The sequence below is a fragment of the Scyliorhinus canicula genome, chromosome 6 (assembly GCF_902713615.1).
Source record: "Scyliorhinus canicula chromosome 6, sScyCan1.1, whole genome shotgun sequence".
NCBI lineage: Eukaryota > Metazoa > Chordata > Chondrichthyes > Carcharhiniformes > Scyliorhinidae > Scyliorhinus > Scyliorhinus canicula.
In genome coordinates, this window is record NC_052151.1 from 206,322,167 (window position 1) to 206,466,345 (window position 144,179).

The 144,179-nt window shown below is 45.6% G+C and overlaps 1 protein-coding gene and 1 non-coding gene across 5 annotated transcripts; both read left to right on the plus strand.

Annotated features, from left to right (window-relative positions):
* The first annotated feature begins 5,441 nt into the window (after positions 1-5,441).
* On the plus strand, positions 5,442-5,515 carry trnat-cgu. Its single transcript has one exon. It is a non-coding gene; the product is annotated as a tRNA-Thr (tRNA).
* A 19,605-nt stretch (positions 5,516-25,120) lies between these two features.
* Positions 25,121-115,891, plus strand: LOC119967827 (NACHT, LRR and PYD domains-containing protein 3-like). 4 transcript variants are annotated; one of them, XM_038800852.1, is made up of 15 exons: positions 25,121-25,310; positions 43,407-43,489; positions 48,888-49,054; positions 53,733-53,904; positions 54,009-54,074; positions 55,759-57,496; positions 66,104-66,190; positions 72,106-72,276; positions 80,325-80,510; positions 83,913-84,083; positions 85,208-85,378; positions 96,602-96,772; positions 106,061-106,231; positions 111,480-111,647; positions 112,492-115,891. In XM_038800852.1, exons 2-15 carry the CDS (start codon positions 43,426-43,428, stop codon positions 112,604-112,606), a joined length of 3,618 nt encoding a protein of 1,205 aa, XP_038656780.1. In that variant the 5' UTR covers positions 25,121-25,310; positions 43,407-43,425; the 3' UTR covers positions 112,607-115,891. The 4 variants fall into 4 exon arrangements, with proteins under 4 accessions (XP_038656780.1, XP_038656781.1, XP_038656784.1 ...); XM_038800853.1 differs by having other exon boundaries at positions 25,121-25,300; XM_038800856.1 differs by lacking the exon at positions 83,913-84,083.
* The last annotated feature ends 28,288 nt before the right edge of the window (positions 115,892-144,179 follow it).

Below are 144,179 nucleotides of genomic sequence, written 5' to 3' on the forward strand. Positions count from 1 at the left end.
TATAGTGTCGGCATGGGGGGACCAGTAAAGTTTGTTGTTGATCTGAACACGTAAAAATTTGAAACTCTTGAACATTTCTCCTTCGTTCCCATTGATGTAGACAGGGGTATGTTCTCTACTCCGCTTCCTAAAGATGATAACAATCACCTTCATTTTCTTGACATTGAGGGAGAGAATATTGTCGTCGCCCCAATTCACCAGATGCTCTATCTCATTCCTGTACTCTGTCTCGTCATTGTTTGAGATCCGACCCACTACGGTGGTGTCATCATCAAATTTGAAAATCGATTTGGAGGGGAATTTTGCCACAGTAATAGGTGTATAAGGAGTATAGTAGTGGGCTGATTACACAGCCTTGTGGGCCACCGGTGTTGAGGATAATCGTGGAGGAGTTGTTATTGCCTATCATTACTGATTGTGGCCTGTGGGTTAGGAATTTCAGGATCCAGTCGCACAGGGAGGAGCCGAGGCCCAGTCCACGGAGTTGGAGATGTTTCGTAGGAATATTGGTGTTGAAGTCTGATCTGTAGTCAATCAATAGGAGTCTGACATAGGTGTATTTGTTATCTAGGTCCAGGGTTGAGTGCAAGGCCAGCAGTCGGTGAACTGTAGTGGATCAAAGCAATCCGGGAGGCTGTAGTTGATTCGATCCATGACTAACCTTTCAAAGCACTTCATAATGATGGATGTCAGAGCCACTGAGCGATAGTCATTAAGGCACGCTGCTTGGCTTCTCTTTTGTACAGGGATGATTGTCGTCTTTTTGAAGCAGATAGGGACCTCCGATTGTTGTAAGCGAGGTTGAATATGACTGCAAATACCCCGACCAGCTGATCTGCGCAAGTCCTGAGTGTTCGTCGGGGTACACAATCCGGGACAGTGGCTTTCCTTGGATGACCTTCGAGAAGGCTGCTCTGAGGGCAGCATGGTGGTGCAGTCGTGTAGCACTGCGGCCTCACGGAGCCGAGGTCCCAGGTTCGATCCCGACTCTCGGTCACTGTCCATGTGGAGTTTGCACATTCTCCCCATGTTTGCATGGGTTTCGCCGCCACAACCCAAAAACGTGCAAACTAGGTGGATTGGCCATGCTAAATTGCCCCTTAATTGGAAAAATGAATTGGGTATAAATTTAAAAAAAAGAGAAGGCTGCTCTGACATCTGCAATTGTCATCTCAGATACAAGTTCATCCGAGGCTTTTGGGGTGGAGGGCGTGCTCTTGCTGATCTCTTGCTCAAAGCGGTCATGGAATGCAATGAGCTCATCACGGAGTGGTGCGTTCGAGCCGGCGATGCCTTCATGACGTAGCCCATTATGTCTTGCAGACCTTGCCATAGTCGGCGGGGGTCCGTGTGGTTAGCCTGGGACTCAAGCATGGTCTGGTACTGTCTTTTGGCATCTTTGATGGATCTCCTTAGATTAAATCTGGCTTTCTTTTATAGGTCAGGGTCGCCTGACTTGAACGCCTCAGACCTAGACTTCAGCAAGCAGTGGATATGGCTGTTCATCCAGGGTTTCCAGTTGGCAAACAGGCAGATTTGCGTCTTTGGCACACAGTCTTCTGCAGTTACTAATCAAGTCAGTTACTGTAGTGGTCCCGTATGAGATCATCCGATTCTTCAGACCAACATTGCACGACTTTCTTTGACGGATTCTCCCGCTTCAGTTTTTGCTTATGAGCGGCGAGCAGGAGCATAGCCTTGTGGTCAGATTTGCGAAAGTGTGGGCGGGCGATAGAAAGGTAGGCATGTTCTTCAGAGAAAGGGGAAGAAAAGGAACGACATCTTCGCTGAATTGCCGCAGCCTCGAACATTTTCAATATTTTTTCTAGATTTCCAGCCGTTGTGAAAATTGTTTCCTTTCTTTGTCCTCGCCTCTGCTGCTGTGGATGAGCAGCGAAATTATATGAATGTTTAACCCCACTTACTCATTCATAACATTTTCTGTTTTGAAACTGACAATTGATTTTGACAGAATGAAAACCTCGATCAGATCACTCCTCATTCGTCTATACTGAAGAGAATAGAATAAGGAAGAGTGTCTCATCTGTGAAAAAAAATGAGCAGGGAGAAGAGGGAAGGGATGGCTTTACAGTTAATACATTTCTCCTTAAGAGCGCCATCACATACTGGACGGACCGAATGACCCCGTCTGTCCAATAAATAGGAAACCGAGAGTTAGAATATGAGTGGTGCGTCAGCCTATTTCTCCTCGAGACGGTTTCAAATTCCCGTTCCTATCCTATTCTCCTGTGTGTTTATATGTTCTCTTTATAAACTCGAAACATGATTCGAATGAATATTTCAGTCATGATAACAACTTCGTTAAATGTCGTAAAAGCAGGGACTGAGCTTTGGTTTAACGAGTGGAAGTGAGGAGACTTTCGAGACAGTCAAAGAGAGAAAGCGAGTTGCTGAAGGCAAAAAACTGAAATAATAGTAAGGAGAAAGAGCGAGGAACTGGAGTCGAGTGTTTCGCCTACCGAGTGTTTGTTCAAATTCATCAGAACGTCCCTGCTAAAATAAACCGCAATTTGAGCACAAGTCTCTCGGAGAAACACTTTGGAAGTCGTACTGGACATAACATACTTGCTTCAAGCCGGGTAAGTGCCGTGAGACAATGCAGGGATCGGAACGCTCCAGCTGCGTTATTAACATTACACTCCACCATCTGAGTGCACTGGCCGTAAACATTCGTGAATAGTGGGACAGACTCTCAGGGCTGAATCACCAACTCCTGTTCGCATCCTATACGTCCCTGATCCTTTATGTTCCTACGTTTCTCTTAAATGCTGCAAATCGGGGTCATAAGATCTTCAGTCATGAGGAAAGATTGATTTCAGTGAACTGTCGGTGACTTAAATGTGGGGACTGAGCTTTGGTTTAATAAGAGATATGAAGGCTAAAAAGGAGTTGCAGAGGGCAGGGCACTGAAATATCGGTGAGGAGAAAGCGAGGAACTGGATTCTGCCATTCTGCCAAACAACTGCTGATTGCAGCGTCATCCAGGAAATAGAAGTGAAAGACAAACATGTTGTTTACTTACTCTTTGTATTGGTGACGTTGCCAAATGGATACGGCCTCTGATTGTGACGTTAATTATCCTGCTACGATCGTGTTCCAGATATTCAGCTTAAACTGAATGACACCATTTTGTATTTCTGATTCATCCCAAATAGTTCACGGTTCTGAATTAGAATTCATTTTCAAATTATTTTCTGCGTTTGCTCGATTTTGACATTTTGGTCAGTTTTTAACAAATCAACATTATCGAATGGGAGGCCTTGGTTCAATTGTACAGAAGCTTGGCTAGACGGCACCCGGAGTATTGTGTGCGCTTTTGGTCCTCTTACCCCAGAAAGGATATTATTACCAGAGATAAAATGCAATGAAGGTTCACCAGACTTGTCCTGTGGATGGTCAGGCAGTCTTATGAAAAGATATTGGGAAATCCGCGCCTGTATTATCTAGATATTCGAAGAATGAAGGCTGATCCCATTGAAACCTATAGGATACTTAAAGGATCGAGGCAGGTAAGATGTTTCCCTTGGTTGGGAATCTAGAATCAGGGGCACGATTTCAGAATAACGGGGGTACCACTTAGGACCGAGATGAGGAGACATTTATTATCACAGAAGTATGCTAATCTTTGGAATGTTGTACTCCAGAGTAAATTTCTGATGGACAATAATGTAAAGAATTATGGAGATAGTGTGTGTAAAGGGCAGAAGTGTCCGATCAGGCATGGTAGAATGGATTGGTGGAGGAGGCTCGATGGGCTGAATGGAATTCTCCCGTTCCTGTGTTCCTCTAAAGTATTTGCATTTGTGCAATTGATTATATTTAGCATATTTCCAAGTTTGGGAGATGATGGCAGAATAAACATATTTCAGTCATGGTTTGGCTCACTGTGCTAAATCGCTGGCTTTTAAAGCAGGCCGAGCAGGCCAGCAGCACGGTTCGATTCCCGTACCAGCCTCCCCGGACAGGAGCCGGAATATGGTGACTAGGGGCTTTTCACAGTAACTTCATTGAAGCCTACTCGTGACAATAAGCGATTTTCATTTTCATTTTTTCGTTTCAAGAAGTGTCCGGGCTTTGGGAAAGAGCTGTTCCACAACCCCGCTTTCCCGATCACCCTGTGAATTAATTCACTTTCAGTGCACATTGAAACCGATTATAATACACCATCCTTTCAGAAAGAAATTTAAAATAGTCGGAATGTTGGAAATGTTCAGCACGTCAGGATGCATCTGTGGAGACAAACTGAGTGAACGGTTCAGGCGGGCGCTTTTTCCTGCATAGCAGCCGTCCCAATCTAATGTGAAGGAACAAAGAAAGAAAAGTCACAAAATCAAACCAGCAGAAAATATGGAGACAGATGTTGCGATTTTTAAATCAACCTGACAAGTCCGAATAAAGCATCTGGATTGACGTAGAAATTTAAAGAAGCCCAATTGGATTAATATTATATTTGGAGTTTAAAGCTTAAGGACGCTCTTTGATTTATTACCAGCGATAACAAAACGTAAATGAATGAATTGTCTGTTTACTGTTACTGCACATTATACAGGACAGAATGGGGAGCACAAAATGGTGGAGCAATTAAGTGATGACAGATCTAACTCCCAATACAGTTTGCGATTCATACAATTTTTACGTTGCTGCGAATTACTTTTCTTGCGTTTAACAGGATGCTATCATACTTTCCCACAACATAAACTATATCTGGATTCCTGTGAACAGTTCTGCTCCCCTTATTGAACGAAATAGTTTGTTTCATTGGAGGCGGATCAGAGGAGGTTCAATTGAATAATCCCGGTATGGAGGGGTTGCCTTATGAGCAAAGGTTAAACAGGTTAGGACTCTACTCATTGGAATCAAGAATGAAAGGTTATCTCATTAAAACATAGGATTCTCAAGGAGCATGACATTGTAAATGCTGAGATGATATTTCCCCTCATGAGAAACTCCAGGGCCAGGGTCCATAGTCTCAGAACAAACGGCTGCCAATTTAAGAGTGAGATGCGGAGGAATGAATCCTTTAAGAGGATTATGAGGCTTTGGGACTCCTTGCTGTGGGGGCAGAATCCGTGTGCTTATTTAAAGCTGCGATAGATAGATTTTTGATCGGTAAGAGAATTAAGGGTTGCAGGAAAGAACCAGTGCAGCGGAGGTGAGCAACAGCCACGATCCCTTCGAATGGCTTGAAGGGCCAATTTCCTTTGGTCCTTTGAGCAGAAATCAATCTCTGCTTATATATTTCCAGTTGAACTTTCTTTCAGAAACAAATACAATTTCTGAAGTTTTGAAAGCCGAGTGCGGATGAATGCTTTCATAATTCGCACTGTCAAACTCCCCATGACAAATAAACAAAACAAATATTGAATCACAATAATGGGAAACAATTCTACACTTTGAATTACAAGTTCTAGCTGCAAGTTGGCGCCGTGGCTTAGTTGGTTAAAGCGCCTGTCTCGTAAACAGGAGATCCTGAGTTCAAATCTCAGCGGTGCCTTTCCACGTTGAGTCAATGCATTGCTTTCGGTCCTAGCGACTTCGGGAAGTGCTTTGATTTTCGTGAGTAGAAGCAGAAAATGCTGGGAAAGTCTGTCGATCACTGCCAATAAACTTTGTCGTATGCTCCATGATATATTTGTCAAACCTTTCTGAACGTCTATTTTGCTCATCCATTCCATTTCCCCTTGTCAAACCTATCATAGCTCCCGTCTGAACGTCTATTATTCTCATCTGTTCCACTACCCATAAATCTGTTAAAAACCATCACTTTTGCTTTGAAGAGGAATCATACGAACTCTAAATGTCAACTCTGTTTCGCGTTCCACAGATATCCTCAGCCTTGCTGAGATTTCACCAACATTTTCAATGTTTGTTGTAGATAATCAGCATCCGCAGTATTTTGCTTTTATTGCATAATGGGATTTACCTCTGGAAATGCAGAAGGGGCATTTTGAATATTTGTCAGCAATAACTGTGAGCAGGAATTAAATGCTTGAATTATTTTCTCTGACGAACGGTCATCCAGACTCGAAGCGTTAATTCTGTTCTTTCTCCACAGAGGCTATCAAAACAGCTGAGATTTTCCAACATTTTCTCTTTTTGTTACAGATTACAGCATCGGCAGAAATGTTATTTTATGTTGAATGATTTATGTTACGGCGAATTATGGAGGTTTTTTGATGAAGCCGTTGGGCTGACAGATCGGTATACTCACTTACATTTTGTGATTCGCACAATGTAGAACTTAACCAAATGAGTTTTATTGGGTTCACACTCTTCCACAATATACACAGATGCAGCCCTTTACCTACTTGCCAAATCCATATCTGTCTCTTTGAAGCTCCCCCCAATAACTCATCAAATAAACGAAATCTTCAAACTTAGAAATTCCAGTTCAAATACGTGGTTAACAACAGTTGTCACATCATATGTCACTTGTAAGGGGCGAGTGGTATGTGCAAGTTAGAAGATTTGTGCAATGAAGCTAAAGGGAGGCTGCCGCTCTGTCTGTCAGAGAAATGCGCTGGAGAGGGGGAATTACCAAAGAAGGAAATTGAACATAAAAGAGGGGCCATACCTTTAGCCCCACGGTCGGCTATTGCAGAAAATACGGAGGCTGGGAATTGAGGGTGATTTAGAGATGTGGATCAGAAATTGGCTAGTTGAAAGAAGACAGAGTGGTGGTTGATGGGAAATGTTCAGAATGGAGTTCAGTTACGAGTGGTGTACCACAAGGATCTGTTCTGGGGCCGTTGCTGTTTGTCATTTTTATAAATGACCTAGAGGAGGGTGCAGAAGGATGGGTGAGTAAATTTGCAGACGACACTAAAGTCGGTGGAGTTGTAGACAGTGCGGAAGGATGTTGCAGGTTACAGAGGGACATAGATAAGCTGCAGAGCTGGGCTGAGAGGTGGCAAATGGAGTTTAATGTGGAGAAGTGTGAGGTGATTCACTTTGGAAAGAATAACAGGAATGCGGAATATTTCGCTAATGGTAAAATTCTTGGAAGTGTGGATGAGCAGAGGGATCTCGGTGTCCATGTACATAGATCCCTGAAAGGTGCCACCCAGGTTGATAGGGTTCTGAAGAAGGCCTATGGTGTGTTGGCCTTTATTGGTAGAGGGATTGAGTTCCGGAGCCATGAGGTCATGTTGCAGTTGTACAAAACTCTAGTACGGCCGCATTTGGGGTATTGCGTACAGTTCTGGTCGCCTCATTATAGGAAGGACGTGGAAGCTTTGGAGCGGGTGCAGAGGAGATTTACCAGGATGTTGCCTGGTATGGAGGGAAAATCTTATGAGCAAAGGCTGATGGACTTGAGGTTGTTTTCGTTAGAGAGAAGAAGGTTAAGAGGTGACTTAATAGAGGCATACAAAATGATCAGAGGGTTAGATAGGGTGGACAGTGAAAGCCTTCTCCCACGGATGGAGGTGGCTAGCACAAGGGGACATAGCCTTAAATTGAGGAGTAATAGATATAGGACAGAGGTCAGAGGTGGGTTTTTTACGCAAAGAGTGGTGAGGCCGTGGAATTCCCTACCTGCAACAGTAGTGAACTCGCCAACATTGTGGGCATTTAAAAGTTTATTGGATAAGCATATGGATGATAATGGCATAGTGTAGGTTAGATGGCCATTAGTTTTTGGACTTCCCATGTCGGTGCAACATCGAGGGCCGAAGGGCCTGTACTGCGCTGTATCGTTCTATGTTCTAGGTGAAGACAGCCATGGAGAATGTTGTCATGTGTCCCTGTAACACAGTTAGTAGAGCTTCGGAATTTTAATCTGAGGCCCTGGGTTCCAGTCCATCTGGGTGTTGTTTTAAATGGCGAATTCCAACTCACATGACACCAGAAAAAAGTAAATATAGCGTTTCTTAAATTTGCTAAAATTCCATCTTTTTTATATTTCATCCGCCAGGATCAGCTTTGCTATTTTTCCCTATATTCCCTGCTGACCTCAATGTGAAAAGTGCCAATGGAACATTTCTCTTGATTTGCAGAATTACTATCGCTTCTCCTTGTTTAAGCTAACAACACATTTGGACAAGATCGAAACTTGGATCAAATCACCCTTCTTTAGTCAAGAGAACACAAGGATCCACCGAAACGAAGAACGAAGGCTTAGGAAAGCCAGCAGAGAGACGACAGGATGCACGGCCTCCTCCAATGTTATCTATTATCTGATGACTACAGAATCTGTACTTCCAATGTTGGTGTTTATTGAGGAAGATCTGCAATATAAATGTTTTACTGCCCCTGCCCTACGCCTTCGTGTGTCCATATCTGGAACACTGTGTAGAGTTATGGACTCTGCCAGAGAAAATATATTAATTCATTAGAAGCAGTGCAGAGACAGTTAAATCGAGCCATTTCCCGGTTGAAGGGCTTATTTCAGGAAGAAAATTTGATTAATTTGGGCGTATGCCTACTGTAATTTAAAATAATGAGAGACGATCTTATTGAAACATACCAGGTGCTGGGTGGATTCGATAGTCCCGTTACTGGAAAGATATCTCCATGTGTGCGGGAGTCAAGAACTCAGCGACACCGTGTAAAAATAAAATATCTTCTTTCATAGATCAAGATTACGTTAGTTTTGTTTTGTCTCGCACAGAGTCTGTGGAATTCTCTCCCCTTATCCAAAAGCATTAGCGGCTCGGTCACTTAATTTATTCAAGGCTGACTGCTGTTTTCCAGAGAACAGAGTAATCGGTTTTGGAGGAGAGACAGGGTAGTGAAAACCACAATCATCTACCAGATGAGCGAAAACCTTTCCATGGCAGGGAAGACTCAACGAGCTGAAGGGTTTTGAAGAGGTAACCAGTACAGTGGACACGGGGGAGCCAGTCGACGTGGTATATTTGGACTTTAAGGTGTTTGACAAAATCCCGCATGAGAGATTATTGTGCAAAATTAAAGCGCATGGGGTTGGGGGAAATGTATTGAGGTGGATTGAAAACTGGTTGACAGAGAGGAAACAAAGAGTAGGGATTAATGGGTCCTTTTCAAATTGGCAATCAGTGGTGTACCACAGGGATTGGTGCTGGAGCCCCAGCTATTCACAATATATATTAATGATTTGGACGAGGGAACTAACTGTAACAATTCAAAGTTTGCAGATGATACCAAATTAGGTGGGAGCGTGAATTGTGACGAGGATGCAGGGATCCTACAACAAGGTTGGGAGAGCGGGCAAACCAATGGCAGATGCAGTATAATTTGGATAAGTGTAAGGTTATTCATTTTGGAAGCAATAACAGAAAGGCAGATTACTACCTGAATGGTTGTAAATTGGGAGAGGGGATTGTGCAGCGGGACCTGGGTTTCCTTGTGCACCATTTGCTGATGGTCAGCATGCAGCAGGCAGTGAAGAAGGCTAATGGCATTTTGGCTTTCATTGCGAGTGGTTTCGAGTATAGAAACAGGGATGTATTGCTGCAATTGTCCAGGGTCTTGGTGAGGCCACACTGAGAGTATTGTGTGCAGTTTTAGTCTCCTTCTCTGATAAAGGATGTTCTTGCTCTCGAGGAAGTGCAGTGAAGGCTGACCAGACTGTTCCAGGGATGGTGGGACTGTCGTATCAGGAGAGATTGACTAGGTTAGGATTGTTCTCGCTGGAGTTCAGAAGAATGAGGGGGGAACTCATAGAGACTAATAGAATTCTAACTCTATCTTACTCTTCTTTATAGCTTTTTTAGTAGCTTTCTGTTGCCCCCTAAAGATTTCCCAGTCCTCTAATCTCCCAGCAATCTTTGCCACTTTATATGCTTTTTCCTTCAATTTGATACTCTCCCTTAATTCCTTAGATATCCACGGTCGATTTTCCCTCTTTCTTCCGTCCTTCCTTTTTGTTGGTATAAACCTTTGCTGAGCACTGTGAAAAATCGCTTGGAAGGTTCTCCACTGTTCCTCAACTGTTCCACCATAAAGTCTTAGCTCCCAGTCTACCTTAGCTAGTTCTTCTCTCATCCCCTTGTAATCTCCTTTGTTTAAACACAAAACACTAGTATTTGATTTTACTTTCTCACCCTCCATCTGTATTTTAAATTCCACCATATTGTGATCGCTCCTTCCGAGAGGATCCCTAACTATGAGATCATGAATCAATCCTGTCTCATTACACAGGACAAGATCTAGGACCACTTGTTCCCTCGTAGGTTCCATTACATACTGTTCTAGGAAACTATCGCGGATACATTCTATAAACTCCTCCTCACGGTTGCCTTGACCGACCTGGTTAAGCCAATCGACATGTAGATTAAAATCCCCCATGATAACTGCTGTACCATTTCTACATGCATCAGTTATTTCTTTGTTTATTGCCTGCCCCACCATCTCGTTACTATTTGGTGGCCGATAGACTACTCCTATCAGTGACTTTTTCGCCTTACTATTCCTGATTTCCACCCAAATGGATTCAACCTTATCCTCCATAGCACCGATGTCATCCCTTACTATTGCCCGGATGTCATCCTTAAATAACAGAGCAACACCACCTCCCTTACCATCCACTCTGTCCTTCCGAATAGTTTGATACCCTCGGATATTTAACTCCCAGTCGTGACCATCCTTTAACCATGTTTCAGTAATGGCCACTAAATCATAGTCATTTACGATGATTTGTGCCACCAACTCATTTACTTTATTCCGAATACTACGAGCATTCAGGTAAAGTACACTTATGTTGGTTTTTTTACCTCTGTTTTGAATCTTAACATCTCCAGTTTTATTCCTTTTGTTATTACTGGGCCTATTCACTGTGCTCCCCTCAGTCACTGTACCTTGTACTGTCGCCCTTATGGATTTCTGACTATGTCTTCTCTGCCTTGCACTTTTCCCCTTACTTCCTTTTGTTTCTGTCCCTGTTTTACTACCTTCCAACATCCAGCATTGGTTCCCATCCCCCTGCCACATTAGGTTAAACCCTCCCCAACAGCTCTAGAAAACACCCCCCCTAGGACATCGGTTCCAGTCCGGCCCAAGTGCAGACCGTCCGGTTTGTACTGGTCCCACCTCCCCCAGAACCGGTCCCAATGCCCCAGGAATTTGAATCCCTCCCTCTTGCACCATCTCTCAAGCCACGCATTCATCCTATCTATCCTGAAATTCCTACTCTGACTAGCTCGTGGCACTGGTAGCAACCCTGAGATTACTACCTTTGAGGTCCTACTTTTTAGTTTAACTCCTAACTCCCTGAATTCCGCTTGTAGGACCTCATCCCGTTTTTTACCAATATTGTTGGTGCCTATGTGCACCACGACAGCTGGCTGTTCACCCCCCCCCCCCCCCAGAATGTCCTGCAGCCGCTCCCAGACATCCTTGACCCTTGCACCAGGGAGGCAACATACCATCCTGGAGTCTCGATTGCGTCCACAGAACCGCCTGTCTATTCCCCTTACGATCGAGTCCCCTATCACTATAGCCCTGCCATTTTTCTTCCTGCCCTGCTGTGCAGCAAAGCCAGCCACGGTGCCATGAACCTGGCTGCTGCTGCCTTCCCCTGGTGAGCCATCTTCCTCAACAGTATCCAAAGCGGTATATCTGTTTTGCAGGGAGATGACCGCAGGGGACACCTGCACTGCCTTCCTACTCATGCTCTTTGTTTTGGTCACCCATTTTCTATCTCCCTCAGTAACCTTCACCTGCGGTGTGACCAACTCGCTAAACGTGAGTATACACTCACGTTACTCCTCATAACCCGAAATTTAAACTTGGAACCTGAAATATTAACATTTAACACCAAAGTATTCCTCGCTAGTTAAAAAGTCCAATATTACATTTACTCATTAATTTCCAATTCCTCGGAACAAAGACTGCCCAGAAGAGAGAGAGAACTAGCGGTTCATTGATGTTTTACAATCTGAATAATTCACCTCGAATGCAAATTCTGCAATGTTTCAAATATTAATGGGTCTGACCAATTTACAATATCTTATAAAAGCAGGAATCTCGTTTTAAAATCTGAAAAGTTCAGTAAAAGGTAAAAAGCAGCAAATATAACAACCTGAAGTAAAAACAGAAATGTATGAACTCCCATTATCTCAGTATCTTCCTGTCATTGTCAGAGGCTGATGATCCACCCGATCCCGGGTGTAAAATGAGTAATGTGGTGTTTTATTTGTAAATACATATATGCTGGGTGTGTGGAATGAAGCAGCAAAGGAGGCAGTGGGACTGGATTGTTGCACAGCACTCGAGAAAATCATTTAAGTTCTTAACAGCAGCAATGGCTAATATTAAGCATTTGACGGCCTCTATGTTGTGAATTTTATATTTTTTATTTTTCATATTAACCAATATTTAGTGAGTTGGAGACCAACTTTTCTTTGTTTCTCTGCTCCCAGTTCTCTTGTTTCTCTCCGCTGAGAAAATCGTCCACTGGCTGAAATGCTTCACAGCTCCAGGGTCCCAGGTTCGATTCCCGGCTGGGTCACTGTCTGTGCGGAGTCTGCACGTCCTCCCCGTGTGTGCGTGGGTTTCCTCCGGGTGCTCCGGTTTCCTCCCACAGTCCAAAGATGTGCGGGTTAGGTGGATTGGCCAGGCTAAATTGCCCATAGTGTCCTAAAAAAATAAATAATAAGGTTAATGGGGGTTGTTGGGTTACTGGTGTAGGGTGGATACGTGGGCTTGAGTAGGGTGATCATTGCTCCGCACAACATCGAGGGCCGAAGGGCCTGTTCTGTGCTGTACTGTTCTAATTCTAATTCTAATAATATCTGTTCTTAGTGTAACTCCCACATTCTTACTGATGGGCTTTGCCTCTGCTGTTCACTGTCCTTCACTCTCGGCCTCAGGTGCGTTGCACACACACAGGTCCAGGAAGGAATTTATTTCCATCCATCCAACCGAATTGTGCAGCCTGTTTTCCTCGTAATCTCTCAAATCTAAATGTGAGAAAAAATACGATTAACTGTAGAAGAATATAATGTTGAATATAATTGTAGAAGAATATAAAGATTATCCATTCACCTGAGGAAGAAGCTGCGCTCCCAAAGCTAGTGATTCAAAACAAATCTGTTGGACTTTAACCTGGTGTTGTAAGACGCCTTAACGAAGAAAATACTGGCATTATACAGCACTTTTAAGGAAGCTGCTGTGGTGTCTCCGTATTTGGTTAAATCTGTTTTGAACTCGATATACACGGGAGCGTGCCAAATAGGAGTAGAAGTGGCCATTTGGCCCCTCGAGCCTGTCCCGCCATTCAATAAAGTCACGGCCCATGTGTTTCTGTTGAGTTGCACACACACGGGCTAAACCCGATATCCTATGATTCACTTGCCCAACAAGAATCTATCTACCTTCACCTTAAACATATTTTACCTCGCTTCCACCGCCTTCTGACGCAGAGAGTTGAGCAACCTCCTGAAAGAAAGACCATCCTAATCTCTGTCCTATAAGGACGATCTGTAATTTTAAAACAGTGCCCGCTAGTTCTGGGCATACTTTGCGCTGCTTATCCATATCCACATCCCGACCTCAATGCCATGCCCCGTCCATCCCCAACCGAGGCCCCCCTCGCCCCACTGCTAATACAGCTACCATTCCCATCTCAGCACCCACTCTCTCAGCTACTCGACCATACACTCATGCACTTTATCACTCAATTACTCGATCCCCTATTCGCCCATTTATCCACTCATGTCACTGAATGCTTTGAAACCTTAAAAACATACCTGCATATTTCCGCTGATGTCGTCAAAAGTAGGATTCATCCTCTGCGGTGCTCCTCTTTTTCAGGATGTAGAGATGCCGGCGTTGGACTGGGGTGAGCACAGTAAGAAGTCTTACAACACCAGGTTAAAGTCCAACAGGTTTGTTTCAAATACGAGCTTTCGGAGCACGGCTCCTTCTTCAGGTGAGGATGTGTATGCAACGCAATCCGATTATTTTTAACCTTTATTAAAACATTAACAAAATTCCAATCGCCTGTTCAATATTACGCACCATTGCTAATTAAAAAAAGAAACACCGCACATACTGAAAATGCGAAGTAAATTCAGAAAATACTGGAAATTGCAGCATTCGTCCATGTGAATCACGTCTTCTGTTTCGCTGTTCGCAGACGTTGTTATCGTTTATTTTCTCCAGCATTTTGGTTTTGAATTCACCTTCATTGTTCCTGGTATTGGAAAAACAGCTGAACGACAGAGGTCTGGATGACTCTTTGTCAAAATGAGCTCCGCTCTCTCTGCACAGATGCTGTCAGTCCTGCTGAACTTGTCCAGTATTTTCTGTTTTTGTTGTCGCTAATGTAAACATTGGCCTGGTAGAATCAGGGGCAGACGAAACGTTCAAGAGGACTATGGAAATGACAGAGCCGTTGAAAAAATATTTTGTGTCGGGAAATCAATCAATAACATAACTATCTGCAGCGAAAATGTATTTCAGAAACGTAAAGAGCTAACATCCCACAAATTATAGGCACCCTAATGACCTCAGCCCCTGGATTCAAAAATATATAACTGCAGAGATATTGGATGCACTAGGTCTAATTTTCGAAAATCCCTTAGATTCAGGAACGGCTCAATACCCCTACAACCATTTAGCCCCACATTCCTCGTTGGGAAACTGCTAGAGTCTTTTTAAAAATTCGTTTTTAGGGGACGTGGGTATCACTGGCTCCGCGAGCATTTGTTTCCCATTCTTAATTGCCTGTGAGGAGGTGTTGGTGAGCTTCTTTCTTGGCCGCTGCAGTCCATGTGGTGCAGGTGCCCTCGGAGTGTTGTTAGGAAGGGAATTCCACGATTATCACCTAGGGAAGATGAAGGAAAAACAGTATATTTCCAAGTACGTGAGTGATTTGTAAGGAAACTTCCAGGTGGTGAGAATGCCAGGTCCTTGCTCTCCTAGATGGTTGTGGTCGTGGGTTTGGAATCTGCTGACAAAGGAGCATCGGTGAGTTCCTGCAGTGTATCGTACAAATTGTAGATACTGCTGCGTTGGTAGTGGAGGCACGCTGGGAGGTACGGTAGCAGAATGGTAGCATTGTTGCCTCATAGCGCCAGGGACCCAGCTATGGGTGATTGTCTGTGTCGAATTCACACATTCCCGTTGTGTATTGCCTGGCTTTTGCCCTTGTGTTGCCTCCCACAGTCCAAAGATGTGCAGGTTAAATGGATTGGTTATGATAATTTGCCGCCAGTTTCTAAAGATGTGCAGGTGAGGTGAGTTTACGGGGATAGGGCAGTTGAATGAACCTGGTCGGGTATTGTTTTGGAGGGTCAGTGCAGATATGACGGACAGCTGCCACCATCTGCATTTGAAGGAGTATATGGAGTGACGTTTTTGCGCAAGTGGGTGCCCATCGAGTGGCTATTATGCACTGGAGTCAAGCGTTCATTCATGAAAGTGGGGAGAATGCTATTACAGTCATGACATGCGTCTTGTAGGTGGTGGACATGCTTTGGGAGTCAGGAGCTGGGATATTCACTTTATAATTCTGAGCCTCTGACTTGCTCTTGTACCCAAAGTATTTATATGGCGAGTCCAGTTCCGTTTATGGTCAACGGCAACCCCCAGGATGTTGATAGTGGGGGATTTAGTGATGGGACTGCCATGATTGTCATTGGGCATTGGTTTGATTCTCTGTTATTGGAGATGGTGATTGGCTGGCATTTGTATGACGTGGATTTTACTTGCGACTGCTCAACCCAAGTTCGGATAGTGCTCAGGTCTTGCAGCATTTTCACATGAACTGCTTCAATGTCTGTGGAGTCGTAAATAGTTCTGAATAGTGTGCAACCATCAATGAACATCCCTACATCAGACTTCCTGTTGGAAGGAATGTAGTTGATCACGAAGTTGAAGATTGTTAGACCTTGGACAATACCCTCAGGAAACCCTGCAGTTATGGCTTGGAATGTGAGATGACTGACTTCCAACAACCACAAGCATCTTCCCTTGTCCTTGATATGACTACAACCGGTGGTGAGTTTTCCACCTGATTCCCATTGGCTCCAGTTTATCGGGTTAATGCCACACTCGATCAAATTCTGCCTTGATGTCAAGGGCAGTCACTCATGCCTCACCTCTGCAGTTGAGCAGTGTTGTCCTTGTTTGAACCAACACCATAATGAGGTCAGGAGTCGAGTGACCTTGACTGAACCAAATATGTGCGTCAATGAGCAGGTTATTTCTATGCGAATGTGATTGTCGCTGACAAGGTTTTTATTCATTGCACATCCCTAAATACTCTGAGAAGAGGGCAGTGAGCTTCCTCTGGAATTGTTTTTCCTGTGTGGAAGTTCCACGCAGTGTGTTTTATGAAGTGTGCTGCAGAAACTAAACTCAATGGCGATGACACAACAGCCCCATATTTCTAAGTAAGCATGGTGTGTGCCTTGGAAGGGAACGTGCACGTGGATGCATTCACATCCATCTGCTGCCATAGACCTGGTCGATAGCCGAACTCCAGGTTTTGAAAGGTACTACTGAAGGAACCTCGAAGATTTCCTGTAGAGTGCCTTAAGATTGACATGCAAATTGAACATGGTCCAGAAATAAATACATAAGATATCGGAGGAATACATAGATTTATTTATCAAGATGAATGGAACATGGGGTTACATGTTAAGTGTACTAAAGGAATGACAATTGTTGATCACCTGCAGTGCATGAGGTATTAGAGGAATTGTGTTATCAATGTAGTTGAAATGTTAAATATTTCTGCTATGAGATTCCAGTGTTTCCATTCATGGTAAAAGTTTGCTTGAAACCTGTATGGTTCCATCCAATTCTTGGTCGGGATGGCCCCTGACGCACTGTGAAATGGTGGATGTGCAGCAGGCTAGGTACTAGTTCCTGCCTTACATATTGTGTTGACTGCTCCTCAGAAAAAGCCAGCACCTACCTGACAGACAGCGCACTGGAGGGACAACTCCTCAAAAACAGTTGTTTTTCGAAGCAACCCGGTGGGAGAGCATTCTTGCCACAGGCAGAGTGAAGAAGCATAATAACTGCAGAGCTGGCACTGTGGCACTGAGGGAGATCCTGCCCTTCCAGATCGGCCGCCATGGCTCTGCATGACACGAGAGAGGCTTACTTGGCGGCAGCTCATGTAGGTCACAGACATATATTCCAAATGTGGCCTAACTAAAGTTCTATACAACTGTAGCATGACTTGCCAAATTTTGTACTCAATGCCCCAGCCTGTGAAGACAAGCTTGCCGTATGGATCCTTGGTTACCTTCTCCACATGTTTGTTCTTTTCAGTGACCTGTGGACCTGTACACCAGATCCCTCTGCCTGTCACTAGCCTTAATGGTTGTGCCATTGACTGTATATTTCCCACCTGTATTAGATCTTCCAGAATGCATTGCCTCACATTTGTCCAGATTAAACTTCATTTGCCATTGCTCCTTCACGTCTACAACTAATGTGTAATCGGCTGTATCCTCTGACAGTCCTCATCGCCATCCACAATTCCACCAACCTTTCTGTTATCCACAAACGTACTAATCAGACCAGTTACATTTTACTCCAAATCATTTATATATACTAAAAACAACAAAGGTCCCACCACTGATCCCTGCAGAACACCACTAGTCACATCCCTCCATTCAGAAAAGCACCCTTCCAGTGCTACACTGTCGTCTATGACCGAGCCAATTCTGTATCCTTTGTCCCAGCTCACCTCTGATATGTGTGACTTCACCTTCTGTACGAGGATGCCATGAGGGACTTTGTCAAAGGAATCTTTAATAAATGGAGCTTGAGTATGATAAATGACCGTGACTTCATTAACAGCATCTCCGGACCATGCTCGGCCCCAGATCACATGTTTACTTAGATTAATATATAGCACCGCTGATTTATAAATAATTGTTACTTTCAACCTCAGTATTCAGATATGTGTGAAAAAAAGGTGCGTGGAAACAAATGTGAGTAAATGGAATTAAAGGGTTTGATTGCCTGAACTGATATTAGCTCAGTCCATCAATGGGTCTGAACATTCGCTCAGTCCATCAATGGGTCTGAACATTCTCTCAGCCCATCAATGGGTCTGAACGTTCACTTAGTCCATCAATGGGTCTGAACATTCGCTCAGTCCATCAATGGGTCTGAACATTCGCTCAGTCCATCAATGGGTCTGAACAAACAAAAGGGGAGATGTGGCCTCATCCGCTGAGTGTTTCCAGAATTTTCTGTCTATAATACTGGTTAATGTAGAGTAAGCAGTCTTACAACACCAGGTTAAAGTCCAACAGGTGTGTTTCAAACACGAGCATTCGGAGCACTGCTCCTTCCTCACCTGAGGAAGGAGCAGTGCTCCGAAAGCTCGTGTTTGAAACAAATCTGTTGCACTTTAACCTGGTGTTGTAGGACTTCTTACTGTGCTCACCCCAGTCCAACACCCGCATCTCCACATCACTGGTCAATGTGGCCACTTTCATCAAATTTCTCAGGAGAATTGAACAATATTTCAGGATTCATCAGGATCACATGGCGTCTTTCACTGATTGTGCTCCGATTTTACATTTCAGGGTTTTGTGTCACTTTAAGTAATTGAACGAAATACACAGCTGAATCTCACACATGGAACCAGATTAATCCCTCTGTTTGAATTCATAAAAAAAAATTCAAAGGATTAGAAATGGTTCTCATTTTCTATCCCAGAGGTTTAGAAATGCTTTATTACTGAATATATTTAAGAATGTGTTAGACAGATGTTTAGTTTCTGGGGAATTAGTTTGATGAGCTGCATTAGCTAAACATTGTCGTTGACAGAGAATATTGCCACACATTGGCATTCTGAAATCAGTTTGTGAATCGACACACCCCAGGAGGACTGAAACATCTCAAAACGTTGTCTGACGACCTTGATGGGGAAATTCTAAAATTTGACATTTAATTCCAGACTGCTCAAATTAAAAAGAAACAAAATAACATTTTAGAATGACTAAGGTGGACAATTAAACCTTTGTAATCTAATGTGATCATTTAATATGGCAGCCATGTTGGTGTTTATATTAGAAGAGCCCTACGAGAGATAATCTAACATTTGGAAATTAGTTGTCAAATAACTACAGCAGATTAAGCAGCAGAATCAACATGAAACCTAGACAGGAGCCTGATGGTGTTGAATGGAACATTTCCATTGTTGATAAATATAGCTTCCAATTCACATTAGTTCCTATTTTTGGCCAGAATTATCCAATATTTCTTGCTCTCCAATTGAATCTCAGAACTAGATAACAATTCAGCAATGAGAATTAACTGAACTTTGTTCAATCTCTTTGTTCAAAATGTAAAAATATCAAATCATATAACAAATTTTGCAAGAGTTCTCATGGAGAACCTTCACGATAAAAGTTAATGTTTCTTGGAAAAAAATAACTCCAGAGGTTATTCAAAGAGATTTTCTGTAGCACAAGGGATCAAATCATTTGCCAAAAAATGCATCTGGCAATTTAAAACATACTAAAAATATTCTATACCATTCTTGCAGTCATTTGTGTTGCTGGTAATTGATTGAAATGGGTGATGATGTGTAACCCGTGCCTGGACTGGAGTCTGATTTTACTCTGTGATGATTATCATGCAACTCGTGACATCAAAATATCCAGAAGAATTCTGTGTCTATTTAAATCGTTGTTACAAATAAAAACATTTCTTTGTAACTTGAATGATCTCCAATAAATCAATATTTTGCATTTTGAGGGATATCCTGTTCTGTTGAATAAGCGCCCATCACTGGGAATATCTTTGCTTGTATACTTCTCCTGCATGTGGGTCACTAACGGAAGTGGAATTCGTTGGTTTTACTTTCAGCCCATTGTTTCAGGTGTCAAATACCTCCTGTTCAAATTAGATGAGTTAAGATACAGCACTACTTTCATTGCATATGTAGGCATGAGATGATGCAAATCACTAATCTTCAGAGTAAATACAACATCAGATATATTCCAGTCTGCTGCGGTAGAAGTCCTCAAGTGCTGTAAATGGTATCAAGAATATATCAGATGATCTTATTGCCTCTGACAATACACAATCCAAACATAGAACATAGAACAGTACAGCACAGAACAGGCCCTTCGGCCCTCGATGTAGTGCCAAGCATTGTCCGAAACCAAGGTCAAGCTATCCCACTCCCTGTCATTCTGGTGTGCTCCAAGTGCCAATCCAATAACCGCTTGAAAGTTCCTAAAGTGTCCAACTCCACTATCACAGCAGGCAGTCCATTCCACACCCTAACCACTCTCTGAGTAAAGAACCTACCTCGGACATCCCTCCTATATCTCCCACACTGAATCTTATAGTTATGCCCCCTTGTAACAGCTATATCGACCCTAGGAAATAGTCTCTGAATGTCCACTCTATCTATCCCCCTCATCACCTTATAAACCTCTATTAAGTCGCCTCTCATTCTCCTCTGCTCCAAAGAGAAAAGCCCTAGCTCCCTCAACCTTTCCTCATAAGACCTATCCTGCTAACCAGGCAACATCCTGTTAAATCACCTTTGCACCCCTGGTAGTCTGTGTAGAGGTATTACGGTACCTCGTAATGCTGGAACACCATTGGTAGATAATGTATGCTTTCCATTGGTCGAGCCTGTTTGGTAGCTCCACCCTGCAAGGCGGGGTATAAGAGCCCTTGCCGCCCCAGCAGCTTCCTTTCTGTACCTGAGCTGCTGGGGGAAACATCTAGCCTATTAAAGCCTTGGACTACAACCTCACCTTAGTAGTCATTGATCGTGCATCACACCCTTTCCAATGCTTCTACATCCTTCCTATAATAAGGTGACATAACATATCAATAACATGATAGTCAATTGCAAACAGTACTCGACTGGTTCCCAGCACACAATTTACATCTAAATAAGGGCACGCACAATTCCTCATTCGCTGAAATCAGTTTCTATGATCCTAGCTTCAGCGAGACAGTTCTATCTTCTGATTCCAAGAAGGTAAGTGCAACCCTGAATGTTCAACCCATGAATGCCAAATAAGTGAAACTCTCCCAAAGTTTGACGTCTCACACCTCTTGATTCATACCAGAAAATGCATAATTTCTGCTCTGTTCTGACAACTTTGTCAGCAAGATGTCAGCAGGAGATTACATGGAACACAAACCTACGTGTTAGTAAGCTTTAGAAATCCCTAACCAATGCACAGATAATCTTATTTTGACCTGATAGTTTTCGCAGAAGTGAGAGTGAATGCCAGTCTGTTGATCTTTGTACCATGCTTTATCAAAACAACAAATTGTTAATGCAAACAGATAATTTTCAGACAGGGAAACAAGATACTCTCAAGCAGAATAAGAAATGCTTGTATAGTGGGAGAGTCAGATATTCCCATCACGATCTGTAGACTTCAAAGTTTTGCATAATCACAGACCACAAAACATTGTTTCAAATCTTCATGAGACAGAAATCAGGGGTGGCCAAAATTGAATGTTAGAGATTGAGGCTTACACCATGTATTTGCTAGCCAATATAAAAGCCTGCAAAGATGGGGAGAATGCCATTGATTTCTTAAGTAAAGACCAGTCAAAAGTGATTCAGCTCCACCTGGTAGAGATGCCAATTACAACTATAACTGAAATCAATGAGGAAACAGAAAAGATTAAACTTTGCAATTGCTCAAATAGGTTTTCAGACCCAAAAGTACAAAAATGGAAGACATCCAGCTCTAAAAACATACCAACCATGAAAGGATGAATTTGCAACTCATGACAGAGTGATAACTGAGACAAATAGCCATTTCCCTCCTGCATCACTGAAAAGCAAAGGCACTGAACTCACTTATGCTGTACACCAAAGCACTGTCAAGAGTTTGAGAGACAGTGTACTATAGTGCACTGAGTTGAGAGAGTCACCATGTCAAGGATCTGTCAGCAGCTCACTTACACTTCCTCAATTGTAGATCATCCATTCGTACACTTTACTTTATGTCAAACTGCACTACATTACCCACTCCTTTTTAAATGCAAATCCTCCCTTTTTAAATGCAAATCCGCAAAACATATGTTATTTCCCTATGTTAGTGCATCACACAAACATTGTCCCAGTCCAATCCACTTCAGAAAATGTGACTTCCAAAATTAAAAACACCAAACATTAATTCCAAATCTTAACCTTGAAGGGGGATGTTTTCAGCCCTTACTCTAACCAGTCTTTTCCACCTGGGTCCAAAATTTTGACTCTCACTGGTAAGTCCTCGCATGTTTAAACATTTCACCTGACCTCCTCAATAAGGAATGGTCTGGGTTTTCCCTATGTCTAAAAGTGATTGGTGCCTGATGTTGCTGACTGACTGTCTTACAACAGAGAATCGTAGAGTCCCTACAATGCAGAATCCCTACAGTGCAGGAGGCCATTTGACTCACTGAGTCTGCAACGATACTCAGAAAAAGCTCCCCACCTAGGCCGACTCCCTTGCCTCTCCCCATTACCTCACCTACACCTTTGGATACCAAGGGGCAATTTACCATGACGAATCCACCTAACCTGCACATCTTTGGACTGTGGGACAAATCCAGAGCACCAGGAAGAAACTTACACAGACATGAGGAGAAGGAGCAAACTCCACAAAGTTATCCATGGTTGGAATCAAATTTGGGCCCCTGGTGCTGGGAGGCAGCAGTGCTAACCACTGTACCACCCATATCACACTGTTCCAATGCGTGTTCACCTCAGTGATATCAGTTAGGATTGCCACCAGCTGCTGAGTATATCAACCTTTCAAAAGTGGAAGAAAAAAAATCAACGACAATAAATTCAAATAATCAGTAAATCGAAGAGATATAACCAAGTGGCCCAGTAATACAAATAACACAATTGAAAGGCACCTACACGATGAATAATGTATAATCAGCTCTGTTTATCACCGTAGTTCAGCATTAGCCGGGTCACTTAGTCTTCTGTCGTCCATTTTTAACTTCTAACAGCACCAAGAAGGGGGAAAATGATTTGGCTTCTAACTGCCTTCTTCACAGGTGCTTCAGTATACAAGTTGTCTTTCCAAAGGGTTTTCTGTCTGTAAGAAGTCATCAACCTCCACCAGAAACTCTGGAAATCCACTGGTTCTGGCACTGGCCAAGACTCATAACCCTGAGCATGAACACCCTTACCTGAGTCTGGGAAAAGAAATAGGGGCGACCAACCTCTGAAGTCACAAATTATCCCGCAAAATAGAGGCAAGTAAGAAAAAAAGAGTCAAACGTATCGGTGACAAACTGGCGTTAAATATGTGTAAGATCCTGTTTGGATCACAGGTTTCTTCATGCATCATTGGTGAACTTGTTTGTATATCAACACCAGGCAGATTAACAAAACTTATATGATTTTTTTTATCATTCAATTTCTAAAATTACCATCTGAACTCAAGTTCTCCTGTCTCTGGATTTCTAGTCCAGTAATAGAACAACTATCCTATCCTGATCCTACAAATAAATTACATTGAGATGGCGTTAACATTTAATGTAACGCCAAGTGTTGACAATGGTGTGAACACCGGAGTGGCGTACATCGGCGTCACTGGCCTTCTGGCCCAGTAATTCACTCCTGTTCAGGGGGCTAGCACGGTGCACTGCACCTCCGGCGCTGAAAGGCTGCCCTGCACGACTGGCACGGGTCCGTGCATGTGCGCGATGGCTCCTGCCGCGCTGACCCCCGTGCAACAGGGTGCAGCCCTACAAGGGCTTGGCACGAAGGAAGATAGGCCACACCCGCCCATCACCCCCCCCCCCCCCGGAATGAGTGTGCCCGCCGATCGGCAGCCCCCGATTGTGGGACTGGTCACCATGGAGGCCTAGGCCGGAGTTGGATCCCCCCCGGCCCCCCCGACCAGGATGGCCCCCACAGCCAGAATCGCGATGTCATGCCGGGTGTGATCACATGCGTCGACCGCACCCGCGCAACTGGCGGGTCCGTGGAGAATCGCTGAAGCGACTTGTCGCCGGATTTCCGGTGTGAACGGCTATCCTATCCACGCTGGGCGCATTTATGGCAAGGAGGATTGGAGAATCCCGTCCCAGTTTTCCTGCAGTAAATGAATCCACAAATCCAAAATATATGAAATGTCATTGAGGTAAAATTGTTTATTTCTCAAATTGCCAGTTGATTAAATTATATCTGTGATAATTATTGTCTGGTGTTTAATTTTGCATTATTGTTTTTAACATAAACAACAGAATATCATTCTTTTGACCCTGGGTGTGTCTCCTCTCATCTTTATCAGCCTCTTGACTTGCTTTAACACTCTTAGAAGTCTTACAACAGCAGGTTAAAGTCCAACAGCTTTGTTTCAAACACGAGCTTTCGGAGCACTGCTCCTTCATCAGGTGAAGGAGCAGTGCTCCGAAAGCTTGTGTTTGAAACAAACCTGTTGGACTTTAACTTGGTGTTGTAAGACTTCTTACTGTGCTCACCCCAGTCCAACGCCGGCATCGCCACATCATGTTTAACACTCTTGACATCTCTCACTTTCCCATTTCTTGTGTTCAATAAATTTAGAGTACCCACTTATTTATATATCTTTTTCCAATTAATGGTCAATTTTACCGGTGCCAATCCACCTAGCCTGCACATATTTGTGATGTGGGGGCCCACATGGGCAGCGACCCAGAGACGGGATTGAACCCAAGTCCCGGCGTCAGAGGCAGCAGCGCTAACCACTGCACCACGTTCCGTCCCACTTCTGATCACACAAATTGTGATCTCACTGCCTCCATCCTCTCCATTTCTGATCAAAGTTTCTATTTATGATTAAACCTCCCCTCCCTACTGGGTCGCGTGGGGTAATGCCTATTTAATTGTTATTCTATATTCTCTTTTTACACTATGTTAATATTCACTCTAGTTAGTTTTGTTATAATTGTTATTACTGTTCTTTTATGAAAAATTCTGCAACACCTGAATAAAAATACTTTAAAAAAAAAATTCCCCTCCTGGAATCGTTATCTCTGCACAGAAGCTGAGGGATCTGATCAACATTTAGTGCATTGAATCCCGTGGAAAAAATTCGAAAAGCAGTGGTTGCTGCAAAGAGTTGACTGACAGCAGATTCCACCATTCCGCAAGAAAAAGACAAGATCCCGCCCACTGACGTTGACCCCATCACGTGATCCGCCCACTGACGCAGACGCAGTAAGGCCGTTAAGTCAGTTGGACCGTTAAATCGATTTCGCTCGCGGCAGGGAAACGAACGCCGACCCAAAGTTCGTGCCCCCAATCTCAGCAAAGGGAGTGCAGCAACAGCAGCAGCGCGGATTCGCTCAATTCAACTCTGTGCAGGCGCAGTACTGTTACCGGTATTGCCTGGTGCCAGGGCTGAACTTGGTGAGCAACTGTAAGAAAAACAGATTTATCATTCAGCATTTAGAAAATATCGAGACTTTAAAACGTGGACATAGTGTTAATATGGAGTATTAGTAGTTGTACAGCTAATGGACGGGTGAGGGGGTAACACTTTGAAAACAAAATGGCGACTTTCGGCTTCACCCGTGAAAATGGGGAAATCAAATCCCAGGAGGATGGAGCCAGTCCGATCAGACAGTGTGTAACCCGAGGAGGACGGGGCTAGTGAGACAGACAGTGTGTAACTCGGGGAGGATGGAGCTAGTGAGATCAGACAGTGTAACTCGGGGAGGATGGAGCCAGTGAGATCAGACCGTGTGTAACCCGGGGAGGATGGAGCCAGTGAGATCAGACAGTGTGTAACCCGGGGAGGATGGAGCCAGTGAGATCAGACCGTGTGTAACCCGGGGAGGATGGAGCCAGTGAGATCAGACAGTGTGTAACCCGGGGAGGATGGAGCCAGTGAGATCAGACAGTGTGTAACCCGGGGAGGATGGAGTCAGTGAGATCAGACAGTGTGTAACCCGGGTTGGATGGACCCAGTGAGATCAGACTGTGTAACCCGGGGAGGACGGGGCTAGTGAGATCAGACAGTGTGTAACTCGGGGAGGATGGAGCCAGTGAGATCAGACAGTGTGTAACCCAGGGAGGATAGAGCCAGAGATCAGACAGTGTGTAACCCGGGGAGGATGGAGTCAGTGAGATCAGACAGTGTGTAACCCGGGATGGATGGACCCAGTGAGATCAGACAGTGTGTAACCCGGGAGGGTTAGAGCCAGTGAGATCCCACAGTCTGTAACCTGAGGAAATGAGTCTTAAGACACCAGGTTGTAGTCCAACAGGTTTGTTTTGAATCACTAGCTTTCAAAGCGCAGCTCCTTCAACGGGTGAATGGCCTGCGTTCCGAAAGCTAGTGATTCGAAACAATCCTGTTGGACCTTTTCCTGTTGTTGTAAGACTTTATACTGTGCCTACCCCAGTCCAATGCCGGCATCTCCACATCTGAACAATGAGCCAGAGATTCAGGCAGTGTAACCCTGGGAGGATGGAGCCAGTGAGATCAGACAGTGTGGATGGAGCCAGTGGGATTGGACAGTGTGTAACCCGGGAGGATGGAGCCAGTGAGATCAGACAGTGTGTAACCCGGAGAGGATGGAGTCAGTGAGATCAGACAGTGTGTAACCCGGGAAGGATGGAGCCAGTGAGATCAGGCAGTGTGTAACCTGAGGAAATGAGTCGTATGAGGTTGAAGTCCCAACAGCGATGTTTCGAATCACGAGCTTTTGGAGTGCAGCGCCTTCATTGGGTGAATGACTTGCGTTCCGAAAGCTAGTGATTCGAAACACACCTGTTGGACCCTTACCTGGTATTGTAAGACTTCTCACTGTGCCTACCCAAGTCCAACGCCGGCATCTCCACATCTGAACAATGAGCCAGAGAATCAGGCAGTGTGTAGCCCGGGGAGGATGGAGCCAGTGAGATCACAGCACGTGCCACCAATTTTCCTTTCCTCTTTCCTTTCAGCCTTATCATTTTTTACCTGTATCACAGTCCTATCCTGCATAGCTGCAAATATTTAAAATGCCACTCTTCAAATTCTTTATTTGTTCATTCCTTCCTCTATCCCTGTCTCTCTAACTTCCAGTCTTGCAGCATCCTGAAATGCCTGTGCTGTTATATCCAATTCTCCTTTGCATTATTTATTTCCCTCCATTTGCTGCATGGGCTCTGTTTTGGAGTTCACTTCCCAAGTCTTTCCAACTTCCCAGCTTGCTCTTGTTCGTCAACATATTTCTAAATGGTGGCACAGTGGTTAGCACTGCTGCGCCACAGCGCCAGGGCCTGGATTCAAATCTGGCCGATGTCATTGTCTGTGTGGAATTTGCACGTTCTCCCCATGCCTGCGTGGGTTTTGTTTGGGTGATCAGGTTTCCTCCCACAGTCCAAAGGTGTGCAGGTTTGGTGGATTGTCCATGCTAAAAACTTGCCCCTTAGTGTCCAAAGAGGTGCAGGTTATGTAGGGAGACGGGGATAAGGTGGGGAGTGGGCCGAGGTAGAGTGTTGTTTCAGAGGATTGGTGCACGCTCAGTGGCCTCAATAGCCTCCTGCACTGCAGGGATTCTATGGATTCAATCTCTTCAATCAAACTTTTGGCCTTGAGCCGTTGTAGTGTGTCTCAGTTTCAAGTGGCCGTTGCACCTTGGAATGTAATGCGATATTAAGAACAATGCATGATCTGAACAAGGTCAGTGGGACGGCGGGATCTGGATTGTAGAGCCTTGCTGCAAAGAACCGTGCTGCAAAGAAACGGTATATTTAGTGTTAATTTGGAGACACGTGGGAGAAATATATTGTGGTTTGGGATTTGTTTTAAATCGGAGACACTGGAAATACAAGTTGTATAATTATTTTAACAATGACCGTGACTGAGACAACAGATAATTGAATTTAACATTTTCTCAAACTTGGTTATCACTTTGACATTTCTACAGTGGCGATAGGAGAGTAGACGGGCTGAGTTTGATTAGGTGTACTGGTATGGGAACACACACACTGAGCCAGGCACATGTACATAGTGGAGAATATTCAACAACTGCATTTGTTTAGCACCTTTAATGTAGAAAAACAAAAACAAAATCAGTGGGAAAACAAACACACCAATACAACAGATGGAGTATATCACAAATCAGATGGTTAATCTTTTTAAGGAGAATCTAAGAGGAGGAGACAAAAATAAAGAGACTAATTCCAGAGCTCAGGACCTGAAGCCAATTGTGGCCAAATTATCCTCAAGATACACAATATGTAGGGCAGCACGGTGGCACAGTGGTAGCACTGCAGACTCACGGCGCCGAAGTCCTATCCTGGCTCTGGGTCACTGTCCATGTGGAATTTGTACATTCTCCTCGTGTTTGCGTGGGTTTCGCCTCCACAGCCCAAAGATGTGCAAGGCAGGTGGATTGAACACGCTAAATTGCCCCTTAATCGGAAAAAATGGATTGGGTACTCTATATTAAAAAAAGATGCGCAACATGTCAGATTTGGGACGGTGGAGGTCTGAAAAGGTGGAGGAAAGAGATGGTGTTGGCGTCCAGGGTTGCTGTGGGTTACGTGGTTATGAAGGGAGGAGCCATGAAGAGGTTTGAAAAGCTGGCTTGAGAATATTTTTAATTGAGCTGTTGTTAGACTGTGAGCCAGTGTTGGTCAGTGAACACAAGTGATGTGAAAAATAAACTTTGTGGTATTTGGGATACAGGAAGCAGAGTTTCAGAAGAGTGATGAGTTGGCACTGGGCATCATCAGCTGACATGTTGAACCTGATACCACATTGTCAGACAGCAGCATGTTGATGTGAAATAGAAAGGAGCCAACAATGAATCAGCAAAGCACTCCAGAGATAATGGTCTGGGAGTTGGAGGAGAAAGCATTCCAGAGATAATGGTCTGGGAGTTGGAGGAGAAAGCATTCCAGAGATAATGGTCTGGGAGTTGGAGGAGAAACCAATGTCGGAGAGTCTCTGGATGCAATTTAATAGATAGCAATTGAACTGGGAACCGTCAACACATTTTCAACCCAGCTGGATGACAGTAGAGAGGAGTAGGAGAAGGATAGACTATAAGACACAGGAGCAGAATTAGGCCACTTGGCCCATCGAGTCTGCTCCGCCATTCAATCATGGCTGATACTTTTCTCATCCCCATTCTCCTGCCTTTTCCCCATAACCTCTGATCCCCTTATTGATCAAGAGATAGATAGATAGATAGATAGAGAAATACAGCACAGAACAGGCCCTTCGGCCCACGATGTTGCGCCGAACTTTTGTCCTAGGTTAATCATAGAATTTTGGACAATTTTTCATGGCCAATCCACCCAACCTGCACATCTTTGGACTGTGGGAGGAAACCGGAGTACCCGGAGGAAACCCACGCAGTCACGGGGAGGATGTGCAGACTCCACACAGACAGTGACCCAAGTCGAAATCGAACTTGGGACCCTGGAGCTGTGAAGCAATTGTGCTTTCCACAATGCTACCGTGCTGCCCTTAAGAAGTTAACCTACACTCCATTATTCTACCCTAATCCAAGTACCTATCCAATAGCCGCTTGAAGGTCCCTAACTTTTCCGCCTCAACTACTACCACAGGCAGTGCATTCCATGCCCCCACTACTCTCTGGGTAAAGAACCTACCTCTGACATCCCCTCTATATCTTCCACCATTTATCTTAAATTTATGTCCCCTTGTAATGGTGTGTTCCACCCGGGGAAAAAGTCTCTGACTGTCTACTCTATCTATTCCCCTGATCATCTTATAAACCACTATCAAGTCGCCCCTCATCCTTCTCCGTTCTAATGAGAAAAGGCCTAGCACCCTCAACCTTTCCTCGTCTGACCTACTCTCCATTCCAGGCAACATCCTGGTAAATCTCCTTTGCACCTTTTCCAAAGCTTCCACATCCTTCCTAAAATGAGGTGACCAGAACTGCACACAGTACTCCAAATGTGGCCTGACCAAGGTTTTGTACAGCTGCATCATCACCTCACGGCTCTTAAATTCAATCCCTCTGCTAATGAACGCTAGCACACCATAGGCCTTCTTCACAGCTCTATCCACTTGAGTGGCAACTTTCAAAGAACTATGAACATAGACCCCAAGATCTCTCTGCTCCTCCACATTGCCAAAAACCCTACCATTAACCCTGTATTCCGCATTCAGATTTGTCCTTCCAAAATGGACAACCTCACACTTGTCAGGGTTAAACTCCATCTGCCACTTCTCAGCCCAGCTCTGCATTCTATCTATGTCTCTTTGAAGCCGACAACAGCCCTCCTCACTATCCACAACTCCACCAATCTTCGTATCATCTGCAAATTTACTGACCCACCCTTCAACTCCCTCATCCAAGTCGTTAATGAAAATCACAAACAGCAGAGGACCCAGAACTGATCCCTGCGGTACGCCACTGATAACTGGGCTCCAGGCTGAATATTTGCCATCCACCACCACTCTCTGTCTTCTATCGGTTAGCCAGTTTGTTATCCAACTGGCCAAATTTCCCACTATCCCATGCCTCCTTACTTTCTGCATAAGCCTACCATGGGGAACCTTATCAAATGCCTTACTAAAATCCATGTACACTACATCCACTGCTTTGCCTTCATCCACATGCTTGGTCACCTCCTCAAAGAATTCAATAAGACTTGTAAGGCAAGACCTACCCCTCACAAATCCGTGCTGACTATCCCTAATCAAGCAATGCCTTTCCAGATGCTCAGAAATCCTATCCCTCAGTACCCTTTCCATTACTTTGCCTACCACCGAAGTAAGACTAACTGGCCTGTAATTCCCAGGGTTATCCCTATTCCCTTTTTTGAACACGGGCACGACATTCGCCACTCTCCAATCCTCTGGTACAACCCCTGCTGACAGCGAGGACGAAAAGATCATTGCCAACGGCTCTGCAATTTCATTTCTTGCTTCCCATAGAATCCTTGGATATATCCCGTCAGGCCCGGGGGACTTGTCTATCCTCAAGTATTTCAAAACGCGCCACACATCTTTCTTCCTGACAAGTATCTCCTCAAGCTTATCAGTCTGCTTCACGCTGTCCTCTCCAACAATATGGCCCCTCTCGTTTGTAAATACTGAAGAAAAATACTTGTTCAAGACCTCTCCTATCTCTTCAGACTCAATACACAATCTCCCGCTACTGTCCTTAATTGGACCTACCCTTGCTCTAGTCATTCTCATATTTCTCACGTATGTGTAAAAGGCCTTGGGGTTTTCCTTGATCCTACCCGCCAAAGATTTTTCATGCCCTCTCTTAGCTCTCCTAATCCCTTTCTTCAGTTCCCTCCTGGCTAGCTTGTATCCCTCCAGCGCCCTGTCTGAACCTTGTTTCTTCAGCCTTACATAAGTCTCCTTCTTCCTCTTAACAAGACATTCAACCTCTCTTGTCAACCATGGTTCCCTCACTCGACCATCTCTTCCCTGCCTGACAGGGACATACATATCAAAGACACGCAGTACCTGTTCCTTGAACAAGTTCCACATTTCACTTGTGTCCTTCCCTGACAGCCTATGTTCCCAACTTCTGCACTTCAATTCTTGTCTGACAGCATTGTATTTACCCTTCCCCCAATTATAAACCTTGCCCTGTTGCTCGCACCTATCCCTCTCCATTACTAAAGTGAAAGTCACAGAATTGTGGTCACTACCTCCAAAATGCTCCCCCACTAACAAATCTATCACCTGCCCTGGTTCATTACCAAGTACTAAATCCAATATGGCCTCCCCTCTGGTCAGACAATCTACATACTGTGTTAGAAAAGCTTCCTGGACACACTGCACAAACACTACCCCATCCAAACTATTTGATCTAAAGAGTTTCCACTCAATGTTTGGGAAGTTGAAGTCGCCCATGACTACTACCCTGTGACTTCTGCACCTTTCCAAAATCTGTTTCCCAATCTGTTCCTCCACATCTCTGCTGCTATTGGGGGGCCTATAGAAAACTCCCAACAAGGTGACTGCTCCTTTCCTATTTCTAACTTCAACCCATATTACCTCAGTCGGCAGATCCCCCTCGAACTGCCTTTCTGCAGCTGTTATACTATCTCTAATTAACAATGCCACCCCCCCACCTCTTTTACCATCCTCCCTAATCTTGTTGAAACATCTATAACCAGGGACCTCCAACAACCATTTCTGCCCCTCTTCTATCCAAGTTTCCGTGATGGCCACCACATCGTAGTCCCAAGTACAGATCCATGCCTTAAGTTCACCCACCTTATTCCTGATGCTTCTTGCATTAAAGTATACACACTTCAACCCCTCTCCTTGCCTGCAAGTACTCTCCTTTGTCATTGTTACCTTCCCCACTGCATCACTACATGCTTTGGCGTTCTGACTATCGTCGACCTTAGTTGCTGGACTACAGATCCGGTTCCCATTCCCCTGCCAAATTAGTTTAAACCCTCCCGAAGAGTACTAGAAAACCTCCCCCCCAGGATATTGGTGCCCCTCTGGTTCAGATGCAACCCGTCCTGCTTGTACAGGTCCCACCTTCCCCAGAATGCGCTCCAATTATCCAAATACCTGAAGCCCTCCCTCCTACACCATTCTTGCAGCCACGTGTTCAACTGCAGTCTCTCCCTATTCCTAGCCTCGCTATCACGTGGCACCGGCAACAAACCAGAGATGACAACTCTGTCTGTCCTGGCCTTTAACTTCCAGCCTAACTCCCTAAACTTGTTTATTACCTCCACACCCTTTTTCCTACCTACATCGTTGGTACCAATGTGCACCACGACTTCTGGCTGCTCACCCTCCCCCTTCAGGATCCTGAAGACACGATCAGAGACATCCCTGGCCCTGGCACCCAGGAGGCAACATACCTTTCGGGAGTCTCGCTCGCGACCACAGAATCTCCTATCTATTCCCCTAACCATTGAATCTCCTATTACTATTGCTTTTCTATGCTCCCCCCTTTCCCTTCTGATCCCCAGAGCCAGACTCAGTGCCAGAGACCTGGCCGCTGGGGCCTTCCCCCGGTATGTCATCCCCCCCAACAGCATCCAAAACGGTATACTTGTTTTGAATGGGAACGGCCACGAGGGATCCCTGCACTGTCTGCCTGTTAGTTTTCTTTCCCCTGACTGTAACCCAGCTACTCTTGTCCAGTACCTTTGGTGTGGCTACCTCCCTGTAACTCTTCTCTATGACCCCCTCTGCCTCCCGGATGATCCGAAGTTCATCCAGCTCCAGCTCCAGTACCTTAACACGGTCTCTGAGGAGCTGGAGTTGGGTGCACTTCCCGCAGGTATAGTCAGCGGGGACACCAGTGGTATCCCTCACCACCCACATCCTACAGGAGGAGCATGCAACTGCCCTAGCCTCCATCCCCTCTTACTTTACAAAATTAGCTGCCCCGTGGACCAACTGGACCTCCGCCCTCCGACTCTGCTTCCAGTCAGCTGTACTCTAAACTCCTGGCTCCCTTCACGCTCTTTGATAAATATAGGAAATGAAATGTAAGGAGCACCTTACTCCCTCCTCACCTAACTCCCTCAGTCACCAAACTCTCACTGTAGCACTCAAATGCCACAAGCTCAGCACTCCCTCAGTCACCAAACTCTCACTGTAGCACTCAAATGCCACAAGCTCAGCACTCCCTCAGTCACCAAACTCTCACTGTAGCACTCAAATGCCACAAGCTCAGCACTCCCTCAGTCACCAAACTCTCACTGTAGCACTCAAATGCCACAAGCTCAGCACTCCCTCAGTCACCAAACTCTCACTGTAGCACTCAAATGCCACAAGCTCAGCACTCCCTCAGTCACCAAACTCTCACTGTAGCACTCAAATGCCACAAGCTCAGCACTCTCGTGCAAACAAAGTCTGCACTGTAACTAGCTCCTATTTATACTGTGACTCTAGCTTCTGAAAACTGGCCTAATGCAATTAACTAATTAACAAACTCCAGCTGCAAGTAAGTCCAAGTAGAACCTTGTTTAAAGCTGATTCAAAATTCACCTTCTTATAGGCCAAACAGCAACTTTTAAGTTAATTAACTAAATAAAAGAAATACTAGACTTTAAATAAAAAAGAACCCTCATACTCCCTCAGTCACCAAACTCTCACTGTAGCACTCAAATGCCACAAGCTCAGCACTCTAGTGTTGACGTGTTCAAACATGTAAAACATGTAAAAACCTGCAGACAGATCGAGAAGAAGAAAGATGCTTTATTTACTATTGTCAGAGTTGGAAGGATTTTTTTGTGCTTTCAACAGCAGTTTGATATTGTGGCTTGTGGAAACATGACTGGAGGGATTCAAGTATTGAGCTCCTTCAAAATGGACATGGATTTGGGAAGCAACGGCATGTTCAGTGGCTTTGGAGAGATTACAGATGGGGTGGAGATTTGCAAGGATAAAGGGGGGGGGGGGGGGGTCAAGGGTCCGATGGGGCAGTGATTTATGAGGATGAAGGGATCAATAGTGGGATTCTTCAAGGAAACTGATGTGGGTCGGCTCGTACATTGTGAAATAGCTGTCAACTCAACTAATAGTAATAATCTTTATTGTCACGAGTAGGCTGGCATTAACACTGCAATGAAGTTACTGTGAAAATCCCCTATTCGCCACACTCCGGTGCCAGTTTGGGTATGGTAATACAAAATTTTTGCAGTCCAGAGGTAATCAGCAGTCGAACACCAGATAACTTAAAAGAACCGTTTATTTACCGCGGGGCTGCAACACAGCTGTAACTCAGAGTTTCAGCAAGTGAAAAAGCAAACTTCTCTCAGTTACAGTTGACTATATATTCTTACAAAACCCATCAAGCTTTCAATCATTAGTGATACAATTAGCTCATTACGCCCCTCCATTAAGTAGTTATTTTCTTCCCATGATTAGTAATACAGTTAGTTTCATAGCATAGTAATTCTTTATCAAAAAGTCCTAAGGAGTGAATCTTCCCCCGGCTGGGTTTCGTTCCCACCACAGATTCTCACAGACAGTCAAGGTCGTGATAACGCCTTATCACAGGAACAATTCATTTAACAAGGCAAGTTCACACTGCTGTACAACTTGACATTCCATTTCCCATCAAGCTCTGATTTTTAACTTGACCAAACTCTCATTCCATTTCCCATCGTGCTCTGATTCTAATTTGAGCCAAATTCTCATTCCCCCCTTTTATGATTTCATGATAACTTCTAATCCATAGCCACTTGCCTCAGTCTTTCCCATTCTATCTGCACTTCTATCATTTTCCTTCATGTTGCTGTATTAACTGTTGTGGAATTACTGCTGCACTGACACTTTTACACAAGCATTTCATTAGGAAGCTAAATATGATTATTACAAGTATTGCAACTCCCAGGACCACTGATCCATGCACCAGATAAGACCCCCATGATCCGCCCAGATAGGTGTTTACATGTAATTCCCTTTTCTGCCTTTCATTTACGTTACATCTTGTCCTTTGAAGGGTTAATGTTTGATCCCTTTCACTTTCCTGCCTATAAGGGTTGTTCTTCACTAACACATCTCTCCCTTATACTTTTGTCCTGGCGGTACTATGCCTGTTTTTGCAACTATAGTCCCAACTACATCCAATCCGATGGCAGGGCAATCTTCCTTTAGTTCTTCCATCAAGGAGCAGGGTTTGGTGTGGTCGTCACACGTAGGCCGAACATCCGTCCACCGCAGTCATATTCCAGGATCCTCCTTCCTCAGGGTCGTTGTTGATGCAGCGTAAAGTGCCGTCCCGACACAGGTGATGGACTTGTTTTCCCCTGCCTCCACAGGTTCTTTGCTTGGCCTCCCCATTTGTCTTCAAGTGTCCCATCAGGATCATGGTGATAAGTCGGTACTTCATCCTACAGGTTGGGTGGAACTGTAACCTAGGGCTTAGAAACAAAAAGGTTACTTTTCATTTTACTTTAAGGCCTTACAATGATGGATGTGGGTTCAGGCATTTTTCCCCAGTCCTTTCCTAATCCAATTACGAATCAGGACATACTCTCCTGGATTAATAGTGACAGAAGGGAGGTATTTCCTCATAAGCGGCTCGCACCCATGAATGGAGGCCTTTCAACACCTTAGTTAAGGTTATCACATAGTTGGCCATTTCAGTACTCATTGTATTCTTAATCCCAGGGGGTGCGAAAGGGTCTGCCGTATAGAATTCCGTGTCTTTCCGGCCGGGGTTGCACGTATCTGGAAGAGGGCAATAGGAAATAATTTGAGCCAGTGGCTCCAGTCTCTAGTCTCTGCCTGCAGTTTTGCCAGTTTCGTTTTTTAATGTCTGATTAGCTCTTTCTACCATTCTCGCTGCCTGGGGTCGGTATGCACAATGTAATTGTTGTTTTATTCCCAGCTGAGTACAAAATTCCTTATTGATCTGTCCCACAAAATGAGGTCCATTATCAGAGCTTAATCGATGTGGAATCCCAAATCTAGGAACAATTTCTCGCATCAAAACTTTTACCACCGTGGAAGCTTTATCAACAGTGTGGTAAACTTCTATCCACTTACTAAATACATCAACAATACCAATGCATGTTTATAACATTGGCATCTTTCCAACTCAATGTAATCCCCCTGGAGTGTCTCAAAGGGACCTTCCGGTAACAGGGTTTTACCCATTTCACAGGGTATTGCTTTTCCAGGGTTATATTGCTGACATACCAGGTAACGACTGCTAATGTTTTGTGCTATTTCCTGCAGCTTGGATGCCACCAAGTCTTCAGCAATATATATCACCCGTAGCTCGTGCACCACAAGGAGTTGCAAAGTGAACACGTTCAGTGACCCAGGCTGCCAAGGCGTCGGTCAGACAAGTTTGTCCTGCCGGGGTGACCCACAATTTAGTTGCGTGATCATAATGACACCCCAATTCTTCCCACAACTCTTTCATACTTTGAGGAGCGTGCTGCAATTTAACGACGTCGGTAATAGTTGGCTTTGGCTTTTCCGAGGGAGACTGGCTTGGTGATGTTTTTAGTCTGACTCACCACCATCTCCTTCCATTGGGAAGCTTCTTTGGTTTGGTGGTCTGCTTGTCTATTTCCTATATCTGTTGGGGATTTTACCCGATGTATGGGCAGTGCATTTTATAACCGCCATTTGTTTGGAAAACATCAGGGCCTGTAGCAAGTGAGAAACTAATGCCTTGTGTGAAATTTGTTTGCCGGCAGATGTCAAAAATTCTCTATTTTTTTTCCTTATACTTGGCCAAAGTCATGCATGACTCCAAAGGCACATGTAGAGTCTATAAATAGACACCCTTAAATCCCTTCCGAGTACACAGGCGCGAATTAGGGCAAATAACTCGGCTTGTTGGGCTGAGAACGGGGTTTCAAAGGCTGCTGCCTCCAAGGTTTGCCCGTCCTGATTTACTATCGCATATCCTGATAACCACTCCCCCCTTTCACCGATGGAAGCACTTCCAATAGTGAACATGGTCAGGTCTGGGTCGTTAAGAGGGGCAGGTCCTCCCTGACAGGTGAATCTTCCTTTATAAGTGACATGCAATCGTGTCCAGAGTGTTCTTGCTCAAGGGGTGGATTGGTGAGAAAATGTGCAAGATTAATAGTGGTGCAATGGTGGAATTGTTCAAGAGATAAATCTCATACTTGTTCTGTTGAGCCATGGTGAGATGCTGAGTTTGGAGCTGGCCTAGTAATGCCGTGACTGAATGAGAGCCCAGGGTGGGAATAGCTTGTTGTTTTAGTGGATGCTGCCTGTACATACCCATACTTGGGTCTCATAAGACAGTTTACAGGGAATGTGGCTTGTTCAGTCATTTTGTGTCATTAATATCTAAGTTGTTCTACCATCGCATTCAACCTTTGCATGTCTAGCGAAATTACCATAGAAGTTTCTGTCTTAAATCAAGTCACTACATTATTGATTATACCTCTTCTAACCCTGTGTTGGTCGTCATGCCCTCAAAATCTAGTGGCACCCGTGTCATTGGCAGCCTGCTTCATAACAACCTTACGTAAAACACTGTACATATTTAATTCATATTATGAACAATACCGAAACGCGCGAGAAGCAGACAAAAGTTGTATACGCATCTGATGTCTTTCCCCGAATGTAGCTGTAGTCAAGCATTAAAATAAGCTATGTCCTTGGTCCAGTCCCTGACTGCTGGGATGCATATCTCATCAATAAAATTATCTAAAGCACCAGAGTTCATAGAGCAACATGTATCCTGTGTACGTGAAGTCAATAAGTCAATGATGTTCAAGCGCCTTGAAGTGCTTGTAGTGGTTCTGAGATCTCAAGAGTCATCACAAGTCTCCACAGGTGCTGCTGTCATGCCAGCCTTTCCAGAATGTTTAACCTAAAAATTGAAAGGAAAAGTGTCCTGGTCGTCACCAGGTGTTAAATGTTGTCCGTATGAAACTTTTCCTGTATGGGCCGAACACTTGTGTTATGCAGGGGTTAGTTGCAGGGGTTAGTTGTCCTTGTGTGTATATGTATATATATGCTCACAGGCAAACCCAGCATGGGAGTGTCAAGACATCTGGATTATACACAACAGCTTGTTGAAAGGGTTAATTTTCTTGCAGAGCCAAAAAGGGGCGTATAGTGGGTGGATAAATTGGAATGATGCCATTCGCATCTCTAAATGTTTTTTTTATATTTTTCACTCAAATGGACTGGGAGTAAAAGTTGGATTGCTGCCAAATTCCCGTTATCAAGTCTCAGAACGATATGTGCTCTCTATGGAGTTGCTTTAATCAGAGTTATTTTTCTGAAGTTTTAATTTCCAAGCTAATTTTGAAATATCAAACACAATATGTTATTGAATCTCTGACTGAACCAATTTTGCGCTGTATCGTGGTTCTTTCCCAGACGAACATGATCATGGACATATTTCATTTATCCATCTGTTCTTTATACTTAATTCTGCAATCTCATAATTAAAACATCTGCGTTGTGAAGACAGGTTAGTTTTACCCTACTGATGATTATTTGTGTCAGGGAAGTTTTAACCCTGAACTAATGAAACACCGGCTTGATCATATGTCATATGCATTGCAACTTGTCATATGTATTTCAATTATCCTAACTTCCACTGAACACCATAAAATTTATATTTTTTTATTCTTACATGCGTGATTTTGCACCCTGATTAAAATTCCTTGTGTATCAAAATTTCCCTGGAAATGCCAATGATAGCCGTTGGAAAAAAAAATAGTTAACTGTACTCAAACTATAATCTTTAAAGGCAATGCGTAGACAATTTGAAGCTTTCAAATAATCACAGCTTGAAACATAACTTTTAAAGTCAAAGTCTGAAAATGAAATATGAATTGTTTCCCTCCCTCTCTTGTCTATCTCTCTGACTCTGTACGTAACTCTGTCTGTCTTTGGAACTCTTGTCGCTTTTTCTCTTTATCTGCCTACCTCTCCGTCTCTGCCTCTCCCTGACTCGCTCTCTTTTGCTCTCTCAACTTTCGCTGTCTCTATTAGTCCCTCTCTCTGTCTCTGGCTCTCTCTCTCTCCTTCAGTCCCTTCCTCTGTCTCTGTTTCTCTCTCTTTCTCTAACTCTCTCTAAAATGGCGACGAAATCGTCAATGGTATGCTATCTCATATCTGTCCCAAGTGATCTGATCACATGCCAGCACAATCCCAACTGGCCTGGGCCAGACTCGAACACATGTTTGACTCGATGTCCATCCATCAAAAATAAGGTAATCATAGTCTAAAATGTTTCAGCTTGTATAATCATGGGATAAAATTCACTCTAATTTCAAATGGTGTTTTCTTTAATTTTAAAACTGGGAATTAATGTTTATGCTTAAACAGCTATTTTTTCCTATCTGAGGTGTCTTAGAAACACCTGGCTTCTACAGTTAAGTAAAAATCCTTCTGGAGCCTATTCTAAAATTCCAGATTATAAACCCAAGGTTACTTTCTCAGAAGATAAATCGTAGCAGAGAGACATTAACATTCACAGACCAAGCATACACATTCTCACAGGTCACGAATGTCAGAGTAACGAGACAGAATTTTCACAATAGCACAATTAAAATACTGAACAAAATTTTTCATTCTCCTTCGAAAACTTTTATCTGTGTTATTCCATTTAAGTCAATTTCCACTGATTAATTTTAGAGGCATTAGCTATTCTTAGAGACGTATATTTCTTTGTGCAGATGACCTGCTTGCTGAAATGGTAAAATTTTTGTACAGAATCGAAAGTGGTGGAGAACTTGGCATGATTCCATCTCCATCCGCTACGTGACCTCAAACATTATCCATCCTTTCTTTCAATTTTCAATGTTTGTTATTTATCCGGCTTTTGGAAAGAGACATTATTGGATGTTTATTTTTCTTTTATTTCAAATGAATTGAATTACTGCCGAATTTATCTGGACGGCTTGAAACGATCTGCAGTTATTCTCGACATGTAGCCATTGTTAAGTTTCTAACCGGGAGGGGGAATTAGTCATCCTCAGATATTCCTGAACAAAAACTAATTGAGTGTTTTAGCCCCTTTCTGATCTTTTGGACTTCACTTAATTTGATTTTTTTTTTCTTGAGACATTCCGGGACAGTCATTAGCCGTAATTGTTGGCAGTTTTGTGATGTCCTTGCCAGTTTGCACAATCTGTACTGCCGCTATCTTTTACCCGCTTTATTGCTATGCTTAAAGGAGTCAGAGCTCAATTGCTTTAAATTAGCCTGTCTTCCAAATGGTGTGAAGGTTTAAGTTATGTCATTTGTGCTCCTAACTTTATTTGTCTTATCTTTACTTCTGTGTATCTCACCATTTTTCTCTGTTCCACAGCAATCACACCCATCTTTGATCATTGTTTTTTTTTTACCAGAGTATTTTGCTCTCTTAAAAACCAAAAAAAAGAAATTTTAAACTGACTCTTTTACTCATTTGGCCTTGATACCAGATTTGTTGGATGTTACCTCACCGTCTGTCCACCTTGCCGAGTGACTCTAATTTTTGGCGGTCAAAGGTTTGACTACTCGCCTTGTCCACCGGCTCGAGCGGCGTCCAGCTCAGCAACATCCTTCCAGGCTTACACTAAATGTTACGGTTGAAAATATTCACACGAAGGCCTGAGTATCAGTAACAAAGCAGTTTATTATGTCAGAATTCTGGGAGATAAGATCTGGGAACTCCGCAGTCCCTGACAGCACCTTATCCCACTTAAGGTTAAACTCACAGGGATTAATATACAGATTGAAGGCAGATAGCCTAATGACTTGGTTCTTTTCCCATATGCGCATTCCTTTTTTTTTTAAGACCTTGGCTGTTTTAACTATTCCTTTCTCTGTCAATTTTATACCCAATTTTAATCCATTAGTTTTCCCCCAGTGGCCATTTTTCTTCTCCTAAGTTTTTATGCAATTCTCCTGACAATTGTCTCAGTTGCTTGGAATATTCCGGATATTGTTCACACAAGGTTTGAAGCGCGCTTCCACTATCAGAGGCTGTATCTAACGTATTACCCATCTCTAACACTATTGGCAGTTAATGATCCTTGACATTATCGTTCATTTGGCGAAATGGTCCTGGACCACTTATTCAATTATGAATTTAAACAGGGTTATCCTACCCTGTTGGCCGATTTAGGCAGGCTCATCCGTGCCTGCAAGCCTATCTAACCACAAGGTTATGACGTCCTTGTTATGTTGTTACCTTAGGGTTGATCGCGCACCCTTCTAAAGCCTCTTATCGCGGGGGTACTTTTAGACAAAGGCAAGGATCATGATGATGCCGAAGCCTCTTCTGTAGCTATAACTGTAGGGGCTACACACCCTCTCTTAATGCACTAGTCCCTGACTGTGCCTGTGGCTATAACTGTAGGGGCCACACTCCCTCCCTTAATGCACTAGTCCCTGACTGCCTGTGGCTATAACTGTAGGGGCCACACTCACTTATCTGATGCCAGATGGTCCTTCTGATTACAATTTTAATAGCGATCCTAGATCACTAATCCAATTTTGAATTTATTACACTGGTTATCCTGCCCTGTTTTCCAATTGGTTAAGGAAATTACGTGTGTGGTGTTTTATGTCAGGGTCCGCACACTTTATGCCCTGTTTATGTGTTGTTAAGCAGAGTTATCCGTATCTGCAGGAGATTATAATTTAAATCACGGAGTAATCGCACTCAGTACAAACCAATCAACAGATCGAAGGTGACACCGTAAAGATTCTGTGTCACCCGCCTTACAAAGTTAACGGGAACCTTTTATCGCGAAAGTTTTAGGTAATAACAAGGACCATGTTGGCATCGATAACTCTTTACCTCCTTTAACTAAATCTTAGGGACTCTAACCCAGCTCTTTTGAGGAATTCTATCCTCAGGGACTCCAACCCAACGCTTTTGAGGAATTTCAATCTTAGGGACTCTAACCCAGCTCTTTTGAGGAATTCTATCTTCAGGGACTCCAACCCAACTTTTTTGAGGAATTTCAATCTTAGGGACTCTAACCCAGCTCTTTTGAGGAATTTATCCTCGGGGACTCCAACCCAACTTTTTTGAGGAATTTCAATCTTAGGGACTCTAACCCAGCTCTTTTGAGGAATTCTATCTTCAGGGACTCCAACCCAACTTTTTTGAGGAATTTCAATCTTAGGGACTCTAACCCAGCTCTTTTGAGGAATTTATCCTCGGGGACTCCAACCCAACTCTTTGAATTTCTGGGGTTCGCTGGACTGACCTGAATCTCTTAGGGACGTCTCCAGCAGCAGGCAGTAGGACAGGCTCGCGACCGGGACAGCGAAGAAGAAAAACCAAAGTGAAAAAATACTCACAATTGGGGGCCCTATTTTCCCCTATGCATCCGGAGGCGATCTGCTGTTACACCGTCTGCTTCTGTCGACGCACTAGAGATGCCCGCATTCTCCACCAAATGATAATACTAAATTTTTGCAGTCCAGAGGTAATCAGCAGTCGAACACCAGTTAACTTAAAAGAACCGTTTATTTACCGCGGGGCTGCAACACAGCTGTAACTCAGAGTTTCAGCAAGCGAAAAAGCAAACTTCTCTCAGTTACAGTTGACTATATATTCTTACAAAACCCATAAAGCTTTCAATCATTATTGATACAATTAGCTCATTACGCCCCTCCTTTAAGTAATTATTTTCTTCCCATGATTAGTAATACAGTTAGTTTCATAGCATAGTAATTCTTTATCAAAAAGTCCTAAGGAGTGAATCTTCCCCAGGCTGTGTTTCATTCCCACCACAGATTCTCACAGACAGTCAAGGTCTTGATAACGCCTTCTCACAGGAACAATTCATTTAACAAGGCACGTTCACACTGCTGTACAACTTGACATTCCATTTCCCATCAAGCTCTGATTTTTAACTTGACCAAACTCTCATTCCATTTCCCATCATGCTCTGATTCTAACTTGAGCCAAGCTCTCAGGTACTCTGAGGGAGAATTCAGAATCTCCAATTCACAGCACTTCTTTCGGGACTTGGATATTTGTAAGAGTGTAATATTTTAAGAGATATCTGAAAGTTAACATTGTACATCATTTTACCACAAGTTCTCACTGTTTTCCATCTCAATTTGTTATTTATATCTCAGGTTCTGGGAACACCTCAATATGGCTGAAAGGTCAAATTGGGGAGACGATCCAACATCTTCAAAAAGAATGCGAATGGGCACAGGTAGGTTCAGAAAACACTTTGGAGTATAACTTCTGTCCCCATAGTCTGTATAGAGAGACAATATCTTGTGCAAGAACCTGTAGCTCACGCACACAGGCAACAGGCCAGAGGCCAAGTAGAAAGATGGAGTGAGTGACCATATAGAGGGACATTGCAGGTGGAGGGAAACTCAAATAGAGTTTGAAGACTGTTAGTTGGATAGCAAGTGACTCCATGCAGGGTCTTCCAGACAAACAGTGTGACACTGGGGAGCAGAAGATCAGAGAAGTGGGGCAGGAGTGAGAGGCAGGTGGGTCACAGGAATAGGAGAGTGACAACGGTGGAAGATTATATTGTCAGGGGAATAAATAGATTCTTCTACAGCCCTGGACTGATCCCAAATGGTAAGTTACCTCACCTGATGTCAGAGGGCTGAACATCCTGGAACTGGTGGGGCCATCTTTGAGAAGGAGTAGAGGCTGAAAGATATCCATGTACATAACTGGAATCAACAATAAAAATGTGAATCGTAGGAAAGACAGTTACTGAAGTAACAAAGTGAGCTTTAGATTTGTCATATCTGGATTTTTCTGCACTGGGTTAATTAGGGAGGGAAACATGAGGCTGTTCAACGTGTTGGAGAGAAGGATTCTCATTCTTCGGTTCAGGAGGAAGATCATGAATGAGTAATTAATTAAAAAGATAAAATTGCCATAGTGCCATATGACCATCGCTGCTTTCCCCTTTGAGGGGAAGAGCTGACTGGCGGTGGTTTAAACTGAGGATCACCACAGCTCAGCCGAGGGGCAAGATTGAGAAAGCGGGCCTTCATGAATGACCTCAGTTGATACGGGAAATTAACCGACGCTGCTGGCCTCACTGTGCATCGCAAATCAGCTGTCTATCCAACTGAGCTGAACCAGCCCCCAGGTCATTAATTAATCCTGTCACATGACACAATACTTGTGCCTAGAGTCTGAGGAGATGGGGAGGCCCTAAATGAATATTTTGATTCAGTATTCACTGGAGAGAGGGACCTTGTTGCTCATGAGAACAGTGTGAACCAGGTTAATTGACTCAAACAGGTTGATATTAAGAAGATGTGATGGAAATTTTGAAAACCATCAGATAGATAAGTCCCCTGGCCCTGACGGGATACACAAGGTTACTACGTGAAGCGAGGGAGGAGATTGCTGTGCCGTTGGCAATTATCTTTTTGTCCTCACTCTCCACTGGAGTAGTACCGGATAATTAAAGGGAGGCGAATGTTGTTCCTCTATTCAAGAGAGGGAATAGGGAAATCCCTGGGAATTACAGACCCATCAGTCTTCCGTCTCTGGTGAGCAAAATATTGGAAAGGATTCTGAGAGATAGGATTTATGATTATTTTGAAAAACATTGTTTGATTAAAGATAGTCAGCATGGCTTTGTGAGGGGCAGATCATGCCTCACAAGCATCATTGAATTCTTTGAGGGTGTGACGAGACACATTGAACGTCGGGCAATGGATGTTGTGTATATGGATTTCAGTAAGGCATTTGATAAGGTTCCACATGGTAGGCTCATTCAGAAAGTTAGGGGGCATGGGATACAGGGATATTTGGCTGGCTGAAAGATGACCGCTCGTGGTAGTGGATGGAAAGTATTCCGCCTGGAGGTTGGTGACCAGTGGTGTCCCCCCGGGATCTGTTCTGGGACCTCTGCCCTTTGTGGTTTTTATAAATGACTTGGATGAGGAAGTGGAAGGGTGGGTTTGTAAGTTTGGCGATGACACAAAGGTTGAGCGAGTTGTCGATAGTGTTGAGAGCTGTTGCAGGTTACAATAGGCCATTGACAGGGTGCAGAGCTGGGCTGAGAAGTGGCAGATGGAGTTCAACCGAGATAAATGTGAAGTGATTAATTTTGGAAGGTTGAATTTCAATACTGAATACAGGGTTAAAGGCAGGATTCTTGGAAGTGTGGGGGAACAGAGGGATCTTGGGGTCCACGTACATAGATCCCTCAAAGTTGCCACCAGGTTGATAGGGTTGTTGAGGCGTATGGTGTGTTGGCTTTCATTAACAGGGGAATTGATTTTAAGAGCCGCAAGGTATTGCTGCAGCTTTTTAAAACCCGAGTTAGACCACTATTGCACACTGGGTTAAATAGCTGGCTTTTGAAGCAGACCAAGGCAGGCCAGCAGCATGGTTCAATTTCCGTAACAGCCTCCCCGAATAGGCGCCGGAATGTGACGACTAGGGGCTTTTCACAGTAACTTCATTTGAAGCCTACTTGTGACAATAAGTGATTTTCATTTGTTTCAGTTGGAATATTGTGTCCAGTTCTGGGCGCCTCATTATAGGAAGGATGTAGATGCTTTGGAGAGGGTACAGAGGAGATTTACCAGGATGCTGCCTGGAATGGAGGACATGTCTTTTGAAGAAAGATTGAAGGAGCTAAGGCTTTTCTCACTGGAGCGAACAAGGAAGAGAGGTGACTTGATAGAGGTGTACACGGTGATGAGAGGCATGGATAGTGGATAGCCAGAGACTTTTCCCCAGGGCGGAAATGGCTGTCACGAGGGGACATAGTTTTAAGGTGATTGGAGGAAGGTATAGGGGAGATCTCAGAGGTAGGTTCTTTACATAGAGAGTGGTGGGTGCGTGGAATGCACTGCCAGCAGAGGTGGTGGAGTCTGAGTCATTAGGGACATTTAAGCATGTTGGACATGCACATGGACAGCAGTAAATTGAAGGAATGTAGGTTTGGTTGACCTTAGATTAGGATAAATGGTTGGCACAACATTGTGGGCCGAAGGCCTGTACTGTGCTGTGTTCTAATACCAAGTCTACTATAGCCTGCTCTCGGGTTGGTTCCAGAACACGTTTCTCTTTTTAAAAAAAAAAACAACTTGAAAGCGTCCAGGTGACTGATCTCATTGTTCCAGTTTATATTTAGATTAAAATCACCCATGATTGACATCCATTCACCAGAAGCCCCCAATATTTCTTCTTGTGTACTTTGACCTACATTGTGCTTACTGCCAGGGGACCCCGAGGCCACTCCAACTAGTGCCTTTGTTCCCCTACTATTCTTTATCTTCCAAACCGATTCTGCATCCTGATCTCCTGAAACAAGATCATCTCTAACTATTGCAACAATTACATCTTTAATTAACAGTGTTACCTCTCCACCTTTACATAGCTTATTATTCTTCTTGAATGTCACTTACCCCATAATATTCAGGACTCAATCCTTGTCATCTCTTCAATGATTCTCGGATACTATTTACATCCATGTGTGCCATCAATTAATTTGCGCATTCAGATGAAGAATTCCAGTTCTGTGTTTTTGGCATCTTTGCAAAACCTAGTCTTGCCTATTTGTGATATTGTTAACTTTTTTTCTCTGTCCCTTATTATTCTATGACCCTCATTTTCCATGTTATTATAATGGTCTCCTTTTAACCTACCCCTTGATTAACTACATTCCTCACCCTCCCTTGTTTATTTTAATGCCCTCTTTACTTTCCTATTAATGAAATGAAAATCGCTTATTGTCACAAGTAGGCTTCAAATAAAGTTACTGTGAAAAGCCCCTAATCGTCACATTCTGCCGCCTGTTCAAGGAGGCTGGTACATGAATTGAACCATGCTGCTGGCCTGCCTTGGTCTGCTCTAAAAGCAGCTCTTTAGCCCTGTGCTAAACCAGTCTGTTTATGTGATTCACCCCAGCACGGTTTGGGTATAAATAGCACAGTTGGGTAGCATGGTAGTACAGTCGTTGGCACTGTTGCTTCACAGCACCAGGGACCCAGGTTCGATTGCCAGGTTGGGTCACTGTCTGTGCGGAGCCTGTACGTTTTCTCCGTGTCTGCATAGGTTTCCTCTGGCTACTCCAGTTTCCTCCCACAAGTCCCAAAAGCCGTGCTTATTAGGTGAATTGGACATTCTAAATTCTTCCTCTGTGTACCCGAACAGGTGCCAGAGTGTGGCGACTGGGGAATTTTCACAGTAACTTCATTGCAGTGTTAATGTAAGCCTACTTGTGACAGTAATAAAGATTATTATTATTATTATTTGTCCCAAGGGACAGTCACACTTTCCCCGGTGCTGGTGCCAGTGCCTCACAGACCAGAATCCAGTTCTCCTGCATCTGTCTTTCATCTTGTGATTCCTATGCCAATTTGCACATGGATCTAGTGATCCAGAGATTGTAATTTTTGAGTTTCTGCTTCTTAATTTGATCCCTAACTTCGCACACTGACTACGTGGAACCTCCTTCCTTGTCCTGTCTATGTCATTGGTACCTGTATGGTACATGATTTAGAATTTACAGTGCAGAAGGAGGCTGGGATTCTCCATTGCATGTATGCCCCACAACGCTGCTAGCGAGGATGGAGAATTTGGCCGTGCCATTCGCTGGTGGCAGCGTTCTCTACTTCCATCACTGGTCAATGGGATATCCCATTGAAGACACGCCACTCCTCCGGAAAACTCTTGTGGGGTGTGCTGCTGACGGGACCGGAGAATTCCACCTCCAACGAACATCTGAAGAATTGCGCTTTAACCTCAAGAGTTCGTCACCATGCCTTTGAGTAGAAACTGAATTCGATTAGCAATACAAATACTGTGCCTAAAAGAGCAGGCCAGAGGCTGGTAAATCATCTCCTGTCTCCATAAAGTCTGCAGTCTACAAGGCACAACTGAGGTGTAATGCTAGATTCTGGACTTGCATAATGACTGGTTCCATGAACACTTGGAAGTTTTATGTTATCAAGGACACGGTAGCCCACATATCAGCAACTCGTCTATCACCTCACGCCCTTTGCCACTGATGCACAGTGGCAGAAATATGCATCATTTACAAATGTACTGCTGCAACTCGCCAAGGCTTCTTCAAAAGCACTTTCCAAACCTGCAATCTTTCCCATGCAAAAGAACAAGGGCAGCAGATGCATGAGAATGCCACCACCTGCAGATTTACTTCCAATCTACATGCCATTGTTACTTGGAGTTACATTGCTGTTTGCTGTCACAGGATAGGCGTACTGTCACTACCTTTCCTGCAGCATAGTCCACATACATCAACAACAATGCAGTGGTTCATGAAGATGGTTCTCCATCTCTGAGGGAAATTAAAGATAGGCAACAAATGCTGAACTTTTTCAGTGACCGCCAGATCCAGTGAAGCATTAGTCAAATTGTTGATTTTAAATTTGAAATTGCTAGCCTCTTGTTAAACATGGACATTAGTGAATTTTGGGCAAAGGTGAATGTATGGAGTAAGATCCGCTTTGCCATCACTGGATGTTTCTTGGTTTGCAGAATGTGTTTGATGAAATGGTACACGGGCAGATTCAGTTGATTCCAGAAGGAGAAAGCAACAACCTGGATAGAAATGTAATAATGTATTTGGTTTTATCCATTTGCTTTCCCAGATCTAAACTGCCCAGTCACTGAATTCTTGACAAAGTGTGATGAGTATCTGCTGTTCCAATTGACAAAATTCTACCGTGACAGATTAGAACAGGCGATTGAAGAAGTGGTGGATGGAGTCAGCTTGTTGTTGACATACGAGAAGATTTTCAGTGGACAAGAACATGGGGTAAGTGGGAGGAACACAGGATGAGTTTGATTGAAAATCCTTCAACAGCTTTTGTCCTCACATTCCATAGAACCATCTAACCATGTCCACTCCTACTACCACTTCATCAATTTTCACTGGACTTTCTAACCTTACCTTACATAGTGGCACACACTGCTATTACCACCTTTTCAGGCAATACTCTCAAACTACATATCTTATCTCTCACTATTAACGATTGACTTACTTTTTAAACATTAAGATCTTAATCTCCTAACCTACTTCATATTGTACACACGAATAAACCGTACCCTCACAAATAAAACCCTTTAAAAATTGTTCTGGTACCTGCTTATCCATCAACTTCTGAATAGGCTTTGTACTGTTGCACCTCTTGGGATAATGATTTTTCTTCCCACTTTAATAAACCCCACTGGCTTATCCTGTTCTGTCTTCTCAGTACTTTTCTTAAGCCACCAACACTGACTTCATATGTCCAACTTTATTACAGTGAAAGTTTTATTATCTCTCTACCACGATCATGGGATTCCTTCTTTGAGGCACACGCTCCTTAACATCGCCAACTGAACCTCCTGTGCATTGACCACCTGTGATTTTTCTAATTTCCCCAGTTTCTATTCTTCACAGATGGAAATTGATGCCAAAAACCAATCTTTGCTTTATGAACCAATTCAAAATCAGCCATTTCTGCAGCCTGTCTAGAGGTTTTAACTCTCTGTTATTCCACATGAGTACTCACCACTATGGGAAGTGAATCTTTAAATTCCTCTGAAATAAGTATTTCCCTTACAGTGTCATGTTTGGTCTATTTTTAATGCTCTTATCATCCATCAGAATTATTTAGTTTAATACTTTTGAATTCTATACATGCCTCACCTCGTTATTTTGCAGCACAATGGCACATTGGTTAGCACTGCTACCTCAAAGTGCCAGGGATCTGGGTTCAACTCCGGCCTCTGGTGACTGCGTGGAGTTTGCGCGTGCTCCCCATTTCTGCATGAGTTTCCTCTGACCTTTGAAAAGAGCACCCTATTTAAGCTCACACCTCCACCCTACCCTCATAATGCAGTAACCCCACTAACGTTTTTGGACACTTGAAGGTCAATTTAGTATGGTCAATCCACCTAACCTGCATATCTTTGGACTCTGGGAGGAAACCGGAGCACCCGAAGGAAACCCATGCAGACACTGAGAGAAAGTGCAAACGCCACGCAGTCACCCGAGGCTGGAATTGAATCTGGGTCTCTGGATCTGTGAGGCAGCAGTGTAACCACTATGCCGCCCTAGGTTAGCTTAAGGGGATATTGGGATAGGGTGGGAGAGTGGGCTTTGATGGAGTGTTCTTTCAGAGTGTCGGTGCAGACTCGAAGTATCGAAAGGCTCATTCTGTGCAGTAGCGATTCTTTGATTACTTAGATTTCTGAACTTTTGTCTGTCGCTTCTGCCACTCGTCCATATATGCTTAATATGGTTTACCTAATCTCATCATAATCCCGAGATATCTCTTCTGATAGTGATACAATACTTCACTTAAACCAACACTACACACATGGTCTTTGCCAATCCAATTGTTCAGCCACTTTATCAAATGAAATGAAAAAAGTTTCCACATCTTTCTCATTGAATCTTGGCAATGCTTGAATTTATTTAAACAAATCCAGACAGCTTTTGATTTGGAAGTATCTTTTTCCTCTAGACCTTCCTGTGCTTCTGTCTTCAACTCCAACCTTTTAAGTTGATGTTCTTGCAGGGCCAGTTTTCGAATTTCAAATTCTCTCCTTATCCCTTTCTCCCTTTGCTAATCTTTCCATTTCTTCAATCTTCCTCCTTTCCATTTCCTTTTTAAAAGCACCATCTTTTTTCCTTTGCTTCTACCACAGAAAGATAGGAGCAGGAGGAGGCCATTTGGGTTTCGACCCTGCTCCGCCATTTGTCACGATCATGGCTGATCGTGCAACTCGATGCCTATTCCTGTTTTCACCCCATAACCCTTGATGCCATTTGCCTGAAGTGCCATATTTAGCCACCTCAGAAATGTATTCGGTGTCTTAGCCTGACCTACTGTAGTTATGAATTCCACAGGCTCACTGCGCTTTGGGTGAAGAAATATCTTCTCATCCATGTCCTAAATGGTTTACCCTGAATCCTCAGACTGTGACCCCTGGTTCTGGACACACCCAACATTGGGAACATCCTCCCTGCATCCACTTTATCTCGTCCTGATATAATTTTATAAGTCGCTATGTGACCCCCCACATTTATCTGAACTTCAGCGAAAATAGTCCTAAACGAGTCAATCTCTCCTCATACGCAAGTCCCACCATCCCTGGAATCAGTCTGATAAACTTTCGCTGCACACCCTTGGGAGCAACCTTTCGCAGAAAAGGAGACCAAAACTGCACACAATATTCTTGGGTCACTGTCTGTGCCGAGTCTGCACGTTCTCCCTGTGTCTGCGTGGGTTTCCTCCGGATGCTCCGGTTCGCACCCACAAGTCCTGAAAGACATGCTAGGTAATTTGGACATTCTGAATTATCCCTCTAAGCACCCGAACATGGGCCGGAATGTGGCGACTTCACAGTAATGTCATTGCAGTGTTAATGTAAGCCTACTTGTGACAATAAAGATTATTATTATTGTTATCATCTGCCAGTTCTTTGGCCACTCTCCTAGCCTGTCCAAATCCTTCAGCTGCCCCTCTGCTTCCTGAATACTACCTGTCCCTTTACAGATCTTCTGTATCCCTACTCTATGCCTTCGGTCAGTCTGCCAATCCTCTATCCATGCCAGGATCATACCCTTAACACCATAGGCTCTTAACTTATTAACAATTTCCTATGCGGCACCTTGTGAACGGTCTTCTGGAAATCTATAGTAACATTGAGGAAGCAGGGGGGCTGCATAAGGACCGTTCCTCCATTGTTTCTAGGTTATCTGATAATCGAGTGTCCAAAATTGGACATAACTGGGTAAATTGCTTTCTCCTGCCCTCTTCTATTATGTATTCTCATGTATTTTCTTGAATTTTGTTTAATTCCCTTTTCTTCCATGTACTGAATGATCTGTTGAGCTGCTTGCAGAAAAATACTTTTCACTGTACCTCGGTACACGTGACAATAAACAAATCCAATCCAGTCTTCTTGTGGCCTGTCAGTGCTCATGGCCGAGTCAGAAAATTCAAATCATTCAATCTGCAAGTCACCCTCAAATCATTCTGACTTCAAGCTAGAACAAAATTATGGAACTTTATTCTGAGCAACATGTGGGTGTCCCTACCAGATGGATTGCTGCAACAAATCATGGCCCAGCCAGTGAAACCGACATCTTGTGAAATGATATGTACATTTTTTAACAATCTGCCCCTGTGCTTTGGCCTTCGAAAGTCACACTTCATGGGTGAACGTCAGATAATTACATTCAATCACTATACTTCTATATTCCTGTGTTCTTGGTGTGTAACCTAATTTCGCCCCCTCCCTGTTAAACATTGGAAAGATTGACACCATTGTCTGCTATTGCCAACACAAATTCCATCTTCCCTCCGTTTGATTTTATTTCTCTCACCCAATGACAGATTTTGCAAGGCTATCTGTCATTTCAGTTTTCAGCATCAATCTGAACTCCATTTCATGCAGAATTGCCAGTGTGGAAATATCTTACTTTGGCGTATGTAATGCTGAAAGTCTCTACTCCCACCTCAGCATGTCTCCTGCTGAATCCTAATCCATGATAATAATCTTTATTAGTGTCACAAGTAGGCTTACATTAACTGGTTACTGTGAAAATCCAGTTCCAATGTTATCTTCATGGCCCTCCCATCATGCCACTTATCTTCAGCTAATCCGATTCTTTTGTCTTTACGTTCCCCGCCAGCTCCAGAATATTACTTGTGTATTCATAAATGTCCCCTGATCCTCATTTGCCACCAGTTGTTCTGTTGTTCTCTTACTTCTCTCCTAAATTAGTTAATTATTTCGAACCTTCTTTTTCTTGCAAATTGAAATTCTCCATTGCTCTGACTCTTGGATTTTGTGCAGTCCTTCCTTCACACCCCACTTTTAGATGTGGATTGACATCTGTCAAAATCTATTCACCTCTCCATTCCTTACTGAGTTTTCATACTAGTAATTTGCAAAAAAAGGTTGAGTTTCGGACATTTTAGTTACTGGGGAGAAACTGAATTGAATGATTGGATTTTTCACTATTATTATTGGCTGATTCTCGTGACAGATAAATCACCAGTATGTATTTGGATTAGTCAGTGGTAATTTCTCAGTTTTTATCTTAAAATTCCCATTTTTCTATTTAAATAATCAGAATGTCCTTCCTGCCAGCCAAGTTCTGATTCGCTACTGTTTTATTTCTAAGTAAACAACAAAGTGTGACAGCAGAAAGTCAATGTAGTGCCATGTTGGACACTTACGGATAGAGAAAACCAATCACACTAAATTCCTGCAGATTCTCTGATTCCACACACTCCTCAAAATATACTTCTGGCTCAGTGAGATGTGAAGAGAATTTTCATTTCATGTTCATATGGATCAGGACCCGGCCCAGTGACTGCTTCCTGTACTCAAAACAACTGGGAAATCCCATCACTGAGCAGATCCTTTGTTTCTCATTCTCACTGTTTATCTTTCACTCTGCTCCTCTCCATATTCATGATTATTCTTTGCAGAAAGTGATTGAGCTCGTGAAGAAGGGAAATCAGGCAGACAGTTCCAAACTTCTCTTAACTTTGGTGATGGAGAAAGGCTCCCAGGCCCGAAGGGTGATGTGGGAATCCTTTGTGAAAATGCGTGTTGGAGTCCCAAAGTTGGACAAAATACTAAAAGAAATGCAGGAACTTGGTACGTTAAAATCATAAGTCATTTCAAAATCAAATTTAAATACTGCATATTTTATTGTAATACTGCACAGATCTGATTTCATGAAAGTTAATTCATTTAAACAGGTTCTGATCCATTTGATTATATGAACATTGCACAAGATTTATCCGAATTACCTAGTCACCTGAAAGGTAAGAAAAAATATGGAGATTTCAGTTTCTCATCTGAGAATCTGAATGATTGATTGGGGCCTTTGTTTAAGAGGCTTTAAGGTCTGGAAATACAGAAAATTAAAGATTGGCGAAAGATTAGGATTTCTCACTGATCCTCAGCTATGCATAGATTAAAATTACAATTTTGAGTAGCTAAATGGAGGGGTTCCCCTCATGCGCGGTGGTAGTGGTAGGTGGCAGCATTTGCCCCAATGCCTGTGTGGGGACTGCCCAGATTCTTGTGTGGTGGATGGTACAAAGAGGTCACGCTGATTCTTGTGTGTTGTTCGTCCATGGCCATGGGATGGAGGGTGTTTATTTTTATTGCAGATCGGCACCCTTTAAAGATGGCACCCTGACCTCTATGGAGGCTGCTTTGCTGGCTGTACCAGACCCTACCATGCCAGAGTGACGGCGCAAACCATGTCCCCAGATTTTAGGTCACAGACCAGATGACATAGAAGCTGAAGTAGGCCATTTGGCTCATAGAGTCTGCTCTACCATTCAGTGACGGCATGGTTGATCTGATATAATCCTCAACTCCATTTTCTCGCCTTATCCCCATAACCTTGATTCTCTTACAATTGCGTGGCATTGTACCACAGTGGTTAGCACTACTGCCAGAGACCTGGATTCGATTCCAACTTTGTGGACTGTCTGTGTGGAGTTTGCACATTCTTCTGGTGTCTGCGTAGGTTTCCTCCGGGTGCTCCGGTTTCCTCCCACAGTACAGGTGATGTACAGGTTACTTGAATTGACCATGCTAAAATTGCTCGAGAGTGTCCATTGGCTAGATGGGATTACAGGGATAGGGCAGGGGAGTGGGCCTAGGTAGGGTGTTCTTTTGGAGGGCCGGTGCAGACGCGAAGGGCTGAATGGCCTTCTGCACTGTACGGATTATATTATTCTATGATCCACTGTGTGAAGTGGGTAGTTCTATTTCTTTTTATAATCATGACAGGACTGTATGTAGATGTCCTGAAAAATAGTTGCTGATTTCTGAAACACAATATAATAGGGGGAGGTTATTCCTTTTATATTTTGTACTCAAAGGCATGTCCAACCTACAACTGAACGTAGGACAAGGAGGTAGATCCTGAATCCACCACAGTCAGAACGTGGATTGAGCCCCATGCTGCTGGCACAATCTGACTCACACCTCGCCTCGAGCCAACTGAACCAGCCGGCTTCCCAATAACTCGGGTAACCTGACAGCAGCTTGATAGAGTACCAGAATTGTTGCTCTCTGTGTATACACAACATCAAAGATTATCTGCAGAATGCAACAACAGTAAGACTTGTACAATCTCTCTCCGAGTCATATCCTATATCCCATTTACCATTTCTGCAGATTTCACAGATGATCAGCTAGAACATCGACTGTTATATAACCAAGAACCTAGTGGATTTGCAAGGGAAGGGTGGGTTGCAAGGTATTAACCAGTTGATACAAATATCTCCATTGCAAAATCTCCATGTTCAGCAAACATCAGAATCAAGTGATAATTTGGAACTTTAATTAGAAATTGTTCATTTTCAAGTGAGGTTTCCCATAACTAAATTCTAATTGCTGCACGCATCTTGACTGAGACTGTAAAATAAATCTATTCTTCAAGATTGATATTTTAATGCAACTAATATTTTCTGTCTGTTGTAATTAAAGATGTTCAACAGAAACACAAGGAGGGACTCCGTGTACAAACTGAAACACTGACAGTGAACACTATCCTAGTAAAGGAGAAGGTTAAGATTTTCCAGCTGGTTGATAGATACACTGAACTGACGATCATTTCTACTGTTCGAGATCGGACACTTGTAGAACATGAACTGCTGGCAAGAGGCCGAGACCATGAAGAATGGAGAGAGAAACTTCTCCGGAGGGAACTGGAAAAAATTCAAACGACTCAATTGTTCCAGAGCAGTTTTTCCCCGAAAAAATCCAAATCTGGGAGTTCAGCAGCAGTGAGTGGAGTCCCAGGAATTGGAAAAACAACATTAGTACAAAAGATTGTTTATGACTGGGCCACTGGGAAAATATACCCACGCTTTCAATTTGTTTTTAGTTTTAAATTCCGGAATTTGAACGGTATTAACTGTAGAATAAACCTGAGGAATCTGATATTGTTTTTCTATCCTTACTTTGGGAATGTTCTGGGAGAGCTCTGGAAGAACCCAGAGGGATTGCTGTTTATATTCGATGGTTTGGATGAATTCAAGGACAGGATTGATTTTGCTGGCAGTTGGAGAAATACAGAACCTCAGTCCATGTGCACAGATCCCGAATGCTGGTGTGAAGTGTCTGACATTGTGTATAGTTTAATACAGCACAAGCTGCTCCCAGGATGTTCAGTGCTAGTGACCAGCCGCCCCACTGCATTACATTTATTGAAAAAGGCTGAGATCAGTGTCTGGGCAGAAATCCTCGGATTTGTTGGTGATGAACGGAAGGAATATTTTAATAAATTTTTTGAAGATCAGATAGTGGCAGCAGCTGTTTTCAAACATGTGGAGGAGAACGAGATCCTGTACACCATGTGCTATAACCCTTCCTACTGCTGGATCCTCAGCCTGTCACTGGGCCCCTTCTTTGCACAAGCAGACAAGAAAGAGCAGCAAGTTCCCAAGACCATCACCCAATTATATTCCTACTATATTTACAATATTCTGAAAAACCATCAGAGAGAGATTGAAAGTCCCCGTGATGTGTTTCTGAAGGTTGGTGAGATGGCCTTCACAGGAGTCTCCGAGCAGAAGATTGTGTTTAAAAATGGAGATTTAATCAAGTACAATCTGCAACCTTCCCAGTTCCTGTCTGGATTCCTGATGGAACTTTTGGAGAGAGATGATTCTGCCCAGAGTGTGGTTTACACATTTGCACATCTCACCATCCAAGAGTTTGTAGCTGCACTCGCACAATTCCTGACTCCAGATTGCGGGAATATCCTGAAACTCCTCAGTGAAGCCCACAGCGAGGAAGATGGGAGATTTGAGATATTTCTCCGTTTTGTTGCCGGTCTCTTCTCTGCACAGGCAGCTTTTCCCTTGGAGAAGTTTCTGGGTCGATTTTCTCATCAGACAACCTGTCAAGTGATTGACTGGGTGAAGGAGAAGGTTGAAGTACAGATTGGAAACATGGAGAGTGAGACTGGTAAAAGGAATCTCCTGAACACATTCCACTACCTGTTTGAGTCTCAGAATAAAGCAGTGGCTCAGGCCACAGTGGGATCTGTGAAAAAACTTTCATTTAGTGGATTGCGACTGACACCAGTTGACTGTGCAGTCCTGTCTCATGTCATTGGACTCTGTGATACAATAAAGCACCTTGATCTAGTTGGCTGCTACATTCAGTGTGAAGGACTGCAGCGGCTGGAACCCGTTCTGCACAAATGCGAGGAGTTGAGGTAACTGTTTGGTTCCGAAGCTGGAATTTTTATTGTTGATGAACCATTTATTTTGTTATAATATGAATTAATACCTTCCAGGTCAAGCAAAGAGAGGCAGATTTGGGAATAAAAACTTTACAAAATAAGAAGACAGGGCGAAAATCCAAGGTGCAGAAAAAGAATGATGTCGTTGCTGACAAGTTTGTATACTTAGTTGGGACTCAATGAGTTTGACCATGAAATAAGATGAAAAGAAGCAAGAAGAATATAGATGTTCTAAACATATTAAACACATGCACAGATGTTAAATAATTTAATAAATACTAATAATTTATCATAGCAACTGCAAGCTTTGAGGATCACTTGGAAAAATAAGTCCTGTATATCACCAAAAATAATGAAATGGCTTCTGGCTGGGAAGGTGAAATATCTTTAATTTAGAAAATTATTTAAGAGGGCCTTTCCAAGTACAATTATTTAAAATTAGATCCAAGACTTTTGGTTAAATGAGGAAACCTGCTGCTGTTCGAAAACAGTTATTGCCCATTTCTACCCAGGATGCAGATACAGAGTGGACAATGGGAGGAAATTCGAGACATTTGAGTAGTTCATAGTGAAAAAGAAAAAATCGCTTATTGTCACGAGTAGGCTTCAATGAAGTTACTGTAAAAAGCCCCTAGTCGCCACATTCCGGCGCCTGTTCGGGGAGGCTGTTACGGGAATCGAACCGTGCTGCTGACCTGCTTGGTGTGCTTTCAAAGCCAGCGACTTAGCCCTGTGCTAAACAGCCCCGTGAATGGTCTCCTTTAAAATGGTCAATGTTGCACAACTGAATTTTCTGATAATCCACGCCGTATGTGAGGATCAGTGAGAAGCAAGAAACTACTGGCAGTTCCTTCATAATAACAAAAGCCATACCTGTCGCAAATGTAGTCTGTTTAATGGGGAGCAAAGTAGGAGCCCCCCCCCTCCTCTGTAGACTAGGCAAGTAGGGACATTTCAACTATTTAATTGTTGCATGATAGCCATGTCAACATTTCACAGTATTAACAATATTATGTCCTGCACAGTGATAAACAATGATGTTGTGATGCATAGGGAATCACTGTTTCATAACGTAAACCTCAGAAAATCATTTTATTCTTACAAAATTCCAGATATGAGGAAGAGCAGAAATGACACGAGTTTCTAGAAACTTGAAGTGGCCAGTCATTGAACATCAGGAGGGTAATTCTGATCACCAGGGAATGGTACCAGACGAGGGACATTTATAGTCTGCACGCAGCTAACTCTCTGTCTAATAAAAACTGAGAGGGGAGAAAGTAGCCTTCACCAGTAATCAAACCAGTGATAGTGAATTGTTCACCAAAGTACTGCTCACATTTTCTTTTCTTATTGAATTGAAAGATCAATGAGGCGAGGTGTAGTATGGGCTAATAATCCAATATCCCCTGTCATATACTATTGATAAAAGATCAAATTATCGCCAATAGATGTACTTTTCAGTGACAGTAAAATTTCTGCATTGATTTATTTATGATGTTGTTTCTATGTCGGCTGAGATATTGATCGCAACATTTGAGTCATTCGAATTTTGACTCAATAGGCTGATGCTTTGCCACTTCCCAAAAATGGGATTAGAGGAGGCAAGTGCTAAGAATACTGGTATAGGCAGCATTTTGAATTGAAGGTGACAATTCTGGTGCCAGCAATAATCACTAGGTATAGGCAGTGTGCAATAGGGCTCTTTCTTTAAGGTTAATGTTTTTGATTTAAAGTTTTAAAGAGGCAGATAGATTACCTCTTCCTCTGATGGGAAGTGGGAACAGAGTAGGGAACCAGCCATGGCTGTCCGTGATTCACCCTGGATTCATAAAAGAGTAGTCAGTGCAAAGGGGCTAGGGGGCACTTTGACTCCACCAACTTTAGTATCATCAGCAAATTTACTCACCCATCCTTCTACGCCCGCCTCCAGGTAATTTATAAAAATGACAAACAGCAGTGGCTCCAACACAGATCCTTGTGGTACTGGACTCCAGTCTGAACATTCCCCATCAACCACCACACTTTGTCTTCTTCCAGCTAGCCAATTTCTGATCCAAACTGCTAAATCACCCTGAATCCCATGCCTGCGTATTTTCTGCAATAGCCTACCGTGGGGAACCTTATCAAACGCTTTACTGAAATCCATATACACCACATCAACTGCTTTACCCTCATCCACCTGTTTGGTCACCTTCTCGAAGAACTCAATGAGGTTTGTGAAGCACAACCTACCCTTCACAAAACCATGTTGACTATCTCTAATCAAATTATTCCTTTCCAGATGATTTTACATCCTATCTCTTATCAACCTTTCCAGGACTTTGCCCACAGCAGAAGTAAGGCTCACTGGTCTATAGTTACCGGGGTTGTCTCTACTCCCCTTCTTGAACAAGCGGACAACATTTGCTATCCTCCAGTCTTCTGGCACTATTCCTGTCGACAAAGATGACTTAAAGATCAAAGCCAAAGGCTCAGCAATCTCCTCCCTAGCTTCCCAGAGAATCCTAGGATAAATCCCATCCGGCCCAGGTGACTTATCTGTTTTCACACTTTCCAGAATTGCTAACACCTCCTCCTTATGAACCTCAAGCCCTTCCAGTCTAGTAACCTGTATCTCCGTATTCTCCTCAACAACATTGTCTTTTTCCTGTGTGAATACTGATGAAAAATATTCATTTAGCACCTCTCTTATCTCCTCTGACTCCACGCACAACTTCCCACTACTGTCCTTGACTGGCCCTACTCTTACCCTCGTCATTCTTTTATTCCTGACATATCTATAAAAAGCTTTAGGGTTATCCTTGATCCTACCTGCCAAAGACTTCTCGTGTCCCCTCCTGGCTCTTCTTAGCTCTCTCTTTAGGTCATTCCTAGCTAACTTGTAACTCTCGAGCGCCCTAACTGAACCTTCACGTCTCATCTTTGCATAAGCCTCCTTCCTCTTGACAAGTATTTCAACTACTTTAGTAAACCACGGTTCCCTCGCTCGACCACTTCCTCCCTACGTGACAGGTACTTATCAAGGACACGCAGCAGCTGTTCCTTGAACAAGCTCCACATTTCTATTGTGCCCATCCCTGCAGTTTTTCTCTCCATCCAATGCATCTCAAGTCTTGCCTCATCGCATCATAATTGCCTTTCCCCCAGATATAACTCTTGCCCTGCGGTATACACCTATCCCTTTCCATCACTAAAGTAAACGTAATCAAATTGTGGTCACTATCACCAAAGTGCTCACCTACCTCCAAATCTAACACCTGTCCTGGTTCATTACCCAATACCAAATCCAATATGGCCTCGTCTCTCATTGGCCTATCTACATATGTGTCAGAAAACCCTCCTGCACACATTGGACAAAAATGGACCCATCTAAAGTACTCGAACTATAGCGTTTACAGTCAATATTTGGAAAGTTAAAGTCCCCTATAACAACTGCCCTGTTACTTTCACTCCTATCCAGAATCATCTTTGCAATCCTTTCCCCCTCCCCCTTAAGGATCCCGAAAACACGATCCGAGACATCGCGGACCCTGGCACCTGGGAGGCAACACACCATCCGCGAGTCTCTCTCGTTCCCACAGAATCTCCTATCTATCCCCCTAACTATGGATTCTCCAATGACTAATGCTCTACTCCTCTCCCCCCTTCCCGTCTGAGCAACAGGGACCGACTCTGTGCCAGAGACCTGTACCCCATGGCTTACCCCTGGTAAGTCTCTTTTCCCCCCCCCCCCCCCCCCCCAAACAGTATCCAAAGCGGAATACCTGTTACTAAGGGGAACAACCACAGCCGATCCCTGTACTGACTGCATCCTCCCAGCCCCTCTCACCGTCACCCATCTATCTTTATTCTTCTGAGTAACTACATCCCTGAAGCTTCTATCTATGACCAGCTCTGCCTCCCGAATGATCCGAAGTTCATCCAGCTCCAGTTCCCCAACACGGTTTCTGAGGAGCTGGAGATGGGTGCACTTCCCACAGATTAAATCAGCAGGGACACTAACGGCATCCCTCACCTCAAACATTCTGCAGGAGGAACATTGTACTGCCTTCCCTGCCATCCCCTCTAGATAAAACAAGAAAAAGAAAGGAAGAGCTTACCTGATATTCCCTCAACCCATTAGGTTAGAGGAGGTAGAAGGGTAGGGGACACTACAAGTATAGTGTCTTGGGTTTAGCAACCGCCCAACTTATATATACATACTAACAAATCTTCCCAGAAATCCCCACAGCTGACTTCCCTCAGCTCTAAAGATAAGTTTTCAAAGAGGTAAACTTACCTTCCCGACAGGCCCCTGGACACTGCTCCCGCCGAAAATCTGAAGGCCGCTTCTCCTGCAAGGTAAGAGATATTCGGTATTTAGGAAGGACAGCCAAAACATATAGAACATAGAACAGTACAGCACAGAACAGGCCCTTGGGCCCTCGATGTTGTGCCGAGCAATGATCACCCTACTCAAACCCACGTATCCACCCTATACCCGTAACCCAACAACCCCCCCCCCCATAACCTTACTTTTTAGGACACTACGGGCAATTTAGCATGGCCAATCCACCTAACCCGCACATCTTTGGACTGTGGGAGGAAACCGGAGCACCCGGAGGAAACCCACGCACACACGGGGAGGACGTGCAGACTCCACACAGACAGTGACCCAGCCGGGAATCGAACCTGGGACCCTGGAGCTGTGAAGCATTTATGCCAACCACCATGCTACCGTGTTGCCCAAAAATTGATGGAGTTACATTCCTGCTCAAAGGGGAAATTAACGCAATAGTAAGGAAAGATATTAGCTCCCACAATGTGGGAGCTGTTCGGGTAGAGCTGTGAAACATGAAGGGGCAGAAGACGTTATTGGGTGTTATATATAGACCCCGAACTGCAGTGTTGATGTTGAGAATGGCATTAAACAGGAAAATAGAGACCGCGCAATGGAGGAACATCTGTAATTATGGGTATGTTTTATTTGCATTTGGATTGGGAAAATCAAGTTAGTCACTGGACTGGAAAAATAATGTGGCAGACTAGAAAATTCTGTGAGTTTGCAAAGGATCTGGAATTGATTCCGGTCGCAGGAAAAATGTCAAGTACTGGCGTCAGAAATTCTGGTCCTGGGAAGGAGAGATCATGTTTGAAATAATCCAGAATGAGATAGGAGGACAAATAGAGGGCACAGTTTGACTAGAGTAAGGACTACAGAACAAACTAGAAAATCCACTCGGAGAAGCCCGTATGATCAGGTAGTTTTGGTGGCCACAAAGAAACCGGAAGATAAATCGATTGAAAATGAAAAACAAGAAGAGTTGAGCTGTTAGAAAGAACTTGTTGTATGTTATCAGGTGCCAGGCAGAAGAAAACAGGTATATAGGGATGGAAGAGAAGTACTTCCTGATGGAATATTTGAGGCTAAAGTGAAATAAGTGGCTTGGAGTTTGGAATAAACACAAAGATCAAGGTATTACACTGGACTTCCCATTGCTGGAAAAGTTGATTTTGAAGATTTTCTTTAGCTCGTTTAGCCATATATTCTTGGGAATGTACATCAGTCGGTATAGAAGCCACATTTTGCAGGATGTAAATTTTCAAAAGGTGTTTTTCTAACCACTTAGACTGTTGTAGATGGAAATGTGCAAATTAAATAGATGTGTTTATGGATTAAGTGATCCAACTGGGGTATCATATTCCTCGGTTAGGTTGGTCTTGCTGAAATTAAGATGAAAACAGAGCCAGCCAGCGATGTTCCACGAGTGTCACAGAGAAACTGGGGAACCTTTATGGTGGGCGTCAATGATTTTATATCCAACTATACCAACCATTGGGAATAGCCTTCTTGCATCTACCCTGTTTAGTCCTGTTAGAATTTTGTAGGTTTTGACTTCATAGACTTCATAGAATTTACAGTGCAGAAGGACGCCATTTGGCCCATCGAGTCTGCACCGGCTCTTTGAAAGAGCACTCTACCGAAGTCCACACTCCACTCTATCCCCATAACCCAGTAACCCCACCCAACACTGAGGACAATTTTGGACACTTAAGGGGCAATTTAGCATGGCCAATCCACCTAACCTGCACATCTTTGGACTGTGGGAGGAAACCGGAGCACCCGGAGCAAACCCACGCACACACTGGGAGAATGTGCAGACTCTGCACAGACAGTGACCTAAGCCGGGAATCGAACCTGAGACCCTGGAGCTGTGAAGCAATTGTGCTAACCACTGTGCTACCGTGCTGCCCGAACATTCATTCAGATCTCACCACCCCCCCTTCATTCTTTTGAACTCCAGCTAATGCAATGCAAACCAACTCAATCTTTCCTCGTACATCAGTCCCGCAACCCCAGGAATCAGTCAGGTGAACCTTCTCTGCACTCCCTCTACAGCAAGAACATCCTTCCTCAGAGATTTCTAATAGATTTATCAAGAATGATTCTCCCTTCATAAATCTATGCTGACTCTATCCAATCCTGCTGCTGTTTTCTAATTGCTGTGCTATAAAATCTTTGATAATGGATTCTAGAATTTTCCCCACTAATGTCAGGCTTACTGGTCTGTAATTCCATTTTTCTCTCCACCTCTCTTTAAATAGTGGAGTTACATTAGCTGCTTTCAATCTGCAGGAACCCTACCAGAGTCTGTAGAATCCTGGAAGATGACCACCAATGCTACCACTATTTCTAGAGCCACTTCCTTAAGTACTCTGGGATGTAGATTATCAAGCCCTGGAATTTATTGGACTTCAATCCCATCGATTTTCCCCAACACCATTTCTCTACTAATATTGATCTATAAAATGCTTGTTAGGCCACAGCTGAAATATTATGTGCAGTTATGATCGCCACATTATCGGAAGGATGTGATTGCACTAGAGAGGGTGCGGCGGTGTTTCACCAGAATGTTGCTTTGGCTGGAGCATTTCAGCTACAAAAAGAGGCTGATTAGGCTGGGGTTGCTTTCCTTAGACCACAGAACGTTGAGGAGGGACATGATTGAAGTGTACAAAATTATGAGGGTGGCATGGTGGTACAGTGATTAGCACTGCTGCTTCACAGCACCAGGGTGACTGGGGTTTGCACATTCTCCCCGTGTCTGTAATAAGTTCCTTTGCGTGCTCTGCTTTCCTCCCACTGTCCAGAGATGTGAGGGTTAGGTAGATTGGCCATGATTACAGAGATTGGGTAGGGGAGTGGGCCTATGTAGAGTGCTCTTTCGCAGAGTTGGTGCAGACCTGTTGGGCCGAATGGCCGCCTCCTGCACTGTATGGATTCTATGGACAGATAGGGTAGATAAGATGGAATTTTTCTCCCGAGTAGTGGGATCAGTAAGCAGGGTGTATAGATATCATGTAAGGGGCAGGAGATTTAGAGGGGATTTGAGGGGGAAAAAAATTTCACCCTGAGGGTGGTGGGAATCTGGAACTCACTGCCTGAGGCGGGAACCCTAACAATATTTAAAAAGCATTTAGATGGGTGCCTGAAAAGCCATAGCATACAAGGCTACCAGTGTTGGAAAATGGGATTAGAATGGATTGGTGTTTAATAGCTTGCATAGATGACGTGGGACTCTCTGTGCTGTAAAACCTTATGACTCTAAGTCGCTCACCATCCTGACTTGGAATTTTTTTGTCATTGCATCACTGTTAGTAGATTATCCTGGAACTTTCTCCCTCAGAGTTCTCTGGCTGTACGCAGGAATTTGGCGGTTCAGGAAGGCAACTCACCACCACCTACTCAAAGTCAATTATGGTTGGACAATAAGTGTTGGCCTGGTCAGTGGTGCCCAAATTCCACGAATGAATGAAACAATGTTTGTATCGGTTGCATGAAGTTATGGCTCCTCTTTTATTGGTTTAGAGGAGTGATCCTTCGTTTGGCTGCACATAGTCCATCATTCTGACCTTTCGCCACCTGGTGGGGAGGGGATGTCAAGTTAGACAATCTCCTCGTGGACCTGTTCAGTATGGCCAGTAACAGGCAGCGGCAGTCGAAGGGATTCACCAGCTTAACTGTTTGTCCTTATTCCTTTTTCTGTTGCCTTTTATTAGAAAGGGAACGCGTGCTGTCCACTGGTATGCTTTGTGGATTTCCACAACCAGTGGGAATTGCAGTGGTTGGCGTGCATTATTAGCATCGAAAATTTAATTTAATATGTTATCTTTGAAAGTTTTATTTGTTTTTCTTACACATTCCTTTCAGGGGCTTTCAATCAGTTGGTTTATGTTTATTCATATGCTTTACAATAAGAGGGACCGATGGTATACGGGTAAGTTAGGTGACAGAAAACTGTAGGATTTCATCTTTTGAATAAACCTACTACCAAGGCATAGAATTGAGCTTCACCACAACTATCATTTCCCATTATAGAATCACAAAATTGTTATGGTGCAGAAGGAGGTCATTCGGCCCATCATGCCCATACACCAGCTCTCCAAATGAGTATTATGACTATGTCATTTTTCTGTCCTTTCCCAGTATTATTGTACATTGTTTCCATAATTCACCATGATGATGATGGATTTCTAATCCAAAAATCATCTCTGGTGAAAATTCAACCTACTTTGACATGTTTCTCACTCTCCATTTAGACTGGATCACAATAATCTGGGAGATTCAGGAGTAAAACTACTGTCTGCGTCTCTGAGGAATCCGGACTGTAAAATACAGAAACTGAAGTAAGTACCAGACTCTGTGTTTGTAATAACAGTGTGGCTTTTTCTTTTATTCGTTCATGGGATGTGGGCGTCGCAGACTGGGCAGCATTAATTGCCCATCCTTAATTTCTCTTGAGGCCTCATTTCTTTGCTGTGGGTCTGGAGTCACGTAGCCCAGACCAGGTAAGGATGGCAGCCTTCCTTCCCGAAAGGACATTAGTGAACCAGGTGGCTTTTTTCAACAGTCGACAATGGTTTCATGATATTAATTAGACTTTGAGTTCAATTTTGCCACCTGCAGTGGCGTGATTTGAACCTGTGCCCCCAGAAGTTACTCTGTTTTTCTGGTTTACTAGGCCAGTGACAATATCTGTAAATTATTATCAGTAATAGGATTATTAATAATACATTATTATGAGGATCAATAATCGTATTAAAATCAAACAATGGTGTGGTCATTTTAAAATCATACTGCAGTCAAACCTCAGGAAGTCTGTTGTTCGCATCCCAGATCGAGCCAGACCTTCTGTCTGCGAGAGTATCTACTGTCACCTTATATGGGAACAGGTCATATGCAGCCCACACCACCAGAGATGGGACACCTGGGACGGACTCAGGCGGCCTGTCAAACAGTCATCAACTGGACCATTAGCTGCACTCCCGAGACCTCATTGGCCGGAAGCCAGAGAAGTGTCTGGAAAAAGCAAGTGGAAGTGGATAAAAGTAGGGATACCGCATGGATCGGTGCTGGGACCCCAGCTAATCACAAATATGTTAATGATTTAAATGAGGGAACAAACAATAATAAGGCTTATTGTTTGTAACCTGGACTCCTATTGGTCGCACAACCAACTAAACCGACCAATGAGTCAGCTCCACTCATCCACCCCACTACGCGCGTTTTTAAGCGGCCCGCCAATGAGGTGCCCGGAATCATAACCGGCATTTTTGAAAAGCTGCCGGGGAAAAGCCGCTGAAGTAAATGCGCTTATTGAATAAGCGCATTTACTTCAGCGGCTTTTCCCCAGCGGCTTTTCAAAAATGCCGGTTATGATTCCGGGCAACTCATTGGCGGGCCGCATAAAAACCTTTGTCGGGCCGTAGTTTGCCCACCCCTGGTCTAAAGAATCTTAAAAGGTGACCAACAATGCACCCACTATTTCTGGGGACACTTCCTTAAGCACTTAGGCATGTTGATTATCAGACATTGGGATTTAGTGGCCTGTAATCCCATCAATTTATCCTATACCATTTCTCTACTAATACTGATCTTCTTCAGTTCCTCCCTCTCGCTAAAGCCTGTGTTCCCCAACAGTTATTTGAGTCCTCCTTTGTAAAGGCATAACCAAAGTACCTACTTAGTTGGTCAGCTATTTCTTTGTTCCCCATTATAAATTCCCCTGTTTCTTTCAGTAAGACCTACATTTGTCATCACCAATCTTTTTCTCTTCATATACCTATAAAAACCTTTGCAGTCAGTTTTCATGTTCCTGCAAGTTACCATTACACACTACGTCCACTGCTTAATCAATCCCTTCGTTCTCCTTTGCTAAATTCTAAACTGTTGTCAATCCTCAGGTCTGTTGTTTTCTTTGCCAATTCATGTGCTTCTTCTTTGGATCTAGGGCAGCACGGTAGCATTGTGCATAGCACAATTGCTTCACAGCTCCAGGGTCCCAAGTTCGATTCCGGCTTCGGTCACTGTCTGTGCGAAGTCTGCACATCCTCCCCGTGTCTGCGTGGGTTTCCTCCGAGTGCTCCAGTTTCCTCCCACAGTCCAAAGATGTGCAGATTAGGTAGATTGGCCATAATAAATTGCCCCTAGTGTCCAAAATTGCCCTTAGTGTTGGGTGGGGTTACTGGGTTATAGGGATAGGGTGGAGGTGCTGACCTTAAGTAGAGTGCTCTTTCCAAGAGCTGGTGCAGACTCGATGGGCCGAATGGCCTCCTCCTGCACTGTAAAGTCTATGATAATTTAATACTATCTTCAATTTCCCTTGTAAACCATGGGTTGATCACGTTTCCTGTTTTAGTTTTGTGCCAGACAGGAATAAACAGTTGTTGCAGTTCACCCAAACAACTTTTTTAAAATAAATTTAGAATACCCAATTATTTTTTCTCCAATTAAGGGGCAATTTAGTGTGGCCAATCCACCTAACCTGCACATCTTTGGGTTGTGGGGGTGAAACCCACGCAGACATCTGGAGAATGTGCAAACTCCACACGGGCAGTGACCACTGAAACAAGTCTGAGAGACAGGAAAAACTGACACCTAGAAAGGCACGGATTGATCAGGGTTAGTCAGCATCCTTTTGTTAGGGGAAGATAGAGCTTTTGAGAACGTATCAAAGGGGATTTATGAGGGTAGTGGTATGGATGTTCTGTACATGGATTTTAATGAGGCATTTGAAGGGGTACAGGGGCAGGTTCGATCAAAAATTGGGGCAGTGACAGGAAACTGGTTGGTGGATGTTTTTGCAATTGGCTCAGCCTTGAGGCCTTGCTATTTGTTGTATATGTTAATCTTTTACATTTAAATTTGGGAGGCATTATTGGGAAATGTGCAGATGAAACAAAAATTAACCGTGTGGTTGACAGTGAAGAGTATAGCTGTCGACATCCGAATTATATCAGTGGCTTGATTAAGTGAGCGGAGAAATCACAAATGGATTTCATTCCGGAAAAGGGAGTACAAACAAAACATGGTCATCAGCCTGAATCTTGCCCTGTCCTCCACAGTGCTAAGTGTGTGAGCAGCCTCGGTCATCACTGCTCCCATTGTTTGTTTGGGTGTTTTTGTGCTCCTCACTCTGTAAACCCCTTGCTAATAATATGAGTATTTAAACTGGTGGAAAGTGGTGGGGTGTGGGGGAAGGGGGGGGGGGGGGGGGGGAATAATGTGACAGTGCAGTCTAAGGTTCTTTTTGAAGACCTTGTTTCAGATGGGAATGGTGCCCCAGTCACAACAGCCCTCAGTTTTCAAAAGAGGGAAGAGCGATTTGAGGGCATTTCACATTCCAACGCAACCGTCAGACTACCCTGTGTGACCAATCGTGGACACACAAGCATTGTGTTTGGTGTTCACTACAAGCTCTCCAGTATCCATCCATTTGGTCACTCTCACTCTCTCAGCCGCACAACCCAGCTCACCATAAATGTTGACTCCACCCAGCCTCTGCGTAAATACTTTATTAGGATATCAAGATCTGGACTATACCATTGCCTTGGCTTATTCCTTGATATCCGGTGATACCTTAGTCAGTTTAACATTGTGTGCCGCCAGGTCAGAACACATCAGGACAATTATCCTTTTGCCACACTAACCACATGCCTCATGCCTATTCACCTCCTTGGCAATCTCAGAGTTTCCTCATCTCCTCAAGGAGAACGGCTATTCTGCAATTACAGCAGCCCTTGATTTGTGTGAGAAAGAGAGAAGAGCAATTAGAACGCAATGCACATTCCAAACACTCCTTCAAATCTGCTCTCCATGACTAATGATAGATACACAAGCACTATGTTTTGTGATCAACAGAGCCTATGTGGCCATCAATGTCAGCAAAACTAAGGAGCTGGTCATTGACTTCAGGAAGCGAACTATCGTACCACCCCTGTCTACATCAATGGTGCCGAGATGGAGATGGTGGGCAGCTTCAAATCCCTAGGTGTACACATCACCAACAATCTGTCCTGGTCCACCCACATCGACACTACGACCAAGAAAGCACATCAGCGCATATACTTCCTGAAGAAACTAAGGAAATTAGGCATGTCCACATTGACTCTTAGCAATTTTTACAGATGCGCCATAGAAAGTAGCCTACCCGGTTGCATCACACCTGGTATGGCAATTGCTCAGCCCAAGACCGTACAAAACTACAGAGAATCATGAACACAGCCCAGTCCATCATGCAAAACTGCCTCCCATCCATTGACTGTGTCCAATCCCCCTACTGCCTTGGGAAAAATTCCTCCACTCTCTTCCAACCTCTTCCATTGGGCAGGAGATACAAAAGTCTGAGAACACAGACTAACAGGTTCAAGATCTGGACTATACCATTGTCTTGGCTTATTCCTTGATATCCGGTGATACCTTAGTCAGGTTCACCTTAGTCCCCACTGTTACCAGACTCCTGAATGATCCTCTTCTGGACTGAACTGATCTCTTCACACATCTTCTCTACAGAGTAGAACTCCACTCCGTATGCTTCACCCAATGCCTGTGTCAATGTTTTTACATTGTGTATTTATGTATGTCCAATGTTTTTTTTCATGCATGGAATGATCTGTCTGGACTGTATGCAAAACAATGCTTTTCAATGTACCTCAGTTCACGTGACAATGAATAAATCCAATCTATCTATCAGACCACTCACTCTAAGCTCCAGTGTCATCTCCCTTTCAGGGATTGTCCACCCTATTTCAATCTGTCCCAGCTGCAAAACGTCATGTTTCATTTGCGTAAGGACAGCAAGGTCAAAAGGACAGCAAGGTCAATGCTGCCACATTTCTTGACTCATTTCCTGATGTTGTTTGCTCTCTTCTGCAAGTACATAAATTTCCATTGTTACTCACCCATCACAGGCACACACTGCCCTCTGCTGGTGACAGCCTGACTGTCTGTCATGTCTCCACAGATGTCTCCTGCATGTATCCATGCACTCGCGGCACTGCAGGTGTCAACTCTGACCCTCCATAACGAGGCTGACATGTCAGTTCCCGCCAAAGCTGCTGCCTGGACATTTCCAGTGGCTGGGTGAGGAGGATCTTCATACCAATTTCATTTTCATCCTTCGTCACATAGATGCCAGAAGGCATCAGGGCATTTATCCTTGGGCCACATTGCAATTACGTTTCCCTGTCTGGTCACATCCTCAGCAATCTCCATCCAGATATTCTGGGATTGATATGCTGATCACCTCTTCCTGTGCTGAGGGAATAGGTCCTCCCTCTGAGCCCGAGCATCCTGGAACAGCACCTCCAGGGTGGTATGGGTGAATCGCGGGGCACTTCCCTTGATGATCGTCCTGTTATTTCAGATCTTTGCTCACTCGCTGGTCCCTGAAGAGCTGCTGCATTTGCAAGTCCTGCTGTGTTTTCAAATACTGCTGCCTCCCTTTAAAAATGATGTAAGCTTTGTCTGAGCTAGGACTTCCCCCGCCTGGGATCCTGAGTGGAGAGTTGGTCCTCACCCAGACCGTTCCACCCACCTTACCGGTTTTCTGTTAATTATCTGGCTCTAGCAGTATATTCTGCCCACACTGTCACAAAATCCACTTCCAATCCAATGTTGGAACTTCACAGCTCCCAGTAAAATCACAGCCATTGTCTTCACCTCCACCACAAACTCCATTCCTGAGCCACTGATGTGGAGATGCCGGCATTGGACTGTGGTGAGCACAGTAAGAAGTCTTACAACACCAGGTTAAAGTCCAACATATTTGTTTCAAACACTAGCTTTCGGAGCACTGCTCCTTCCTCAGGTGAATGTCCACTGAACATCCATTTCCCCTCCACAGCGACTCAGGTTAAAGTCATGGAGATTTTCTACGTTTACCTTGACGATCATCCCTCTCTCATTTAATGGCTATTTCCATTTTGTTCTTTTTCATGACCGATCCTCCCCGCACCCATTTTGGCTGTTTTAAAACCTGTTTCGCTGCTGCTTCTTCCTAGGTCTCATGAATATTCATTGAACTTGAGAGGTTAGATGTTTCTATCTTCACAGATACTGCCTGACCTTCTGAATGTTTTGTGCTTTTTCTACTTGTATTCCAGATTTACAGCATCGTTAGCGTTTTCATTCGAGATACTTGGTGGTTATATTTCATGAATATTTTAACTGTACATTTATATTGTCAATAATGGTGTTCTTTAAAACAACTTGAATTTATCCTACTTCCTGTTATTTTTCTGTTTCTGCTCCTGCTCCTTAGGCTATATCATCGCGCTGACACAGACTCTTGCGCTGAGGATCTCGCCTCCACTCTCAATACAAACCAGTCACTAACAGATTTGGACCTGAGTTGGAGTAATCTAAGAAATTCAGGAGTGAAACTGCTGTCTGTGGTTCTAATGAATTCGCACAGTAAAATACAGAAACTTAAGTAAGTCCAGAATATGTGAGATGGTGTTTATAATAACTGTGTATCTAACAGTATATTTTGAGCAGTAATTACTGAAAAATCCCAACAGGCCTGGCGAGAGAAACAGAATAGACGTTTTGAAACCCAATGATTCCTTCAAGGCTTCTTCATATGGACTTGAAACGTAAATGCTGTTTCTCTCTTCACAGATGCTGTCAGACTTGCTGTGTTTTTCCAGAAAATTCTGTTTGTATTTCAAGTTTCCTGTACCTGCAGTATTTTGCTTTTAATATATTTTGAGCACTGCTTTAATAAATTATACACTGCTCATTGTTATCCGGGTCAAAGATGATGTTATCAATTTAAAAGAAGACTGCTTTTATTCTGAACCACAGCCATTATCTTCATCTCCATTCCTGAGCCACTGAACATCCACAGGCATGCAGATTCTGTACTTTTATCTTTACCATCATCTAATTTAATGACTATTTCCACTTTGTTCTTTCTTATGACCAATCTTCCCCACACCTATTTCCCTATGTCGTAAAACCTGTTAATTTTCTAACTGATTTCCAGCTTATGGGATGTCAATCGAAGAGTAGATTTTGCTTTGTGTGTGTGTGTGTGGGGGGATATAATGCAATCCTGCGCCATCTGATGTTTCCCTCGCCCACCCCACGCTTTCTCAGCTTCTCAGAGCAGAAGGCAAAACTCAGAGGAATACTCACACACCGCCGACAGTAGTGCCTATCACTGGATCCTGGCCGAGGCTTTCGGTAGTATCACGTTGTCTTCCTTGAAAAGGCTGAGTAGCAGTTTGTGGTCCGTGATCATTGCAAAGTGTTGCCCTTAAACGTATTGATGGAACCTTTTGACTGCGAAGATCATACCTAGTCCTTTGTAATCTGAGTATACCTGCCTCTTGCTTGGCCACGGTTCTCGACGCATAGACTATTGGGCCTCTCTGCCCCGTCGTCCATCCGATGGGTGACTCCGTCGTAATGCCATATGGGGAGGCTTCGCAAGTGATTGGGATCGGTCTGGAAGGGTCATAAATGCATTAGCAGCCCCGAGGACGACAATTGTCATTTTACTTTGGCAAATGCCTCTTCTTGTGGCGTCCTCCATGCCGATTTCTGATGTTTCTTTAGGAGTGGATGTAGTGGTGCCTATATGGTTGCCAAATTTGGAATTAATTTTCCGTAACAGTTTATGGCCCTAGGAACGACTGTAGCTCTGTCGTATATCCTGGCATGGAGGTTTCTTGATGGCTCGAACCTTCTCCTCCACTGGGTGCGAACATAGAACAGTACAGCACAGAACAGGCCCTTCGGCCCTCGATGTTGTGCCGAGCAATGATCACCCTACTCAAACCCAAGTATCCACCCTCTACCCGTAACCCAACAACCACTCCCTCCCCCTTAACCTTACTTTTTAGGACACTACGGGCAATTTAGCATGGCCAATCCACCTAACCTGCACATCTTTGGACTGTGGGAGGAAACCCACGCACACACTGGGAGGACGTGCAGACCACACAGACAGTGACCCAGCCGGGAATCGAACCTGGGACCCTGGAGCTGTGAAGCATTTATGCTAACCACCATGCTACCGTGCTGCCCAAACCGGCGTGTTGAAGTGGCGTGAACCATTCCGGCGTCGGGCCGCCCCAAAGTGCACAAGTCTCTGCAGCTTTAGGGGCCAAGCCCTCACATTGAGGGGCTAGGCCTGTGCTGGAGTGGTCCCGCTCCGCCAGCTGGCGTGAACGGCCTTTGGCGCCACGCCAGCCGGGTCCGAAAGGACTTCGCCGGCCGGCGTAAGTCTGCGCATGCGGCGGAGAGTCAGCGGTTGCTGACGTCATCCCGGCGCAGGGGCGGAGGTACCTTCCGCCTCCGCCATAGTGAAAACCATGGCGAAGGCGGAAGAAAAAGAGTGCCCCCACGGCACAGGCCCGCACGCCGATCGGTGGACCCCGATCGCGGGCCAGGCCACCGTGTGGGTACCTCCCCAGGGTGAGATCGCCCACGCCCCACCCCCCCCAGGACCCCGGTGCCCACCCGCGCCACCAATCCCGCCGGTCGGGTAGGTGAAGTCCCGCCAGTGGGAGAGGCTTGTCAGTGGTGGGACTTCGGCCCATCCCGGGCCGGAGTATCGCCGCGGCCGGCCCGCTGACGGGCGCGGCGTGATTCCCGCCCCCGCCAAATCCCGGGTGGCGGAGAATTCGGGACGCGGCGGGGGTGGGATTGACACCGGCCCCGGGCGATTTTCCGACACGGCGTGGCGGGGGGAGGGTTGGAGAATCCGCCCCTTGTCTTAAGTATACTGCCACCCTTGGGAGCCCTTGAAGGATGTTCTCCATAACCTTCTGGAAGATCGCACAGGTGGATGATACCCCAAATGGAAGCCTGGTGTATTTATTCAGTCGCCTGTGGGTATTGATGGTCACATATTTCCTGGGAACCGCATCCAACTCCAGCTCGAGGCATGGATGGCTCATGTCCAACTAGAGAAGAAATGACCTCCATCCAATTTTGCATATAGGTCTCCGCACGGAATTGGGTACTCATCCAGCCTGGAGGCCTTGTTCACCGTCAGCTTCAGCACCTGTAGTATTGGTGCGGTCCACCATGTGAACTGACCTGGGCGAATAATTCCCAAGATTTTCAGTCAGCTAAGCTCATCGTCCACTTTCGACAGCAGGGCATATGAAACTGGGCAGGCCCTAAAATACTTGGGTTGCATTTCTGGATCCATGTAAATTTTGACCATTATTTTCCCCAATCCATCTTGGAAAACTTCTGGGTATTATTCCAGGACCTTGTACAATCCTCCCGTACCCATTTTCAAGAACTGCTGCCAATCTAGGCGGAGCCTCTGCAGCCATTCATGGCCCAACAAAATGGGTCAGGTCCCTGAACCACCACCAGTGGCAGACAAACTGATCACTGCCCTTAGGCAACCGGAGTCATTGTTGTTCCAATGATGGACAATGGTTCTCTGGGAAAGGTAGCCAATCGTACCATAGTGTCCCTTCGGTCCAGGTGTTAGAGATCCTTGTATGGACTTTCTGGTATGTTTGCTATCTAATGACTGAGACAGTAACCTCTCTTTCAATTTCTATCTCTCGTGGGTGGCCATTTACCTGGATTATGATCTTAATGGGGGCTATGTTTGGTGCCATAATGCAGTTTTGTTTCATGCAGTTACTCCTCTGGTTGTGCTAAGTGTAAAGCCCTGGCTCTGGGTGGACTTGTCCCCCAACCAGGGTGACATGCTCGTGGACGGTTCTAGCTTTCCCGGTCCCCAAAGTTCCTGCGACCACTGGTGCAGCATAGTCGTAAGTCATCCTCCTGGAGCTCAAGTGTGATGTCTCACTGGGCTGCAGTGGCTTTTGGCCAGTGGGTCTGACCATGCCATTGCTCGGGTATTGACTGGGTCCCGTTGGCTCTGCTCTTGGAGGGGCGTTAATCTCCAGAATGGGGGCGCCCAATGTTATTTTCCTCCATATCCATGGATACCTGAAATTCCTGGATTCCCTTCTCAGTGTTTTCATGCGAGAGGGGTACTTCCAAGATTTTCATGTCCAAAGAGAGTTCTGCCAACCATCTACGTTGGGTTGCCATGTTGTTTATGCCAAACATGAAGTTTGCTTGCAGCATCTCTGGAAGGGATGGTGTAGAGTCACAATGCTCGGCCAGCTTGCATAGGCGCATCAGAAATGCCGTGACTGACTCCCCCAGAGTTTGCCCGGCCGTGTTGAATCTGCACCTCTGTACTGACACCAATAGTTTGGGGTCGTAATGGCCTGCTTCAACTGGGCCTGCGACCACTGTAAATATATCCTTCATGTCTGTGCCTGGTTCCCAGGAAGCTGTCACAATGTCTACGTATTGAGGAAATACCAAGTGGCTGACCTTTGCAGGCTACCCATTTGGATTTAAGAATTGATACTGGATGAAAGGGAGACAGTGTCACAGCATGGTGGCACAGTGACTAGCACTGCTGACTCACGGTGCCGAGTTGGTAATCCAGAGGCTCTGGTAGATGTCCTGATGAAATGAGTTCTTATTGTACCAATGCAAATGATGGATTTGAAATTTAAAATCAATTAGTTCTCAATTCCAGATTTAAAGGATTATGATCATATTTTCATAAAAACACACAAATAGCACATTCTAAACCCACAGCCATTACCATCTAAAGGGACAGGGCTACTGACATGGGAACACCACCACCTAGATGTTTTCCTCCAAGTCACTCACCATCCTGACTTGGAAAGATGTTGCCATTCCTTCACTGTTCCTTAAATATCCTGGAGCTACACCTAACAGCACTGTGGGTGTACCTACACCACATGGACTAAAGCAGTTTAAGAACCCTACCGAACGACCAACTTCTCAGGACCAATTAGGAATGTGCAAAGTCCACATGGACAGTGAACCAGAGCCGGGATCGAACCTGGGACTTTGTCGCCGTGAGGCAGCAGTGCTAGCCATGCTGCCTCATCAGCCTCAAATTTGACATTGTCCTGTCCTGCACAGTGTTCAGAGTGTGAGTAGCCTCGGCTACCTCTGCCCCCATCAGCTGTTTGGGCATCTCTGCGCTGTGTTTCTTAGATTGTGAAAACTTTACCATCAGTGTTTACCCACTCGGCCTCCAACGACAGTGCCTCAGTAGAACATCAAGATCTGGATGTAGCCAATATTTTGGCTTATTCCTTGATATCCTGTGCTCCCATGGTCACGTGAGGCGATAAGTTTAACATTGTGTGCTGTACTGACCTGGCCACAAAACATCAGGGAATTCATCATTTTTCCACACTTAAACCACGTACCTCACGACCATTCACCTCTTTCACAATCTTGGGTTTCCCCTTTTCCTCAGAGATGGACGGCTATCCCGCAATCACAGCAGCCCTTGATTTTGGAGAGAGAAGTGTGAAGAGGGAAATGCACATTCCAACCTCTTCTTCAGACTACTCTCTTTGACTAGTGTTGGGGACACGAGCGCAATGTTTTTGGTCACCCGGCACTCTCCTTTGTCCATCCATTAGGCCACACAATTTATATTTCAGACCCATCTCCCTTTCAGGGATTGTCCATCCTGCTTCAGCGTCTCACTGCTGCAGCGCTTCATAATTAATTGGCATGAGGACGGCAAGGCCAATGCTGCCACACTTCTTGACCCATCCCCTGACTTTGTTTGCTCTCTCCTACAAGCACATCAATTTCCATTGTTACCCATAAGACCAGAAGAGTTAGGAGCAGAATCAGGCCATTCGCCCCAATCAGTTTGCTCTGCCATTCGATCGTGGCTGTTATGTTTCTAGTCCTCGTTCTCTTACCTTCTCCCTGTCATCCCGGATCCCCTTACTAATCAAGAAACTATCTATCTCTGTGATAGACACTCCGTGATTTGGCTTCTGGAAGGGATGGCGTAGAGTCTCAATGCTCGGCCAGCTTGCGTAGGCGCATCAGAAATGCCATGAATGACACCCCAGGTTTGCCGGGCCGTGTTGAGCCACAGATTCACCATCCTCTGGCTGAAGAAATTCCTCCTCATTTCCGTTTTAAAGGATTATCCCATTAATCTGAGGCTGTGCCCTCGGATTCTAGTCTCTCCTACTAGTGGAAGCATCTTCTCCACATCCACTCTATCTAGATGTTGACTAAGGGTCATCGGACTCGAAATGTTAGCTCTTTTCTCTCCCTACAGACTCTGCCAGACCTGCTGAGATTTTCCAGCATTTTCTCTTTCCTTTCAGATTTCAGCATCTGCAGTAATTTGCTTTAATCCACTCTACCTAGACCTCTTAGTATTCTTTAAGTTTCAATAAGATCCCTCCCCTCTTCCTTTTAAACTAAATTGAGTAGAGGCCCAGAGTCGTCAGCCGCTCCTCATATGACAAGCCCTTCATTCCAAGGATCATTCTTGGGAGCCTCCTCTGGACCCCCTCCAAGACCAGCATATCCTTCCTTGGATACTGGGCACAGAATTGCTTATAATATTCCAAATGGGGTCTGATCAGAGCCTTATAAAGCCTTAAAAGTACATCCCTGCCCTTGTACATAGAACATACAGTGTAGAAGGAGGCCATTCGGCCCATCGAGTCTGCACCGGCCCACTTAAGCCCTCACTTCCACCCTATCCCCGTAACCTAATAACTTCTAACCTTTTTGGTTTCTAAGGGAAATTTATCATGGCCAATCCACCTAACCTGCACGTCTTTGGACTGTGGGAAGAAACCGGAGCACCCGGAGGAAACCCACACAGACACAGGGAGAAGGTGCAGACTCTGCACAGACAGTGACCCAGCAGGGAATTGAACCTGGGATTCTAGCCCTCTTGAAATAAATGCTTCATTCCTCTTCCTAACTGCGAACTAAACCTATATGTCAACTTTAAGAAAATACTGAACAAGGACTCCAAAGTCCCTTTGTGCTTCAGATTTCCGAAGTCGTTTCCCATTTAGAAAATAGTCTATGCCTCTATGATTCCTGCCAAAATGCATAATCTCACACTTTTTTCCACCTGCCACTCCTTTGCCCACTCTCCGAGCCTGTCCTTCTGCAACCTCCCCGCTTCCTCAACACTACTTGTCTCTCTACATGCCTTTGTATCATTTGCAAATTTAGCAACAACTTGCCCTTCACAGACAAACATGAGTCTATACCAGTGACAGCCTGAATGTCCACATTGGCTACACAAGGTGGTCTTCTGTATGCATTGATACACGTGCAGCAGTGCAAGAGCCCACTCTGACTGACTGAGACCCTCCACAGAGAGGCTGACATACTTCTAACAGCCAATACTGCTCCTGGGCATTGCCAGTGGATGGCTGGGACTGAAACATCAATTTAATTTTCATCCTTCATATATATGTCAGAACACATTAGGACAGTTATCCTTAGGCCACGCTGCAGCCACGTTCAAAAAGCAATTTCCATCCAGATTTTCGAGGATTTACATGCTGACCTCCTCCTCCTGTCCTGAGGGAAGAGGACCTTCCTTTGTGCCAGAGCGGCCGAGAACAGATTTTCCAGGGAAGCATGTGTGAATCGGGGGGGGGGGGGGGGGGGGGGGGGGGGGGCTACACTTGATTTTCAGTCAGCCATTTCAGGTCTCTGTTCACTCATGGGTCCCTCCAGAGCTGCTGCATTTACAAGCACTGCAGCCTCCCTTTTAAGATAATGCATGCGTTGCCTGAATGAGAAATTCTCCTGCCAGGGTTCTCTGAGTGAATGGTTGTCCCTCACCATCACCTGACCCCACACTCCAGACCTCCACATTGCCAGTCAACCTAATGATCCAATTCTGGCAGTACAGTCTGACCACACCGTCGCAACACCCCCTTCTAATCCCAATGTTGGGACTTCACAGCTTCCGGTAAAATCACAGCCATTATCTTCGGCTCCACAACAAACTCCATTCCTGAGTCACGGACCATTCCATGCCCCCTCACAGTGACTCAGGGTAAGGACATGCAGATCCTGTGCTTTTGTCTTGACCATCATCCCATTAATCATTTAATTTATTTCTCCATTTCCATTTTGTTCTTTTCATGACCCATACTCCCACCACCAATTGTCTGTGTCTAAAATCGCTGCTTGTGCCCAGTTCTAATGAAAGCTCATCAAACTTTAACAGTCAGTTGTTTCTGCCTTCACAGATACTGCCTGACCTGCTGAGTATTTTGTACTGATTCTACTTATATTCAATATTTGGAGCATGAATGGTATTTTCGTTCGATGTATGTAGAGTTTTTGTTTCTCGAATGTCTTGACTGTACATTTACATTGGGCGGGATCCTCTGGTGTGTTTCTCAGCGGCGGGAAGCAGCCGTTGGCTGGCGCCGAGATTCTTTGCTCTTGCCATTGTCAGTGGCAATTCTCATTGGAGTCACCCTACATTGTCAGGAAACGCATACGAGGGATGTCCGCTGCAGGCAGGACCAGAGAATTCCGCTGGTATGAATGGCCAGAAAACTCCAGCCATAGTCAATAATGGTGTTCTTGGAAATGCTGTTAATTTATCCAGATTCCTGTTATTTTTCTCTCTCTGATTCCCAGGCTAGATAATAACTCTCTCACAGATTCCTGTGCTGAGCATCTCGCCTCCACTCACATTAGTGATATAATTGATATCAACCAGTCACTGACAGATTTGGACCTGAGTCACAATAATCTGGGAGATTCAGGAGTTAAACTACTGTCTGTGGCACTGCGGAACCCGGATTGTAAAATACAGAAACTGAAGTAAGTACCAGACTCTGCAAAGTTGTATTTATAATAACTGAGTAGCTAACAATGTATTTTGAGCAGAAATTGTTGGATAAACGAAACAGATCTAGCAGAAACCGAGTTAACATTTCAAGTCCGTCTGACTCTTCGACAGAGCATCTTCATACAGACTCGAAATGTTCACTCTGTTTTCTTTCTCCGCAGATGCCGTCAGGCTTTCTGGGTTCTTACAGTAAATTCTATTTTTATTTCAGATTTCCAACATCTGCAGTATTTTCCTTTTGACATCTTTTGAGCACTGTTTCAATAACAAAACATTGTTCATTATTATAAGTGTTAATGATAATATAATTTAAAAGAGAACTGCTTTTACTCTGAATCTCGTTATTTTTCTAACTGGTCCCCAGGTTATGGGATGTCAGTCCAAGAGTATATTTTGCCTCCTGTGGGTGGTGGAATAATGTGACCCTGCACCCCCATTCCCCGCTCAGAGATTTGTCAGAGAGCAGAATGATGAGAGAAACTAAAAGACATCCTTCATACTTACTTTATGTCAGTGGTTCCCAACCTTGGTGTAGCTTTGGAATCTTGGAAGTGTGCTGTGGCCTGCTGCGTGTTTTAAACAGTATGCACTGCAGGAGCCTGAGAAAGGAAAAAACGTGGGACTGGTATCTGGGAGTGTGGCTCTGACAGCAGGGGAAGGGGGCACCAGGAGTGTGGCGGATCCAGAGTGGCGGTGTGGCGATGAAGAGAGCAGTAAATATATAACATTTTGATAGCCAGCTGCTGATTTTCTTTTACATAAGTATACTTTAGATGAAAGAAGCTGTCAGCTTTGCAATATATGTTTTGCCGTTCTTGATTTTAGCTTATCTTTTCTGTAACTCACAGTCCGCTCCCACTCCACAGTGCGACTGGCAGATAACTGGAACTGAGCCCTGCTGAGTTCCAGATTTTCACTGTTCTTTGTGCGAGGGATGCTGTGTCAAAATCCTGGAGCCCACAGGACTGCAGTAGTTGAATGCAGCCCGTCAATACCTTCTTGAGGTGGAAAGGGAGGGGGAATAATGTGACCGTGCAGTCTTGAAGGTTCGTTCCGAGATTCCTCCTGCTTCAGTGGTTGTGACTGTCTCCCAGTCACAGCATCTCTCAGTTTACAAAAGAATGAAGAGCAATTTGAGGGCATTGCAATTTCCAACACTACCTTCAGACTAATCTCGGTGACCAGTGATATGCGCACAAGCACTATGTTTTGTGTTCACTACAAGCTCTCCAGTGATCATCTGTTTGGCCACTCTCACTCTCAGCTGCACAACCCATCTCATCATTGGTGTTGACTCACCCAGCCTCCAGTGCCAGTGCTTCATTAGGATATCAAGATCCGGACATCCCAATGCCTGGGCTTATTCTTGATATCCTGTGTTCCCATAGTCACACAGAAGACTAAAGGTTTAACATTATGTTCTGCACACAACCAGCCTGAACACATCAGGACATTCTTCCTTTTACCACACAACAACCACATGCCTCACCTCTATTCGCTTCTTTGACAATCGAGGTTTTTCCTTTTCCTCCGCTGTGGCTGACTATCCTGCGGCTACAGCAGCCCTTGATTTTTCACATAGAGAAGTGTTCAGAGGGCAATGCACATTGCAACATTGCCTTTGGGCTACTCTCTTTGACCAGTGATGGACACAGGAGCAATATACCTTTTGCTCACCATAGGCTCTCCGGTGACCATCCATTAACTCATTAATCCACTTGTTCTCTGTTTCAGAGCCACCGCCCTTTCGGGGATTGTCCGTCCTGCTTCACGGTCTCCCAGCTGCAATGCTTCATATTTCAGTCACATAAGGATGGCAAGCTCAATGCTGCCACACTTCTTGACTGATCTTTTCTGCAAGCTTATAATTTCCATTGTTATTCACCCATCAAAGATGCACGCTAGCCACACATTTGACAGCCTGACTGTCTGCCATGTCTCCATTGAGATGTCTCTTGCATAAATTCGACAGTGCATAAGTCAATCCTGACTGACCGGACCCTCCATAGAGAGGCTGACATTCCTCTGACAGCCAATGCTGTTGCCTGGGCATTAGTAATGGCGGGTGTGAATTAACTTTATACCACCTTTACTTTCATCCTTCGCCACATATATACCAGAACATATTCGGACATTTATTCTCGGGCGATACGACAAACATATGCCCCTAGTCTGTTGACCTCCTTAACAATTTCCGAACAGATTTTCTGGGTTTGGTATTCTGATCTCCTCCTCCTGTCCTGAGGGAGTAGGATCACCCTCAAACCCGAGCAGCCTGGAGGCAAACTTCTAGGGAGGCAAATTGAGGGGCTACCCATGATCTACCTTCTGCCATTTCAGGTCTTTACTCGCTCTCCAGTCCCTCCAGAGCTGTTGCATTTGCAAGTAATGTTGCCTCCCTTTAAAGATGATGCAAGAATTACCTGAATTAGGTCTTTCCCTGCCTGGGCTCCATGAGTAGATAATCACCCCTCATTAACTCCACCAACCCCCCAAACTCCCATGTTGCCAGTCGACCTTAATTATCCAATTCTGGCAGTAAACTATGCCCACACATTCACTACGCCTGCTTCCAATCCCCATGTTGGACTTCACAGCTTCTGATAAAATCACAGCCATTATTTTCATCGACACAATCTCCATTCCTGAGCCATTGACCTTCCCATGCCCTTCCACAGTGTCTCAGGATAAGATCATCCCTTTCTTATTTAATGACGCCTCCATTTCAACTTTGTTCATTCTTTTCCTCGACCCATCCTCCCTCTGCCATCTGTTTCCCTGTGTCTTAAATCCTGTTAATTCACTACTACTTCCCAATTATAATGAAAGCTCATTGACCTTGAATTGTTAGTTGTTTCTGTGTTCACAGATACTGCCTGACCTGCTGAGTATTTTGTGCTTATTCTACTTATATTCCAGGTGGCACAGTTGTTAACATTGCTGCCTCACAGCGCCAGGGACCTGGGTTCAATTCCGACCTCGGGTGACTGTCTGTGAGGAGTTTGCACTTTCTCCCCATGTCTGCGTGGGTTTCCTCCGGGTCCCTGGTTTTTCTACCACAGTCCAAAGATGTGCATGTTAGGTGGATTAGCCATGCTAAATTACCCCTTAATCCAGGCTACAGGGAGAGGGCAGGGATTGGATCTGTGCAGGGTGGTCTTTCGGTGCAGTCTTGATGTTACAAATGGCTTCCTTCTGCACTGTAGGGATTCCAAACTTTCTATTTACAGCATCAATAGAATTTCCTTCTATACACATGGAAGTTTTGTTTCTTGAATATTTTGGCTGTACATTTCTATTGTCATTAGTGGTGATCTTCAGAACACTGTGATGTACTCTGATTCCTGTTATTTTCTTCTCTCTCTGATCCCCAGTCTCTATCACAATGCTCTCGCTCATTCTTGTGCTGAGGATCTCACCTCCGCTCTCAGTACAAACCGGTCACTGTTGGAGCTAGATCTGGGTGATAACAAACTGGGAGATTCGGGAGTGAAACTACTGTCTGTGGTGCTGAGGGATCCTGACTGTAAAATACAGAAACTGAAGTAAGTACCAGACAATGAGAAATTATGTTTATAATATATGATGCTCTTATGTGGAAGTCCAATAATATATGATGTGCAATATTATTAGTATAATAAAGAAACATTGCCTATTATTATTAGTGTCAGTCATATTATTAATATGAAAAATTGCATTTACTATCGATAATGGGATGTGAGACCCACAGGTTTTTCTGTCGACCCTAAGAGGGAATAATGTGGCCGTGCACACTGGTTTTCAGAGGTGGATGGTTGTTCCCCTGTGACAACAGCCCCGGATCTGTTAGAGAGAGAGAGAGATAGTGATGGAAAGAGAGAGAGAGAGACAAACACCACTCTTACTCAGTTTCAGAGCCATCTCTCTTTCAGGAATTGTCTCTCCTGCTTCAAGGTCTCCCAGTGGCAGTGCTTCATATTTCATTGCCATAAAGACGGCAAGGTCAATGCTGCCACATTACTTGACTCATTCCCTGACATTGTTTACTCTGTTCTGCAAGCACTTGAATTCCCATTGTTACTCACCCATCAGACACACACTAACATGTGTTGGTGACAACCTGACTGTCTATCATGTCTCCATATAGAGGCCTCCTGCATTTATCCACACAGTTTTGGCAGTGCAGGAGTGAACTCTGATCGAGACCCTCCACAGAGACTGATATGCCTCTTATAGCAAATGCTTCTGCCTGGATATTGGACGTAACTCGGTGGGGATGAAACTGAACCAATTTCCCTTTCATCCTGCATCACACATATAGGAACACATTTGGACATTTATCTCTTGCATCCCTTACCCGGGCTCCCTGAATGGACAATTGCCCCATATCATCTCCTTTATCTTTCTTTTTCTCCCTCTCTCTCCCTCTCTCTCTCCCCCACCCCACTCTCTCTCGCTCTCTCTCTCTCCCCACCCCACTCGGTTAGCTGTTCCTGTCTTCACAGATACTACCTAACATGAGTATTTTGTGTGTATTCTACTTACGGTCCAGATGTAGAGCATCAATAGTATATTCCTTCGATATAAGTGGAGGTTGCATTTCTTTAATGTCAGTGTACATTACTATTGCCAATAATGGTGCTCTTGAATTTACCCTAATTTCTGTCATATTTGTCTCTCTGATCCCCAGTCTGTGTCGTAACAAACTCACAAGTTCAAGTGCTGAGGAGCTCAATTTAACAGACAGTACAAATCAGCCACTAATGGATTTGGAACTGAGTTCTAATACTCTGGGAGATTCAGGAGTGCAAGTACAATCTGTGGCTCTGAGGAACCCAGACTGTAAAATACAGAAGCTGAAGTAAGTGCCGGACTGTGTGAGATTGTGTTTATAATAACTCAAATGTCTAATAGTATATTATCAGCAGACACGGAAAAACTGCAGGTCTGGCAGCATCTGTGGAGCGAGAAATAGAATTAACGTTTCGAGTCCCAATGATTTCTTCGGAGCTTCTTCCTCTGGATGTGAAACGTTGGGCTTGATTCAACTGAATGGGAACAAAGTCCCATAGTGAGAGCGCTTAGCCCCCCCCCCCCCCCGGCTCTCTCAGCACCGAGAAAAACATGGTCATTCAACGAGACTTGAGTAAGGGGCCTCCGAGATGAACACGGCCAAGAACTCGCTGGAACTCCCCAGTATATTGAGAGATCGGGATGCCATGGGAGTGCCAGACTGGCACCCAGGTGCAGAGCCAGGGTGCCAAGGTAGCACCAGCAGTGCCAGGGCATCACCCTGCCCAAATGGCATACATCTGGGGGCCTCCGATCTCCTGTGAGACCCCCACGAGTGCCTTTCCGTCTGGTTCCCTTTGTGGGGACCAGTGTTGAGGTCTCCGAGGCAAAGGGGATGAATCCCAAAGCCTCAGAAATCTGAATTTTTGAGTGAGACCTACATTCTTGCTCTAATATGCAGATTTGCCAAAAAGATATCTCTTCCCCCCCCCCCCCCCCCCCCCCCCCCCCCCCCAACCACACACACACACACAATGGGCAGATTTAGAGCGCAACGTCTTGCAAAATCGTGTTGGATCTTGCGAGGAGTTGAGAGCCGGGTAAATCCCGGAACTGAACCTCCCGGCTTTTATTGGTCATGCTGTGCCGCTGCGAGCTGCTTTTCCGGAGCAGTGTGGCTGTTGGATCACGCCTATTGACTGTGTTTCTCTCTCTACCGATGCTATCAGACTTGCTGAATTTTTCCAGCAAATTCTGTTTTTATTTTGTGGTTCCCGCATCTGTAATATTTTGCTTGATATATTTTGAGCACTTTTTAAATAAATAAACCACTGTCCATTATTCCATACCAATGATAATGTTGTCAATTTAAAAGAAAGCTGTTTTTGTTCTAAATCTTGTTACTTTTCTAACTGCTCTTCAGTATATGGGATGTCAGTTGAAGTGTACATTTTGCTTTGTGTAGGTGCGGGGAATAATGTGATTGTGCATCTCCTGAAGTTTCCCTCCCTCAGCCCACTCCTCCTCAGTTTCTCAGAGGCAGACGGCTGTTTCCCAGTCAGAGCAGTCTTACTTGTAAGTGATAAGAATGATGAGAGGCAATCTGACACATCCTTTAGACGTACTCAATGTGACCAGTGAGGGACACACAGGATTTGTGTTTTGAGATCATCAGAGACTCTTCTATGTCCATTCTATAAGCTACTCCTTTTCCCAGCTCTACAGTCCATCCCACCATCAGTGATTGCCTGCCCTACCTTCAGGTCTCCCAGCTTCATGACCTCCGCTTTCATGGGCATAAGGATGGAATAATAGGCACTGCTACCAGTAATACCTCACATGAAATCTATGGGGTGGGAACGCTTCTCTTCTCCATGCTCACGAGCTCCCCCGCTGGAGTGGGGTATCTCAACTCACCCATGTATATAATGTCTGCTTCAGCAGGAACCAGGTAGGGATTTACTGGGTAGTGTACGTACCTTTTTCTGTAACTTAAAACTTGGTTTCGTATTTTACTTGATGTGGGCTCCCCATTTCCTCGTTAAACTAGCCTTTTTTGTTTCCCCCTGATGTTGTATGTTCTCCTAAAAGCAAATACATTTCCACTTTTATCCACCCATCTAAGACGCACATACTAACCTCTGCTGGTGGCAGCCTGACTGTCCATCATGTCTCCAGAAGGATGACTCCTTCATGTAGCCACTCAGCCGTGGCTGTGCAGGAGTCAACCCGGACTGGCTTGGACCATGTACACAGAGAGGCTAGGTTCTTTTTCCTCTTTTTTTTGGCTGGTGCAGACATTATTGCCTTAGTGGCCTCGTTCTGCACCATGATCTTTATATTCTAAATGAACCAACAGGTCAGATCAGAGTTCCACAGTACTGCCGATTCCATTTATGAATAGTGGTGGGCATGTAAACAATTCTGAGATGCCTCCACTAATATCCCGATCTTCAGTGATGGAGGAACCCAGCACAATAGTACATACGACATGGCTGAAATATTTGTAAACATTTTCCACCAGTGTCAGGTGGATGATTATTCTTTTATTTTAAATTTAAGGGTACCCAATTCATTTTTTCCAATTAAGGGGCAATTTAGCATGCCCAATCCACCTACCCTGCACATCTTTGGGTTGTGGGGATGACACTCATGCAGACACAGGGAGAATGTGCAAACTCCACACGGACAGTGACCCAGAGCCGGGATCAAACCTGGGACCTTGATGCCGTGAGGCAGCAATGCTAACCAGGATGACTATTCTTTGTCTCCTCCTGAGGTCCTCGCATGGCAAATGCCAATGTTCAGTCAATTTGAATCACTCCACATGACAACAAGAAATGGCTCAATGCACTGGATACTGCAAAGGCTGTGGACCTGACAACATACCATCAGTAGTACTGAAAAAGTATTGAACAGATCTCTCTGTGCACATAACCATGTTCCAGTACAGCTACAATACTGCATCAACCCAATGTGGAAAACTGCCCAAGTATATCAGTATGACAAATTACCAGCTCAACAGCCTTCTCTCAATCATCTTCAAAGTGATAGAAGGTGTTACAGAAGCGTGTTGAGAATAATAATCTTCGCACTCGGTTCAGGGCAAGTGGCTCCTACGCTAATAATGGCATTTGTTGAAACATGGATAAGAGAGCTGAATTCTGCAGGTGAGATGAGAGTGCCAGTCCTGGACATCAAGGCTGCATTTGACAGATCCATCGAGGAGGACTGGCAAAACTGTAGCCAATTGGAGTCGGGGAAAACTCTCCTTTTTAGAGCTGTACCGACCACAAAGGAACATGTGGTTGTTGGACGCCAGGAGTCCCAGGATCGCTTTGCAGGTGTAACTCGGCATTGTGCCCTTGACCCAACCATCTTTCGTTAATCCATCCGTGGCTTTCCTTCCATCATGAGCTCTGAATTGGGGATGTTCGTTGATGATTGCACAGTGTTCAGCAGCATTCGTGACTCTTCAGATACTAAAGCAGTCCAAGTGCAAAGGCAGCAGGACCTGGACAATATTAAAGCTTGTCCTTAAAACTGGCAAATAAAATTTGCACCCCACGAATGCTAGACAATGACCATATTCAGTATCAGTTTCGAACAAAGACAGATCTGGCTGGCATAGTGGCGGCACTCTGGTTGAATAGCCTCACCATCATGGCACTTCTATGGGCGGAATAAAGGGGCAGTGAGTTAGACTGGAAAGGGCAGCGCAGCTATTTGCTATGGCCCTTATTCACTCTGTCTTTGAACATTCCAAAGATGTCCTGGCGATATCTGTGGAATCTCCCAGTCTGTTACTCTTCACTGCATCAAGATGGTCATCAGTGCTATCTTCAAGAGGACCATCTGATGCAGGAACATTAACTCTGATCTTAGGGTATCGGGGCCACCGTTGGATTCCTTCAGTTGAAGAATGTCAACCATTATATGATGTGGAGATGCCGGCGTTGGACTGGGGTGAGCACAGTAAGAAGTCTTACAACACCAGGTTAAAGTCCAACAGGTTTGTTTCAAACACGAGCTTTCGGAGCACGGCTCCTTCTTCAGGTGAATGGAAAGGCTTGTTCCAGAAATGTTTATATAGACACAGTCAGAGATGCCCCGGAATGCGAGCACCTGCAGGCAATCAAATCATCAAAGATGCAGAGAGAGAGGTAACTCCAGGTTAAAGAGGTGTGAATTGTCCCAAGCCAGTTCAGTCGGTAGGCCTCTGCAAGTCCAGGCTTGTTGGTGGGGGCCGAATGTAATGCGACATGAATCCCAGATCCCGGTTGAGTCCGCATTCATGCGTGCGGAACTTAGCTATAAGTTTTTGCTCAGCAATTTTGCGTTGTCGCGTCTCCTGAAGGCCTCCTTGTAGAATGCTGACCCGGAGATCAGAGGCTGAATGTCCTTGACTGCTGAAGTGTTCCCCAACTGGAAGGGAACAGTCCTGCCTGTTGATAGTCGCACGATGCCCGTTTATTCGTTGTCGCAGTGTCTGCATGGTCTCGCCAATGTACCACGCTTCGGGACATCCTTTCCTGCAGCGTATGAGGTAGACTACATTGGTCGAGTCGCACGAGTATGCGTCGCGTACCTGGTGGGTGGTGTTTCCACGTGTAATGGTGGTGTCCATGTCGATGATCTGGCATGTCTTGCAGAGATTACCCTGGCAGGGTTTTGTGGTGTTGTGGTTGCTGTTCTGAAGGCTGGGTAATTTGCTGCAAACAATGGTTTGTTTGAGGTTGCGCGGTTGTTTGAAGGCCAGTAGTGGGGGTGTGGGGATGACCTTGGCAAGATGTCCATCCTCGCTGATGATGTGTTGGAGGCTGCGAAGAAGATGTCGTAGTTTCTCCGCCCCAGGAAAGTACTGGACGACGAAGGGTACTCTGTCAGTGGTGTCCCGTGTTTGTCTTCTGAGGAGGTCGGTGCGGTTTTTTGCTGTGGCGCGGTGGAACTGTCGATCAATGAGTCGAGCGCCATATCCCGTTCGTACGAGGGCATCTTTCAGCATCTGTAGGTGTCTGTTGCGCTCCTCCTTGTCTGAGCAGATCCTGTGTATACGGAGGGCTTGTCCATAGGGGATGGCTTCTTTAATGTGTTTCGGGTGAAAGCTGGAGAAGTGGAGCATCGTGAGATTATCTGTGGGCTTGCGGTAAAGCGAGGTGCTGAGGTGACCGTCCTTGATGGAGACGAGTGTGTCCAAGAATGGAACTGAATTTGGAGAATAGTCCATGGTGAGTTTGATGGTGGGATGGAACTTATTGATGTCATCGTGTAGTCGTTTCAGTGATGTCTCGCCGTGGGTCCAAAGGAAAAAAATGTCATCGATGTATCTGGTGTATAGCATCGGTTGAAAGTCCTGTGTGGTGAGGAAGTCCTGTTCAAACTTGTGCATGAAGATGTTGGCATATTGAGGTGCAAATTTGGTCCCCATGGCTGTTCCGTGCGTCTGGATGAAGAATTTGTTGTCGAAGGTGAAGACGTTGTGGTCTAGAATGAAACGGATGAGTTGCAGAATTGCGTCTGGAGATTGGCAGTTGTCGGTGTTGAGGACTGAGGCTGTTGCAGCAATGCCGTCGTCATGGGGGATGCTGGTGTAGAGTGCCGAGACATCCATTGTGACGAGGAATGTTCCTGGTTCAACTGGTCCATGGGTGCTGAGTTTCTGTAGGAAGTCCGTCGTGTCGCGACAGAAGCTGGGTGTACCTTGTACGATGGGTTTCAAGATGCCCTCGATGTGGCCAGAGAGGTTCTCACACAGGGTCCCATTGCCTGAAACGATAGGACGGCCTGGTGTGTTGGCCTTGTGTATTTTCGGGAGGCAGTAGAGATCTCCAATGCGGGGATTACGTGGGATGAGAGCACGTAGGGTGTTCTGAAGGTCTGGATCTAAGGTCTTGATCAGTCTGCTGAGTAGGCGGATGTGTTCCTTGGTTGAATCTGCGGGTAACTGCCTGTAGTGTTCCTGGTTGTCGAGTTGTCGGTATACTTCTTTGCAGTAGTCTGTTCTGTTCAGTATGACGGTGGCCCCTCCTTTGTCTGCTGGTTTGATGACGATGTTGCGGTTGGTCTTGAGAGTGCGGATGGCGTTGCGTTGTGCTTGGGTGACGTTTGAGGCTGCCTTGTGATTGCGAGTGATGAATCTGGCATTGACACGACTTCTGACGGCTTGAGCATACATGTCGAGTCTAGGGCAGCGGCCTTCCGGAGGGGTCCAATTTGACTCTTTCCTTTTCGGTTGCTGCACTGCAGATCTCGCGGTCTGCTGTTCCGGTTCATTGGTCGTGTCCCTGGGTTCGCTGGGCGAACTCGGCGAACCCAGGGACACGACCAATGAACCGGAACAGCAGACCGCGAGATCTGCAGTGCAGCAACCGAAAAGGAAAGAGTCAAATTGGACCCCTCCGGAAGGCCGCTGCCCTAGACTCGACATGTATGCTCAAGCCGTCAGAAGTCGTGTCAATGCCAGATTCATCACTCGCAATCACAAGGCAGCCTCAAACGTCACCCAAGCACAACGCAACGCCATCCGCACTCTCAAGACCAACCGCAACATCGTCATCAAACCAGCAGACAAAGGAGGGGCCACCGTCATACTGAACAGAACAGACTACTGCAAAGAAGTATACCGACAACTCGACAACCAGGAACACTACAGGCAGTTACCCGCAGATCCAACCAAGGAACACATCCGCCAACTCAGCAGACTGATCAAGACCTTAGATCCAGACCTTCAGAACACCCTACGTGCTCTCATCCCACGTAATCCCCGCATTGGAGATCTCTACTGCCTCCCGAAAATACACAAGGCCAACACACCAGGCCGTCCTATCGTTTCAGGCAATGGGACCCTGTGTGAGAACCTCTCTGGCCACATCGAGGGCATCTTGAAACCCATCGTACAAGGTACACCCAGCTTCTGTCGCGACACGACGGACTTCCTACAGAAACTCAGCACCCATGGACCAGTTGAACCAGGAACATTCCTCGTCACAATGGATGTCTCGGCACTCTACACCAGCATCCCCCATGACGACGGCATTGCTGCAACAGCCTCAGTCCTCAACACCGACAACTGCCAATCTCCAGACGCAATTCTGCAACTCATCCGTTTCATTCTAGACCACAACGTCTTCACCTTCGACAACAAATTCTTCATCCAGACGCACGGAACAGCCATGGGGACCAAATTTGCACCTCAATATGCCAACATCTTCATGCACAAGTTTGAACAGGACTTCCTCACCACACAGGACTTTCAACCGATGCTATACACCAGATACATCGATGACATTTTTTTCCTCTGGACCCACGGCGAGACATCACTGAAACGACTACTCGATGACATCAATAAGTTCCATCCCACCATCAAACTCACCATGGACTATTCTCCAAATTCAGTTCCATTCTTGGACACACTCGTCTCCATCAAGGACGGTCACCTCAGCACCTCGCTTTACCGCAAGCCCACAGATAATCTCACGATGCTCCACTTCTCCAGCTTTCACCCGAAACACATTAAAGAAGCCATCCCCTATGGACAAGCCCTCCGTATACACAGGATCTGCTCAGACAAGGAGGAGCGCAACAGACACCTACAGATGCTGAAAGATGCCCTCGTACGAACGGGATATGGCGCTCGACTCATTGATCGACAGTTCCACCGCGCCACAGCAAAAAACCGCACCGACCTCCTCAGAAGACAAACACGGGACACCACTGACAGAGTACCCTTCGTCGTCCAGTACTTTCCTGGGGCGGAGAAACTACGACATCTTCTTCGCAGCCTCCAACACATCATCAGCGAGGATGGACATCTTGCCAAGGTCATCCCCACACCCCCACTACTGGCCTTCAAACAACCGCGCAACCTCAAACAAACCATTGTTTGCAGCAAATTACCCAGCCTTCAGAACAGCAACCACAACACCACAAAACCCTGCCAGGGTAATCTCTGCAAGACATGCCAGATCATCGACATGGACACCACCATTACACGTGGAAACACCACCCACCAGGTACGCGGCGCATACTCGTGCGACTCGACCAATGTAGTCTACCTCATACGCTGCAGGAAAGGATGTCCCGAAGCGTGGTACATTGGCGAGACCATGCAGACACTGCGACAACGAATAAACGGGCATCGTGCGACTATCAACAGGCAGGACTGTTCCCTTCCAGTTGGGGAACACTTCAGCAGTCAAGGACATTCAGCCTCTGATCTCCGGGTCAGCATTCTACAAGGAGGCCTTCAGGAGACGCGACAACGCAAAATTGCTGAGCAAAAACTTATAGCTAAGTTCCGCACGCATGAATGCGGACTCAACCGGGATCTGGGATTCATGTCGCATTACATTCGGCCCCCACCAACAAGCCTGGACTTGCAGAGGCCTACCGACTGAACTGGCTTGGGACAATTCACACCTCTTTAACCTGGAGTTACCTCTCTCTCTGCATCTTTGATGATTTGATTGCCTGCAGGTGCTCGCATTCCGGGGCATCTCTGACTGTGTCTATATAAACATTTCTGGAACAAGCCTTTCCATTCACCTGAAGAAGGAGCCGTGCTCCGAAAGCTCGTGTTTGAAACAAACCTGTTGGACTTTAACCTGGTGTTGTAAGACTTCTTACTGCAACCATTATATGCACAAGGCCATCCAGGCTCCCACAGGGAAAGCAAGCAAACTTCACCCAACAGGAAAGATTTTCAGTCGCTCAATGTACAAATAGGTCTGTGACCACTGCAAATGGATCTTTTTTGTCTGTGCTAGGTTCCCAGTAAACTGCCGCAATGTCTATGTATTGAAGAAATTCCAACCTTTTCAGGCTCCCCATTTGGATTTACGAATTAATGCTGGATGAAGGGGAGACAGTGTCACAGTGGTAATGTCACTGGACTAGTAACCCGGAGGCTCAAGTGAATGTCCTGATGACATGAATTCATAGTTGAAATTTAAATTCAATTCCAGTTTTCAATTCCATTTAATGAATTAAGACCAATTTTTCATAATACCACACAAAGAGCACATTCCAAACCCACAGCCATTACTATCTAGAACAACAAGGGCAGCTGACACATGGGAACAGCACAACCTGTAAATTCCCCTCCACGTCACACACCTTCACTGTCACAGGGTCAAAATCCTGGAACTCCCTCCCTAACAGCATTTGGAGTGCAGCAGTTCTAGAACGTAGCTCACCAGTACCTTCTCCAGGGCAATTAGCAATGGGTAATATCCTTATCCTGTGTATGAATTTGTCAAAGTCTGATACACTCCTGTCCTTTGGTGGGGGGAAAAAATCTATAATCGTTTCATCCAACTTCAGCATGTGCTGCTTTGTTGATGACTCTGGTGACAGGTTACCAACCTGAAGCTAGGCATTGCCCTATCCTCCTCAGTCCTCAGGATCCTCAGATTTTGCTGCCCCCATCAGCTGTTTGGGATCTCTGTGCTGTGCACCCCAGATTGTGAACCGTTTGCTAATAGTGTGCGACTACCCAGCGAGATGATGGTATTTACACTGGTGAAAATGGAGGGAGAGTAATGTGGCAGTGCAGTCTCTAAGTTTCTTTCTGAGGTCATTCCTGCTTCCGAGGTTGACAGCTGTCCCCGGTCACAGCAGCCCTCGGTTTGTAAAAGAGGAAGGAGAAATTCGAGGGCACTACACATCCAACACTTCCATCAGACCGCTCTATATGACCAGTGATGGACACACGAGCACTATCTTTTTTGTTCATGACAAGCTTTCCAGTGTTCATGCATTAGCCACTCATTCTCTCAGCTGCACAATCCATCTCACCATCAGTGTTTACTTACCCAGCGCCAGTGCCTCATTACGATATTAAAATCTGAATGTCGACAATGTCTTGCTTATTCCTTGATATCCTGTGATCCCTTCGTCACACATAAGGCTAGACGTTTAACATTGTGTGCTGGACTCACCTGACCAGAACAACTTATCCTTTCTCCACACAAACCATGGACGTCACGTCTATTCATCTCCTTGGCAATCTTGGGATTGCCTTTCTGCTCCGAGATGGACGGCTATCCCACAGTCACTGCAACCTTTGATTTTATGGGAGAGAGAAGAGTGTTTAGATGGCAACACGCACTCCATCCCTTCCTTCAGAACACTCTCTTTGACCAGTAATAGACACGCAAGGCTTAAGCTTTCTGGTCACCAGGGGCTCTCCTGTGACCAAACGTCATTTTCAGTTCCATCTCCCTTTCAGGGATTCTCTGTCCTTCTTCAGGATCTCCTACATGGAATGCTTCATGTTTCATAGGCTTCGGGACGGCAAGGTCAATGGTGCCACATTTCTTGACCCATTCCCTGACGTTTGCTTTTCTACGAGCGCATCGCATACACACTAGCCTATGCTGCTGAGAGCCTAACTGTCCATCCTGTCTGCATATGGAGGTCCCCTGCATGCATCAACACAGTTGCGATAGTGCAGGAGTCAATTCTGAGTGACTGGGGCCCTCATAGCAAGGCTGACATTTCTCTCGACAACCAATTCTGTTGCGATGGGGTTTGCCAGTGGCTGGTTGGCAATGAAAGTTCAATCAATTTCACTTCATTTTTCGTCACATATGTGTCAGAACACATGAGAACATTTATCCTTGGCGACACTGCAACCATGTTTACCAGGTCTGCTCACCTCCTTGGCAATCTCCATTCAAACGTTCTGGGATTTACTTGCAGATCATCTCCAAGTCCTGTGGGCACCTCCCTTTGAACCCAAGCAGCTTGGAATAGATCCTCCAGAGAAGCCTGTGTGAATAGGGGGAGGGGGTGTGGGGGGGATCTACTCTTTATCTACTTTCGACCATTTCAGGTCTTTGTTCATTCTCTGCTCCCTCCAGTGCTGCTGCATTTGCAAATGATGCTACCTCCTTTTAAAGATGACACAAGGAGTGTCTGACAAAGGCTTCCCCTGCCCAGGCTTCTGAGCAGGCATTTGCACCTCCCCAGACCAATCACGCACTCCCTCCTCCACCTATCCATTCAGCCTTAATTGACCAGCTCTGGCAGTTCATTCTGCCCACACAGCCATAACAACCGCTTCCAATTCTGATGTTAGGACTTAGTAGCTTCCTATAAAATCAGCCATTATCTTCAGACCCCCCACAAACTCCATTCCTTAGCCATTGACCATCACGTGTCCCTCTACAGTGATTCAGTGTAAGGACATGGAGATCCTGTGCTTCCACTTGCCCATTGTCCTTTTACCATATAATCGCCCTCGTATTTCCATTTCTTTATTTTTCATGGCCCATCCTCCCCTGACCTGTCTCCCTGTGTCATCAAACCTGTTAATTCACTGCTTCTTCCCAGTTCTAATGAAGCTCATTGAACATAAATAGTTATCTGTTCCTGTCTTCAGAATACTGCCTGACCTGCTGAGCATTCTGTACTTATTCTACTTATATTCCAGCATCAATGGTATTTTCCTTCTGTACATATGGAGTTGGTGTTTTATGACTGTTTCACTACATTTATATTGTCAATAATGGTGTTCTTGAAAACTGTTGATTTACCCTGTTTCCTATTATTTTTCCCTCTCAATTCCCAGGCTGGATCATAATACTCTCTCGGGTTCTTGTGCTGAGGATCTCGCCTCCACTCACAGTATAAACCAGTCGCTGACGGATTTGGACCTGAGTCACAATAATCTGGGAGATTCAGGAGTGAAACTACTATCTCTGGCATTGGGGAACCCGGATTGTAGAATACAGAAACTGAAGTAAGTACCAGACTATTGTCAAATTGTGTTTAGAATAACTGAATATCTGACGATATATTTTGCTGCAAAAACTGAGCATGTCTGGCAGCATCTGTGGAAAGAGAAACAGAATTAACTTTTTGAATCTGTATAATTTATACAGAGCATCTTCTCCAATAGATTTGAAATGTTAACTATTTTCTCTCCTCAGATGCTGTCAGACCTGCTCAGATTTTGCTGAATTTTCTGGTTTTGTTTTCAAATGTCCAGTATCTGCAGTATTTTGCCATTAATATATTTTGGGCACTATTTTAATAACAAAACACTGTCCGTTATTATCCATGACTGGATTATCCATCCAATAATATTATCCATTGAGGGCTGCACGGTAGCATTGTGGATAGCACAATCGCTTCACAGCTCCAAGGTCCCAGGTTCGATTCCGGCTTGGGTCACTGTCTGTGCGGAGTCTGCACATCCTCCCCGTGTGTGCGTGGGTTTCCTCCGGGTGCTCCGGTTTCCTCCCACAGTCCAAAGATGTGCAGGTTAGGTGGATTGGCCATGATAAATTGCCCTTAGTGTCCAAAATTGCCCTTAGTGTTGGGTGGGGTTACTGGGTTATGGGGATAGGGTGAAGGTGTTAACCTTGGGTAGGGTGCTCTTTCCAAGAGCCGGGGCAGACGATGGGCTAAATGGCCTCCTTCTGCACTGTAAATTCTATGAAATGACAATATAATTTAAAAGAAAACTGTGGCACAGTGGTTAGCACTGCTGCGTTTTAGTGCCAGGGACCTGGGTTCAATTTCCACCTTGGGTGAATGTCTGTCTGGAGTTGGCACTTTCTCCCGTGTTTGCGTGGGTATCCTCCGGTTTCCCCCCAATACTCCAAAGATGTGCAGGTTAGATGAATTGGCCATTCTAAATTGCCCCATTGTGTCCAAAGGTTAGTTGGGGTTATGGCGACAGGGCGGGCGAGTGGACCTAGGTCGGGTGCTCTTTCAGAGGGTCGGGGCAAACCCGATGGACTGAATGACGACCTCTGCTGGGTTTCAATGAATCTATGCTTTTACTCTGAATCCTGTTATTTTTCTAACTGGTCCTTAGGCTGTGGGATGTCAGTCGACAAGTAACATAGAAATTAGGCGCGGGGTGCGGGGGCCATTCAGTCCTTTGAGCATGCTCCACTGTTCATTGTGATTATCGCTGATCATCAAACTCAATGGCCTGATCTCCCTACCCCCACCTCCACATACTTTAACTCCCTTCACCCCAAGTGCTGGATATAACTGCTTCTTGAAATCATAAAATGTTTTGGCCTCCATTACTTTCTGTAGTAGTGAATTCCAAAGGCTGACCCCTCTCCGGGTGATGAAATTTCTCCTCATCTCTGTCCTAAACTATCAACGCCATTTCCTCAGACTGTGACCCCCCAGGTTCTGGACACCCCTGCCATCGACAACATCCTTCTTGCATCTATCCTGTCTAGTCCTGACCGACTTTCATATGTTTCTGTGAGATCCCTCCTCATTCTCCTGAACTCCAGCGAATACAATGCTAACCGACTCAATCTCTCATCATAATCGATTCTGCTATCTCAGTAAACAGTCTGGTAAACCTTTGCTGCATTCCTTCTCGAGCAAGAGTGTCCTTCCTCAGAAAAGGAAGCCAAAACTGCACACCATATTCCAGGTGTGGCCTTACCAAGGCCCAGTTTAATTGTAGGAAGACATTCCAGCTCCTGTACTCGAATCAGCTCGCGATGGAAGGCCAACATACCATTTGTCGGCTTTACTGCCTGCTGCACCTGCATACTTATCTTCATAGACAGGTGTACAAGGCCACCCAGGTCTTGTTGCACAATCTCCCCTTCTAATTTCTGGCAATTCAGATAATCTGTCTTTACCTTTCTGCTACAAAGTGGATAACCTCACCTTTATCCTGGTTTAGCACAGAGGCTGGTTTAGCACACTGGGCTAAATCGCTGGCTTTTAACGCAGACCAAGGCAGGCCAGCTGCACGGTTCAATTCCCGTACCAGCCTCCCCGAACAGGCGCCGGAATGTGGCAACTAGGGGCTTTTCACAGTAACTTCATTGAAGCCTATTCGTGACAATAAGCGATTTTCATTTCATTTCATTATCCAAATTATACTGCATCTGCCATTCATGTGCCCATTCACTCAACTTGTCTAAATAACTCTGACGGATCTCTGCAGCCTCCTCACAGCTCACCCTACCATCCAACTTGGTGTTATCTGAAAATGTGGAGATATTGCATTAGTACCCTCATCTAAATCTTTAATAATATATAGTGAATAGCTAGGGTCCCAGCACCGATCCCATAAGACCATTGGAGCAGAATTAGTTCAATCGGCCCTTTGACTCAGCTTTGTCATTAAATCTTGGCTGATATGTTTCTCATCCCCATTCTCCTGCCTTCTCCCCATAACCTCTGATCCCCTTATTAATCCCTGTAGTACCCCACTAGTCACTGCCTGCCTTTTGGAAAAACACCAGTTTATTCCTACTCTTTGTTTCCTGTCTGCCAACTAGTTTTCTATCCATCACATTACACTACCCCTAACCCAGGCAATTTAATTTCACATGTTAATCTCTTCGGTGGGACTTTGTCAAGCCTTCTGAAAGTTCAAATAAGCCACATCCATTGGCTACCCCTCGTCAACTCTACCAGTTAAATCCTCAAAGAATTCCAGTTGATTTGTCGAGTATGATTTCCTTTAGATAAATCCATGCTGACTCTGTCCAATCCTGCCATTGTTTTCCAAGTGCATTCCCATAGAATCTTTGATCATGGAATCTTGAATTTCTGCCCATAACTGATGACCAGCTTACTGGTACACCACCCATTTTAAATGGTGAGGTTAAATTAGCTATCTTTCAATCTGTAGGCACTGTTCCAGAGTTTACAGAATCTTGGAAGATGACCACCAATGCATCCACTATTTCTCGGGTCACTTCTTTAAGTATTCTGGGATGTAGATTATCAGGGCCTGGGGATTTAGCGGTTTCAATCCCACAAATTTTCCCAAAACTATTTTTCCACTAATACTGATCTCCTTCAGTTCCTCCTCCTCACTGTGTTCCCAAACATTCTTGTTATCTTATTTGTGACCTCCTTTGTGAAGACAGAAACAAAGTATGTATTTAGTTGGCCAGCCATTTCTTTATTCTGCTCTATAAATTCCTCTGTTTCTGACTATAAGGGACCTATATTTATTTTCATGGATCGTTTCCTCTTTGCATAGCTATACACTATGAAATGTTTACAATTTATACACACAAAACATTTACAGTCCGTTTTTTATGTTTTCAGCAATTTAGTCTTGCACTCTATTTTCCCCTTCTGAATCGATCCCTTGGTCCTCGATAGGAATGTGGACACCGTAATATTTTCTGCTACTTTGTTTCCTTCTGCAAAATAGTCAAAATGCTCAGCATAGGAGCGTCATCACTCCACATTTTCACCATGTGCAAAGCCAGGACATAAAGCTGTGGGATGCTGGTGCAAGGATATTGGAATGCAGAATCTGGCAAAAGAGGACACATCAAGCATGCCTGCTGGAAGAAAAAGCAAGCAGTGAGCAAAAATAATAATACAGAACAAATCGAAACATCATGTAAGTAGAACAAATGAAGAAGTGATCATGCCATGCAACAAAGAAACGAAGCAACTCGCAGTCTGAAGATAAATTATTACTGAATGTGCTAGCCATTGCCTGTGCTACGAATAGTACATGTCACTCCACTGCTGGAAGGACAGCCAGTAAGCATGGAGGTTAACACTGGGGCAGCAGTCTCGCTGATGCCAGCGATAGTCTACCAAGGAAAATCTCAGACCCAATCCCTTGCCATCTTCATGAATAGTGCTGAAGACATGCACTGGTGAAGTGGTTCCACTGAAGGGCCCCACTGACGTAGCTGTGCAATGTAATGGATTTGTCTTTAAACATAATGAAGGGCTATTATCAAGCATTGATCAGTTGAACATGGTTACGAAAGATTCAACTAAATTGGGCTGAAGTCAGCCTGATGATTAATGCAGAATGAGGCCTCGCAAAAAGTCTGAAGAAACACAATGTTGTGTTTGATGGAAGACAGGGAAGCATGAAAGTCATCACATTTTAATGGAAGATGAAGGGAGCCACGCAAAATGCTTGAAGGCAAGATCAGTGCGCCTGCACTATCAGGCCAAAAGTAGAGGCTGACTTGGAACGACTAGGGAGGACTGGAGTCTTGGAACTTGTGAATGGTAGATGGGCCACACCCATAGTACCAGTTATTCAGAAGGACAGATCCATACAAATGTTCCGAGACTTCAACAGGAAACCATGGCTCTACCGCGAGATTGACTCCGTACTGAAGGACAGATCTGATGCGTTTAAGGCAGACGACCCTGACCTATACAAGAACCTCCGCAAAGCCATCCGAAATGCCAAGAGAGAATATCAAACCAAGCTAGAGTCACAGACAGACTCTCGGCGGTTGTGGCAAAGGACTAAATAACATAACGGACTACAAAACAAAGCCGAGCAGCATCTCTGGCAGCAGCGCACCCCTCCCCAATGAACTCAATGCATTCTATGCTCGGTTCGAGCAGGTAACCAACAAGCTGCCGTCGAGTGCCCCAGCAGCCCATAATTCACCCATACCCACCATCACAGCTTCCGAAGTCAGATCGGCCTTCCTGAAAGTGAACCCGTGGAAGGCGATGGGCCCGGACGGGATCCCTGGTCGTGCACTCAGAGCCTGCGTGGACCAGCTGGCAGAGGTATTCACAGACATCTTTAACCTGTCCCTACTCCACTCCGAGGTCCCCACCTGCTTCAAGAAGACCACCATCATACCAGTACCAAAGAAGAACCAGGCAACGTGCCTCAATGACTACCGTCCGGTGGCCCTGACTTCAGTCGTAATGAAGTGCTTCGAGAGGCTGATTATGAAGCGCATCACCTCCATACTCCTGGAACGCATTGACCCACTTCAATTCGCATACTGTCGCAACCGGTCCACATCAGACGCCATTTCCCTGGCCCTACACTCATCTCTAGAGCATCTTGAAAACAAGGACTCCTACATCAGACTCCTATTTATTGATTACAGCTCCGCCTTCAATACCATAATCCCAGCCAAGCTCATATCAAAGCTCCAAAACCTAGGACTTGGCTCTCCGCTCTGCAACTGGATCCTCGATTTTCTGACCAACGGACCACAATCAGTAAGAATGAACACCAACACCTCCTCCACAATAGTCCTCAATACCGGAGCCCCGCAATGCTGTGTACTTAGCCCCCTACTCTACTCCCTATACACATCGTGGCAAAACTTGGGACCAACTCCATCAACAAGTTTGCTGATGATACGATCATAGTAGGCCGGATCTCGAATAACGACAAGTCAATACAGGAGGGAGATAGAGAACCTAGTGGAGTGGTGTAACGACAACAATCTCTCCCTTAATGCCGGCAAAACTAAAGAGCTGGTCATTGACTTCAGGAAGCAAAGTACTATACACACCACTGTCAGCATCAACGGGGCCGAGGTGGAGATGGTTAGCAGTTTCAAATTCCTAGGGGTGTACATCTCCAAAAATCTGTCCTGGTCCACTCACGTCGACGCTATCACCAAGAAAGCACAACAGCGCCTATACTTCCTCAGGAAACTAAGGAAATTCGGCATGTCCACATTAACCCTTACCAACTTTTACAGAAGCACCATAGAAAGCATCCTATCGGGCTGCATCACAGCCTGGTATGGCAACTGCTCGGCCCAGGACCGCAAGAAACTTTAGAGAGTCGTGAATACCGCCCAGTCCATCACACGAACATGCCTCCATCCATTGACTCCATCCACACCTCCTGCTGCCTGGGGAAAGCGGGCAGCATAATCAAAGACCCCTCCCACCCGGCTTACTCACTTCCAACTTCTTCCATCGGGCATGAGATACAGAAGTCTGAGAACACGCACAAACAGACTCAAAAACAGCTTCTTCCCCACTGTCACCAGACTCCTAAATGACGCTCTTATTGACTGACCTCATTAACACTACACCCTGTATGCTTCATCCGATGCCAGTGCTTATGTAGTCACATTGTATATCTTGTGTTGCCCTATTATGTATTTTCTTTTATTCCTTTTTTTCCCATGTACTGGATGATCTGTTGAGCTGCTCGCAGAAAAATACTTTTCACTGTACCTCGGTACACGTGACAATAAACAAATTCCAATCCAATCCAAAGTCACTCTAAATCCTGTATTGTGTGCGGAACAATACCTACACCCCCATATCGATGACCCAATTGCAGTATTGCTGTCCAACAATTTAACACAATTGACGTAAGCTAAGAATGCTTGCAAATGAATGTTGATCAGAAGTCACAAGAATTTCTGACAGCTGTGACCCATAAAACGGTTGTTTCATTACCAAAATTGCCATTTGATATGACATCAGGTATCTGGTATTGTTCCAAAGAGCAATTAACCAAACCTTGAGTGGGAAAAGTGTTGTTTGATGACATCCTGGTTACTGGTAAAAACAACAAAGAACTCTTCAAAGATTGGAAGACTAAAGATGAGAGTCCACAAGAACAATTGCAAATACTTCAGTCTTCTGTCGAATATTTGGGACATGCAATTGACGCCACAAGCCTTCACTAATCTCCTTTGAAGGCCAAGACTATCACAGAAACGCCCCCACCTCAGAATGGCAGCACGGTAGCACAACTGGATAGCACTGTGGCTTCACAGCACCAGGGTCCCAGGTTCGATTCCCTGCTGGGTCACTGTCTGTGTGGAGTCTGTGCATTCTCCCCGTGTCTGCGTGAGTTTCCTCCGCGTGCTCCGGTTTCCTCCCATAGTCCAAAGACGTGCACGTTAGGTGCAAATTAGAGGAGCACTGGCACGGTCTCATAGCCCTTGAGTTTGGAAAAACAAATGCGCATTCCTGCCCTTCCTTCAGACTGCTCTGACCAACGATGAATACACAAGCACTATGTGTTGTGATTGCCAGAGCCTCTCCTGTGACCCTCTAGTCAATAACCCTCTCAGTTTCAGTGCCATCTCCCTTTCAGGAATTGTCCATCCTGCTTCAAGGTCCACCTCCTGCAGTTCATCATATTTCGTTGACATAAGGATGGCATGGTCATTGCTGCCACACTTATTGACCCATTCCCTGACATTGTTTGCTCTGTCCTACAAGCACATCAATTTCCATTGTTACTCATGCATCACAGGCACACTAGCCCATGCTGGGGACAGCCTGACTGTCCGTCATGTCTCTAGAGTATATGTATCCTTGCACTTGCGGTAGTGTGAAAGCAATGGCATAGTGGTATTGTCACTGACTAGTAATCAAGAGCCCCAGGGTAATGTTCTGGGGTCTCTGGTTCGAATATCTCCAGCGCAGATAGTGAAATTTGAATTGAATAATAATCTGGAAGTAAAAGCCTCACGAAGACCATGAAACCATTGTTACTTGTAATGAAAACCCATCTCGTGCACTAATGCCCTTGACGGAAGCAAATCTCCCGTCATACCTGGTCTGGAATACATATGACTACAGATCCACATGTGGGTGACTTAAATGCCCTCTCCAGGTTAATTAGGGTAGGTCAAAAGCTTGGAATCCCACGGCTCCCCAAAACCTGACCACCACCTATAAGGCACAAGTCGGCAGTGTGATGGAATACTCTCAAATTGCCTGGATGAGTGCAGCTCTAAGAACACTCCAGAATCTCGACACTATCCAGGACAAAGCAACCTGTTTGATAGTTACCCCTTCCACGGACATTCAATCCCTCCTTAACCGATGAACAATGACAGCCATATGTACCATCTGCACGATGCACTACAATCACTTACTAATTTTCCTTCGGCAGTACCTTCCAAACCCACTATCACTGCCATCTGGAAGGACAACAGCGGCAGACACCTGGGAACATCACCAAAAGGATGTTCCCCTCCCAGTCACTCACCACCCTGAATTAGAAATATATCGCTGGTCCTTCACTGTCGCTGTGTCAAAATCATGGAACTCCTCTCCCAACAGCGTTGTGGCTGTACCTACACCACAGGGACTGCAGCAGTTCAAGAAAGCAATTCACCACCACCTTCTCAAGGGCAACGAAGATGGGCAATAAATGCTGCCAAGCCAGCAAAGCCCATATCCCATAGAATTTATTTTGAGGGAGTGCAGGGGTCAACTCTGACTGAACGAGACCCTCCAAAGAGAGGATGCCATCTCACTGACAACCAATGCTGCAGCCTGGGCATTACTCATGGCTGGATGGGAATAAACTTTATACCAATTTCACTTTCATCCTTCTTACATAGATGCAAGAACACATTGGGACATTTATCCTTGGGTGACACTGCAACCACATTTACCAGATCTGCTCACTTGCTTTGTAATCTCCATCCAGAATGTTTTTGATTTGCATGCAGATTCTCCTCTCCCACCCTGTGAGAATAGGACCTCCACCAGAGCCTGGAAAAGATGCTCCAGGGAGGCATGGGTGAATCAGGGGCTACCTTTGAACCACCTTCTACCATTTCAGATCTTTACTCACGCTCCAGTCCCTCCAGGGCTGTTGCATTTGCTGCCTCCCTTTAAGATGATGCAAGTATTCATTATATGAATGAGGAATTCTCCTGCCCGGGCTCCTGAGTGGAGAGGTGCCCCTCACCATCATCTCCCCAGAGCACTCCACCCACCTTACCGGTTGTCCGTTAATCTTCCTGCTCTGGCAGTATATTGTGCCAACATAGTCACAACACCTGCTTCCACTCCCGATGTTAGCACTTCATAGCTTCCGGTAAAATCACAGCCATTATCTTCATCTCCATCATATACTCCATTCCTGGGCCACTGACCATCCCATTCTCCTCCACAGTGACTCAGGGTAAGGACAGGGGGATCCTGTGCTTTTATCTTGGCCATCATCCCTCTTTCATTTAATGACTCCACCATTTCCATTTTCTTTTTCATGACCCATCGTCCTCCCACCTCTTTCCCTGTGTCTTAAAGCCTGTTAATTTGCTGCTTATTTCCTGTTCTAATGAATGTTCATTGAACTTGATTAGCGGTTTCTATATTCACAAATGACCTGCTGAGTATCTTATGCTTATTCCACTTACGTTCCAGACATACAGCATCAATAGTATTTTCATTCTATAGACTTGTGTGTTGTGTTTCTGAATATCTCGACTGTATATTTATATTGTCAATAAGAGTGTTCTTTAAAATACTGTGAATTTACTCTGATTCCTGTCATTTTTCTCTCCCTAATCCCCAGGCTGGATAATACCAACCTCCTAGATTATTGTGCTGAGGATTTCACCTCCGCTCTCGGTACAAATCAATCACTGACGGATTTGGACCTGAGTTGGAATAATTTGAGAGAGTCGTCAGTGAAACTACTGTCTATAGCTCTGGGGAACCCGGAATGTAAAATGCAGAAACTGAAGTAAGTATCAGCATGTGTGAGATTGTGTTTATAAGAACTGGATAGCTCCCAATATATTTTGAGGAGAAATTGTTGTAAAAACCAGTAGGTATGGCAGCATCTATAGTGAGAGAAACAGAATTAATCTTTTGAGTCCCAATTATTCATTCAATGCTTCTTCCTATGGTCTTGAAATCTTCACACTGTTTCGTTCTTCAAGTATGCTGTCAGACTTGCTGAGCTATTCCAGCGAACTCTGTTTTTATTTCAGATTTCCAACAGCTGCAGTATTTCCTTTCAATAGATTTTGAGTGCTGTTTTAATAAATAAAACACTGTCCATTATTATCAATGTCAAAGATAATGTTATCAATTTAAAATAAAACTGCTTTGACTCTGAATTCTGGTCATGGCAATGGGATGTCACTTGAAGAGTATATTTTGCGAAGTGTGGATGGGGGAATAATGGCACCGAAGTCTTCCCCACCACTCCTTCTCGGGGGCCTTTCGCAGTCAGATTAGCCATTCATGTGATAGAGAAGATTGATCAGAGGTACTATAACACATCCTTCAGACTTATTAATCAGTGAGAGACACATAGTCACCAAGACTCTCCTTTGTCCATTCTATAAGCCACTCCCCTTCTCAGCTCCACAACCCACTTCACCATCAGTGATTGCTGCCCTACCTCCAGTCTCTCAGTTCCATCGCTTCTGCTTTCATGGGCATCATAATGGAATGATGGACATTGCTCCCTTGTTTTGTTTTTCCCTGACGTATAGTCTCCTAAAAGCAAATAAATGCCCACTTGTATTCACCCATCTAATACACACACACACTAGCCTATGACTGTCCATCATGTCTCCACAGGGATGCCTCCTGCATTTTGGCCACTCAGTGGCAACAATGCAAGAGTCAACTAAGACTGGCGGCACACTACAGAGAGATTGCGGCGACACTGAGAGCCAGTGTTCCTGCCTGGACAGTGTCCGTGTCTGGGTGGAGGTGAACTTTTTCCAAATTTAATTTCCATCTTTATTCATATAAAGACCGTAAGTGTAACATTACTGTACTCACATTGCTAGAACACATCATCTTTTACCACACTGCATTCATATGCCCCGTGGCTGCCCAGGTCCTCCGTCATCTCCATCCAGACTTTCTGCTCTGAATCCAAGTGTTGAAAAGCTATTTTGTGTCTGTCTTCAGTTTAGAAGAAAAAATCTGTTTCAAGAATACTTGAAAATCAATAATTAAAAGGAAAGGAGGAATGTAAAATGATCACCATCACTAGGGTAAAGATAAAAGAGAAGCTAATCAAACCAAAAGTTTTTTTAAAAATTTAGAGTGCCCAATTCATTTTTTCCAATTAAGGGGCAATTTAGCATGGCCAATCCACCTACTCTGCACATCTTTGAGTTCTAGGGGTGAAACCCACGCAAACACGGAGAGAATGTGCAAACTCCACACGGACAGTGACCCAGAGCTGGGATCGAACCTGGAACCTCAGTGCCGTGAGGCTGCAGGGCTAACCCACTGCCCAAATCGAACCAAAAGTTGACAAGACCCCTGGACTTGATCGTATTTATCGAATTAAAGAAATGGCTGCAGAGAGAGTTGTGATTGGTTGTGATCTTCCAATATTCCCTTGATTCTGGAATGGTCCCAGTAGATTAGAAAATCACTAATGTAACATTTCTATTCAAGAAAGGACAGAAACGGAAAGTGGAGATGATAGGCTTGTTAGTCAGACACCTGTCACAGGGGAAGTACTAGAATCCATTATTCAGGCGGTAATAGGAGGACTTTAGAAAATGATAACTGAATCAGACAGAGCCAACATTGTTTTCTGAAAGGAAAATCATGTATGGTGAATTTATTTTATCTTTTTTTAGAAGTAACATAAAGATACATAAAGGAGAACCTGTCGACATGTGAATTTTTAAAAGGGGTTCAAAGGGTAGACCAAATAATTATATAGCTGTCAGGCTACTTGGGTAGTGGGGAAATAACCACAATGAATTCTGAGACAAGATAGTGGGCGGCACTGTAGCACAGTGGATAGCACAGCTGCTTCACAGCTCCAGGGTCCCAGGTTCGACTCCCGCTTGGTCACTGTCTGTGCAGAGTCTTCACATTCTCTCTCTGTCTGTGCGTGTTGCCTCCAGGTTCTGGTTTCCTCCCAGTCTAAAGATGTGCAGGTCAGGTGGATTGGCCACGCTAAATTGCCCTTAGTGTCCAAAAAGGTTGGGTGGTGTTACTGGGTTACGGGGATAGTGTGTGGGCTTGGGTAGGATGCTCTTTCCAAGGGCCAATGCAGAATCGATGGGCGGAATGGCTTCCTCCTGCACTGTAAATTCTATGATACTCTAAAATAAACTGTCATGTGGAAAGGTGTGGATTAATCAGCAATTTTGTGATGAGAAAGTAGTGTCTTATTAACATAATTCAATTTTTGAGGAAGTAACAGATTGATTAGGACAGTGCTGTAGGTGTAGTTTACATAGGTCAAAGTAAAGAATTTGGCAAGGTCCCACATGGCAGAATAGTCAAAAAAAAGTAAAAGCCCATGGCATCCAGGAAATATGGTGAGTTGAATTCAAAATTATCTCAGTGACAGAAAACACGAGGTAAGGATGGTTAGAAAATGGAAAATGGTTTTCAGTGGCATTCCACAGGGTTCAGTGTTGGGTCTCTTGTTTGTTGTATACATTAATGATTTAGACGTAACTGTGGGAGGCATGTTTACAAAATTTTTAGATAAAAGAAAAATTTGCCGTGCAGTTGATAGTGAGGGTAATCACTATGAACTCCAGAATAATATCAATGGTTTGGTTGAGTGGGCGCAAACATGGCAAATTGAATACGATCCAGAGAAGTGTGGGGTAATGCAATTTGGGAGGGCAAGCAATACGAAGAAATATTCAATAAAAGGGGTATTGAGATGGGTGGAAGAAGTGAGGGTCCTTGGAGTGCATGCCCACAGGTCCCTGAAGGTAACAGGACAGGTGTATAAAGTGGTAAAGAAAGCCTATGGTCTTCTTTCCTCTATTGGTTGGGGTATAGATTAGAAAAAACAAGGATTTAATGCTGGAACTGTATAAATGCTGATTTGACTGAATTTATATTTTTGCATACAGTTCTGGTCACTGCATTACAGAAGGGGTATAATTGCTCTGTACAGATGAAGGTTCCAAGAACATTGCCAGGGTTGGAAAATTGCAACTATGAGGAAGGATTAGGTAGGCTAGAGTTGCTTTCCACATAACAGAGGAGGCTGATGCGTGACTTGATTGTGGCATACAAAATCATGAGGGGCCAGGATAGAGTAGAAATGAAAGATGTGTTTCCCAAGAACCAGTTTCACAGAAGGTTCGCTCGACTGATTCCTGGAATGAAGGTGTTTATTTTGAGGAAAGTCGAGCAGATTCGGCCTGTACACATTGGAGTTCAGAAGGTTGAGAGGTGATCTTATTGAAATGCAAATGTTCCTGAGGGGACTGGACAAGTTTGATACCGAAAGGATTTTTCCCTTTGTGGGAGAGACTGGAAGTGCCATAAAGAGAAATTTATTTTTCAGATTATCGTTAGTCTGTGGAGTTCTCTTTCCCAGAGTTGAGTGGAGGCAGGATCATTGAATATATTCGAGAACAACTTAAGATAGATTTTCTATTGAGAACATAGAACATCCAGTGCAGAAGGAGGCCATTTGAAGGAGGCCATTTGGCCCATCAAGGCTGCGCCGACCCACTTAAGCCCTCACTTCCACCCTATCCCCGTAACCCAATAACTCCTAACCTTTTGGACACTAGGGGGAATTTAGCATGGCCAATCCACCTAACTTGCACGTCTTTGGACTGTGGGAGGAAACCGGAGCACACGGAGGAAACCCACGCAGATATGGGGAGATCGTGCAGACACTTCACAGACAGTGACCCAGCGGGGAATCGAACCTGGGACAGTGGCCCAGCGAAGCCACTGTCCGAGCCACTTGTGCTACTGTGCTGCCCACGGGGAGAAAGGAAACGAGAGTTAAGGGGGACTGTCAGGAAAGTGGAGTTGAGGTCACAATCAGATCAGTCATGATCTTATCAAATGATGGAGCAGAGCTGAAGGTCTGAATGGCCATTGCTGCTCCTAATTATTCTGTTCTCATTCAAACACATCCTTCAGACTACTCTGAGACCAGCGATGGACACATAAATACGATATTGGTCAGCAGAGGGTTCCCTGAACCCATTCTTTCAACCTCTCAATCCCTCAGCTCCATAAACCATTCAATGTGGCATTAGCCCCATCTGTTCCTGCACTTCTTTTCCTTTAATGTAAGGAGGGCAAGATCTGGACACCACCATTCTCAATGACTCATTCTCTAACATTGTGTGCTCTCTTCTACAAGCATATACATTTTCATTGTTGCTCACCTATTAAAGATACACACCAGTCTCTGCCAGTCTCTACCTACCGGCTCCAAACTCCATTCCTGAAACAATGACTATCCCACCGCCCCTCCCTAACGATGACCCAGGGTAGGACATGAAGATTTTGTGCTTTTATGTTGATCCATCGTCCATTTAGTCATTACTGCTATTCCATTTCTTTCTTTTCTGGCCCGTTCCACACCTTGCCGCCCCCCCCCCCCCCCCCCCCCCCCCCCCCCCCCGCCCGCCACGCCCCCCCAATAATGTTGCTTCAAACCTGTCAATTCATGGCTATTATGCAGCTTTAATACTAATATTTATCAGTGCCACAAGTAGGCCTACATTAACACCGCAATGAAGTTACTGTGAAAATCGCCTAGTCGCCACACTCCGGCACCTGTTCGGGTATACGTAGGGAGAATTTAGAATGTCCAATTCACCTAACAAGCACGTCTTTCGGGACTCGTGGGAGGAAGCCAGAGCACCCGGAGGAAACTCACGCAGACACGGGGAGAACATGCAGACTCCGCCCGCACACATAGTGACCCAAGACGGGAATCAAACCCGGTTCCCTGGTGCTGTGAAGCAGCAGTGCTAACCACTGTGTACTCCTGTGCTGCCGAATGAAAGCTCAAACTTTAATTGTTTTTCTCTTCACAAATATTTGCCTGACCTCAGTATTTCCAGTTTATTCTATTGATATTTCATTTACAGTCTTGGTACCATTTATTCCTTCCATATAAATCCAAGTGATGAATGCTTCATACTGTGCATTATTATTGCTATTAATGGTATTCTGTAAAACAGTTACATTTACACTAATTCCTGTTATTTCTCTCTGATCGCCAGTTTAGGTCATAATTCTTTCACAGATTCTTGTGCTGAGGATCTCGCGTCCGGACTCAGTACAAACCAGTCACTAACGGATCTGTACCTGGGATCAAACTCCCTCACAGATAAATCTGTCCCTGCTCTCCGACAACTCATACAGACCTGCAGGAGTCTGGAGCGGATACAGTGAGTATTTGTGTTAATTTTTCATGTAATAATTAAAATAGAAATCGGATTTTAAATATAAATTAGCCTGAATCTTCCAAGCAGCAGCAATGATAAGCGGATTGCAGCTGAGTACTAAGATTCTCCCAACCTGAAACTGCTGCATATTCTGGGATCTTCAGTGCCGTGCCCCTTGGGAACTCCATTGGAACAGAGTAGAGTTGGAGAAGAGAGGGCATGCTCACTATTTACAGCTCTAGCTGATATATGGTAAAGTTAAAGGTTTGGCTTTTTAATTACTGTTCGTTAATGGTTGAGTGAGTAGGTTTGTGGGTGGGTGAGTCAGTCGTTTGTCAGAGGTCGGGGAGTGTCTGAGGGAATAGTGACGTCAGATCGGATGGTTTATTCAGGAATTGGGAGAGCAGTTGGAGGATAGTCTGGGGACGCCAATGTACTAATCTGGTTGTTTGGGGGGGGGGGGGGGGGGGGGGGGGGGGGTGATGTGAGTTCTTGTTAGGTCGCGGAATTTGTATGGTTAGTTTTACAATATCTAACATTTCCTGGGTAAGTATCCAGGGATGTCCTGTGGATCTATCCCAAGTCTCCTACTCTATCTCAGAGTCGAGATATATTCACACAGTTTCCGGAGCAGTGGGGGGAATTTTCCAACAGAAGTTTAAACTTCTGGAGCAATTCCCACATAGATCCGTGTGTCAGGACATCCACAGTATCCCAATGCACATCTTCAGTGTTATGTCCAGTCTCCGACGATCAAGCAACCAGAAGATTTTTCCCATTAACTCAAGTCCCTTGTTATTTACTAAGTTGTTCAATTTGTTGATTTCCTGTTTAATTTCTGTTTCAGATTGCAGGAGAATCAGTTCAGTCCAAATGTTATACAGCAGCTGGAGTTGCTGCAGGAATCCAGATCTGGACTAAGTGTGGGTGTCTCTGGATGGGCCAGCGTTTATTCAACTTGAACTGAGTTAACTACTGGGGCATTTAAGTGACAAATACATTAATGTGGGTCTGGTGTCACATGTAGGCTAGATCAGGTAAGGGACGGCAGATTTCCTTTCCTAAAGGACATAAGTGAACCACATAGATTTTTACAGCAATACAAATTTTTATTGAATTAAAATTTTCCCATCGGCTGTGGTGGAATTCGAACCTGCAACCCGGTTACCCCGGGTCTCTGGATCACTCATCCAGCGACAATGAGAACAGAGCAGGATCATCAGCATTTAATCAGAGAGAAAATAGTTCTTGGTCAGTTTCCTTATGATCCAGCTTGGCAAGACACACCATGGAAGTTTGGAACCACATTTTGATATATTAGCATGTCGTTACGCCCCACCCTCACTGACTATTCAGCGGTAACTGGTGTGACATCACACCCATGTGATTTACAACAGTTTTATAAACGTGAACCTGGCGACCTCTCTTCCAAGGGGTATTCCGGAGATGAGCACTCAGGCAGTCATCAGGTGTTGAATTCTCAGGCGGTATCAGAGGCGACAAGAAAACCCAAATAAGTTCAACAGGGGACCGCAGGTGGGGTTCAGTTTTGCGATCTTGGAGTGAGGGATCGCTCGCTGGCCTTAATTTTCCTTTGTTTAAACACGTCCCTTGCTTTAAAGGGGTTTGATAGCTGACATGCAGGCAGCGCTTCCTGTGTCCTTGCTGGACGTGTGCCAGTGTTGCCGCTGAGGGAGTTCCCTCCCATAGAACATAAAACATACAGTGCAGAAGGAGGCCATTCGACCCATTGAGTCTGCACCGATCCACTTATCCCTAACTTCCACACTATTCCTGTAACCCAATAACCCCTCCTAACCTTTTTGAACACACAGCGCAATTTAGCATGGCCAATCCACATACCCTGCACATCTCTGGACTGTGGGAGGAAACCGGAGCACCCGGAGGAAACCCAAACACACGGGGAGAATGTGCAGACTAGAAAGTAGGTGAAAACAAAGGCTGAATATGGAAGGCCATGATAAATTGCCCTTAGTGTCCAAAATTGCCCTTAGTGTTGGGTGGGGTTACTGGCTTATGGGGATAGGGTGGAGGTATTAACCTTGGGTAGGGTGCTCTTTCCAGGAGCCGGTGCAGACTCGATGGGCCGAATGGCCTCCTGCACTGTAAATTCTATGATCCTCTGTAGTGAGCCATCACTGACTAAAAGCTGCCACTGCCTATCAACTATGTGGTCACCTTGCTGGAAGTATGTCTGCGTGACCGTGGGTAGAGGACATCCCGCCTTCTGCTGCACAGCATCTAGGTATTTGGTCAGGGTTCCCCCTGAGAATCGTGGTGCTGGCTTCCCAGCAGCATGTCAAGAATTGGATCTAGAACAAATTCTGGGAATTGCTGGAGCGGCATTCATATGGAGTACCCTACTGATTGTAGAGATTAAGTTGTCCCCGGGTGAACGAATCAGCAGGAGACTGCCATGAGCACAGGGTAAAAACTGTTAAAGAGGCTCAATATTCCGCAGGATTTCCCAGCAGCGCTGGTAGGTTTCACACCGGTTTTCGCACCAGAACTGACACTTTGCCTGATTCTGGCAAGATCAACCCTATGTTTTTTTTCCTTAAAAATGAGTCATGCTATCAAATATTTTTGTTTTACACACATCACTGTAGCTCACAGGGGTTTTTCAACAGTAACAGTGAAACAAAGATATTGCTCGAGAGTGCTTATTGGTTGGCAAGTAAACTCTATTGGTGTAGATGTCGCCATGGAGAATGCAGCATGGACCAGTTAACTTCCCAGCTCTGTTCAAATTCAAACAGGGCAGGTTGACTCTTATTGGTCAAGGTGTTGTCTTGGGACCCTAAGCTTTTGGACAGTTGAAAAAATGTAAAAGTAAGTGAGTCACACCTCGAGCCTGACTGGCAATCTCGGATTAGATTTCAGTGTAATTCTTTGCACAATCAGGATTGTTCAATAGGCATCATACAATCGCAACTAATGTTGGACACTATAATTGAGTTGTGCAAGAACGGTCTGGTTGGGTATGGCCAAGGACATGCTGTTTGATATAATTCACCAATCACTGGGATGTAGAGCCAGGTATGTTCAGCAATAATCAAGTTATGTACTACCAAACATGTTATAATGCAATAGCCACAACTTTTAAATGTCAAATTAAATCACCATACTGTAATGAGGAATTAATATGGGCGGGATTCTCTGAGTCCCAACCTGTGTGTTTCTCGGTGGCGGTGCACTGCTGGTAGGAACAGAATCCCAACAGCCGGAGAATTCTGGCCAATGTAATGGAACAAACAGGACACATAAAGGGGGAAAAACATTTTGTAACAGTTTCCATGCACTTGTGATGCAGTAACTGGCACCAAAGTAATGCTCATATCGCACAAATTAGAATGAGATTAGTGACCATTTAATGCAATAAATTCTAATTTAGAGGAGATTGGTTATGTTGCTGGAAGAAGAATCCACAGGTTATGTTAATAACCCAGAGAATCTGTGTTCAGATGACAGTTTGAGAATTTTAATTTGTTCAATAGAAACCGGATTTTAAAAAGAAACTTGTCAGTAATCATTAATCTGAGTTTTTGGAAAGGAAATGTGCCGTCCTTATCTGGTCTGTTCCGTATCTGACTCCAGACCCTCTCCAATGTGTTTGACTATTGTGTTCACAGCCTCTTACGTGTCCTAGAATTCTGCTTAGTTTTATCAAACGGTTACATCAACGATTCAAGAAGACGGCCCAACAGCAACATCTCAGAGCGATTTCAGTCGAGAATTATAGTGACTTTACCAGTGACACACACAGCTAGGAAATGGATAGAAAAGAAACTTGTCTCTCAGGTGTCAAACTGGTGTTTCAGATCTTTAGAATCGGCATTGACATGTTTTTGTGAGGCAGACAATTTCTAATGTCAGTTTCTCACCAGAGGAGCAAATTGAGGGATAAATATGTCTCTGTCCTAAATAACCGTGCAGAAGCCAGGGAACACCCCATATCCTTTTGTATTAGAACTGTTGGGATCTGTTGTATTTACTTGAACAGACAGAGAGCGCCATGGATTAACACCTCATTGATGAAAGCAACAGTCCATGGAAATGAGAATCAGGCCAAGTATAAAAATCAGTCTACGTTCCTCTGAGTATTTGGCAACTTTCATGAGTTTCCTTTTTTCATTAAAGTTGCTGTTTTTTAACATGAATTATTTTTATACTCAATGTTTCAGTTATAATGATTGTTATGTTAATTAAATATTGCCAGTGGATGATTTTCTGTCTGACTTGTTCTTTGAAGATTTGGTGAGAACGTGCTAATTCACTCGCACAAGAGCTTGTGGGGATTTAAATTGGAGGTTGATGAAGTTAGCGCTGATTCAATGGAAACTGGATGATGTCAGGCAATTCAGTTGCATATTCAGCATATTTCACTCCCCTAGGCTGTTAGATTAAATTCAGATGGTTCAGGACGCAGCCCCAACAATGCTCAAGATGCTCAACACCATTCTGGACAAAGCAGCCCACTTGATTGGGACCCCTTCCACCGCCACTCCCTCTACTGTCGGTGCACCAGTCTACCATCCGCAAGGTACACTGCCTTCCAGAAAGACAAAGGCAGTAAATACATTGAAACACCACCACCTGAAAGTTTCCCTCTAAACCTTACCATCCTGACTTGGAAATACATTGCTATTAATTCACTCTCTGGGACACAATCCTGTAGAACTTGAGGTGTACCTGCACGACAGGGGCTGCAGCAGTTCAAGAAGGCAGCTCACCACTACCTGCATCAAGGGCAATTAGGGATGGACAATAAATGCTGGCCTAGCCAGTGACACCCACATCCATTGAATTAAGAAAGAAAGGAAAATAATTTTTAGACAGCTCTTTTCAAAGAGAATTGGCCAATTTGATGAATAAAATTATTTATATTAGTGTCACAAGCAGGCTTACATTAACACTGCAATGTTACTGCGAATATTCTCCACACTCTGGCACCTGTTTGGGTACACGGAGAATTCAGAATGTCCAATTCACCTAGAACATAGAACATAGAACGATACAGCGCAGTACAGGCCCTTCGGCCCTCGATGTTGCACCGACATGGAAAAAATCTAAAGGCCATCTAACCTACACTATGCCCTTATCATCCATATGCTTATCCAATAAATTTTTAAATGCCCTCAATGTTGGCATGTTCACTACTGTTGCAGGTAGGGCATTCCACGGCCTCACCACTCTTTGCGTAAAAAACCCACCTCTGACCTCTGTCCTATATCTATTACCCTCAATTTAAGGCTATGTCCCCTCGTGCTAGCCACCTCCATCCGCGGGAGAAGGCTCTCGCTGTCCACCCTATCTAACCCTCTGATCATTTTGTATGCCTCTATTAAGTCACCTCTTAACCTTCTTCTCTCTAACGAAAACAACCTCAAGTCCATCAGCCTTTCCTCATAAGATTTTCCCTCCATACCAGGCAACATCCTGGTAAATCTCCTCTGCACCCGTTCCAAAGCTTCCACGTCCTTCCTATAATGAGGCGACCAGAACTGTACGCAATACTCCAAATGCGGCCGTACTAGAGTTTTGTACAACTGCAACATGACCTCATGGCTCCGGAACTCAATCCCTCTACCAATAAAGGCCAACACACCATAGGCCTTCTTCACAACCCTATCAACCTGGGTGGCAACTTTCAGGGATCTATGTACATGGACACCGAGATCCCTCTGCTCATCTACACTACCAAGAATTTTACCATTAGCCAAATATTCCGCATTTCTGTTATTCTTTCCAAAGTGAATCACCTCACACTTCTCCACATTAAACTCCATTTGCCACCTCTCAGCCCAGCTCTGCAGCTTATCTATGTCCCTCTGTAACCTGCAACATCCTTCCGCACTGTCTACAACTCCACCGACTTTAGTGTCGTCTGCAAATTTACTCACCCATCCTTCTGCGCCCTCCTCTAGGTCATTATAAAAATGACAAACAGCAACGGCCCCAGAACAGATCCTTGTGGTACGCCACTCGTAACTGAACTCCATTCTGAACATTTCCCATCAACTACCACTCTCTGTCTTCTTTCAACTAGCCAATTTCTGATCCACATCTCTAAATCACCCTCAATCCCCAGCCTCCGTATTTTCTGCAATAGACGACCGTGGGGAACCTTATCAAACGCTTTACTGAAATCCATATACACCACATCAACTGCTCTACCCTCGTCTACCTGTTCAGTCACCTTCTCAAAGAACTCGATAAGGTTTGTGAGGCACGACCTACCCTTCACAAAACCATGCTGACTGTCCCTAATCATATTATTCCTATCTAGATGATTATAAATCGTATCTTTTATAATCCTCTCCAAAACTTTACCCACCACAGACGTTAGGCTCACCGGCCTATAGTTACCGGGGTTATCTCTACTCCCCTTCTTGAACAAAGGGACCACATTTGCTATCCTCCAGTCCTCTGGCACTATTCCTGTAGCCAATGATGACCTAAAAATCAAAGCCAAAGGCTCAGCAATCTCTTCCCTGGCTTCCCAGAGAATCCTAGGATAAATCCCATCCGGCCCCGGGGACTTATCTATTTTCACCTTGTCCAGAATTGCCAACACTTCTTCCCTACGCACCTCAATGCCATCTATTCTAATAGCCTGGGTCTCAGCATTCTCCTCCACAATATTATCTTTTTCTTGAGTGAATACTGACGAAAAGTATTCATTTAGTATCTCGCTTATCTCCTCAGCCTCCACACACAACTTCCCACCACTGTCCTTGACTGGCCCTACTCTTACCCTAGTCATTCTTTTATTCCTGACATACCTATAGAAAGCTTTTGGGTTTTCCTTGATCCTACCTGCCAAAGACTTCTCATGTCCCCTCCTTGCTCGTCTCAGCTCTCTCTTTAGATCCTTCCTCGCTTCCTTGTAAATATCAAGCGCCCCAACTGAAACTTCACGCCTCATCTTCACATAGGCCTCCTTCTTCCTCTTAACAAGAGATTCCACTTCTTTGGTAAACCACGGTTCCCTCGCTCGACCCCTTCCTCCCTGCCTGACTGGTACGTACTTATCAAGAACATGCAATAGCTGTTCCTTGAACAAGCTCCACATATCCAGTGTGCCCAACCCTTGCAGCCTACTTCTCCAACCAACACATCCTAAGTCATGTCTAATGGCATCATAATTGCCCTTCCCCCAGCTATAACTCTTGCCCTGCGGGGTATACTTATCCCTTTCCATCACTAACGTAAAGGTCACCGAATTGTGGTCACTGTTTCCAAAGTGCTCACCTACCTCCAGATCTAACACCTGGCCTGGTTCATTACCCAAAACCAAATCCAATGTGGCCTCGCCTCTTGTTGGCCTGTCAACATATTGTGTCAGGAAACCCTCCTGCACACATTGTACAAAGAATGACCCATCTAATGTACTCGAACTATATCTTTTCCAGTCAATATTTGGAAAGTTAAAGTCTCCCATAACAACTACCCTGTTACTTTCGCTCTTTTCCAGAATCATCTTCGCCATCCTTTCCTCTACATCCCTAGAACTATTAGGTGGCCTATAGAAAACTCCCAACAGGGTGACCTCTCCTTTCCTGTTTCTAACCTCAGCCCATACTACCTCAGAAGAAGAGTCCCCATCTAGCATCCTTTCCGCCACCGTAATACTGTCCTTGACTAGCAGCGCCACACCTCCCCCTCTTTGCCCCCTTCTCTGAACTTACTAAAACACCTAAACCCCGGAACCTGCAACAACCATTCCTGTCCCTGCTCTATCCATGTCTCTGAAATGGCCACAACATCGAAGTCCCAGGTACCAACCCATGCTGCCAGTTCCCCTACCTTATTTCGTATACTCCTGGCATTGAAGTAGACACACTTCAAACCACCTACCTGAACACTGGCACCCTCCTGCGAAGTCAAATCTGTGCTCCTGACCTCTATACTCTCAATCTCCCGTACCCTAAAACTACAATCCAGGTTCCCATGCCCCTGCTGAATTAGTTTAAACCCCCCCAAAGAGCACTAACAAATCTCCCCCCCAGGATATTGGTGCCCCTCAGGTTCAGATGTAGACCATCCTGTCTATAGAGGTCCCACCTTCCCCAGAAAGAGCCCCAGTTATCCAGAAATCTGAATCCCTCCCGCCTGCACCATCCCTGTAGCCACGTGTTTAATTGCTCTCTCTCCCTATTCCTCATCTCACTATCACGTGGCACGGGCAACAACCCAGAGATAACAACTCTGTTTGTTCTCGCTCTGAGCTTCCATCCTAGCTCCCTAAAGGCCTGCCTGACATCCTTGTCCCCTTTCCTACCTATGTCGTTAGTGCCAATGTGGACTACGACTTGGGGCTGCTCCCCCTCCCCCTTAAGGACCCGGAAAACACGATCCGAGACATCACGTACCCTTGCACCTGGGAGGCAACATACCAAACGTGAGTCTCTCTCGCTCCCACAAAATCTCCTATCTGTGCCCCTGACTATTGAGTCCCCAATTACTAATGTTCTACTCCTTTCCCCCCTTCCCTTCTGAGCAACAGGGACAGACTCCATGCCAGAGGCCCGTACCCCATGGCTTACCCCTGGTAAGTCGTCCCCCCCACAAGTATCCAAAACGGTATACTTGTTACTCAGGGGAACGACCGCAGGGGGTCCCTGCACTGACTGCTTCTTCCCAGTCCCTCTTACAGTTACCCATCTATCTCCAGTCTTTGGTGTAACTATTTCCCTGAAGCTCCTATCTATGACCCCCTCTGCCTCCCGAATGATCCGAAGTTCATCCAGCTCAAGCTCCAGGTCCCTAACACGGTTTTTGAGGAGCTGGAGTTGGGTGCACTTCCCACAGATGAAATCAGCAGGGACACTGACGGCGTCCCTCACCTCAAACATTATGCAGGAGGAGCATTGTACTGCCTTTCCTGACATCACCTCTAGATTTAAAAAATAACAAGAAAAAGAAAAAGAAAGGAAGAGCTTACCTGATATTACCTCAAACCCTGCTCCCGCTCAAAGGTAAGCAAATTTAAAGGCACTCACTCACCTTCACGACAGGCCCCTGCTCCCGCTTCCCAACCACCGTGGGGTGGGGGGGTTGGTTAGAGGAGGAGGTAGGGTGGGAAACACTCACGAAGTGTTTCGGGTTTAACTGTCACTTGCCAACAGCCTCTCCACAAACCACCTTCAACTTAGGCTGACCGCACTGCACGTATGCAAATTTCCCCAGAACAGCTGATCAGTAGCTCTGCTCTGCTGCCCTCTGCTGGATGATTGCCTTCACTCAAACTCCTCGGGTCCCCTTCGCAGATTCACCTTCAACTTAGGCTGACCGCACTGCACGTATGCAAATTTCCCCAGAACAGCTGATCAGTAGCTCTGCTCTGCTGCCCTCTGCTGGATGATTGCCTTCACTCAAACTCCTCGGGTCCCCTTCGCAGATTCACCTTCAACTTAGGCTGACCGCACTGCACGTATGCAAATTTCCCCAGAACAGCTGATCAGTAGCTCTGCTCTGCTGCCCTCTGCTGGATGATTGCCTTCACTCAAACTCCTCGGGTCCCCTTCGCAGATTCACCTTCAACTTAGGCTGACCGCACTGCACGTATGCAAATTTCCCCAGAACAGCTGATCAGTAGCTCTGCTCTGCTGCCCTCTGCTGGATGATTGCCTTCACTCAAACTCCTCGGGTCCCCTTCGCAGATTCACCTTCAACTTAGGCTGACCGCACTGCACGTATGCAAATTTCCCCAGAACAGCTGATCAGTAGCTCTGCTCTGCTGCCCTCTGCTCTAAAAAGCACTTCTTTCAGGACTTGTGGGAGGAAACACACAGGGAGAGCGTATGCCTGGCTACAAGGAAGAGAAGTAGGTATGAGGTGAGTTTCTATTATAGGGAGGTGTAAAGCACACCATGGTCCAAATAGTCTCCAACTGTGCTGTAGCCATTTTAATTCAACCTGTGAATTTACCAACAATAAGACATTCCATCTTTAAACACACAGTACTTATACATTTAAAACCAGTGATGCCCTCATCCCTCTTCTCTCGTTCTACCCCCTCTAGTTCTACAAGTCCTCATGCATGAAAGGATTCCTTTCTGCCAGCTGTGTTCTCTTGTGCACTGTTCCATCTTCACATCACATATACAGCACGGTGCCTTTCGGTCTTCTGTTCTACTCTGCTATTCCCCACCTCACCATCTTCACCTTGGTAGCATGGTGGTTAGCATAAATGCTTCACAGCTCCAGGGTCCCAGGGGAGGGGAGGGGGGGGGGGAGGGGAGGGGGGGGGGGAGGGGAGGACGGGAGGGGGGGGGGAGGGGGGGGGGGGGAGGGGGGGGAGGGGAGGGGGGGGGGAGGGGGGGGGAGGGGGGGGAGGGGAGGGGGGGAGGGAGGGGAGGGAGGGGAGGGGGGGGAGGGGAGGGAGGGGGGGGAGGGGGGGGAGGGGAGGGGGGGAGGGAGGGGAGGGAGGGGAGGGGGGGGAGGGGAGGGAGGGGGGGAGGGGGAGGGGGGGGGAGGGGGGGAGGGGGGGAGGGGGCGGGGGGGGGAGGGGGAGGGGAGGGGGCGGGGAGGTGGGGGGGGCGGGGGGGGGAGGGGGGGGGGGCGGGGGAGGGGGGGGAGGGGGGGCGGGGGGGCGGGGGGGGGGGGGAGGGGGGAGGGGGGGGAGGGGAGGGGGAGGGGAGAGGGGAGGGGGGGGGGGGGGGGGGGGAGGGGGGGGAGGGAGGGGGGGAGGAGGGGGGAGGGGGGGGAGTGGGAGGGGGGGGAGGGGAGGGGGGGGGAGGGGGGGGGGAGGGGAGGGGGGAGGGGAGGGGCGGGAGGGGGGAGGGGGGGGAGGGGGAGGGAGAGGGGGGGGGGAGGGGGGGGGAGGAGGGGGGGGGGAGGGGGGGAGGGGGGGAGGGGAGGGGGGGGAGGGGAGGGGGGGGGAGGGGGGGGGGAGGGAGGGGAGGGGGGGAGGGGAGGGGGGAGGGGGAGGGGGTAGGGGAGGGGGGGGAGGGGAGGGGGGAGGGGGAGAGGGGAGGGGGAAGGGGAGAGGGGAGGGGGGGGAGGGGAGGGGAGGGGGGGGGGAGGGGAGGGGGGAGGGGGGGGAGGGGAGGGGGGAGGGTGGGGAGGGGAGGGGGGAGGGGGGGGGGAGGGGAGGGGGAGGGGGGGGGAGGGGAGGGGAGGGGGAGGGGAGGGGGGGGAGGGAGGGGGGAGGGAGGGGAGGGGGGAGGGAGGGGAGGGGGGAGGGAGGGGAGGGGGGAGGGAGGGGGAGGGGGGAGGGAGGGGAGGGGAGGTGGGAGGGGGGGAGGGGGGAGGGGAGGGGGGAGGGGGGAGGGGAGGGGAGGGGGAAGGGGGAGGGGAGGAGGGGGAGAGGGGAGGGGGGAGGGGGAGGAGGGAGGGGGGAGGGAGGGGGGAGGAGGGAGGGGGGAGGGAGGGGGGAGGGGAGGGGGAGGGGGGAGGGGAGGGGGGGGGGGGAGGGGAGGGGGAGGGGGGGGAGGGAGGGGGGAGGGGGGAGGGGAGGGGGGAGGGGGGAGGGGAGAGGGGAGGGGGGAGGGGAGGGGGAGGGGAGAGGGGGGAGGGGAGGGGGGAGGGGGGAGGGGAGGGAGGGGGGAGGGGGGAGGGGGGGGAGGGGGGAGGGGGAGGGGGAGGGGGAGGGGGGAGGGAGGGGAGGGGGGAGGGGAGGGGGGGAGGGGGGAGGGAGGGGGGAGGGGGAGGGAGGGGAGGGGGGAGGGGGGAGAGGGGAGGGGAGGGGGGAGGGGAGGGGGAGGGAGGGGGGAGAGGGGAGGGGGGAGGGGGGAGGGGGGAGAGGGGAGGGGAGGGGGGGGAGGGGAGGGGGGAGGGGGAGGAGGAGGGGGGGGAGGGGGAGGAGGAGGGGGGAGGGGGAGGAGGAGGGGGGGGGTTGTTGGGTTAAGGATATAGGGTGGATACGTGGGTTTGAGTAGGGTGATCATTGCTCGGCACAACATCGAAGGCCTGTTCTGTACTGTTCTATGTTCTCCATTAAGATACTCCTTCATACCTACTTTTTTAACTAGATGTTTAGTCCCCACTGCCTCTACCGCCATTTGGCAAGCAATCATTTTCTAACCAATTCAGTTTCCAGGAAGCATCTTCCGCACTATTGAAATGCACAATTTTGTTCTTGTGTGCTGTATTATACCAGAGTCAATACATGTGAAACGAAAATTAAAACCTTGACTAGACCAATTTACATTTCCAAACTGATGAATGGAAACACGCTTCTATCCACACGCAAAACACAGGCATTCATGGAATGTTATTATTATAAATGTGAAATCCAGTGTATCATTCTTATATTGATAGCCTTTTCTGAAATAGTATAATTCCTAATGATATTCCAAAAATGAAAGTGGTCCATCACCTTATTGTTTAAAGTTACATGATTTCTAACATATATGAGTGTTAATATTAAGAAAATGGTGGTAGTTGCTCTCACTCTAGTGCCCATCAGTCAGGTGCTGAATAATGAGTGATGGGTGAATATATTCTGATAGAAACACTGACAGACACATCTTTAGGAACACAGACATTGGTACTGCACCATGGAATCACACCATGCTATATAATTTATATGTGAATAGATATTCATAAATGTACATAATAGCAATGTTCAATCAAATAATCAATCTATAACAGCAATAATTTAATCCATCAATAATCAATGTGGTCCATGTTTCCCAAAGGACTATTATTTTTGGAGATAAGTCTAGTTTTGCTCTGCACTCTTGAGTAAGTCTTACCAATGGGTGTTCCAAGCGTCATGTCTCAGCCAACAAGAATTCATTTGGAAATGGGTTGTGGAGAACAGCCGGTGTCTCTAACAGCTGAGGCTAGTTGATTGTAACACTTGTGTGTGTGTGTGGGTGGGGTGGGGGGGGGTGGGGGGGGGGGGAGGGGGGCGCGAGTTTGATCCCATCCCCAGCAGCTGTTGTACTGATAGGGGAGGAAAGATTGATATCTTATTAAGACAACATTCTCAATGTTTATAGCACACTTCTCTCAAGCACTTGTGTGGCATCAGAATCTGGGACCAGAGCAGAGGTCCAAATTGAAAAGAAGTTCCAACACCATCGAGAAGAATAAACAGAAGAAACTTGTAAAATCTATTGAACAGTACTTTTTGTCCTGATAAGGTGCCCATCGAGGGAGCAGGAGAGGGGATGATAGGAGGAGAGAAGGGAGTGATCTTCTAGAGGAACATCACAATAACAGGTGAAAGGAGAGAATCCAATAGATGTCTGATTTTGGGACAGTATGATGGATAGAGAGAGTGACTCAGAGCAGTCTTTCTGAGTAACCGTGATGCTAGGGAACAGGTGGCCATCAGAAATTGAACGGTTGACAGGCAGATGGGGCACAAGAATAGGGGAGTAATAGTGATGAGAGATTCTAAAGGGAAATTGGCGGAATTATTTTACAACTCTGAGCAGATCCTGAATATTTGCGTGGAGAAATATCCTGGCAGGACAATATTGGAAAAGGAAAGGAGAACAGCTCGTAATTTTGGTTTGTGCCTGCTCAGGGGAAGGAATACAGCTGTTCAACTACGGTGTACTTCACTCTCACGAGAGAACAGCTGAAACTCTTGGCGTTATAAGCAAGGCCTTTATTGCAGTTATAACTGTGCTAATAACGGTCCAAATGGCATGCCAGAAGAACACAGATTAAATTAGCATGTACAAATCATTTATTCGTAATCTATGTCCAATCATGAGTATTCATTAAAGTACATCATGCATATTATATCAGAACAATTGACCAATTACAACATGTGCACTTCTCTTTAATTAACATATTCAATCAGCACAAAGACACATGCATGCTGTCTCCTGATATTTCTTTCGGTGATCCATTATCTGGTTTGTGTCTATCAATCACCCTCCCTGTCAGGAATGCCTGCTATTTAATGGCTCATCTGGAGGTATGGATGCTATAATAGACAAATATCTCTGTGGTCCTTTCCTCCCTTCGGTTGTCTCCAGTCACCATGGCATCAGAGCAAATCTAAAGAGATCTCTGAAAGCAGAAGGAAAGGATCAGAGGGTGGTGAAAAAGGCAGATGGGACACACTTTCATTGATTGGGGCATAGATTATAAAAAGCAGTGAGGTCATGATGAAGCTGTATAGAACATTTGCGAAGCCACAGCTGTAGTGCTGTGTGCAATTCTGGTCATCACTTTATAGGAAGGACGTAATTGCACTGGAAGGGCTGCAGAGAAGATTTACCAGAAATGATAAAGAGGTTGCATAGGCTTGGGTTGTTTTCTCTGATGCAGAGAGGATTGAGGGGTGACCTGATTGAGGTGTACAAGATTTAGAGGGGCATGGACAGGGAGTAGCTGTTTCCCTTGGTTGAAGGGCCAGTTACGAGGGAACACATGGTTAAAATGAGCGGTGGGAGATTTGAGGAAAAAGGTTTTTACCCAGAGAGTAGTGACGGTCTGAAATGCACTGCCTGGGAAAGTGGTGGAGACGGGATGCCTAACATCCTTTCAAAAGTACCTGGATGAGTACTTGGCACACCATAACATTCAAGGCTATTGTCCGAGTGCTGGCAAGTGGGATCAGGTGGGCAGGGCAGGGCCTTTCATGTGTCAGTGCAGACCCGATGGGCAGCAGGCCCTCTTCTGCACTGTAGAATTGTGATTCAAATGGTTGAATATTCCTCATTGCTATGGGCAATATCTGTACCCTGGATAAGAAGATGGATTTAATAAAAATGTAAAAGCAGGAAGATTGCAGTTTGTACATGACACAAAGTTGGATGGGAGGGTGAGCTTTGAGAAGAATGCAGAGATCCTTCAGTGTGGTTTTGACAAGTTGAGCGAGTGCCCGAGTGAATGGCATATGAAGTATAATTGGTAGATATGCAAGGTTAACCTCATTTGGTAGCAAAAACAAGAAGGTAGACAGTTATCCGAATAGATGTAAATTGGGAGAGGGGAATGTGCAACTAGACCTGGATGTCCTCGTACACCAGTCACTAAAGGTAAGCATGCAGGTATAGCATGAGTTAAGAATGCAAATGGTATCCTGGCCTTCATTGCGAGAGAATTCGAGTACAGGAGCAGGGATGCCTTGCTGCAATTCTACAGGGTCTTGGTAAGGTTTCACCTGGAATATTGTGTGCAGTTTTGGTCTCCTTATCTGAGGAAGAATATTCTTGCTCCAGGGAGAGTGCAGTGAAGGCGGGACTGACGTATGAGCAGAGATTGAATTGGTTAGGATTGTATTAGCTGGAGTTCAGAAGAATGAGGGCGGATCTCATAGAAACTCATAAATTTCTAACAGGACCAGTTAGGTAGATGCAGGAAGGATTTTCCCGATGGTGCATGAGTCCAGACTAAGGGATCACAGTCAGAGGATATGGGGTAGACCATTTAGGACAGTGATGAGGAGAAATCTCTTCACCCAGAGAATGGCGAGGCTGTGGAATTTATTACCACAGTAAGTAGTTGAGGCCAAAACATTGTCTGTATTCAAGAAGCAGTCACCCATGAGCAACTTCAGATGACAAGCTACTGCACACAATCCAAAATGGGTCCACTCAATGAATGTGCAGCTGACATGTGACTATCAGATGCACATCTGCTTCCGATACCCATGCAGTGAGCATCCTGCCATCATCCTGGCTCACTCAAAAGTTCCCGGCATCTTCGAGACGCCCCCCCCCCCCCCCTCCGACCCCCCTGGGGGTTTGGCACTTGGGCAACAGGTGTTATCCCCTGCAGTCATGGCTGATGATGCCTACCCGAAGGCCACAGACTGATGGAAAAAACCCCTACAACGGCGCCAATGAAGCAACCTGGGTTTGATGGAGCAGTGCTTTGGCATCCTGAAGATACAGTTCAGGTGCCTGGACAGGTGACTGGAGGTGCCAGGGGCCCTTGAGTATGATGCTGAGAGGGTCATCACAAATCGCGGTGACCTGCTGTGTACTCCGCAGCATCCCACGGCAGAGGGGCAATGTGCAGGAGGAGGCGGATGAACGGCAGGCCACCTACGATGAGGACGATGTGGGAGAGGGTTTGGATGGGCAGGACATGGGACCGAGGCAGGCACGAGAGGCCACACACCATGTGTGCCAGGGCCATCTTGCACAGGATTCTCTGATCACCTCTAGGTTCATTGACTGAGGGGTGGGGGAAATGACCTGGGGCATCACACCACACAACCCTCTCCCCCATCCGGCCACCATGCCCAATTCCATTAAACATACCGGCTGCAGTATGGTCGTGTTGGTCCTGGGATGGTAATAACAGTGGATATGGGATGGAGGATGATGACATCCTACTCTGTGATGAGCTCTGGTGCTCCGCATCTGTTGACAACATCTGACTCCTGCCCAGTAGAACTTTACACCGTCAACCTGGGTGATCCCTGCATGCGAGATAGCCATTCCATCACACGGTCCCATTGAATGCCTGGGGTGGCGGAGGTGGGTACGGTCGGGGGGGAGGATGGGAAGCCCCACACCACACAACATCCACCCTCTCTGGCCAGCCTAGACTAGCCCTCCCTTCAATCCACCAACCAGGCTCCTTTTTCCAGTTACCTCACCCAATCTGAGCCCTAAATGACTTAACAAATAGGATTGAGTCAGCACGACTTCATCAAGGGCATTTCTTGTCTGACAAATCTGTTCGAATTATTTGAGGAGGTTATGAGGAAGTTAGACAAAGGCGAGCCTGTGTACATGATTTATTTATGATGTGGAGATGCCGGTGTTGGACTCGGGTGAGCACAGTAAGAAGTCTTACAACACCATGTTTCAGTCCAACATGTTTGTTTCAAGCACTAGCTTTTGGGGAACTGCTCCTTCCTCAGGTGAATGAAGAGGCATGTTGCAAAAACACATACATAGACTAATTCAAAGATGCCAGACAAAGGCTCAGAATGCGAGCATTTGCAGGTAATTGAATCTTTACAGATCCAGAGATAAGGGTAACCCGAGGTTATAAAGGTGTGAATTGTCTCAAACCAGGACAGTTGGTAGGATTTCGCAAGTCCAGGACAGATGGTGGGGGATGAATGTAATGCAACATGAATCCCAGGCCCCGGTTGAGGCCATACTCATGTGTGGAACTTGGCTATAGGTTTCTGCTGCGTTGTTGCACGTCCTGAAGGCCACCTTGGAGAACGCTTACCCGGAGATCAGAGGCTGAATGCCCTTGACTGCTGAAGTGTTCCCCGACTGGAAGGGAACATTCCTGCCTGTTGATTGTCCCCTGATGTCCATTCATTCATTGTCGCAGCATCTGCATGGTCTCACCAATGTACCACGCTTCGGGACATCCTTTTCTGCAGCGTATGAGGTAGGCAACATTCGCCGAGTCGCATACCTGGTGGGTGGTGTTCTCACGTGTAATGGTCATATCCATGCCAATGATCTGGCACGTCTTGCCGAGATTGCATGGCAGGGTTGTGTGGTGTCATGGTAGCTGTTCTGAAGGCTGGGTAGTTTGCTGCAAAAATGATTTGTTTGAGGTCGCGCGGTTGTTTGAAGGCGCGATATACCATTCGTATGAGGGCATCTTTTAGCATCTGTAGATGTCTGTTACGCTCCTCCTCATCTGAGCAGATCCTATGTATATGGTGGGCTTGTCCATAGGGGATGGCTTCTTTAATGTGTTTAGGGTGGAAGCTGGAGAAGTGGAGCATCGTGAGGTTATCCGTGGGCTTGCGGTAAAGCAAACTGCTGAGGTAACCGTCCTTGATGGAGACGAGTGTGTCCAAGAATGCAACTGATTTTGGAGAGTAATCCATGGTGAGTCTGATGTTGGGATGGAACCTATTGATGTAATCATGTAGTCGTTTCAGTGATTCTTCACCGTGGGTCCAAAGGAAAAAAATGTCATCAATGTATCTGGTGTATAACATTGGTTGAAGGTCCTTTGCGGTGAGGAGGTCTTGTTCAAACTTGTGCATGAAGAAGTTGGCGTCTTGAGGTGCGAATTTGGTTCCCATGGTTGTTTCATGCATCTGCATGAAGAACTTGTTGTCGAAGGTGAAGACGTGTGATCCAGAATGAAGCGGATGAGTTGCAGAATTGCGTCTGGAGATTGGCAGTTGTCGGTGTTGAGTACTGAGGCTGTTGCAGCAATGCCGTCGTCATGGGGAATGCTAGTGTAGAGTGCCGAGACATCCACTGTGACGAGGAATGTTCCTGGTTCAACTGGTCCATGGTTGCTGAGTTTCTGTAGGAAGTCCGTCGTGTCGCGACAGAAGCTGGGGTTATCTTGTATGATGGTTTTTAAGATGCCCTCGATGTAGCCAGAAAGGTTCTCACACAGGGTCCCATTGCCTGAAACGATAGGATGGCCTGGTGTGTTGTCCTTGTGTATTTTCGGGAGAAAGTAGAGATCTCCAATGCGGGGAGGACGTGGGATGAGAGCACATAGGGTGCTCCGAAGCTCTGGATCCAAATCTTGATCAGTCTGTTGAGTTGGCAGATGTGTTCCTTTGTCCGATCTGAGGGTAACTGTCTTTAGTGTTCCTGGTTGTTGAGTTGTCGGTATACTTCTTTGCAGTAGTCCATTCTGTTCAGTATGACGGTGGCCCCTCCTTTGTCTTATTTATTTAGATTTCCATATGGCATTTGACAAGGTTCCATAATGGATGCTGTAAAATAAGAAGAGCCCATGGTGTTAAGGATACAATAGTAGCATGGATAGAGGATTGGCTGACTGGCAAAAGGCAGAGAGTGGGGAGAAAGGGGTCTTTTCAGGATGGCAGCCGGTGACTAATGGTGTACCTCAGGAGTTCGAACAGCAGCTTTTCACAGTATACATTAATGATCTGGAAGAAGGAGCTGACGGTACTGTTGCTGATTTTGCAGATGGTTTAGCACAGGGCTAAATCGCTGACTTTGAAAGCAGATCAAGGGAGGCCAGCAGCAGGGTTCAATTCCTGTACCAGCCTCCCCGAACAGGCGCCGGAATGTGGCGACTAGAGGCTTTTCACAGTAACTTAATTTGAAGCCTATTTGTGACAATAAGCTATTTTCATTCATTTCAGATGATACCAAGATATGCAGATGGACTGGTAGTATTGAGGAAGCAGAGGGGCTTGCAGAAAGACTTGGACAGCCTAGGAGAGTGGGCAAAGAAGTGGCAAATGTAATACAATGTGGAAACGTGTGAGGTCATGCACTTTGGTAGGAAGAATGGAGGCACAGATTTAAACTGGAATAGGATTAGGAAATCAAAAGCACAAAGGTACTTTGGAATCCTATTTCACGATTCTCTTAAAGTTACCATCCAGGTTCAGTGGGCAGTTAGAAAGGAAAATGCAATGTTAGCATTCATGTCGATAGGGCTAGAATACAAAAGTAGGAATGTACTTCTGAGCCTCTATAAGACTCTGATTATATCTCATTTGGAGTGTTTGCAGTTTGAATTATAAAAGGCGTGTGGAGGCTTCAGGTCATGTAGGAGCAGCGATCGGAAGCATTGCAGGATTAGTGTCCGCCCCCTGGTGCTGAATGTTATCTGTAGAATGCATACAATGCAGAAGGAGTCCATTCAGCCCATCGAATCTGCACTGACCCTACCAGAGAGCACTCTACCTAGGTCATGCCCTATCCCCGTAACCCCGTGAATTGATCACTGCCAATTCGCCCAACCTCCACGTCTTTGAGCACTGAGGGCAATTTAACATGGTCAATATTCCTAACTTGCACATCTTTGGACACTAAGAAACAATATAAATATAAAAGCAGCGATGTGCTGCTGAGCCTTTATAAGGCTCTGGTTAGGCCCCATTTGGAGTACTGTGTCCAGTTTTGGGCCCCACATCTCAGGAAGGACATACTGGCACTGGAGCGTGTCCAGCGGAGATTCACACGGATGATCCCTGGAATGGTGGGTCTAACATATGATGAACGGCTGAGGATCCTGGGATTGTATTCATTGGAGTTTAGAAGGTTAAGGGGAGGTCTAATAGAAACTTACAAGATAATACATGGCTTAGAAAGGGTGGGCGCAAAGAAACTGTTTCCGTTAGGCGAGGAGACGAGGACCCGTGGGCACAGCCTTAGAATTAGAGGGGGTAAATTCAGAACAGAAATGCGGAGACATTTCTTCAGCCAGAGAGTGGTGGGCCTGTGGAATTCATTGCCGCGGAGTGCAGTGGAGGCCAGGACGCTAAATGGCTTCAAGGCAGAGATAGATAAATTCTTGACGTCGCGAGGAATTAAGGGCTACGGGGAGAATGCTGGTAGGTGGAGTTGAAATGCCCATCAGCCATGATTGAATGGCGGAGTGGACTCGATGGGCCGAATGGCCTTACTTCCACTCCTATATCTTATGGTCTTATGGTCTTAATATAGCATGGCTAATACTTTAACCTGCCCACCCTTGGTGACGAAGGGGCAGCTTAGCATGACCAATCTACTTAACATGCACATCATTGGTCACAGAGGGGTAACTTAGCATGGCCAATCCATCTAACCTGCACATCTTTGGATTCTAAGGGGCAACTTAAAATCATAGAATCCCTACAGTGCAGCATTCGGCCCATTGAGTCTGCACCGGCAGTTCAAACGAGCACTCCCCATGCCCATTTCCCCCCTATTCCCATAACCCCATGAACTAAGATGCACATTCCTGTATACTAACGGGCAATTTATCATGGCCAATCCACCTAACCTGCACATCTTTGGAATGCGGGAAGAAACCGGAGCACCGGGAGGAAACCCACGCACACATGAGGAGAAAGAAATGGCAAAAAATCCACACAGTGCCCAAGCCAAAACTGAACCCGGGTTCCTGCCTTAGTGAGGCAGCGGTGCTAACCATTGTCCTAGACTGCCGCCGTTAGCATGATCAATCCAGCTACAATGCACTTCTTTGGATACTAAGGGGCATCTTAACATGACTAATCCACGTAACATCTGGACACCATAGGAAAATTTAGCATGGCCAATCAAACTGACCTGCATATCTTTGGACACTAAGTAGCAATTTGCCACTACCAGTACATCTAAAGTGCACATCTTTGGGCATTAAGGGGCAATTTAGCATGACAAACCTCATAACATGCATATCTTTGGACTAGTTTCATTCTTCCTTCTGCTTTTTATTCGGAGTCACCCACGTGACAAGTTACACAAGGTTTGTCAAGAATTACCCCGGTGTCAAATACAAGAACAATTTACAAATCTGCTCACGCGTTTAAATAGTCGACACATTCTGGTGTCCCTACAATTTTCAAAATATCTTCTTTACACTGGCTGCCAGGCACGTAATTCATTCCTAGCAAATCTGAGTCATGTGATCTAACTAATTAATGGTCACTTATTAAACCTCCACCATTAATGCAGATTTTTCATGATTTTATTTCACTGGACAACTTCTCCTTTATGGTGGAGGCGTAATGCCTCAGATCCTTTCAAAAGTACCTGGATGAGTACTTGGCACAACATAACATTGAAGAGTATGGGCCAAGTGCTCGCAAGTGGGATTAGGTGGGCAGGTCAGGGCCTTTCATGTGTCAGTGCAGACTCGATGGGCACCGTAGAATTCTGTGATTCAAATGGTTGAATATTCCTCATTGTTATAGGCCTTGAGGGCTAACTCCTGTGGAGTTCCTGCCTGAGAACGAGCCCCAGGCTGTTTGCGTACACGACCATACTGCAGCAGGTATGTTTAATGGAATCGGTCATGGTGGCCGGATGGGGGAGAGGGTTGGTGGGTGCGATGCCCCAGGTAATTCCCAGAATGTGAACAAAGCTATTGGCCAGATTTTAATGAGTTAGATGGAAAAAGGGGCCACCATCATTACGGAGGTACAATTATCACGCAATACTTTCCCCACAGATGCGTGTTTCCCTAAATGCCTTGATATTCAATGTAAGAAGTTTTACAACACCAAGTTAAAGTCCAACAGGTTTGATTCAAACACGAGCTTTCGGAGCGCGGCTCCTTCCTCAGGTGAATGGCGAGGTATGTTCCAGAAACATTTATATAGACAAAGTCAGAGATGCTGGATAATGCTTGGAATGCAGGCATTTGCAGGTAATCAAATCATTACAGATGCAGGGAGAGGGATAATCACAGGTTGAAGAGGTGTAAATTGTCTCAAGCCTGAACAGTTGGTAGGATTTTGCAAGTCCAGGCCTGATGGCCTTGATGGGTGAATGTAATGCGACATGAATCCAAGATCCCTGTTGAGGCCGCACTCATGCATGCGGAACTTTCTCCCTGCATCTGTAATGATTTGATTACCTGCAAATGCCTGCATTCCAAGCATTGTCCAGCATCTCTGACTTTGTCTATATAAATGTTTCTGGAACATACCTCGCCATTCACCTGAGGAAGGAGCCGCGCTCCGAAAGCTCGTGTTTGAATCAAACCTGTTGGACTTTAACCTGGTGTTGTAAGACTTCTTACTGTGCTCACCCCAGTCCAACGCCGGCATCTCCACATCATTGATATTCAATGAATGGTGTTTTCATTCACACTCTAGCTGGGAGCCGCGTCCGTGATTGCTTGTGAAACCAACCTCTTAGATATCGCAGAGCATTGCAGTAGAAGGGAAACAAGCGATGATATAGTCGGCTGAAGTTTTATCAGTTTCGTATCTGGTGCCGTGTTCTAGGCTAGGTCCTAGATTGTACGGTATCGAACAGCATCTTGTACTGTTCCTGCAATTCTACACCGTTTAGGGCACGTCTTCAGGTGTCCAATCTTTGGACCAGGATTTCAGAGGGTTTCAATCTATTGACAGAGAGCTCCTCTTCACAATGAGTGTATCAAACTTACTTGCCTTATGCAGTCTATTCGCATGTCCCTTTTGAAACTTCAGTCGAATAAGGAGCCTTGTTCATGGCATCTGTATTCTTGGGTCGAGGACCTTAGTCTCTGAACAACACATGAAACATCGCTTGATAAATTTACTCATGCCATGCTTGCAAATATTCCTGCCCTTCCAACTGAGAAATATATTGGGGAATACCGTTTGGCGAGTTAAGTGTATGACGCGGACATTATATAAACTTCCTACTGCCCCATCAATAATGCAAACGGAAATGTATCATAATTTAGAAATTCTCAAGTCTTCAGGACCATTTTGGAACTTCACAGACAGTACATCATCCGTACACAATGTGGCTCGTCACAATCTCAGTTCATTGTCAACTCTACCTCAGTGAATTATAATTTCGGGCATGCCGAAAAATGTATTGATCAGGGATTCCTTATTGTCATTGTTGAAGATATTTAATCCCTGTGGTAGTGGTCCAGGTACCCTACGTTTCTCTGTTACCTATAGTGCCCTGCAACTCCATAATTTGCCATATATCTAGCTGAGCAAATGCCCCTCTGCAGTCGTTATAACCTCCAGATTATCTGACTGTGAGGTGCTCTTTGGCGCGCCGATGATAACACTCTGAGGATGTTACCAGTTGTGGTCACTTTCTCGAATATTTCATGTCCTCCGATCTAAAAAATCCTCATGCTTCGTTAAATTTCGTACATTGGGTATTATTCTTCTCCGGCTAGAGTGCACGACACGGTAGCACAATGGGTAGTACAATTGCGTCACAGCTCCAGGGTCTCAGGTTCAATTCCCGGCTTGGATCATTGTCTGTGGGGAGACAGCACTTTCTCCCCCTGCCTGCGTCGATTTCCTGTGGGTGCTCCGGTTTCCTCCCACAGTCTAAAGATGTGCAAATTGGGTGGATTAGCTATGCTAAATTGCCCTTAGTATCCGAAAAAATGTTGGGTGGAGTTACTGGGTTATGCGGATAGGGTGGAGGTGTGGGCTGTCTTGGGTAAGGTGCTCTTTCCAAGGGCTGCTGCAGGCTCGATGGGCCGAATGGCCTCTTTTTGGACTGTAAATTCTATGACACTAATTCTCATTGTTACCCATTATTCTGCTGAGTAAATAGTTAAAGTGTCACAAGACTTGCTGTCACATTTCAAATTGAATAATGCTTGACAAGCAGCGGATTGGCTTCAGGAATTGGGGAAGGGGTTGGAGAGACAATTCCTGGGTTAAACGCCTACTGCTAGGTCTACAGTTAAATGTCTTACTGGTGCAGTCTCGAGTTTTTTTGCATGTTCTTATGATATATTCCCATACATTGTTCCCATGTTCTCTGCAATTCATTCTTGTGCATTTTTTGTGTGCGAACATGTCTGTGCTTCGGCAACGATTGTGTTTTCCGCCCTTAACTGAGACAGGAGCTTTGGCCTCTGCAAATAATGATTCAGCTCTGTTTCAGGCTGTTACATCGTCTATACCTGCCACCTCAAATCTGTTATTGCACTTCAGATGATTAATTTAGTTCCGCGCATGGTTTCATTTTACAGGTTGGAATTCCGTCGATAATCCGCCTATCAGCCATCTCATCTGATACAGTTTATATTTTTATACCTCGTGACCTCAGGCCAACCGCAATCTTTTGCACGTTACAATCTGGGTGTTGTTGACGTTCTGACAAACTGCTGATTTGATGCATGTTATCTGTTTATTGTAGCTTAATTGTATCCTTTTGAGTTACCTTTTTGCATTTCCGACATGTGCACGTTACTAAATTGGATTTGTACTTCTTCACTCTTTGCCTTAGTACTCATCAAGAAGTGGGTGTCACAATTATAGAGATCGTTGGATAAAATATAAATATTGGGGAGAAATATTGTTGCAAGCCCACTGAGGTCACGGGGAACGGATCACCCGGTTCCCCGTGTCGTCCAGAGAATAATAATTTCCCCAGTAACGGCTTTCCCCTTAACCAGCCCGGTGCAGGTGGACCAGAGAGATCCTTCGATGAGTAGAGTGTTATTGTGTACTTTCATGAACCGATATCGTTGCATCCAGCTAAACGTTCCACGTGCACTCACTCAGCGCTGCTTCTACACTGGCGACCAGGATGGGATGGAGCTGCCTTAGCACCTAGTGCTTAATTCTTGAACCACTTCGATCAGGAGTTATGAGGCCTCCAACCCACCGGCAGAGATACCCCGCATTGGAAATCTGGTGCGGGACAATGCAGGTAACGATGACTTGGGTCAATACATGGAACGAATAGGGGCCTCACGGTAGCATGGTGGTTAGCATCAATGCTTCACAGCTCCAGGGTCCCAGGTTCGATTCCCGGCTGGGTCACTGTCTGTGTGGAGTCTGCACGTCCTCCCCGTGTGTGCGTGGGTTTCCTCCGGGTGCTCCGGTTTCCTCCCACAGTCCAAAGATGTGCGGGTTAGGTGGATTGGCCATGCTAAATTGCCCGTAGTGTAAGGTTAATGGGGGGATTGTTGGGTTACGGGTTACGTGGGTTTAAGTGGGGTGATCATTGTTCGGCACAACATCGAGGGCCGAAGGGCCTGTTCTGTGCTGTACTGTTCTATGTTCTATGAATGCAGCATTTATTTCGGACCAATGCTATTATTGGGCAGGAAAGACAAACGATAATACTGCTCATGGCTTGTGATGGACAAACCTACGGCATCATAAAAAGTTTCATAAACCGATATCGCCTCATTGGCTCCAGTGGTGATCCACTTCAACCGCAAACCACCGACAATTGTTCACCAGTTCAGGTTTCATGGCGCCACCCGTGCCGAGCTCGGATCATCACTGTTAACCTCTTTGCCCGACTGCACAAGCTGGCTGAGACCGGCGAGTTTGGTGCCACAATGAATGAAACCGTGAGAGACTGTTTGGTCTGTGGAATCATGGCGACCAGGAAAACCTCTGGCTGAACCTCACCTGGATCGGCAGTGGGCGGTCGAGATAGCCATCTTCCGCGAAAGTGCTGGGCAGGTCATCCAGGAGCTGCAGGGTATGATGTTCCAGAATCTCGGCCGCCCGTCCGACCGCCAATCGGTTGCCCCATAACCTGAAATGTTGGCCCCCGTCAGTGGGTCTATTGCCACAGGGATATAGACCGCCACCGCAGAGACCTGGGAAGCCACCGAGCTCCATTTCCCGAACTAGAGAGCCCGGACTTAAGGTGCAGGCCAGCAACAGTGGACGGCCAGACCGAAGTGTCAGAGAGGTCGGAAGGGAGGTCGATACCGGAGCGGCAGTCTCCGTGGCCAGCCACCGCACATACAATATAATTCGGTGAGGCCTCCAGCAGTTGGCATTGCAGGACACGGATCGCCACTTGCTACATATACCGGGAGCCGTTAGCAATTGGGGGCACATCAGTAGCCTTCGTTACTGCACTTTGCAAGTCTGCAATTGGTAGTGCTGATCGGAAGTGGGCCACATTTGCTCGACCGGGACTGGCTGTGGGACCTCCGCCTGAATTCGCAGCTGTCATACTGCCTGCCCCTGCATGGACTGGAAGGGATGTTGGTGAGATTTCCCATTGTTTTCCAGGAGGGCCTGGGCACCACACAAGGGGCTGTGACCAGATTAACGTTGATTCCTTGGCACAGCCGCGCTACTTCCGCACTCGACTGGTCCTGCACACTCCAAGGCCTAAAGTGGACACCGAGTTGGCGTGACTGGAACATTTGGGCATTAACTTCACTGTTCAACTCTCTGACTGGCCTGCCCCAGTTGTACCCGTGAGGAAGCCTGATGGCTCAATGTGCCTGTGCAACGATTATAAAATGACGGTGAGCCGTGTCTCTCACCTGGACCGCTACTGATCCCTCACATCGATTATTTATGAGCACAATTTAGTGGTGGTCGAACCATTACAAGCTGAACCTAAGCCACGCATACCTCCATTTCGCATGGAACCTCCGATTCACTCCATATCGTGACGATACATACACACCGAGAGAGTTACATATGTACCCGGTTGTGTCATCGGCGTGTGCTGTTTTGCAAAGTGTGATGGGCAACATCCTAAGGGATTTGCCCCGAGTGACGGTATACCTGGATGATATCCTGATTCCAGGCTCCTCCAACCATGAGCTTTTACAGAACCAGGCCAAACGGACGGGCGTTTCGAGGAAATGGGCATCAGCGTCTGCCGGGAAAAAAGACATTTTCAACGCTGCCGAGGTCATATATCTGTTACCGCATGGGCCGCCTTGGTCGACTCCCTGTTGTGGACAAAGTCATCCAATAGGCGCCCGTCCGGGGCACCGATGTACGTCCGTTCTTTCCTGGGTCTCATGAAGTATTACCAAAGTTCATCGCGAACCTGGCTACCACGTTATAGCCCGCTCCACTGACTGTTAAGGACCAACTACGGGGATGGACCCAGCCTCAGGGGATGGCTTTCCCTGAAGTAAAGTGGTAACTTGCGTCCTCCGAGTTGTTGGCCCATTTTGGCCCATCCAAGCTACTCCTTGTGACAGTCACCACGTCTCCTTTCGGGGTCGGGGCCACCCTTGCCCGGTGGGCAAGGACGGTGGTTCAGAGCATTCCATGGAATTTGTGTCCAAGATAATTACTGACGGGAGCGGTACTACGCATAGATCGAGAAGCAGGGCCTAGCTGCTATCTTTGGAGTAACGAAATTCCACAGTATGTCTACCTGTATATATTTACGCTGTTCAGAGGCCATAATCCCATATTGTGCCTTTTCAACGAGCATCAGCCGATTGCCTCATAGCATCAGCTCCGATCCAGCGTTGGGCCCTGCTGCTGGCTGCAAAACAAATATATGCTGGATCACCGCTCAGGGGGAAGATGTCCGAAGTGGACGCATTGAGCCACCTTCCGCCACCCGCCAGGCCACCGCGCCAGCCGACATATGCATCACCATCCTCCATTTCATGGATGAGGTTGAACTCAGACTGAACTGCAGTTATCCCGCGTCTGTCCATTGTTTTTTTGTATGCAGCTGTATTTTTGTATTTCTGTATGGAGTCCAACACCGGCCTTTGCCAGACTCTTTGAAAGCCTATACTCTAAAGTTCGTGACCTCAGCATCGAGGGCGGTGTTGTCCTGTGGGGAACAGGTGAGGCAAGACCGGAATGCGGGCGCGGCCCCTTCTTGCAGGACCTCCACAAAGGGCATCCGGGTGTGTCGAAGATCAAAATGCTGGCCCCTGGCTACGTCTGGTGGGCAGGGACCGACGGAGACTTTGGGCGATTGACGCAGTCTTGTGTGACTTGCCAGGAACGTCAGAAATTGCCGGCGGCAGCGCTGCTCCACCCATGAAAATGGCCGACCCGGCCCTAGTCCCGCTTCCACATTGACTTTGCGGGTACTTTCGTAGGAGCGATGATTCTCGGCCTCGTTGACACTCACTCCATGTGGGTGGACGTCCAGCGAATGCAGGCAACCACAGGGCGGGCCAGAATTGAACGACCGAGACGGATTTTCAGCACACAGATCATCCCCGAGGTGCTGGCCTGATGGGGAAAAGGGAACATAAGAACATAAGAACTAGGAGCAGGAGTAGGCCATCTGGCCCCTCGAGCCTGCTCCGCCATTCAATTAGATCATGGCTGATCTTTTGTGGACTCAGCTCCACTTTCCGGCCCGAACACCATAACCCTTAATCCCTTTATTCTTCAAAAAACTATCTATCTTTACCTTAAAAACATGTAATGAAGGAGCCTCAACTGCTTCACTGGGCAAGGAATTCCATAGATTCACAACCCTTTGGGTGAAGAAGTTCCTCCTAAACTCAGTCCTAAATCTACTTCCCCTTATTTTGAGGCTATGCCCCCTAGTTCTGCTGTCACCCGCCAGTGGAAACAACCTGCCCGCATCTATCCTATCTATTCCCTTCATAATTTTAAATGTTTCTATAAGATCCCCCCTCATCCTTCTAAATTCCAACGAGTACAGTCCCAGTCTACTCAACCAATCCTCATAATCCAACCCCTTCAGCTCTGGGATTAACCTAGTGAATCTCCTCTGCACACCCTCCAGTGCCAGTACGTCCTTTCTCAAGTAAGGAGACCAAAACTGAACACAATACTCCAGGTGTGGCCACACTAACACCTTATACAATTGCAACATAACCTCCCTAGTCTTAAACTCCATCCCTCTAGCAATGAAGGACAAAATTCCATTTGCCTTCTTAATCACCTGTTGCACTTGTAAACCAACCTTCTGTGACTCATGCACTAGCACACCCAAGCCTCTCTGAACAGCGGCATGCTTTAATATTTTATCGTTTAAATAATAATCCCGTTTGCTGTTATTCCTACCAAAATGGATAACCTCACATTTGTCAACATTGTATTCCATCTGCCAGACCCGAGCCCATTCACTTAACCTATCCAAATCCCTCTGCAGACTTCCAGTATCCTCTGCACTTTTCGCTTTACCACTCATCTTAGTGTCATCTGCAAACTTGGACACATTGCCCTTGGTCCCCAACTCCAAATCATAAATGTAAATTGAGAACAATTGTGGGCCCAACACGGATCCCTGAGGGACACCACTAGCTACTGATTGCCAACCAGAGAAACACCCATTTATCCCAACTCTTTGCTTTCTATTAATTAACCAATCCTCTATCCATGCTACTACTTTACCCTTAATGCCATGCATCTTTATCTTATGCAGCAACCTTTTGTGTGGCACCTTGTCAAAGGCTTTCTGGAAATCCAGATATACCACATCCATCGGCTCCCCGTTATCTACTGCACTGGTAATGTCCTCAAAAAATTCCACTAAATTAGTTAGGCATGACCTGCCTTTAACGGACCCATGCTGCGTCTGCCCAATGGGACAATTTCTATCCAGATGCCTCGCAATTTCTTCCTTGATGATAGATTCCAGCATCTTCCCTATTACCGAAGTTAAACTCACTGGCCTATAATTTCCTGCTTTCTGCCTACCTCCTTTTTTAAACAGTGGCGTCACGTTTGCTAATTTCCAATCCACCGGGACCACCCCAGAGTCTAGTGAATTTCGGTAAATTATCACTAGTGCATCTGCAATTTCCCTAGCCATCTCTTTTAGCACTCTGGGATGCATTCCATCAGGGCCAGGAGACTTGTCTACCTTTAGCCCCATTAGCTTGCCCATCACTCCCTCCTTAGTGAAAACAATCGTCTCAAGGTCCTCACCTGTCATAGCCTCATTTCTATCAGTCGCTGGCATGTTATTTGTGTCTTCCACTGTGAAGACCGACCCAAAAAACCTGTTCAGTTCCTCAGCCATTTCCTCATTTCCCATTATTAAAACTCCCTTCTCATCCTCTAAAGGACCAATATTTACCTTAGCCACTCTTTTTTGTCTTATATATTTGTAAAAACTTTTACTGTCTGTTTTTATATTCTGAGCAAGTTTACTCTCATACTCTATCTTACTCTTCTTTATAGCTTTTTTTAGTAGCTTTCTGTTGCCCCCTAAAGATTTCCCAGTCCTCTAATCTCCCAGCAATCTTTGCCTCTTTATATGCTTTTTCCTTCAATTTGATACTCTCCCTTATTTCCTTAGATATCCACGGTCGATTTTCCCTCTTTCTTCCGTCCTTCCTTTTTGTTGGTATAAACCTTTGCTGAGCACTGTGAAAAATCGCTTGGAAGGTTCTCCACTGTTCCCCACCATAAAGTCTTAGCTCCCAGTCTACCTTAGCTAGTTCTTCTCTCATCCCCTTGTAATCTCGTTTGTTTAAACACAAAACACTAGTATTTGATTTTACTTTCTCACCCTCCATCTGTATTTTAAATTCCACCATATTGTGATCGCTCCTTCCGAGAGGATGCCTAACTATGAGATCATGAATCAATCCTGTCTCATTACACAGGACAAGATCTAGGACCGCTTGTTCCCTCGTAGGTTCCATTACATACTGTTCTAGGAAACTATCGCGGATACATTCTATAAACTCCTCCTCACGGTTGCCTTGACCGACCTGGTTAAACCAATCGACATGTAGATTAAAATCCCCCATGATAACTGCTGTACCATTTCTACATGCATCAGTTATTTCTTTGTTTATTGCCTGCCCCACCATCTCGTTACTATTTGGTGGCCGATAGACTACTCCTATCAGTGACTTTTTCGCCTTACTATTCCTGATTTCCACCCAAATGGATTCAACCTTATCCTCCATAGCACCGATGTCATCCCTTACTATTGCCCGGATGTCATCCTTAAATAACAGAGCAACACCACCTCCCTTACCATCCACTCTGTCCTTCCGAATAGTTTGATACCCTCGGATATTTAACTCCCAGTCGTGACCATCCTTTAACCATGTTTCAGTAATGGCCACTAAATCATAGTCATTTACGATGATTTGTGCCACCAACTCATTTACTTTATTCCGAATACTACGAGTCTTCAGGTAAAGTACACTTATGTTGGTTTTTTTTACCTCTGTTTTGAATCTTAACATCTCCAGTTTTATTCCTTTTGTTATTACTGGGCCTATTCACTGTGCTCCCCTCAGTCACTGTACCTTGTACTGTCGCCCTTATGGATTTCTGACTATGTCTTCTCTGCCTTGCACTTTTCCCCTTACTTCCTTTTGTTTCTGTCCCTGTTTTACTACCTTCCAACTTCCAGCATTGGTTCCCATCCCCCTGCCACGAGCGTGGTTTGGCACTTTCATGACCGCAAACAGGTTTCTCCACGGATGCACTGCCCTGTGTCTCTTGGCCTCCCGCAGTTACACCGGACGAACGGTGCAAACATTCAGTCAGGACATGAAGAAGCAGAACTCCTGGTAATGCCAAACTCAATTGGCAAGATTCTTGTTCTGCAATCGGCCAGCACCGTATTGCACAACATGCTGCCTCAACAGCTGACTGAGACTGGTCATCCTGGACATTGCAGGGATGGTCCGCCCTGGGAAGGCAGGCCCGAGGGCGACACAGGTCATCGAGTGCCACTGCACGGTCTCGCCCCCACAGATTCAGCTTCCAGCCACAATGTGACAACGGTGTGTTGCGTGTCTCAGGCGTGGTGCTTTCGCCGTCTGGGTTGCTCTTACGACGTGAGGGCACAAGTAGAGAGTCAAGAGGAGATGTATGAGGCAAGTTTTTTTACACAGAGGGTAGTGGGTGCCTGCAACTCGCTGCGGAGGAGGTGGTGGAAGCAGGGACGATAGTGGCGTTTAAGGGGCATCTTGACAAATACATGATTAGCATGGGAACAGAGGGATCCGGACCCAGGAAGTGTAGAAGATTTTAGTTTAGGTCTGCAGCATGGTTGGCACATCCGCCTGATCCTGTGTTGTACTTTTCTTTGTTCTTTGTATTTTATTCAAACCGGCACTTGAAGCACCTCCGATGCAGGAATCTGGAAGTACCAGACGCGATCCCGGATTCCTCCGTCATGGATGTTCCATTGCTCCCACTGTCACCACTGCTGCCCCTACCTCCGCTGCAGCCGTCACCCCCACCCCGGTGGCCGGCAGGACGCACAGGTGCCTGATGTGGACGAAAGCGACCATGTGGCTGAATCCGACACGGATGTTTAGCTGCCCGCAGACGCTGCCGCTCTGGTTCCCGACGTTGGACTGGCCTCCTGGGCCCCAGCTCTATGCTTCACGCACAGACATCTGTCCTGCCCGGTACACACATCCAGGCACCATATACGAGGGCGAAGAGGGGTCCCTGCCGCCAGTCTGCCGACGCGGACACCTCACCGGACCTGGAGGGGTTGATGGAGGTGGTGAGAGTGTGTTACAGCACCCACAGAAGTCACGGGCTGTAGACAATCCGGT

What these genes read in the sequence shown, in the direction of transcription:
- LOC119967827 (XM_038800852.1), top strand. Translation starts at nt 43,426, where the DNA reads ATGGCTGAAAGGTCAAATTGGGGAGACGATCCAACATCTTCAAAAAGA. An exon ending in TGTAAAATACAGAAGCTGAA is followed by an intron (nt 85,379 to 96,601) that starts GTAAGTGCCGGA and finishes CTCAATTCCCAG; the next exon opens with GCTGGATCATAATACTCTCT. An exon ending in TGTAGAATACAGAAACTGAA is followed by an intron (nt 96,773 to 106,060) that starts GTAAGTACCAGA and finishes CCTAATCCCCAG; the next exon opens with GCTGGATAATACCAACCTCC.